General features: G+C 58.7%; 2 protein-coding genes across 24 annotated transcripts in view; one reads left to right on the plus strand and one right to left on the minus strand.

Annotated features, from left to right (window-relative positions):
* Positions 1–10,419: 10,419 nt before the first annotated feature.
* On the minus strand, positions 10,420–110,390 carry KIF1A (kinesin family member 1A). 21 transcript variants are annotated; one of them, XM_027590350.2, is made up of 51 exons: positions 110,259–110,390; positions 86,727–86,893; positions 78,742–78,818; positions 77,848–78,027; positions 77,063–77,128; positions 76,183–76,361; positions 75,127–75,238; positions 73,632–73,709; positions 72,857–72,922; positions 72,296–72,313; positions 66,636–66,711; positions 65,114–65,192; positions 64,183–64,325; positions 63,759–63,785; positions 62,229–62,362; positions 60,222–60,301; positions 59,818–59,893; positions 57,613–57,692; positions 57,192–57,298; positions 56,246–56,329; positions 55,241–55,421; positions 55,086–55,158; positions 54,792–54,885; positions 53,757–53,905; positions 53,231–53,409; positions 51,497–51,634; positions 50,643–50,903; positions 43,488–43,606; positions 41,210–41,295; positions 40,184–40,322; positions 39,818–39,989; positions 39,598–39,688; positions 38,467–38,585; positions 37,433–37,488; positions 37,192–37,300; positions 36,359–36,425; positions 36,189–36,273; positions 33,888–33,993; positions 31,353–31,379; positions 23,116–23,139; positions 21,779–21,893; positions 20,692–20,825; positions 19,516–19,577; positions 19,020–19,165; positions 18,538–18,738; positions 17,982–18,059; positions 17,073–17,197; positions 15,987–16,139; positions 15,224–15,416; positions 14,218–14,336; positions 10,420–13,866 (listed from the first exon to the last, which is right to left on the minus strand). In XM_027590350.2, the coding sequence occupies exons 2-51, from the start codon at positions 86,830–86,832 to the stop codon at positions 13,824–13,826; spliced, it is 5,412 nt and encodes a 1,803-aa protein (XP_027446151.2). In that variant the 5' UTR covers positions 86,833–86,893; positions 110,259–110,390; the 3' UTR covers positions 10,420–13,823. The 21 variants fall into 21 exon arrangements, with proteins under 21 accessions (XP_027446151.2, XP_027446146.2, XP_027446147.2 ...); XM_027590345.2 differs by having other exon boundaries at positions 62,229–62,440; XM_027590346.2 differs by lacking the exon at positions 110,259–110,390 and adding an exon at positions 92,427–92,535 and having other exon boundaries at positions 62,229–62,440.
* Positions 110,391–133,825: 23,435 nt separating this feature from the next.
* Positions 133,826–139,291, plus strand: part of AGXT (alanine--glyoxylate and serine--pyruvate aminotransferase) — a 10,130-nt gene continuing 4,664 nt past the window's right edge. For 2 of the 3 annotated variants that reach the window (XM_027590005.2, XM_027590007.2), the window contains exons 1-6: positions 133,839–134,177; positions 134,273–134,465; positions 135,660–135,724; positions 136,339–136,439; positions 137,635–137,705; positions 139,037–139,121. In XM_027590005.2, the coding sequence (XP_027445806.1) occupies positions 133,947–134,177; positions 134,273–134,465; positions 135,660–135,724; positions 136,339–136,439; positions 137,635–137,705; positions 139,037–139,121 (746 nt within the window). In that variant the 5' untranslated portion in view covers positions 133,839–133,946. Of the gene's footprint in view, positions 134,178–134,272; positions 134,466–135,659; positions 135,725–136,338; positions 136,440–137,634; positions 137,706–139,036; positions 139,122–139,291 lie in introns of all 3 variants that reach the window. The other variant, XM_027590006.2, reaches the window with a different exon arrangement.

Here is a 139,291-nt window from a genome sequence, read left to right on the forward strand (position 1 = left end):
ACCTGAGCCGAAGGCAGTCGCTTAACCAACGGAGCCATTCCTCTAATTGTTTCCTCCCGTCCAGTTGCATCAGCCCGTGTCTCGGGCACCATCCTCGGCGGGACGTGGACGCCTGGCTGTCTTTCTGACTCAGCCAGAACGTCTGTGGTCTGTTCCCACCGAGCGAGGTGCCATCGTGCGCGTGCATGGTGTGTGTGATGAAGAAATTGTCCATCACCTTCTAATATTAACTCCTTTTTGGACAGGGAATGGATGTCGTATTTTCCCAGATGTCTTTTAAGTGTCAGTGGAGATGACTGTCTGATTTCATTCCTCAGTCAATAAGGTGAATTATATTAAAGAACAGCCCAATATTGAACCACTCTTGCCTCCTTCATGTTAAACTTTTTTTTCAGTAAGTTTTAAGTTGTCTTCCACGTTAGTAATCGGTTCATCAAAGCTTTGTATGAAAATTGTGTTCTTTTCCATCAAATGCAGTGTTCCTTAAATTTAATGTGTGCGTCCAAGCTTGTGGAGTTTGCTTTACAATGTTAAAGTTTTCCAAAATAAAGATCCCAAACTCCAAGAATTCTAATAATTTGCTGATATACTTCATTGCAATGTCCACACGTTGGCTTTTCTTATACTAATTTACTGGTTAAATTTGCTGTGGGAGCACCGGAAGCTTCTGACCTGGAAGTATTTGTGCAGAGGCTGCGAGGATGTTCTATGGGGATGGATGTGCCATTGGCCTGTGGTCTCGGGCCCCCCTGAGGAAACTCTCTTCCTTCCTGGGGCTGTGACCTCTGCTATCATCCCCCAGTCCCCCATCCCACAGACTCCCTTGGAAGGGAGCTGGTCGGCCCCCCATCCCAGTACCACCCCTGTGTGCTCATGGTCCTCCTTCTAGAAGCCTCCGTGCAGCCCCATCAGGCCCTGCAGAAGCTACACGGGCCTGGCTGTCAGGGCCCGCCCTGGGGGGGCCTGCTCACCTCTCCCAGGGTGGCCACTCCGAGAAGGGGCAGGGGAAGCTAGGGCCCAGACGGAGTACCCTCACTGCCAGGTGGGTGGGGAGAGGATTTAAAGGGGGTGAAGGGGCAGCCACAGGAAGTGGGGTGGGGGAGGCTTCTTTCTCTCGCATCCCCTGGGAAGCTGGTGCAGGAAGACATGGCCACCACACAAGGGAATAGCTCCCCCAGGACCTCCCTGTTTTCTGTCTCTCAGGACAGCTAACACCATCGGTGCAAACTTCTCCACTCGGGTCTTCCCAGGACCTGGGGGATGCACACTGAACCTCTTGCCTTCCCTCCCAGGTCTTACCTTTGGTTCTAATTTTGAAAAGAAGAGGCAAGAGACACCTTGTGGGACATGGAGGTGACTCAGACCAGCCTCCCTTGTGGACTGGTCTCACCCCTGCCTGCCCTTCCAGAAGCCTCTGTCAGGCCAGGGAGACAGGCAGGTCTCAGGAATGGTTTATTGACAAATGGTTTCCGGGGAGGAAGTAGTGCGGCCTGGTCCCCCCTCAGCTCCGAGGGGTCCCAGGGTCCAGCCAGGGCCGCTCACCGGGACTGTGCCGGCTCAGCTGGAGCCCGGCAGCTGCTGCCCCACCCCCCTCCGCACGGGCTCCCGGCTTCTACACCCCTCTGCAGGCGTCGGGTGTCTCTCGGTCCCAGGGCCCGCTTCCCTCTAGGAGTCCGGTGCTTGTTCTTCTGGTTGTATAAGAGGTTCCTCTGGAAAAGGCGAGGAAGGTGGCCGTGGTACAGCAGGACAGCCAGGACCATGCCTGCGAGAAACCGAGGGTCAGACCTCGGGGCCTGGCAGGCTCCTGGATGCTGGACCCACTGATCCATGTGACGGGGGATCCTGCAGACCGGGGCCTGGGCGAGCCTGCCTGTCTCTGTCAGAGAGCCCTTATCTAGCTCCTCCCCAGGGGCCGACTCCCAGACCACGACTCCCAGACCCCAGACCACACTCTGGGGACCCAGGCCCAGCATTCCCTGCACCAATGTCCCGAGCCACGTGCACAGCCTGTTCCTTCTTCCCAGGGCTGCCTCCTGAAGGTGACCTGTCATCCGTATGAATGGCGGTGTGGGCGAGAGCGGAGGTGAGGACCGAGCGGGGAGAGAGCACGGGGGCTGAGGGCAGGGGCAGGGCCTGGCCCCTGGTTCCTAGGTTCTTTCCCGAACTTGCAGAGCAGAGAATCCTGAATTCCCACCTGGCTGCCCGGGTCATTGGGAAGGTGTTTGCCATGGCAGGAGAGGGGAGCACATTATCTCTAAGTTTCATGTGAACCCTTTAAGGACTCCAACTGCAGTGTGTGGGCCCCACAAAGGTCAGGGGTGGCCTCCAGGGACACTCCAGCCACCGTGCTCCTGAGAATGGCCCCTGGGCCCACACATGCCCGTGCTTCACTTGCCGCACCTCCTTTACCTTGAGTGGGATGCTGGGACCACGCCCGCTATGGAGGAGGGACATCCCAGGGAGGTGAGTGACTTGCTCAGGGTCATCTTGGGCACAGGTGGAGAGTCACGGCCCCGGGGAGCCACCCCCACTTCCCAGGCCCAACTGCTCTAAACAGACAAGAGATTCAGTAAACGGCATCAGTCCGCCAGCGGGGAAAGAAACGCCATGGAGGAGCCTGAACAGCCAGGAATCGACAAACGTGAGTGGGCCCCAGACAGCAGAATCCTCAGCCAGCAATGCGGAAGGCTGAAAGGCAACCCGTTTCATTCCACAGAACCCCAAAGTTCCAGCAGGGTGCAGCCCAGGTCCCCTGGAGGTGGGATGTGCCCGGTGCTGACCTGCAGGGTGCGCTGCACTGTGTGTGAGAAGCTCAGCACCCCAGTCCCCTGTTCCTATGGAAACGGCCTTGGCGGTCCCCACCCCGACCCTGGCAGGAGGCAGGGAGGCTGTGCGGACTCGGGACAGTAGGAGCACCCCAAGGTGGGAGTCCCCTCCCCGAACAGGGACAAAGTGGGCATGCGCCCAGAGGGTGCTGCCCTCCCAGCCTCTTCCCCCCTCATCCCTGTGAGACCTCCAAAGGGAACCCTAATGGCTTTGGACAACATGACGGCAGTTACGGAGTCAGAGGCTGTACCAGGTTGAATGGAGTCCCCCCTGAATTCATGTCCTTCCCAGAACCTCAAAATGTGACCGTATTTAAAATAGGATCTTTGTAAATATAAGTAGTTAAACTGATGAGGTCACCCTGGAGAAGAGTGGACCTATCTCCAGTGTGGCTGGTGTCCTTCTACGAGGAGCAGCGGAGACAAACAGACTCACAGCAGAGGCCACATGAAGACGGGCCGAGATTGGAGAGGTGCGGCCGCAAGAGGTGCGACACAAGGATGCCCAGAACCGACAGCCAGCACCAGAGGCCAGGAAGTCAGGGAGGGGCCCCGCTGGCCCTTAGAGAGAGCATGGCCCGACACCTACCTTTCTGAGCACTCGCCTTGACCGAGTGCAAGCAGCCCCTGAATTGTCTCCCCACCAGTGAGCTGGACCACAGGCGTGTCCACCAGGAACGCTTCGTGTGTCCTCCCCAAGGCCCCGTCCAGGGCTGGCCCTGTCTGCTGCCCGCAGCGACCCTTACCTCTCAGAGGACCCCGCCAGTACACCTGGGTGTACTCCAGGAGGGTGTGCCCCGAGCAGGGGAAGGTGACCGAGGTGGCCAGGGCGGGGTTGAAGAAGGCAGACGTGAAAGGCCCAGCTGTGGGAAGAAACACAGGTGGCCCCTGTGGGGCCCTGTCTGCTGCCGCCTCTCCTTGGGACGGAGCCCTGTGCCTTGGGCCTGGAGCTCAGCCCGTCCTGACCCCCCGATGCTGATGGGGACATGGGCAGGAGGGCCACTCAGCAAGGCCGGCTCACGGGATCAGGGAGCAGCCACGAGAAGAGGCTCTCCACGTCGTCCACCACCCATCCCAACCGCTCACCCCTGGATGAACCCCCCTCCCCCACCCCTTTTCTCCCCCATCCGCCTGTGGGAGGTTGTCCTTGAGAGAAAGGGGGACAGAGACAGACAGAGACAGAGAGGGAGAGAGAGACAGAGACGGTGAGATGGGGAGACAGAGGCAGAGACAGGGCGGCGCCAGAGAAGGGCTGAGCCCCGTGAGGACACAAGAGAAGGGAGGAGGGACGGGGCAGAGTGGGAGAGCGCCGGCATCCCTCTACCCTGGGCCGGGTGGACCACGGCCAGGGAGCAGCGGCTTCGCGCGCGCAGGCCCGGCCCGAAGCTGGGGCTGGAACCAGGCTCTGGGGGCCGTGCCCTGGATGGCTGCTGGGCTGAAGCAGGAGCTCCCGGCGCCTCTCCAGGGCCGGAGTCCAGGCAGACTGGACACAGAGCCCTGCTCCTGGCGAGTTTCTGCTCACCTGTGCCTCAGTTTCCCCACCTGTACGTGGGCTCTAGCGAGGCGCCTTCCTAGGCACAGTGTCCGTCCTCTGCCAGACCGTGGAGAGCGTCTCAGGAAGTCAGCCCTAAGTGCCGGTTCCTTCCCTACAGGCCTAGCCTGCCCCAAACGCACACTCAGGAGGGCTCAGCCCTCAGGCCCTTCTAGCTGTAGCCCTAGCACCTGAGCAGGTGTGAGGCACCCGCTGAACGACCTGCACCCCATCCCACAGCACACCCTTCCCAGAGAGCCCCCTCCCAGGGCTCTGTCCCGTCCCAGCACACCAGTGCTCTGAGGTAAAGGGAGCGTCTCTGCCTGGAGAGCCCTCCTAGTGGAGCAAGTCCCACGGACAGAATGATGGTGGAGCCCCTTGGGGGCTTATCAGCAGCCCCAGCCTGGCACCTCTGAGTTCTGGCCCAGCTCTGTCCCACGTCGAGACAGCTGCGATGTGAGAGCAGCAGCCTGGGCATCTTGCAGCTGACCTCCGCTCTCTGCTTCTCCACCAAGGTAGGAAGGGCAGCTTCCACCGTGACTGAAGAACCCCCGGAGAGCTCGGTCCGGAGGCCCAGGGCCCCGGGCACGGGCATGGAGGATGGGGAGGGTCAGAGGCGCGACCACCCATCAAAATCCTCTGCGTTTCCTTCCAAGGAGTTCAGCTGAGCACAGCTGCTGGAGGTGCTGAGTATGACGTCACCAAGAGGAGGGGGATCCGAGAGTGCCTGACGCCTGGGGGACCATGGCAAAAGTCCCAGCTGTGCCCCAATGGCCCTGTCACCTGCAACATTGCAGGATGGCCAGGAGGCCCCCGTGATCCGAGTGGGGCCCCAGCTCTGGAGCCTGGGCTGCTGGGAGCCCGCTGGGCACATTTACAAGGAGGCCTGAGGGTAGCTCCATCTTTCATCTCTGGCATGCCTCTGCCTCCCTGATGGTCCCTTTGTTTGTACTGTTCCAGCCCAAAGGCTCTCCCCGACAGCCCCCCTTTGCGGAGCTGGGGAGACTGAGGTCCAGGAGGGGGCGTCCAAAGCATGCAGCACAGGGGCTGCTTTCTGGTTGTTGCAGTGGATGATCTTGAGGTCCAGAACTTTCCCAGAGTGGAGGAAGGTGTCTGGGCCCCGGGGGGCAGGGGTGAGGTTAACCCCACCAGGATATCCGCCTGCTGCTCCCCCTGGAAGGCAGACAACCGTCCAGACTCCAGCCCCAGGGTGGGGGGGCGGGGGTGGGGTGAGGGGGCAGGGATCTGTCCAGTCCTCCTCTGCGGCCCCGGCCTTCTCAGAGTCATGGGCAAGCTCTGGAGACCTGGAGTCCGGGAGTGGAGAAGCCGGGGCTCCCTCAGGGATCGCACAGACACCCCCTTCCACCCTCCAACAGGTGGGGCCCGGCCCAGGGAGAGCACACAGAACGCGGTTTCAGACCCGACGAGCGCACGTCCGTGAACACGGAGCCTCCTGGCTAGAGCTCCGTGGTTCCTCACGCTGAATGATCAAGGGGAACTGATTTTGTATTTTCACATACTTTGTAACTTTTAGCTAAAACTCAAATAAAGCAAAGCGCACTTCCACTCCATGCCACCTGGACAAAGCCAGGGAAGGGCGCCACTGCCGAGAGAGACCTTCCGCACCCAGGCCCTCCGCTGACCCCGCCGCTCCTCGGATGCCTGTCGTCACCGCGCCACCAGCGCCACGGTCACGCTGCTGAGTCTGCCGGCCTCGCCTGGGGTTGTGGGGGCAGCGCGCCTTCCTTTTAACTGCTGAATGGAGTTCCGTTTGGTGGACGAACCGTAGCTTGTTCATCCGTTTTCCCGATGACAAACTTCAGGTTTTCTGTTTTGTTTTGTTTTTTTTTTCTCAGTTTTTGACTAACACGAAGAAAGCGGTTGCAAGCACTCACGCACAAGTCTTCACAGACAAACGCCCAGAGTGCTCGGGGTCCTGGGGCAGGGGATTGCTTAGCTTTAGGAGGTCGCAGCACAGAGTCACAGGGCGCCCCAAGGTGGGTGTGGCCAGGAGCGGCGGGTGGGACGCGCGGTGTCCAGCAGTCGGTGCCCTGAAGTCCGAAGCACATTCCTCTTCCGCTGAGCGCTCCTCTGTCCCTGTGGCGGCCAGCTGCATTTCCCCGACGACAGCTGCACACGGTCACGAGCTCAATGCACGCTCACGTACTGCTCCTCACTATTTTATTGGGCTGTATATCTTTTTCTGATTGAGTTCTAATGATTCTTCACGTATTCCATATGTACTCTGGATTAAGTCCCTTGTCTTCTAATTGTTTCACACATATTTTCATCCAATTCCATTTTCTTTTTTTTTAAAGATTTTTTTTTTTTAAAGATTTTATTTATTTATTTGAGAGAGAGAGAGAATGAGAGATAGAAAGCACGAGAGGGAAGAGGGTCAGAGGGAGAAGCAGACTCCCTGCCGAGCAGGAAGCCCGATGCGGGACTCGATCCCGGGACTCCAGGATCATGACCTGAGCCGAAGGCAGTCGCTTAACCAACTGAGCCACCCAGGCGCCCTTTTTTTAAAGATTTTATTTATTTATTTATTTGAGAGAGAGAGAGAGAGCAAGACTGGGAGGTGGGGGCAGGGGGACAGGGGCAGAGGGAGAGGGAGAAGCGGACTCCCCTCCGAGCAGGGAGCCTGACGTGGGGCTCGATCCCAGGCCCCCAGATCATGACCTGAGCCGAAGGCAGACGCTTCACCGACTGAGGCACCAGGTGCCCCCCAATTCCATTTTCTTGAGGATGTCTTTTGATAAGTACTTCTAGAAGTTTTACAGCCTTGTGTCTCACATTTAGGTCTAAAGTCTATTCTGACTTAACTTCTTAACTTTTGTGAAAGTGTAAGACGGTCTTGTTTGTTTTTGGCACCCGGGCAGCCCGTGGCTCCGGCCCCGTTGTTGAGAAGACTGTCCTCGCCCCAATGAGTTGTCGTGGCTCCTTTGTCAACACGGTTGACTATTTGCATGGATCTATTCGGTTCTACTGATCTGTCTATTCTTCCGACAATACCACGCTGTCCTGATTTTTGAGAGCTTACAGCAAGCCTTGAAGTCAGGTAACGGGAGTCCTGCAACATTGTTCTTCTTTGGTACAGGGCAGGCTATTCTGGGTCTTTTGCCTTTTCCTATAAATGTTAGAATCAGTTTGTCAGTATCTGTGTAGTTTGTGGGAATGCACTGAATCTATGGATCCAACTGGGAAAAATCCACATCTTAGAGCTATCTCCTGAGACTTCCAGTCCAGGAGCACAGAATGCGTTCCATTTATTTAGGTCTTCTTTGATTCCTTGTGTCAGAATTTTGTAGTTTCCTACATACAGATCCTGCGCACATTCTGTTTGAGCTTTACCGCCTACGTGCTCTCTCTGTCAGTACTACTGTAAATGCTGTTTTGTTTTAATTTCAAATTCTAGTTGTTCATTGCTGGTTTATAGGAAAGCGATTGACTTTTGTGTGTGATCTCTGAGTCCTGTGACCTTGCTATAATCTCTGGTTAGTTCCAGGTGTTTTTTGGTCAATTCTTTGGGATTTTCTTCAGACGATCTTGTCATCTGCAAACAAAGACAGTTTTATCTCTTCCTTCCCAATCTGTACGCCCCTTCTTGTTTTATCTTATTGCACCTAGAATTTCTAGGACAGTGTCGAATAGGGTGGGTGAGAGGACCTCCCCATCCTGCTCAGTCAAAGGGGTAAAACCTCCAGTTTGTCACCAGTAAGTATGACGTCGGCCGTACGATTTTTGCAGATGTTCTTCATCGAGTTGAGGAAGCTCCCCTCTATTCCTAGTTTGCCTCCTGTCCCCACGACTTTGTTACGGAGAAAGCTCCGGACACATTCTAAAATGACTACTCTTCCGTTCCTCCTGATGAAGACGTGAGGGGATTTTTCTCCACTCTTCACAGTGAGAACTTGGGGGGCTCCTTCTGGTAAAAGCCACAGGTCCCTCTAAGCCTGAGCCCCCAGGAGTTCCTCACCTCCAGCTAGTCCGCACTGGGCCTCCAGCAATGCAGAGTCAGAACTGCCGTCCCGGTGTTCGTACGCAGCTCTGGCCCAGCAGCTTCTGCACCACTAGCGAGCGGATCTCAGCTGGGACCGTCCGTGCTCCCTGCTCCAGATTCTGGGGGACACTTTGCCCTGTGACCTCATTTCTCTGACAGATGCCAGAAAACTTGCTTCTGGTTTTATTCAGCTTTTTTCTTGTTAGGATGAGGCATCGTGGCTGCTAAGCTCTTTACAGTCTGAGATGATTGCCTAATGTTTTCGACATTTAGGAACACCGGAATCCCTAAGGGGCCTCTTGATTGTCTCTTCATTGGATCCCCTTCATTCTCTCATCTTACAGTTTATTTGTTGAAGAACTGAGGTCATTTTCCCATGAATTTTCCCACGTTCTGGATGTTTTCTTTGAGGCAAACTATGCTCAGAGACTGCTCCTTGTCTTTGCCAATAGTTTATTTAGCACAGGCCCACCGTGGGGATTGTAACAGTTGCCCAGCCAATAGCACATAGGATGATGTCTCTTAATAAGCCAATAAATAACATTCTCCAGACAACAGTCGACTGATGCACGGTTGTTCCAGGCAAAGGCGAGAGGACAGACCGGAAGTCCCACCGAGTTGAGGGGTACCTTCCTGTGAGTGGGTTCTCAGAAGAGGCGGCTTAGCCAGTGAGAGCGGACGTCCAGCTGTAGGCATGAAGCACAGGTGCCCTGCTGCAGAGCACACTGTAGGGGAACGGAGGTGCCGTGTGGGCGGGAAGAGGCTCCCTCTCAGGCGTTTTCACCACGGCCGCCAGTCGCCGCGCAGGAGCTGATGCCCCAGATCTTGGGAGAGCACTGTAGATCGGTGAAGGATGGCCTTGCCCAGACCAAACATTCCAGGGAAGTCCTCGCAAGCTCTCGACATTTGAGGCATAAATGCCCACTCGTCGGGGCCCCTCCTCTGTGTGCCCATCCACAGTTGCCACCGTTTATGGACCACAGATATGGGAAACTGCATCCTGACACAGCTTCCTCATTGTCAACACATTCACCCTGAGATCAAAACAACTTCGCTTAAGTCACAAACAAGTGGATCTGGAATCATCACAAACCAACACACACACTGGAGTTTGATGCTTGCAGCCCCCTGGTGACCCTCTCTGCTTATGCAGAAACGGGACCAATTTCAGCTTCAGTTTTCTTTCAGCCATCCTGTAATGTGTGGTTCCATAATGAGGCAGACGTTGTCCAAATACCTTAGATTTCCAGTTAGCAGTTCTTCATATAGAATTTTTCTATCGAAATACCACTGCTGTCTCTCCTGACTGAAGCAGGATGTTTGGTCCATTTCCAGCTGATATCATTAAAGGCCAATTTGCATAGAAGTCTCATCTCTTATTGTTTTCTTTTTGTCCAACTGCTCTTTGTGCCCTTTCCATTTCTTCTTTTGATTGATCAGGTATGTTTTTATTGCCCTATTGGTCTTTTCTATGACCTTATTGGCTAAAGGCTTAGTTAGCAGTGGATATTAAATTTTGTCAAATGCTTCTTCTGTGTCTATAGAGAGAGCAATTTTTCTTCCGTTAGTTTAAGATGATGAATCACATGGATTAGTTTTTGAACCAACCTTGCATTCCCAGGATAAACTCCACTTGGTGATGACGGTATTATCCTTTTTACATATCATTAGATTCCATTTGGTAAAAGGTTTTTGAAAATATTTCTTTCCTATGTGGATGCAGGATATTGGTCTGTAGTTTCATTTTCTTGCAATACCTTTGTCTGGTTTTGGTATGGGGTAATGCTGACCATACAGAAAAGCTTGAGGCTGCCCGGCGTGCCTGAGGGTGTGTGAGCGACACACGGGTATGACCCAGGTGCCGAGGGAAGCAGGTGGTGCTCCCATGATAAACACCATCTTGTCCCTCACACCCCTTAGGCTCTCCGCCCCCACCACCTCCCCACTGTGGGGAGCAGGTACTGTCTCTGGTCAGTGCTGGACATCTGGCCCCAGTGGCCATTTTTGGCTGCATCCAACAGACTTCACACACAAATAAAGCCACAGTGGAGGCCCGCAGGTCTGGTGTTGCATAAGGAACCACATTTATTTCTTAATTGGACAGAATTTTAAGTGCACACACACACAGTACAGGAGCCTAGAGCCTAACACTTGGGTTTAGGACGTCAGGGAACTGGAGTCATTACGTCAGGGTGGTGGTTACAGCGCGGGGGCCAGGGTGTGTCACACAACCACATATGTACAAGCTACAGGGGAGCTCAGGGGACGGCTAACTGCAGGAAGCTCAGGCCCTCAGGAAGCCACAGCCTCTGCTGATCCTGGGGATAAAAGGAGGGCGCCTTCTGGGGCCCCGCACAGGAGGGAGCTGACAGAGGGCCAGCACGGCAACCCTGCTCACACCTGGACCAGCAGCATCCAGGAACTCTCCCCGAATGCTTTGCCACACCTGCCCCACAGGTGCGGAGTAGGGACCGGATTGATGGAAGGCATCTCACTGCAGCCACCCGGGGGCGTGTGAGCGTGTGCATGTGCGTGTGATGGTGAATGGGACGCGGGCACCATAGGAGTGATGACTCAGAACGAGGCGGCCTCGGAACCCTCACCCCTGGGGACTAGCCTGGATGCACTGGAGCCTAGCGCCCCCCCTGCCCTTCCTGGGACCACGGCAGAAGGAGTTCACCCTACCCTGGAGGAGACAGAGAGTGTCTGTGGGTGAGGATGGCTGTCCCTTAAACCGAAATGAGTGGCATCAAGCGTTAAAACAAAAACCTCCCAGATAGATGGCTTTCTGGATCTTTCTTCCTTCCCCACTTAGTGGGAAATAGTCAGGTCTGACTTTCCCCTCTGTACCCCACAATGGGCAGACCCTCAGGGGCCCCCAGATCAGCCTCCCGGGTCACAGATGTGAAGAGCACACCCCAGTTTTTTAAATGCTTGTCCCCCCTAATGTGACACGTGGGTAGCTTCTGGCAAGGGCAGACATGAAGAGACCAGCTTTTCCGACTCAGATTTCTCTCCCCAGCAACTCTGAGGGTCTGACTGTGACAACGGGGCTGGGGCTCCCAGGCAACTGCCAAGTGGCACCAGGCCAGAATTAAACAGTCTTTGGAGCACCTCCATGGCCGTGGAGGCTCCCGAATTTAGGGTGATTCCCAGAAACCCTCGCATGGGCCCCCTTCCTTCAGCCCACACCACGAGGCAGGTGCTCTGTAGGTTGGCTGGCCTCAGATACCTGCATCCAGGGAGCGAGGGCCTCTGACCCTCCGAGGCCACGGCTGCAGGCTGGCTGACCTGAGCGGGCTGTGGCCGGGGGGGCCCTGCACCTCCGGGCTCCCTGTGGGTAGGCGGGGTTCCTGGGAACCAACTCATCTTGGCATAGCTCCCTCCCTTCCTGGTCCAACTCCCTGCCCTCCAGGCCATTGTAAAAGCCAGAATAAGTGCTTGCTCTGGACCGTGCCACACCCCTGTTCTCTGTGTCCAGGCCTAGGAACGTCTGGTTTCTGGATGATGTTTGACTTCAGCCTGGCATGTGAGCCCTGATCTGGGGGCCTCCAGGGAAGGCTACTGAGCCCTGCCCTTCACAGATGTGGTTTCCCAGGACCCGTGTCTTAGTGATGCAGCTACTCCACCAGGGGTGCCTTCCAAGCACGGGGCTTGAGGGTAGTAGTGAGTGAAAGGGGCCACTGACGTGCTGCCTGAGACCAGGTGTGAAACAGGCACGCTTGGTCTCTGCTGCCAGCCAGGCTGGGGCGGCTGGGGCGGCTGACGGGCCAGACACCACTGCCAGAGGCTGCTCAGGTTGGGAGCCCACCACCTAGTCCCACGTCCGTGGCGGTGCTGAAGGGGCCTGAATAACTTTCCCAAGGAGAGCCTCAAACTTCTCACCTGGTATGGGAGCCAAGCCCACATGTCCCTGGAGGAACGTGGCTGCACACACTTCCAACCTCCGTGCACAGAACGGGGACAGTGTCCACATGTCACGTGGGGACGGCCCAGGCTGAATGGGGGGTTCGGAACTGCTGACTGGGGTGCGACAAGGTAATCCAAACTGAATGGAGAGGTGAGGGGTCCGTGAGTGGTACCCCGCAGGACCCGGCAAAGGCAGCAGGGAACAGTGTGGACTGGCTGGCCTTGAACTTGGGCCTGGAACCCTCCCCCCCCGACTCTGAATGAAACCTGCTCTCAGTGGGCCATGGTGGGGACAGGGGTTTTGTGGTTTGGTTGCTGTTTTTCCTAGAGTTGGAAGAAGGCCACGTGTGCCTTTGGGTGTGGGAACAGGTCACAGAAGACCCCCTGGGCCCCGTGGTCTCTCTGATGGGTTTCTGGCCTGGGTGTGATGCCTGGGGCAGACCCTGGCCCTGTCCGGGCTGGCCCTCGGGCATGGAGTCTGCAGACAGAATGAAGTGAATCTCGTAACAAGAGCTTTCTCTGAACAGCACAAGGACAGCCCCCTCGGGAGCAGGACAGGGGGCTGACAGTGGCCCTGGCGCTGGCTGCCCTCACCTGACCCCGGGACTCTCAGAAACTCTTCTCTTGGGGCAAAGGGGGGACGTCACACACTTTCTTCCCAGGAATGACCTTGAGCTCACCCCATTTCTCACAGCAGCTGGAGAAGCTGCACCCCAAACCCCTCACCGCCTGGACCATCTTGAACCCCAGCCACCAGCACCCTGCTGCCCTAGACACACGATGCCACCTGCAGTCCCTGCCAGGAGAGCCCCACAGCCCAGGTGCCCATCTGCCTGGTCTCCCCCAGCTCCCCACGCCCCCAGGGAGAGACACCTCCAGCTGGAAGACCACGCCACCCTCCGTGGCTCGGACTCCAGGCACCAAGTCCCCTGACACTCACACACACACACACACCCTGGGATGAGGGCCTAACCCCCGTGCGGCTGGGGAGAAGCCTCTGCTTGGGCCCGGCCCGGCGTGCCACCATGGTGCCAAGCAGGAGGTGCCCGGCCTATGCAGACACCCCTTCACCGTGGCCTTCCATACGAGCCTTGGGGGATGTGAGTGGGAGCAAGCGGGGGACAGGGTCCATCGGAATCCTACAGGTGTATGTGAAGGCATTAGAAATAAATACTTATAAATAGAACACAGTCTTATAGTTAATTTCTGAGTGGACTGTTTCAATGTCACTAACTAATGTATATTAATTATAAGTCTGTCTATGCTTAAAAAAATATCAGAACGGCGGCGATGCCCCTGTGGCTTGTGCCCTCTGGCCTCTCCAGCACCTCCCAGCTCTTCCCACCCAGGGCACGCTCGGAAAGAACAAAGAACAAACGCGGCCTCTGCTGGGAGCAGGACAGGTCGTGTGGCACAGGTCCCTGGGCCAGAGGTGGTGTCCCCAAGAGGGCACTTGCTGGCTGGCTGGTGGGGCAGGCTGGGCGCGCGTGACATGACAGGTGGTGATGAGGCCTGGGGGTGGGGCCGGCCTGCTGGCTGTTGGGAGGGCTCCTGCTCACACCCGCATCTGGGCAGACCGCCTTCTGGAGAGCTTGGACCTGCAGGAGGGTCGGGAGACAAGCTGCGGTCGGGACGCCGGCCTCCATGCAGCGGACACCCCTCTGCTTCCCTCACCACCTGGAGAGCGACTCCCGTCCCTATGACTCACAGGGGCAGCCCGCCCGCCGGCCAGGGGTCCCAGGTGTCGGAGGGGCGGGGCTCCCATCCACCAGGGCCTGACTGTGTGCCGCATTTCCAACTACATCAGGCCGGCCCCTGGTACACTGTACATATTGAACGTCTCGGGGATTTATACTTTACCAGCAGCAACACCAAAGCGAACATTAATGTCCTCAAAACGTGCTCCCAAGCCAAAGGAGCAGGGCGGGCGGTGCCGGGGGGCCCCATACCGTATGGTGCCGGCCAGGAGCGGGTTGAAAGCGTACAGCCAGTCGTGCATGTCCTTGTCGCTGTTGGCCTGCAGCAGGATGCCACGGTGCTCCGTGCACACAGCAAACGTGTTGGGTGTCTGCGAAGGCGGGAGGCCGTGAGAAAGCTTGAGGCTTCCCCTGGCCACTCCCCTGGGGCCTGGCTAGGACAGCTCAGGGGGCAGGAGCGGGAAAGAAGGCCCCCGGGAGAGAGCTGGAAAGGCCACCCCACTCTCTGCAGCCTGCATGGCCCATTCTGACGCAGGCACGCGTGGCTCACTCGCAGAAGGCTCTGCAGTCAGGACACCCTGACTCTTCTCGTGCCCCAGGGCTACCTTGCCACTGCTCTGCACCCCCCAGGATGCGTCCATCCCCCGTGGGTGGAGGTTCCTTCCCCTGTGACCCTGGCTCAGCAGCTGGGCCTGGCCTCTTCTGCTAAAGTCTGAGCACTTGGTGAGGCAGGTGTGGGTGGCAGGCTGAGTTTGCACCCCTAAACCACTACTACAGGGAATCAAAATCAGCTAGCGAGCACTGCGGCCTCCAGCAGAAGGAGTCAGGGCTCCTGGCACACACGTCCAGGGCCACTGCGGCTCGGAGAGGAGCAGGACAAAGCCCAGGGACAGGAAGGCTGGACTCCCAGGCCTACATGGCCGGCCTGGTGGGGCTGGGTGGCCCCAGGAGAAGGGGACTGGGTATTGGCCTCTCCTGAATGGGAGTGGGTCAATGCCTGCCCCCCGCCCCCATAGGATCACAGCCCATCACGGCTGGTTGTCACCAGGACCAGGAGCCCCAAGGGTGAGCAGAGAGGGACCCCCGACATGAGACGCAGAGGGATGCTGCACGAGACTGAACACGAGGGCCTCGGTCTGGCAGCCAGCCTAAACAGGGCCCGCAGGGGACTAGGCCCAACTCCCCCTCCCCAAGGCCCACTGGTGGCTTGCGGGCCTCGGCCAGCCCAGGACCCCCCATCCCATTTCCGAGGCCGCACCTTGAGCATGGCCTGCTGGTCCTCGCTGTACTCCACCTGGGCAGTGGAGAGGTTGAGCACAAACCTCTCCACGGAGTCCTTGTCATTGTTGTACATGTAGGCATAGGGCCGCCGCACCACCACAAAGCGCTTGGCCCAGCCCGCCGTGTGTGGCTCCAGGAAGTGCAGGTACCCCTTCTTAGAGACGATGGGGCTGCAGAGCAGGGACAGTTGCTGGCTCGTGTGCTCCTGGCAGTCGGGGGGGGGTCTCCATGCAGGACCCCCACCCACCACCAGGCCCCTGGCAGTACCGGCCACCGGGAAGGTCAGAAAGTGGGCCCCCGAGAACACCCAGGGCCGAGGTGCTATGAGGTACCTGGCGGAACCCCAACCCGGGAGGTCAGAGACCAGAACCACCACTTCTGGGCCTCAGTTTCCCCAGCTGTAAAATGGAGAAACTGAAACAAAGCTGAAGCTGCCCCTGAGCTGTCACTCTGTGTCACGTGACCATAGCCTGTAGCCCGTGGCCTTCTTAGGGCTGCACAATGGCCAGACTAGTAACACGCAGATGCATGGAAACCGTGGTTCTGCAGAGGTGCCTGCTGGATCCCCCGCCCCGGGCCTGGCCCTGGCCCACCCTCCTCCTTGTGCTGTCCACTCTTTCTCTGCCCCTGCCCTCGGTCAGGGATGGCCAGCCTATCTCCCTTGTACGGAGCTGTGGGGACAGAGCAGGCTGGATGGTGCTTTAGAAGTGCCCCTGTTTGGGGCAGGGTCCCCCACACACCTGACCCGGATCTCCTGGATGTCAGGAACCAGCAGGCGCTGGGGCTCCTTGTCTGCCTCCGTTGCCCGAGCCGGGGAGGGAAGCTTCTTCGGATCTGTCTCTGGCACAGGTTCGGGCTCTGGACTGGCCGGCCGGGAGCAGGGCTGAGGGGTCCTGGGAAAGCGAAGCCGAGCCTTTGCATTCTTGCAAGGAGATGCCTCGCCGGGTCAGGGCGCCATCCCGGCCAGGGCTTCCTCCCAGCACCGGCGTCACCCCCCTCGGGGCTGCCGCGAGCACCTCTCAGGGTCCGCCCAGCCGTACCCACAGCTGGAGTTGGTGGGCCTGGGCCACCTGACTCCAGGGCTGCGCCAGGGTGCCAGGGAGGGCCCCGCACCAGAGGCAGGGCCAGCTGCGCCAGATCCACGGCCCCTCTCCTGCGGGACCTTCTGCTCCCCGCCCTCGTGAAAGTGGCCCCTCTCTCCAGATCCCCAGCGGAGCTGAGTCTATTGCCATGTCCTCAGGGGCCACTCGCACAGGGGCTTGTCGGGCCTAAAGGGCCTGACCTATGGCCAGTGAGGCCTGTCTCCGGGGAGGCCCAGAGGGCTTGATGGCTTTTTTTGTTTTACATATAAAACATGGACATCTTGAGGGATTTAAAATGCAAGGGCTCAGCAGTGCCGGTAAAGCTGGGGGCTGGGCAGATGTCAGGCCGTCCTTGTCTATGGCCGTGGGCCATGGGTGTCTGGGCTCTGCCTTTGTCACCTTTTATCCTACTGAGTATTGTATGAGCACTTCCCCCTGAAAAGGGTTTTCTGTTCTGTGCTATTTGACCCATTCCTGGCTTTAGTCCCCACAACACTTTAAATCAACGTTTCAGCAGAAAACGTCCTTGGAAGAGTAAGACAACTGGAGACTGGATGGGGGCCATGCCAGCCAAGGCAGGGTGCGGGGCAGACCCCTTCCACCTGGCCCTGCCCTAGATGTGTGCGGCCATCCCTGCTTTCTTGTGCCCGCCCCGCCCCCACACTCTGCACCCGAGGCGCAGCCACCATTAATCAGTCGGTTCCTGGCACTGGGAACTTCTCCAGGAGCCTGGAGCTCACTCACCTCAGCTCAGCGGCTCCGTACCGCCCTTCGACCAGAGAGGGGCAGGTGGAGGAGGGGGTGAGCGTGGCCGCCCCCAGAGGGGACATGGACGGGTCCCGAAGCAGGGTGACAGACATCTCAGAGAGCTGTGAAGGACAGTGAGCCTTTTGTAGGTCATACGGGGTGTGGACTCCCCTACAGTGGCTAACTCCTGTACCTTGGCTCACATTTTACCTCCATTTAGGGCACCCCCATCCCAACTGAGGGCCAGACCTTCTTTCTTCCCAGCCTTCCTTGAACCTCTCCCAGCCCCACACGCCCCTGGCGTGCTCTTCCCTGGGCGTCGGGCTCTGTCTTGCCTCAGGAGGGATTTGTGACTGCTGGGCTCCAAAGAGCGAGCAAGGACCAGGCTCTGCCAAGGTGCAGGCTCTGAGCCCCGACTATATCATGGGCAGCCCAGGAGCTGTGGTGAGAGGCCCTTCCAGGCAGAGGGGGAGGCTGGTGCAAAGGAGGAAGGCTGCACGCGGCAGGCCGTAGGCCAAGGGTGAAGACCGGTGATGGGCCAGAGGCTGCAAGGGGGCTGTGCACGGCAGGTCCTGAGCCAGGGTGGGTGGGGGAGGCACAGGAACGGTCCCCCCGGTAGAGGAAGGACAGCTCCGGGGACGTGGCATGAGCAGCCCAGGACAGAGATGGCGGAGTGAGGGCCAGGCTGGAGGAAGCAGGGAGGGGACTGGGTGGGCCTGGTCCCGACTGGCCCTGAAGGCCCCAGCGCTCCACGGACCCCACACACAGACCCAGCTCCTGGCCTTGGCTATGCGATGTTCCCTTAGGCTGTGCCAGTAGGTTCTAAGAAAACCCTGATTTCCCTCCCTGGATAGGGGTGCGAAGTTTTCCTGGTGACAATAGCCCCGCGGGGCCCTTGCTGCCCACCTTGCTCTCACTGGCGCTGATGCAGACGTGACTATGGGCATACTCTCTGTTGAACGTGTGCGTGAGGAGGCGTAAGCACTGCAACGAGAGCAAACGTCCAGTCAGGAAGTGCCTAGGACCTGGCTTGGCCACAGGCATGGCCCCTGGATGTGGAGGACTGGCTGAGGGCCCGGGCTCAGCAGCCCAAGGTAGGCAGCAGCTCCATCCTCTAAGGTGATGGGTGAGCCAGGGAAGCCTCTAGGAGCAGGCCCTGGGCCCAGGGCAAAGATGGGGGGGCAGCGTTGCCGAGTCTAAGAGGTCTTCCCAGTGGCCTGTTGAGCCACAGAAAAAGCCAGCTCTGGAAAGAGGGGGTGAGCTCCCCATCAGCAGAGGTATTCAAGGAAGCAGATCACTGCTTGGGCGAGGAAGCTGTAAAAGGCTGCCAAATTCGATTGTGGGTGGAGTGAGGGGCAGGCAAGGGGCCTCCCTCATTCCCCCGCCTCCTGCTCTGATAGGACAAGGCTGGGTCACCAGAGCCCTGGAGGGGCCGGGGTCAGTGCAGTGCTGCCTGAGCTACCTTGACGGCTAGCTCCCGCTGTCTCTCGCTGGGAGCCTCCGGAGGGGCCGGCCGGCCCTCGGCTGAGAGTGGGGAGGAGGGGCTGGACGAGCCGTGGGAACCGGAGTCCTCGCTGGAGGCGGGGGACGGCGCTTCGGGGCCGGTCCGCTGGCTGGTCTCCAGCTTCTCTCGCAGCAGGAGGTAGTGCCTCGTCTTCTCCACCTGCACACGAGACCGGACAAGCTCGGCTGCTGGGACCCGGGAGAGCCCACCCACCAGTTCCCCCCGGGGCCGTGCTGCTGATGGGACTCGGCCTTGAGGCCCGCCCCGGCCGCCCTCCAAGGCAGAGCGGGGTGCCCTCCACCTTGTGTCTGCGGCCCTAGCATCCGTGCTGGCACTGAGTGGACGGACATTCCCACTCCCGCCGCAGCTCCCTCACAGCATCCTGCTTCCCACGTGCACCTGCCGCCCGGGCCGTCTGTGCCCGCTGCGCACAAGCTCACCTCCTGCAGCAGACTCAGCTTCTCCAGCTCCCACTGGTGGTCCAGGATGAGGCTGTCACTCCGGGGCCTCCAGCCCGCCAGGTTCTCCTCGCCGCGGACGTAGGCCACAGATGTATCCAGCACTCGCCTTCGCCGCCGCTGCATCCCTAGAACGGGGACCCTGGGCTGGCCACATCCCCGCCCTGGCACCAGGCCTTGGGCTCAGGGTGGGACTTTTCCACGGAAGAAGGCTGGTCCCCCTGGGGAGCGCCTCGCCCACAGGACGTCATCCAGCACGGTGGATGAGGCCACCCCCAGCGCTGCCTCTCCCCTCACTGTCCTCTGGCCTCTCAGGACAACGCCGCAAGTCCAAACGTGAGCACGTGAGTCTCGAAAGGGAGGGCCCCCTAAAATAACAGCTTAGCTGAGGTGACCTGAGTGACCCCAGGGAACCCTGGCTCCCTGACTCCCTGACAAAGTGCCCCCCCCCAGCAGAGAGAGCAGGGCAGAGGCCTACCTGGGCTGCCGGCATCGGCCACGTGGCACAGGCTGAGCTCATAGATGCCCGTCACGCGGTTGCTGCAGGAAGCAGAGGGGGGACGTGTGGACACCAGGCACAGCAAGGGCCTGTCAAATGCACGTTGGGCACGAGTCCCACTGCACACCCATGCCGGGTGGCCTGGTGTGGGGTGCCCTGAGCTGCAGCCCTGTATGGACAGTCTGCATCTCTGACCCCTCCGGGCCCCCTTTGGCTGAGTGCACGCAGCCAGCCTTGTCATGGAGGTGGGCCCAGCCAGCAGGCAGTCTCCCATGCTCACCACGTGACCCTGGATGCCTGGGTCATAGCCAGCCTGAGGCCACTACGTCCTGAACCCCATACTCCATCTTCCTGTCTGTGCCCCGAGTGTCCTGCACACTGGGGTCCACAAGAAAGTGTGGGGAGCCTCACTGAAGGTGAGCGTAGGTGGCTTAGCACCCGTGGTGGTCTCTGCTGCTGGGACAAAGCCCCTCCTCACTGCCTTGACATTTTTTTTAAAGACTTTATTCATTTGACAGAGAGAGACAGAGCAAGAGAGGGAACAGAAGCAGGGGGAGAGGGAGAGGAAGAAGCAGTCTTCCTGCTGGGCAGGGAGCCCGATGCGGGGCTCGATCCCAGGACCCTGGGATCATGACCTGAGCCAAAGGCAGACGCCCAACGACTGAGCCACCAGGTGCCCCCTGCCTTGACATTCTTGTTTGTTCCCCTGCCCCCCAGGAATGCAGGGACTGGCCAGAAGGCAGGAGGGGATGGCTGGTTCTGGGCCTGACATTCTACTCCCTCGGGTGCTACCAGCCTCCAAGAGGCAAGAGGCTCTGTCCAGAGCATCCTTTTCCCATCCCAGGCCCCCGGTCCTGCTGGCATGATCCCTGAGGTCCCTGGGGAGGAGGTCTCTCAGCCACGGGGACGGAGTGGGGCCCCAGGACCACCCACAGGAGGGCGCCAGGGCAGGGGACTGATTGGGAGAGTGGCCAGTCTGCCCTCTCATCTGGGCTGGCCTGCAGCAGGCCTGTCACTCGAGCCTCTGCTGGGCACTCCCCGCCACTCCCCATGCAGAGTCCGGACAGCAGCACCCCCCACCCCCCACCGCGGGCAGGCTCACCTCTCCCAGCCATTCCCTGTGCAGCCCCCCACCGCCCCCACTTGCAGGCTCACCTCTCCGAGGCCCGCAGGCTCCCACTGCCAAACAGGTTGCGGATGGAGCGTGAAGCAGGTAGCTTGGCATCCCGAGAGTAAAAGACCATGCAGAAGTCCTTGGTGATGACGGCTGGCTGGGTGCAATTCTCCATCTGCCATGGGGGGCAGGGGTGGGGCTCAGGCACCTGAGCACCCCCACAGGACCTGGGCCCTAGACCCCCTTCTAACCACTGATCGGCAGCCTCAGACCTTCCTGGGCCCCTGGCATGGCCCCAGACCCAGGTGGGAGTTCTTGGCTCCCCCCAGTTGACTCCTGGGGGAGAGCCAGGGCCCACCTCCTGGGTTGCAGAGGGCTGGGTGTTGTGCCCGGGACCCCGAGGATCCCAGTCATGGGCCCCAACTGCCTCGCCATAGGATCAGGTGACACCCTCCCAGAAACGTCAGTGAGGATGGAAGCAGATCCTGGCTCCGCACCCGCATTCTCTTCTCTGACTTCCCAGGGCGCTGATGGGCTGTGTCTTACATAGCTGGCTCTTTTGTTTTCCCGAAGCTCAACAGCACCCCAACAAAGCCTGTGTGTGCCGGGGCCTTACTGGGGCAGAGCCCTGGCAGCATCTCCCCAACAAACCACCATCCCAAGAGGCAGTCAAGTGGGTCGCCATATCATATCTGGAGTTTTAGGCTCGGAGAGGAGGTGGGTGCCTTTGCCTTCCCTGTGCCACTGGCTGCCGACCCCGAACCTCCTAATTCCTCAATATTGCACCCAGCTAGCAATGCCTGTGCTCCCAGCCTCCCCCAGAGCTTCGAAGGGAAGGGACAGCCCAAGACCCTGGGGTGGGGTCAGCAGGCTTCTGTTTTCAGCCCATCTGGAGCCTGGATGCAGCCATCCTGCAGCCCGGGGGCAAAACCGCACCCTGAAGTTAGTGGGATGGGAGGTGGGCGCGGTGAGCAGCGCCCTGGAAAGTACGGGGATTGAACAAGGACTTGACAAGTCCTCTGAGAAGACAGTAGGGTCATCTGGGGCTCTCCAGGGCCACCGAGCACCCTCACTGCCCCATGGCAAACAGCTCAGGCTTGGGGAATGGAGGCTTTGGGGGTTTCTCACCTCGATGTAAGCTGAGAGAGTCATGTAGATCTTCTCTCGGTACGGGGTGACCCGGTTGAGCAGGAGAGAGTTGTGCATGGAGCTGTCCCACGCAGCCTCAAACTGATAGAAGGTCCTTAAAGGAAGCAGAGACAAGGTAAAACATGACAGCACGCGGGCTGCGCTCGTAGGCTGGGGACATGCAGACAGACAGACACGGACAGAGACGTGTGGGCCACCACGGGGACAGCTGCCTGGGTGGTGTGGAGAACAGGCTCCTCCTTACTTGGGCTTAGGGGGCGGGCTCCCCTCTGCACGGACAGGTGGGGCAGCCCACAGCGCTGGTGCTGAGGCAGGGATGGGAGAGGGAGCGGAGAAGGGAGGGAGGCCAGCGCAGCGGGCTGGGACATGGCAACAAAGGGGAAGGGAGAGAGGGAGGAGAGGGGAGGTGGAGGCAGACCGAGTGGTGAGAGAAGGGGAGAGGGCAGAACGGGGACCGCCCCCTCCTGCCCTGTCTGAGTAAGGAGGGGCCAACCTGCCCGGGTTTGCCAAAACCGTCTGTGGCCCGTCTCCTCCCCTTGGGAGAGGATGCTTGGAGTGGAAGCGGGGCAGCCCATGGCAGAGAGCATCACCCCCCCGTCCTCCGCCCCCCGCCCCCCGCAGCCAGGCTCCTCTCCACTCAGCTCCAAGCAGACCTCCCCTGTCCGCATCTCTAACCAGGGAAGAAAGTGAGCAGAGCAGAAGCCCGTGGCCCAAAGTCCCCTCTGAGGGCAGCTTAAGCCGTCCCTAGGAGGCCCGGATGTTAGTCTGCAGTGGCCTCCGCGGCGGAGCAGGCTTTCCTTGTCAACCGCCCGACAGCAGAGCTCCCAGACTCTGGCTTAGGCTGGGTGCCCCTTTGAGGATCCTATGTGAGGTGGGGAATTTGCCTCAGTCCACAGTGCGGCCGCTGCACGAGCCCCGGACAGCACCACTCAGCACCCCGCTGCGCCCCGTTTCCATCCAAGCACCCTCGAAGACACGGCTGAGACACAGGTCAGCACAGGCTGCCGACAGCCGCACGAGCGCCGGTGCAGCCAGGCCCCTCCCGAGTGCGGAGGGCCGCCAGGAGGGGTGAGGCCACGCTGGGGCGCAGCCCACGTCGCGGCCTCCCGGCTCTCCAGGGCACACTGCGGGGGCCCAGGGTGAAGCAGCGGGACGGGGCAGGGCTGCTGTCACATACACGTCACCAAGGACAACGATCCAGAGGAAGGGCTGTGAGGACCGCGGGGTGACCAGACCGGCAGAGAGCACGGGAGAGAGGAAACTGACAAGCAGAAGAGGACGACCAAGCGGGTGCGTAAGAGAAAAGTGAGCTGTACCTAGTGTCACTTCCGAACGACACGCTAAAGGTGGAGGCAGCCAGGACACACACGTACACACAGAAGAGATGGACATGTCAGAACGAGCACCGTCACGCGGCCGGGTACAAGCTAACCGACAGGGAGCAGAGTGTGTGCCACGGCCGCCGGCCGCCCAGGCGGCTCGTGGGCGGTGGCTGGGGCCTTCTCCGACCCCTGGGCCCCGCGTCTGCAGCCAGAGCTTTGGGTCTGTGCCCAGCGGGACCAGGCGGGTACCCATGGACCCATTACCGACCCCTAGAGGGACGCCCTCCGTCCCAGGGGCCCCCACACGCCCCAGGCCCTGTGGGCTAGGCCTGCGGGCAGAGCCAGAGGTCCACGTAGCCCGGCCCGGACACATGCCACTGCACGGCCGCGCGACCTCGGCTGTCACCAGACACCTCTATACCCTGCTTCCCAGACAAACCACTGGTGGTCAGTGCCCCTGCCTCATGGAGATGTCCTGCGGGTTGCAGGAGCTAGTGCTGAGGGCCAGGCAGGTGGCACTAGTCTTACTAACTCTTGTTACTAGTCCTCGCCTCGAAGAGGCCCTGACCACACACTGGGGAAGACTAGCCTGAGGGTCTCCTACCCTGGTCGGCCAGCCAGCCCCAAACCCTCCAGCCTGGCCCAAAGGCTCAGCTCGCTGCCTTCCCCTCTGTCCACCTGCCTCACATGTCGCTAAAGGATGCTACTGTCTTCTGGCCCACCGCCAGCGCTCTGGGGACCAGCAGGGCTCTCCTGCACCCATGCGTGCTCTGTGTGTGGCCTCCAGGACGAACTGGCCCTCCCAGGGCAGGCTGCTACTCAGACACCAAGGGCTGGGTCCCCATCTCGTCTGGACCCCTCACCCTTGCCTGGGACACACCAAAGGAGCCAGCCCAGTGAGGCCAGCCAAAACCCCAGGGGCCTCACCCCAAGGCCAGATGGACTCTGCCAGAACAGGCTGGGGCCGTAAGGAGAAATGAGCCCACCTCCACACGAGGCTCACTCACTGAGGCCCCTCGGAGATGCTCTTGGCCAAGCGGCCCTCGGTCGAGTTAGGATGTGGCTTTTGCTCTGAGGCTCCAGTGACCCCAGATCTCTCTGACAACTTGAACTTGTGGGTCTCACATGTGAGGAGGGGTAGGGTGGTAGGTGGGGGCCCCTTGGGCCCATGTCCACAGCCTAGGATGGTGCCTTTCACTGTGCCGTTCCCCAGGCGCCAAGATGGCCAGGGTCTGACCTGGCACAGCCATGATGCTGCCCACAGGCTGTTTCCAAACCACTGGTCAGCCCTTAACCCCAGGCAGCCTCTTGAAGAACAGCCCTTGGCCTACAGGCAGCATGCCTTCGCACGGGCATGGGTGCCAGATCCAGGAACCCCAGGCTGGAAGGGTCTTCAACACTCCTGAGCCCCTGAAGCCTCTGCAGAGGGAGGTCTCACTGGATGCCAGCAGGTATGCCTGGGGTGGGGAGGGGTGATGGAGTGGCAGCTCGCCTGTGTAGGACCTACACAGCCACGTAGGGTGCCGAGCCCATGGGACATAGCCCGGGACCACTGATCGCTGCCCCCTGGTCACCAAGAGAACCAGAGGGGGAGCCAGGGGTACCATACCAGGACCCCCACTCGTGAGCAGGCACAGGACTCTCGGGATTTCTCTGGGCATCAGGTCACCCCAGGAAGGGAGCACCCTCACTCTAACCCCACTGGACACCCAGCCAATCCCTCAGATACAACTCTAAGGGGAAACGAGCAGGCCAGACGTGGGGTCCCTGGACCCAAAGCGGCAGCACCACTTGGGAGCACTGCAGATTCTCAGATCCCACCCCAGACCCACTGAGGTAGAAATACTGGGGTGGGACCACCTTGTGCGCAGAATGCCTGAGCTCACTGGTGCTTCACCACAGTCTTGGCTCACCCCACCATCCTGCGGACCTTTCAGATCCAGACCCCTGTCAGGCCGGGACCCGAGTGTCCCTCTTCCAGGGAGGCCCGACCCACAGCTCGCAGTCCTTAGCCCTTCTCTGGGACTCCCTGCAGCTGGTAGGGCATGCCTTTCCCCATGGCAGAGCCCTAGGGGTTCCTGCAGGCCCCCCCTTCTGGAAGAAAAACGCCCTCCTGCACAATTCCCTCTGCAGAGGACTGCAGGCTCAGGAGGGAGGCACCTCTCCCCTGAGCCACCTCCAGGAGCTGTCAGCCAGCATCTTGCCTCTGACCGGCTGGAGCGGGTGGGGAGGCCTGTGCCGACTCCCCCCAGCCACAGGGCTTGGGCAGCAGGAGCCCAGAAACAGGACCACCCCCAACTTAGCTCTGGGACATAGAAATTGATCCTCAAACAAGTGAGGACCCACGTGGGGAAAACTGAAAACGCTTTAAAAAGTTTTGTTGACAAAGAAAATGTCATAGGCTGTAAAATGATTTTTCCATGTCGATTCTTGCTCAGAAATCTTCAGCGGCCACCCCAGCCACAACACTGGCGGGCATTTTGCGTCCCCTTGGATTGTGACATGGGAGCCCCTGTGTTGGCCCGGCCTGATCTAACGGGCTGCGCGCCTGCACATGTCCCTGCGGAGCTCAGGTGGGGTGGGTCCTCGTCTCAGCCGGCTGCCAGGTAGGGGCAGAGGGTCCCCCCTGCGGCGCGTGGCGCCTGGTTGTTCTGCACCGGACTCTGACTCGCCGGCCACACACGGCCTTCAGTACACTTTAGACAACTGTGTGGTGACTTGTACCCGGTGCTTGTGACGAGTGTCACAAGGTGGGCATCCTGAGGCAAACGGGTGTGTTGAGAATCTGAAAATTAAACCCCGTGCTCAGCGTGATCCCACAGCTACGAGCAGGGGAATGGGATTCCGCTGTGCCCGTTGCAGACCCGGGCGGGGCTTAGCGGCGTCACCCACTGTGCCGCTCTAGAGCCCTCAGACCAGAAGGGAACGGAGAAACAATAAGAGGAGTAAGGGACTAAGGAGGTGAGGAGGTGAGGGAAGGAGGGGGTGAGGGGACAAGGGATAAAGGGGTGAGGGGGTGAGGGGTGAAGCGATAAAGGGGTGGGGTGAAGGGATGCGGGACAAAGAGCAGGGATATGGGGTGAGGTGCGGGCATGAGAGGGTGAGGGCTCAGGAGACGAGGGAACGCAGGGGTGAGGGTGAGCGGCTAGGAGCGAGGAGGCGCGGGCCTGAGGTAAGTGGTTAGTGGTGAGGGTCAGGAGACGAGGGAACGCAGGGGTGAGGGTGAGCGGCTAAGAGCGAGGAGGTGCGGGCCTGAGAGGGTGAGGACTCAGGAGACGAGGGAACGCAGGGGTGAGGGTGAGCGGCTAGGAGCGAGGAGGCGCGGGCCTGAGGTAAGTGGTTAGTGGTGAGGGCTCAGGAGACGAGGGAACGCAGGGGTGAGGGTGAGCGGCTAGGAGCGAGGAGGTGCGGGCATGAGAGGGTGAGCGCTCAGGAGACGAGGGAACGCAGGGGTGAGGGTGAGCGGCTAGGAGCGAGGAGGCGCGGGCATGAGAGGGTGAGGGCTCAGGAGACGAGGGAACGCAGGGGTGAGGGTGAGCGGCTAGGAGCGAGGAGGCGGGGGCATGAGAGGGTGAGGGCTCAGGAGACGAGGGAACGCAGGGGTGAGGGTGAGCGGCTAAGAGCGAGGAGGCGCAGGCCTGAGAGGGTGAGGGCTCAGGAGACGAGGGAACGCAGGGGTGAGGGTGAGCGGCTAAGAGCGAGGAGGTGCGGGCCTGAGAGGGTGAGGGCTCAGGAGACGAGGGAACGCAGGGGTGAGGGTGAGCGGCTAGGAGCGAGGAGGCGCGGGCCTGAGGTAAGTGGTTAGTGGTGAGGGTCAGGAGACGAGGGAACGCAGGGGTGAGGGTGAGCGGCTAAGAGCGAGGAGGTGCGGGCATGAGAGGGTGAGGGCTCAGGAGACGAGGGAACGCAGGGGTGAGGGTGAGCGGCTAGGAGCGAGGAGGTGTGAGCCTGAGGTAAGTGGTTAGTGGTGAGCGCTCAGGAGACGAGGGAACGCAGGGGTGAGGGTGAGCGGCTAGGAGCGAGGAGGTGCGGGCATGAGAGGGTGAGGGCTCAGGAGACGAGGGAACGCAGGGGTGAGGGTGAGCGGCTAGGAGCGAGGAGGTGTGAGCCTGAGGTAAGTGGTTAGTGGTGAGTGCTCAGGAGACGAGGGAACGCAGGGGTGAGGGTGAGCGGCTAGGAGCGAGGAGGCGCGGGCCTGAGGTAAGTGGTTAGTGGTGAGCGCTCAGGAGACGAGGGAACGCAGGGGTGAGGGTGAGCGGCTAGGAGCGAGGAGGTGTGAGCCTGAGAGGGTGAGGGCTCAGGAGACGAGGGAACGCAGGGGTGAGGGTGAGCGGCTAGGAGCGAGGAGGTGTGAGCCTGAGAGGGTGAGGGCTCAGGAGACGAGGGAACGCAGGGGTGAGGGTGAGCGGCTAAGAGCGAGGAGGCGCGGGCATGAGAGGGTTAGGGCTCAGGAGACGAGGGAACGCAGGGGTGAGGGTGAGCGGCTAGGAGCGAGGAGGTGCGGGCCTGAGAGGGTGAGGGCTCAGGAGACGAGGGAACGCAGGGGTGAGGGTGAGCGGCTAAGAGCGAGGAGGCGCGGGCATGAGAGGGTTAGGGCTCAGGAGACGAGGGAACGCAGGGGTGAGGGTGAGCGGCTAGGAGCGAGGAGGCGGGGGCCTGAGGTAAGTGGTTAGTGGTGAGGGTCAGGAGACGAGGGAACGCAGGGGTGAGGGTGAGCGGCTAAGAGCGAGGAGGCGCGGGCATGAGAGGGTGAGGGCTCAGGAGACGAGGGAACGCAGGGGTGAGGGTGAGCGGCTAGGAGCGAGGAGGCGCGGGCCTGAGGTAAGTGGTTAGTGGTGAGGGTCAGGAGACGAGGGAACGCAGGGGTGAGGGTGAGCGGCTAGGAGCGAGGAGGTGTGAGCCTGAGAGGGTGAGGGCTCAGGAGACGAGGGAACGCAGGGGTGAGGGTGAGCGGCTAGGAGCGAGGAGGCGGGGGCCTGAGGTAAGTGGTTAGTGGTGAGGGTCAGGAGACGAGGGAACGCAGGGGTGAGGGTGAGCGGCTAGGAGCGAGGAGGTGTGAGCCTGAGAGGGTGAGGGCTCAGGAGACGAGGGAACGCAGGGGTGAGGGTGAGCGGCTAGGAGCGAGGAGGTGTGAGCCTGAGACGGTGAGGGCTCAGGAGACGAGGGAACGCAGGGGTGAGGGTGAGCGGCTAAGAGCGAGGAGGTGCGGGCATGAGAGGGTGAGGGCTCAGGAGACGAGGGAACGCAGGGGTGAGGGTGAGCGGCTAGGAGCGAGGAGGCGCGGGCCTGAGAGGGTGAGGGCTCAGGAGACGAGGGAACGCAGGGGTGAGGGTGAGCGGCTAGGAGCGAGGAGGTGCGGGCCTGAGAGGGTGAGGGCTCAGGAGACGAGGGAACGCAGGGGTGAGGGTGAGCGGCTAAGAGCGAGGAGGCGCGGGCCTGAGGTAAGTGGTTAGTGGTGAGGGTCAGGAGACGAGGGAACGCAGGGGTGAGGGTGAGCGGCTAAGAGCGAGGAGGCGCGGGCCTGAGGTAAGTGGTTAGTGGTGAGCGCTCAGGAGACGAGGGAACGCAGGGGTGAGGGTGAGCGGCTAAGAGCGAGGAGGTGCGGGCCTGAGGTAAGTGGTTAGTGGTGAGCGCTCAGGAGACGAGGGAACGCAGGGGTGAGGGTGAGCGGCTAAGAGCGAGGAGGTGCGGGCCTGAGGTAAGTGGTTAGTGGTGAGGGTCAGGAGACGAGGGAACGCAGGGGTGAGGGTGAGCGGGTAAGAGCGAGGAGGCGCGGGCATGAGAGGGTGAGGGCTCAGGAGACGAGGGAACGCAGGGGTGAGGGTGAGCGGCTAAGAGCGAGGAGGCGCGGGCCTGAGGTAAGTGGTTAGTGGTGAGTGCTCAGGAGACGAGGGAACGCAGGGGTGAGGGTGAGCGGCTAAGAGCGAGGAGGTGCGGGCCTGAGGTAAGTGGTTAGTGGTGAGGCTCAGGAGACGAGGGAACGCAGGGGTGAGGGTGAGCGGCTAAGAGCGAGGAGGCGGGGGCCTGAGGTAAGTGGTTAGTGGTGAGGGTCAGGACTGACCGGTGAGGGGTGAGGGCTGGGGCAGGGAGAGCACATGACCCACGTTCATACAGCTGAGTGCAAGCGCCAGCTGAGAGATTTTCATGTGTCTCGCTTCTGCCACAGCAGCTTCAAGCAGGCGCTAAATTATCTCCTTTCTGAGGGGGAAGGAAAACGAGGTTCCAGAAGCTTCTGCCACCTGTCCACACTCACATAGCCAGCCAAGGGCACTGCCAGCCAGGGGCACGGCCCGGCTGCCCCGGGTCCCTCCCCGACCCCGCACATCTAGGACAAGACCCTCCCTGCGCCACACCCCACCGTCCGCTAGTTCCCGGGACCGTCCCCACCGTGGCTCCCTGCCCCACAGGGCTGGGCCCCATGAAGGAGGGTTGGGGCTCTGACCCCCATTTCCCCTCAGTGCCCTGGGCCTCCTCTTTCAGGCCAAGCCCACTGGGGCCAATAGGCCTTCATCTGGAACTGGGGGTCTGGGCTCCCTGCTCAGGTGCAGGGGTGAGGGCCTCATGAAGTTGGGGTGCTGAAAAGGAAAATCGGTGCCCATTCCTTCCCTGATGCCTCTCCCTGGCCACACGGAATTGTCCCCACTTTACCCAGGAGCTTCCTGGACACACGTGTTGTGGGTGAGGGGTGGGGGGCTGAGGACCAGTGAGCACCCCTCTATCCTACTGAGCTGCCTGTGGAAATGCAAACTTGAGCAAAACATCCACACACCCCCAAGCAATCACACTGGCTCCTGGAGGCTTCCACTCATCAAGGAAACAACCCTTGACGTGGGTCCTGTCCAGCGGATGCATCCGAGCAAGGGGCTCCCGGCCCAGAGCCTTCCGAGAGCAGGATGACGGCCCCAGCCAGCCCAGCTCCCTGCCAGGCCTCCTCCAGCAAGCCAGCCCCCCTGTCCAGAGTGGCAGGTCCCTACTCTGGGCCTGTACGGCTGTGCCCCCTGTTTGGGAGCAGCCACCTCCACCCGTGTTCCCTTGACAGGGACCCCAGGGAGGGTGAGCAGTAGCCTCTGGAAACATGAGCCCAGCACACAGGTGCCCACGTGTGCTTGCCTCCGGGGTCACACCAGCAGGAGCCACAGCCTGCTGCTGCTCCGTGGGGCCCAGGGCCCATTCACAGTGGCCATCACAGTCGTGACTCAGACAATCATGTCATGCCCCCCACCCCACCCTGGGGCTCCTTCCAGAGAAGGAGCGGGCCCCACCCTTGCCCCACTCCAGGCAGCTTAAAGGCTCAAACATCTGCTGGAAGCCTTCTGAATGCTCACTTCATCTTTCAAAACAGCTGTCCTGCAGGACCAACGCCATGGAGCTCTGACCACAATCCACCGGACCCAGGAGATGACCCTGACCCTCTGCTCAGAACAGAGTCTCACCGACGATCTTGATTAGGCACTTTGAGGCTGTCCACACCCGGGGCCTCACTGACCCTTGCATCCAGCAGGCACGGACAGGGGCCCCACTCAAGTCGGGGAGGCGGTCCCCTGCCCAGCAGCCCCTGCCTCTGGGGGCTTGGACCTGGGACTACACCAGTGAGCCCAGAGACCTACTGGGCCCTTCACAACTTCACTGCCCACCTACTTCCATAAAGGGTGTGTGGTGCCCAAAGCCAAGAGCACACAGCTGGAACCCCCAACCCGGCCAGGCGAGGGGCTGACGCTCAGGGCTGGAAGGCGCAGAGCATGGAGGCCCCCTGGCACGGCTGGTTCTTGTCTGCCTCCCGTCCTGGGGCCACCGCAGCCCCTCCCTCCCTCTCTTCTCTTTCACCTTTACAGGGAGTGGGGCTGGTGCAGCCAAAGGCAGCCTGGCCGGCCAGTCTGCATGCTCCCGCTCGGGCGGGGACGGGGTCAGCGCGGGGCGGGCGAGGCTCGGGGCGGGAGCGGGAGGCCAGCCAGTGTCTCCGGAGGGTGGGAAACTACCAGAGCAGCCAAAATCAAGAGTACGGGCAGAAGGGGCTCAGCCAAGAGGGAAGGGTGGGGGTGGGAGAGGAAGCAGCAACAACCAAAAAATAAAATAAAAGAAGTATTCCAAGGAAATAAAACTGAAGAAGATGGAGAAACAGGAGGGAACGGGGAGCGGGTGTAGAAGAAATCCAAAAAGCTGAAATTAAAGTCAGGGCTGTGGGACTGGGGAAGGAGAAAGGCCGAAATAAAACCACGGGGCACAAGTGATACCTAGGCATGTCCGAATCAAGAAACTGCCTGCAAAACACAAACAATTACAGGTTAGTGAGGGCGGCGGGGCAGGGGGCGGGGCGGCGGGGCGGCAGGGTAGCGGGGCGGCGGGGCAGGGGCAGCGAGGGGAGGGGCAGTGCGGAGAGAAGCTGCCTGCGGCCACAGCCCCACTCTGAGCTGGGGAGGCCGCGAAGCACGGGGCCTTGGAGCAGGAGGAAGTGAGGCCGTGGCAAAGCGTGTGGGCGGCTTGCAGCCCTCAGCCCAAGCCAGGCCCGGGGTCTCTGGGCCCCAGCGTCTCTGGGGAGAGAAGGGCCCACCCAAGCAGCCCATTACAGGGCTCCCAGGACATCAGCCAGGGTCCAGGAAGAGGAAGGTCCTGGGGAGGGGGAGCCTGCTGGCTTGGCCTGCCAGGCCGCAGAATGGCATCTGCCTTCTGGGTCCCCAAGATTTTCCTGGGGCAAGGCTGGGGGGGGGGGGTCGGAGCTGTCCTGGGGCTGTACCAGCATGGGTGGGAGCCAAGCCTGAGGCCAAAGCAGCTATGGGCAAGGTCTATGGTCCTGCCCCACGGACGGGCCTTCCCCTACCCTTGGCCCAGGGCAGCCTTGACCTCAGACAAAGGGCCGACTGACTCCAGAGCTGCCCTGTGGCCACCCTCACTTCCCACAATCCCCAGGAAGAAGAACCAAAGTCCCGTCAGTGATGGGGCCTCAGGCCTCTTGGAACGGGGGTGGACCTGCTTAGCCAAAGCCTTGCTGACCCGAGGTCCAGCCAGGGGCCAGAGCCTCCTAAGCTACCCGGGACTCAGCGCAGAGCCAAGGCCCCTGCAGGTCTCCCCAGCAGCTGGGCTGGTGGGACAAAGGGAAGACTCAGAGACACGGTCCTCCGTGTAGGGAGACCACATGGGGCAGGAAGTTCGGAAGGAAAATACCCACCCCCACTCACTGGGGTTTTGCCCCCCACTCCCTTGCTGCCCCAAGAATCTAGAAGTTGCCAGGGCGAAGGAAGGGTCTAAGGCAGGGGGAGTGCTGAGCTCACTCAGCAGGGCACATCCCTCCCGGGGCCACCCTCCGCTCTGGGGTCCCAGGCCCCACACATCCCTGCGGGCAGCTCCCACGTGGGTGGGTGCCAGGCCTCCTCTGATGCACTCTCGTGGTCAGAGGAGCCCCTGAGCTGGCTCACCCCACGGTGCCCCCAGCTTCCCACTCTGCCAGGTGGAACCCCAGCCTGCTCATCATAGCGACACCACGCGAGACACCTCCCGGCATGCTGCACCCCAACTCCTCCCTCCCCGGGACATGAGTGCAGGGGCCATTCCTCTGGAAGGTTTCTGGGCAGGGCTGGGACCAGAGTCACAGCTGCCCCTCTGGGGGTCTCTGACTGCTGGCCCCCCAGCTGCCCACATGGGGGCTTCCCTTAGAGCCTACCCCTCAGGGTGTCCACAACAAAGCCAGGCTCCGCGGGGGCCCACGAGTCAGGACAGGACCTGGCGCCCCAGGACCCTTGACCCTTATGGATCTTAGCTTTCCTTGCAAATGCGGGGTCCCCCGGTGCCCTCCAAGCACACCCAGCCCTCAAAAATGTTTTTTCCTGCACACACTGCCACAGGAACCCGTGAAGACAACCAGAGTGTGAGCTCCAAGGGTCAGCTCTCAGTGTCTGCCTCCAGACCACGTCTGCCCTTGGGAGAGCCGTCCAGGACCCTGGAACACTCTCGTCATTTCCTCAAGGCCCTGGAGTGCAGCATCTCAGACACAGCCAAGCCCACGTCCCCACCAAGAGGGCAGCTCTCGGCAGTTACGAGCTGCCCACCCCCCGTCAGTCCCCAGATGCCACCCCTCACACCCCACCCCCACCCCCCGCAAACCCCAGCAAGGCTGGTTTGTCAGGGGCGGCGAGGGCATCCCCGGGGGGCTTGCACACCCTGCCCACTGCCCAGGTGCGGTGGAGCTGGGACTGCCCCGGCTGCCAGGTCTTGGACATTAACTGCAAGCCGGACAAGGAGCAGCCCAGGGACAAGGAACACGTGCCAAGCAGTGCCTAGAGGGCACACCTCCACCCTGGAGGCTGAACCGCTGACCCGTGTGCCCCGGAACCTCCTCCAGGACCCCCAGCCCGAGGCCCAGACCACCCACAGCAGTGTGGCTGGGGACATTCGGGCCTGCTTGTCTGCCCACCACCCCTGCTGTCCCCCCCGAAACTCCTGAGGACAGAACCCAGCTCATCCATCCTCAACTCCCACTGCCCCTCGGCCAGGTGACCAAATGAACAGGCTGGATGAATGTGTGAGCCAGTGATGGGACAACATGCAGACAAACACACCAAGGAACCTGGAGGCCATGAGCCTCCCCTCCTGGCACCCCTCCTGGAGGTGTCAGAAAGGCAGGCCTGAAAGTTTTGAGGCTAGACACATCCTAGACCTTACAAAGCCAGGTGGCCTACGGGCATGGCGGGCTGAGGACACAGCCCAGGTCCTGACCTGGACCCTGTCTTCAGGGAGCTGGGAACAGAACCCACTGCCGCCCGGAGGGGACTCACCGGTCGTCCTGGGCCGGGTGGATGTAATCGGAGGACAGGATGTTGAGAGACAAGATGTTGGGGTCGATCAGGGACTCATCAGTTTCTGGTGTGTTTCGGATCCGACCTACAGGAAAGACCACAGTGCGGTCACCCCCCAGGAGGACAGGCGGAGGTGCTGGGTCCCTGCCTGGGCTGGAGCTCTGGAACAGTGAGGCCACATCAGGGAACCGACTCCCCACGTGGCCACAAGAGCACCAGGCAGGGAGGCCGTGGTAGCGTCTCTGCCAGCCCGGGTGTCAGCACTCAGCGGACCACCCTGGCATCGTTCCTCCTGCAATCTCAGTTTCTAGTTTCTCAGCCATAAATAACTCTCTCAATGTCCATCTCTCTTGCACCCAAGTGATAGGTTCTAACCACCCAGCCTAGAACGCACAAGCCCTTGTTGGGAAAAGAAATCTTAGCAGGATAAGGAGAAATGTTCCCTCTTCTCTTTATACTGGAAGGAAGGAGGGAAGGAAGGAAGGAGGGAAGGACCATCTGTGCCATAAATCTCTCTGCAGGGTACACTTCCAGCCGAGCCCCCTGAGACGCCCCCTCCTGGGGTGGCGGCTCCTGTCTGGGGAAGGCGCCATGACCACAGTGAGTCCGGAATCCCGCTGGGGGCTTTGTGCATCGTTTCTCGCCTGGTGGTGTTAGAGACTGCAGCACTCCGCTTCTTCAAGGAAGAAACACACACTAAGTTTTCTCCATGAAGCCGTACAGGAAGCACTGGCCTCCTGTTCCCCATACGCAGAGGTGAGGCAGAGCCCAGCATCGGGCCAGGATCCTGTGTCCACGCACGCTGGAGCTGCCTGCCCCACCTCCTGGGAACTTCTTGCAACATTTGGGTTCTAGGAGAAGGCAGGTGTAGGCTCCCCCCAAAGTGCTCCCAGGGTGTGTCCCCCATAGCTGAGTGCCCTGCAGCTCAGCTGTAACGAGAACACTCGCTACAGTGCCAGCCTCAGCCCTCCTCGGCCCCTGGGGTATGTGCGTCAGCAGCGCGCGCTGCCCGTTTGGTGTGGCCAGGTGCTCCGCTGGCAAACGCGATGCCCGGGAGCCCCCGTCAGGCAGAGACGTCCCCTCGCAGGCCTGTTTGGTTTAGGAGGCCCAGAGAGGCAGTGGGGCCTGGAGTTCACACCAGCATCTCCCCACCTCCTTTCAACAACACCTCTCCTCTGCCCACACATGGGACAAACACTCCTGTCTGCATTTGGTCCGTGCGTCGGCTGGGTACGTGCTTCATCTTTTTAAGTCGATTCCATAACTTGCCCTAAACAGCATCTAAGATGAGGATTTGCTAGCTTGCTCCAGCCTTTTACGATTTGCGTGAAAATACAATGTCTAAAATAAAAGCACTTGTCTTGGGCCCCCAGAAGCTCAGGGGTCCACAGTCCTGCACTTTGGGGCCCAGCACGATGAGTCTCCTGGTGGCATCCCTGTGACTGTACCCTCAGGGCCCCCCTATGAGCCCCAGGGACAGCACCCCACAGGGGCTCCCCTCCCGGCCACAGAAAGGCCCGGGAAGGGGCTTCCAGAAGGATCCATCAGCTCCAGGGCAGGGGAGGGACGGAGAGTTGTCCACGCGCTTGAATGGAAGCTGGGAAGACGAACTTTTATAGCTTGGCAAAAGAAACACCAGAGTTCGGAGTGTGATGTCGTTGAAGGAAAACGTCTGGTCTGTGGTGACCGCTATGAGCTGAACCGTGTGTCGTCCCCTCCCCCCCAAAAAGGATGTGTTGTGGTGCTAGCCTTCAGGACCTCAGAACGTGACTTTATTTGGGCTAGGGTCTTGGCAGATGTCATTAGCTGAGATGAGGTCATGCTGGAGTACGGGGGCCCTAATCCAGGTCCTCCTAAGAAGAGGCCACATGATGGGTCCCCACCCGAGGAGCACCAGAGAGTCCCCACAAACCAGCAGCAGCAGGAAGAGGCAAGGAAGGGCTGCCCCCTACAGGCTTCAGAGGGAGTGCGCCCTCAGCCTCAGGCCTGCAGGTCTGTGGCAGGACCCATCTGTGCTGTTTGTGCCAGCATGGGACGCCAGCACGGCGGTTCAACAGAGACTGGGCATCATCACCCTAGCCCAAGCTTCCCTCTCCAGGGGAGGGCCTGAGGCACGGAGAGGTTCCATGACTTGGCCAAAGTCACACAGCAACAGGGGCAGAACTGGGGTTAAACTCAGGCATCTGGCCTGGACAGGGAGTTGGTGGAGTGGGTGGGGTCCATGGTCTTCCTGCCAGCCCAGCCCCAGCCCCTAAGGCAGCCCCCACCCATCTCACTCACCCACGACCAGCTCTCGAACTTCCTTCCAGCGGATGTGGCTGCCTGTCTCATGCAGCAGGGTCACGGTAATCCGTCTCTGGATGCCCTGCCAGCACCAGGAGAGAGGATGTGCTCAGATGGCCTGAGGGCCCCAGAGCGGGGAGCGGGCAGGGGCAGGGAGCGCCTCGCACCTGGTGGAGCAGGAAGGTCCCCATGCACGGCATCCCCCCGCGGTGGTCCACCACTGCAGGAATGTAACTGCAAGAGAGAGATGGAAGAGGCTAGCCCCACACCCCAGTGCTCCCCCACACCCCTGCGCCCCCCACGCCCCTGCACTCCCCCCACAACCCTGCACCCCCACACCCCTGTGTGCCCCCGTGCACCCCCACACCCCTGCACTCCCCCCCACACCCCTGCGCTCTCCCCACACCCCCGTGCACCCACACACACACACCCCTGCACCCCCCGCCCCTGCGCACCCCCACACCCCTGCACTCCCCCCCACACCCCTGCGCTCTCCCCACACCCCCGTGCGCCCACACACACACACCCCTGCACCCCCCACCCCTGCGCACACCCACACCCCTGCGCTCCCCCACACCCGTGCCCCCCACACCCGTGTGCCCCCACACCCCTGCGCCCCCACACACCCCTGCCGCCCATGCACACCCAAGACCCCCATACCCCTGCACCCCCACACCCCTGTGCCACCTGCCACACACCCCTGCACCCCACACTCCTGAGCCACCCCCACACACCCCTGCGCTCCCCCACACTTCTGCACCCTCCCACACCCCTGCACCCCCCCACACCCTTGCACCCCCACACCCCTGCGCCCCCCCACACCCCTGTGCCCAGAGGAGCTGCATGGTGAGAACAGGGAAAGCATCCCCTCCCTGTGGCGGAGAGGAGGCGCTCCAGTCCCCGGAGGCCAGTCAGTTGGGCAAGGAGACACAGCGTGCGACACCTCGACCACCCCCAGGGCCCTTGGGGATCCCTGTCCCCAGCAGGCATGGGGACTCACTCGCCATTGGCCTCCAGCTCACAGATCTCGAAGTAGACCAGCAGGTCGTACTTGCAGTGGCAGGGCCCGGGGCAGGGCCGCGCTAGTGTGCTGAGCTTGGTGGCGGGCACTGGGGGACGACAGGAGAGAGGCACCCATTGGTGGGAAGCCATGTCTGCCACGTCCCGGCAGGGGCGGGACGCATCAGGGCAGCACGGGCACCTCGCTCCCCCAGGGGTGGACTCAGGAGAGCCTCAGGTACCTGGCTTGGACAGCGGCATGACCCTTGGGAAGTGGCGGCGCGAGGGCCTCAGGGGGCTGTGGAGAGAGAGGTGGCTGCAGGTGGGGTCTCCGGGACCCTGAGCTGGAGCTGGAGCCAAGGCCCAGGGCTGCGGGGGGAGCTCAAGGCGCTGTCTGCTCCAAGCCCTTGTCTGCCTCCCTGCCTCCCAGGGCCCAGGAAAGGCCCCAGGCTCAGGCCCTCACCAGCCTGGACAGGGGAGGAGGCCCCTGGGGAGCCCAGACCCTGCTGGGGCGGCCCCACGAACCCACGAGAACTGGGCGAGGTCAGACTCTGGTTCTCCGTCCAGGGGCTTCCAGGACAGAGCCTCCCTTGGCACCCCAAGGACAGACGAGTCTCATGGGGCCAGATGCCCTCATGGCCTTTCCCTTTCTCCAACACCCTGGACGCCCCACGTAGCTCCGGGTCCTGTAGGACAGCTGAGAGGGGGATGGAGGTGGCAAGAGACTCCCGCTGCCTGAGAAGCCTCTCTGCGGTTCTCCCTGCGCCATGTTGGGGGTGGGAACGGCAGAGGGGACACCCAGCTCACCCACAGAGCCCCTGGGAAGTCACAGGGGATGAGGGAGATGGAAGGATGTTCCCTCACTCTGCCTGGGGTCCAAGGACTCCAGGAGACCAGGATAGGTGGGCCCCTAGGGCGGCATTCTCCATGGGCACTGTGCCACCCTGGCCATCCCCCCACCCAGCCCCTGCTTCCCTGGCCCTAAGACTCAGCCCACAGATGCCGAGGTCAAGGTCCAGACAGCAATACTCTTTAAGAAACTCGCGGCTCAGTCCTGGAGGGACGTCTCTGACTTGCTCTGGGTCCTGCTGACCCTGGGTGACCGGCCGCCCCGTCCATGGGGAAGGTGGGCATCGGGAGGCCTGTCTGGAGCAGGGTGGCTTCGCTGGCAGGGAGGGGGAGAGGGCCCGCACCCTGGAGGGCAGCAGGGGCCTGCATCAGAAGGTCTGAGAAGGGCCCTCCGACCTCCCCCCGACCCCGACCCAGGGCTGCTGACCTGAGCACATCCTTGCAGAGGGGTGGGAACGGGTGCTGCTGGTAGTGGCCAAAGACCTCGAACACGATGGGCTGGCTCTTGATGTACTCAATGAAGGACTTGGTCACCTCCACCGCAATCTGGTGGTTGAGGAGCGCAGGCAGGAGGGTGAGGCCACCCGCCACAGGAGAGGGAAAGGAGGGTTGCAGAGGTGAGTGCTCAGCCTCCCCGGAGAACTGGATTGGAGACCCTGACTGGGCCCGACCTCTGCCCACGAAGAGGTGATGCTCCTCCCTGGTCCTTCCAGCCACGCCTCCCCACCCGTCCCACAGCCAGGGGCCAGACCCCCGAGAGTGCCCTTTCAGAACACCAAGCTCGAGAGGGGACAAAGGGCAGGGGGCACCTCTGTGGCCTGCTGTGACCCCTCCTGGGCCCTTGCCCACTCACCGAGAGGTGTGGGTTGAATTGTGCCCCCCCACCCCCATTCCTATGTTGCAGTTCTAACGCCCAGGACCCGTATTCAGAGAGAGGGTCTTTATAGAGGTAATCCCAAGTTAGAACGAGGGCATCAGGGACTGTTCAGGCCACACACCCACAAGCCACACTGCCCAGGGTCTGTTTTACACTCCTTGGCGGGCACTCGAGGTCCTGCCACCTGGAGGCTATCATTACGGCCAAGTGATGGCCGCCAGCTGGCTAGCCCTGTTCTCCCGCCTCACGGAGCGACTCTACTCCAAAGCCCCTGCTCTCCTGACAGCCTGGCTGGGGACACGGCCCTGCCTGGGGCTTCCCTGACCTCTCCGGACTGTGCCTGGGTATCCCGGGGCCCTCTGTGTGCCCTGCCTCTCTGCTTCTTCCCCAATACTGGCCAGCGCCACGCTGGGCACCCCAGACATCTTGTGTTCACATCTGCCCGAGGGTGCCCCCAGCCCTAGGCGTAAGCCCACCGAGGCCCCCACTGCCCAGTAACAGCCTACACGCCCCCACCTGGCACCCGAGGCCCCGTGCCCTCACACCCAGGCCCTGCCCAGTTCACGGCTGGGCTCAGAATGGGGAGAAGATATGATGCACGATGACTGCAGCTGGGCTCAGCTTTCGGACAGCTCTATGAAGTCAGAGCCCCGGGGGGGAGGGGGAGCTCTCAGGACGTACGTTTTGGACATGGTAGAAGCCAAGTGGGGGGCCCCTCCCCGTGTTCTTGAGGGGCTCCGTGGAGAAGGCCTCGTCATGGCGATGGATGAAGCTGTAAAGGGAGAGGAGATGCTCGCTGGGCATAGGGGCCATGGGGTGGGGCCCTGCAGACAGGCAGGGGTGCCCACACTGCTAAGCGCCCGCCCGCTGTTCTGCAGCCGCACGGGGCGCTGGGGCTCACTTGAACTGGCAGAAGATGTCGGCGTATTCAGCGGAGATGCTGGATGCCTGCAGGACGGTCACCCGGAAGGTGAAGGTGCTGCCCAGGCGCAGATGGTCCAGGGCAGCGTCCAGGGGCCCGTCCAGGGGGGCTTTCTCGGGGCTGTCCAGGAGGAGGCCTTCTGGAGGCACGGCTGCTGGGAGCCAAGGGTGGAGCAACGTGGCAGGACCTCTAAAGGGCCTAGAGCCCAGGGTCAGGCGAGGAGTCCACACAGCCTCCTCCCCCGGAAACGTCTTACGGCCTCCCTGGGGGACCCTGGGAGTCGGGGCTGAGCCAAGAGGGGACAGGCCCTCTGTGGACTGCGGTGGGGCAGGTGTGGCCACCCACCTGAGCAAGTGTTGTTGTTGACCTCGTCAGCTGAGGGCCCGGCATCTGCACCCTGGCCCTGACCTTCCACGATACGAAGCTCTTCCTGGGAGGTCCCAGAGCGGGACATCCCCACCACCGGGCAGGACTCAGACTGGAACTGAGTGGGTTGGGGGCCAGAGTCAGAAGGTGCTGGCTCAGGGCGAGGCCGCGACAGCCCACTGAGGACCCCGGAGCCAGGCCATGGCCTTGGCGGGCCTGCGTTCCAGACCTGCCCTTGCCTAGATGGGCACCCACCTCCCTTGGCCTCAGTTTCCTATGCTGCCGTGGCCGGAGTCGGCTGCAGAGGGGAAGGTGGGAAACGGCTCAGGTGGGGTGATGGGGGCCTGGTGGGGATGGGGTAAGAAGGAGCCTTAAGAAGGAGAGGGGAGGAGCCTCTTGTGAGCTAAGCCCAGTATGGGGGCACCGGGCAGGACCCTCCCCCTCCCCCTCTCTCTGCCTGAGAGCAGAAAGGGGAGCACAGGCGGAAAGCACTGTCTCCTTTGAGTGAGGACCGAGCAGGGGTGGCACCTCGTCCTTTGGCACCAGAGCAGGGCCAGCCCAGCACCTAATGGCATTGGGACTGTGAGGAGGGGCCCCTCTAGCTCTCACTGGGGCGTCAGGGAAGGGCAAAGATGGAAACACAGTGTCCAGGAGAGCAAGCCCAAGAGAAGGGGAGCTGGGTGGGTGGGTGGAGGCATCCTGGCGTCTGGGGGTGCATGCAGCCAAGGGCCACGTGGGGAAAAAGCAGGGACAGACCCAGGGGAGGCCGTGGTGAGGAGACAGACGGACCCCTTGGGTCACAGGACAAGTCAGATAGTGAGAGACCGGGCAAGCCACAGGGCCTGGGGCCTGGGAAGAGAGGAACGAACCCCAGGAGGGCCCAGGGCCTACAGGGCAGGTCCCGAGCCTGGCGGGTATGCCCGGGCCCTCAGCACAGCTGGCCCCTGGGATCGGGCTGGAGGGGGGTCATTGGTGTTGGGTGGCCAGGCCAACGCTTGCGTGTACCTTTTCAAAATGCTGGTCGTCGAAGGAGATTCTGGCGGTTCCTGACTGTCGGACACCGGAGCCATAGTCAGGGGCCTCTTCATCAGCTGAAACGGGAACAGAGCCGACGGTCAGGGCCCGGCTTGTTCCCCAGGAGGCTTTGGCAGAGCCAGTCTGAGCCGCCAGGCAGGGGCAAGGCACAGGAACTGGGACAGGCTCTGACCCGGGACAGGGGATCCCCAACACTGCCAACCGCAGCTCCAGAACACCCAGGGCGCCGTCCCGGGCACTCAGACCACCAGCCTGTGCCGCCCGGGGCCCAAGAAGGGCCACCTCCTCAGCATGGCCGGCCCTGATGGGGCCACAGACTCCACATCTCAAAACCAAACTATGACCCCTGCCCCTCCATTGAGTCCTGGCCACCGCCCCCATCCCCAGACTTAGATGCTCCAGCAGAGTCTCACTGGGCAGAGCCCACATCACAGGGTCCTCCTGGCTTCATCCCCAGAATCACAGCTGTCCCTCTGCCTCCACCCTTGCAGGCCTGCACCATCTTCCATCTGGACCCTCAACAGCCCCCAAGCACCCCTCACTCAGCTCCCATACCTGCACCCCACCCCCCCACTCCCCTCCCTTTACAGAGTCCTGTGGTTTCCCATTGCTTCCCACCCCTTGTCCTGCTGCCCCAGGGACACCCCCCCCCGCCAGACCTGGCTTCTGTCCCCTCCCCAACCCTGACTCCAGTCACTCTGGCTACACCCCACCCTGGGAGGCCTCTAAGACCCTCCAGGGGCTCCAACCTCCTCTTCTGGGGACCCTAGTGGGGACAAACCCTGCTGTGTTCTCGACCCCAGCCATTCAAGGGCCCGGGGCTGGCCCAGGACCCGAGTACCACAGAGCTCGGTGCTCAGGGGTCCAACAAGCGGACACTCGCAGGGCAGGTGGGACTTCTGTGACCACTGGAGCTTTTTGAAGTTGCAGCTTCTCCACCATAGCATTAGACAGGGAGTGTCAAGTGTGTCCAAGTACAGACCGCATCCGCCTACAAAGCAGGCCACTCAGTGGGACCAGCTCCGAGGCTCAGCCTGGTCACAAAGGGCCAAGAGCTCAGGGGGACAGAGCTCCCCCAAGGTCACAGGGACAGCGTCGCCCATGAGCAATGAGGGTGGCACGAGATGTCCCTAGCATCCCTGTCCTCTGTCCTCCCCCCACTCAGGATCCTGGGGGTCTCGGCACCACAGCGACATGACTGGGACGCACCATAAAGAGCACCTGGAAATTGAGGGCCAGTGAGAATTTGGCAAAAGGGTCCCAGAAGTACAACCAGAGCCCCTTTAGTGGTTGGGCCATCCAGGTGGGGTAGGGTGGCACAAGGCCTCACCGGTGGGATGCTCGTGCTCCGAGCAGCCCGGCCCCACCTTGTCTGGGAGACACTCTGCAGTGGACTCCCCAGGGTGTCCGGGCTGCCAAGGCCATGGGGAGGAGACGGAGCGAGGCCACGGTGGAGGCGCAGGGGCCCGAGGGCCAAGAAGGCAGTAATGGCTGCTAGAGCGTGAGCACAGGCCCTCGGGCCTGCCGCTTCCTAGTCAGATAAGGGTGTTCACAGCTGTGCTCTGAAATGACCTTTCAACATGCCTGTTGGGTGGCAAGCTTCACATGGGATGCCATTTACAGGGAAGCACACCCAGTCTCAAAGGCATTCATTCTGTGGCTTTCCTGTCCTGGGACCCTGGCCAGGGCAGAGGGGGCTCAGCAGCAAGAGGGTGTCCACCTCTGCAGCCAGGGGGCTTGTTCTGCAGGCCAACGGTGGAGGGAGGGTGCGCAGCCTCTGGGGGGAAAGGCCAGCTCCAGAGGGGCCGAGGGGTCTGAAGGAGGGGCACACTGGGGAGTCTGGAGGGAGGCTCTGAGAGCTGTTGGAGGGGGGCCTGGGGTCTGTGCACCTGTGCTGGGCTCCAAGATGGCAGGGCGCTAGGAGAGAGCACCACTCTGCACTCGGCTGGGGTCTGGGTCCACCTGGGCTGCCTGATGGGAGGGAGGGGGCCCCTGAGCTACAGTGGGCTCAGGCAACCCTGGGCTCAGCCTGCACAGTGTCGGGGGGCCCACCCCCTGGCAGACCCGACCCGGGAGAGTCTGGAAGGACGGAGCCTGGAGCTGGGCAGCAGGGGCTTCTCCTGGAGTGCCCTCCTGGGCGCCGGCAGCCAGCGTGCCAGCTGGGGGGCCGGAGAAACAGAGGCCAGCGACATGCTGGCCATGGCGTGGTGCCAAGGGGACTTCCCACCCTGGGCCGCCCCACACGCACCTGAGGTGGCCTGGACGGCCACGCGGAGGAAGCCCTTCACCTCTCCCTTCTCGCTGACGACGGCCACGCGGTGCACCAGGGGCACGGGGTACAGCAGGTTGCTCAGGTACACGAAGGCCCTGGGGGGTGCAGAAGCCGAGGTCAGGGCCTCCCCGCAGCGTGCTGGCAACGGCACTGGCGGCAGCACGGCCCGGGCTCACGACACGACACTGCGAAGCAGAGCGAGGGCAGCGAGCAGGCGGGACGGGTGGGGGGCTGTGCTGGGGTGGGGGAGGGTTGGGGGGCGGTCCCTGGGCTGCAGAGGAGACAGGAGGAGGCAGGGGGCAGAGGAGGAGGAGGGCGTGCGCAGGGCGGGCAGAGAGGAAGTGCGGAGTGGGGCTGGCACAGGGCAGAGCCCGCGGGGCCATACCCACTGTCTGAGAGCTGAGGAGGGAGGTTTCAGCCTGCTTCAAGGAGGAGGAGGACCTGGGGACCCGGCCACGCCGAGCTCTGACCTCACACTGGCACTGATGCCTGGCAGTCCCTCGGCCTCCCGCCCCTTTCCCAGTGACCCTGGACCTCAGGGCCCCATGGACGGCTCCTATGGCAGAACACATCTCAATTCCTTCTCAGACCCGTCTAGGAACACAGCGGGCTCACAGTGTCGGCCGACGGGGCACCACCCCCAGCTCAGGGCCAGGGAAGTTGGCTGAGCAGAGCCCTAAGGAACCCCTAGACTGCACAGCACTGCCTGGTGAGCCTCCGTCGGCCACCCACTGCGTGCCCAGGGCCCTTCCCATCCGAGCGGCTCAGCTGTACACCCGGCGAGTGGCAGGGCAGGCTGGGTGGTGGCCGCGTCACCCAGGAGTCTGCCCAACTCCCTGAGCTAGCCAGCGTGCAGAGGACAGCCAGGAGGACCAAGAGGACCCTGAAGACCCGGGCCACCCAGCCAGGCGGGCAGGCGGATGTGGGGCGCACTTGCTCCCTGCTCAGGGCGCCCTTCCCAGGAGGACTCCTGGCACAGGAACACGGGCGGGCTCACGTGAGCCCGGCCTTGGTGAGAACCTGCCGCTCTGACCATCCTGCAGCGCACGGCCTGCCCCCCACGTTGCCCTCCCTTCCAGGCACAGAGCGACAAACAGCTGCTGCTGGAACCCAGGGGCGCAGGCTTCAACAGCCCTGAGCTCCCGGGAGGATCTTGGGGCAGCTGGGGGTGCCCGGGCAGGGATCCAGCTTGGGAAAGGAGGGGCAGGATTTGGACACAGAAAGGTAGGAGGCGTGCGGGAGCAGGTGCACAGGTGGGTGGCGGGAGGCCCAGAGCCTCCGCCAGGGAGAACCACGGAGGTCCAGAAGCAAGAGCCACAGTGAGGGGTGGTGGTGAAGGGGAGGTGGGGGAGGGGAGGTCGCAGTCTGCGGGCCAGGTGGGTGCTGGCCCCGGGGTGCAAGACCCAGGGTGGAGCTGGGAGGAGAAGGGAGAGAGATGTCACCCCACCCCCCTGCCCCGCTCCGCTTGCTCAGAGGTCAGATACCACCCAGGCTGAGCCACTGGCCTCGCCCCACACCTGAGCTCCCAGAGGACCCCCTACAACTGTAGTCATGGGGCGGGCCATTCCCCAAGGACCCAAATTCCAGGCCCTGGTGCCCCCTCACCTCCACTCCCACTGGCCCTCCACCCACAGAAGGTCAGAAACCTGAGCACCATCTGGCTCTTGTCTCAGATGCATTGGTTCTACCCCAAATGTCTCTGCGGAGAGCCAGCCACCCCTCTGCTTCCCCCACGGCCCCCACAGCAGCCAGAGGCGGCTTGGGGCTCCAGCCAGACTTCCACACACCCTCAGTGCTGGCCAAGCCCACCGTCCAGCCACCCTCTGTCCCGGGACACCCCAGGCGCTCTCTGCTCCCAGCCCCCACATCACATAACTCCTCATGGCCATCTGTTTGTCTGACTCAACCATGGGTCTGTGTCTGCCAACCATCTCTTGCTTCCTGGGCAACCCCCAGACCAAGACAGGCGCCAGCTAGAGGGAAAGGTTTTGCTACCCTAAGGGGCTGAGTGTCACCCTGAGTGTTAGCCCCTGGTGGCTTCCTGGAGCCCCTCTCCTCCCCAGCAAAGTGCCCTCTCTGGGAATACCCCAGAGGAAGACGGTTCCAAGGGAACTCACTGTCCTTTCTGGGAACTCACCGAAGGGCAGCTGTGTTGATGGATTGACTAGGACAGGGGTGGGGGCTCTGCTGCCCCTGACCACCCACCAAGATGAGGTACGGCAGTGGCCGGCAGAAGCCAGCCCTGGCCCTGGTCACAAAAGGAATCTGAGGCTCAGGGAGCAGAAGCCCCTTGCTGCAGCAGCATAGGACACCCCGCTGACAGGGACTGGCCAGGGCTGGCTGGTGGGCCTCGCCAGCACCCACCTCGGGATGGGGACGATGGTGGCCTGCCCTCCCTGGGACTCCGCCATCCTGGCCAAGGGCCTTTGCTTGAAATTGGGGATGTGTGAGGGGGACAGCCATGAAAGGAGCAAGGCCTTGAGGTCCAGAAGGGGAAGTGGAGGAAGCCCAGGACTCAGGCTGCAGAACAGGCCCAGACGCTGCTCTGCCCCCTTGGCTGGGCCCCACCTGGCCATCCCACCACACTCGACAGCTAATGGGACCGAGCAGCACAGCCCTGAGCTGCAGAGGTCCTCCAGTCAGCCCCCACCCCACCTTTCAGGGTAGGGCCTCGTTCCTGGGGCAGGTCCCACTGTGGGAAGCCCCGTGTCGGGAGGCAGAGAGGCACTAAGGAGGCCCCCAGGGGCCCCAGGCACAGACGGAGGGCCCACAGCCTGCCCACCCCCATCTATATTCTGCAGGGAACCAATAGGAGGACCCTCAGAAGCAGGGGGACACCTCTCACTGGGGATCAGGTGAGGGCACCGTGCCTGGCACGAGAGTCCTTAATCAGGATAGCCTCCTGGGCTATCCAGAGTCACCCAGCCAAGAGGTGAGCCAGCGTCAGGCCACTGCAGAGCCCCTGGCCTGGGGCTGCCTTCCTAGAAGGCTCAGGGGTGCTTCCTCAGGGGTTGACTCTGGGCGTGCAGGGCTCTGTGGTCACCCAGAGTGCCACTCACAGCACCCCAGAGGTGACCCCTACTCCTTTCTGAGTTCACAGGGTGAACCCCCACCTACTTCCTGATGCTCCTCCCCGTCCCTCACTATGGCCAGGGCAGAGAGAGGCTGAGGCAGAGGGCAGGGCCCGGTCCAGGTCAGGAGGTGAAGCGGGTGCAGGCAGGCCCTGACTCGGTTCTCTCCTTGAGGCCTCACTTCACAAAACACGCTGTGCTCTTCCAGAATGGACGCTTTCTGACAGGCTGCTAACCCATGGGCTCAAGAACCTGTATCACTGTGCAGATCTAAGGTTCCCACAGACCAGATGGGGGCTGGGCCTCTGGTGACCCCAAGGCCCAAATCATCCCATCAGCGGTCCATGGGTGAAAAAGCCGTGGCGCAGTCCTAGCTGCTCAGTGCATCCTGAGCTGGCTGGGGGCCAGCTCGGATACAGCGGGGCCACCGGCCCCGGGCTGCAGGGCCCCTACAGCTCGTCACTCTCAGACGCCCACTCCTCACATCTTGGCAGCAGACGTGAGGCTGTCCTAACCCCCGACACACCTTGGTTCCCCTAGGTGTGCATCTAGCACGGCACTTACAGCTGGTGCACTGGCACGTTAGGACCTCTCCACAGAGCAACACGAGACAGAAAGGAAGGTGCTGGGGGCTGGGGTTTAAACCCACAGGCTGGCCCTTCTCCAGCTCCAATGGATGCAGACGCCACACTCCAATGCCCACCCGCTCGGTTCACACAGCTAATTAATTAAGTAGATCAATTCTTTCCTGATCTTTTAGGCTTTCCTTCTGTCAGAGAAGAAGGAAAATCCGAGGACTCGTGACATCGAGAACGGCAAAGCCCAAGTTCAGACCCTTAGACAACACGTCCTGTTTGTGCTCCCAGAGGCAGGGCCTCCCAGGGCTGGGGCCTCGAGGGACCCCCTGGTGGGAGGTGGGGGATATTACACAACGAACAAGACCCCTGGGGTCCACGGCCAAACCCCTTTCCCCCTCTCTGAAGGTCGCAACCCAGCTGCGGGTGAACACGTGTGCACATGCTTCCCTAGGGCGTGCAGGTGGGACACCCCCGGAAGGCAAGAGAGCATCCGGTGCCAGATGCTGGGTCCACTCTCCTTCCTGCCACCCTGAGTCCCTGGGACCTAATCGTGAGACAGCGATGGGCACATCAGCCAGCAGGGACCTCTGGGGCCCCGTAGCCACCACCCCCAACGGCGGCAGCAGCCTGGAGGACCCCACACCCCAAGCAGAGCTTAGCCTGGCCCACAGAAGCCAGGACATGAGGAAATGGGACCCATGGCACGGATGTTGGCCTGCCCTTCGCTGCACCATAAATGCCAGAAACAGCCTGACGTGAGCAAGGGACCAGAGCTGGCCCAGGGCTGCCCGGAGGGCCCTGCTGGCCAGGGAGGCCTGTGGCCTCGCCCACTGCATCACCCACTGCACACAGGGAGGCCTGTGGCCTCCCCCACTGCATCACCCACTGCACACAGGGAGGCCTGTGGCCTCGCCCACTGCATCACCCACTGCACACAGGGAGGCCTGTGGCCTTGCTCACTGCATCACCCACTGCACACAGGGAGGCCTGTGGCCTCGCTCACTGCATCACCCACTGCACACAGGGAGGCCTGTGGCCTCGCCCACTGTATCACCCACTGCACACGGGGAGGCCTGTGGCCTCGCTGGTGACGATTCGGGCTAAGCAGCCCTGAGCACAGAGGGCACCGAGCTGGGAGCTGAGGCACTGGCCATGCCAGCCCAGGGGCACAGTGTGGACCCAGAGCAGGGCGGCGTTTTTCCACGCAGAGCCTGGAACACTTCCTTTGGGTGCTCCCTCCTCCCCCTTCCCTGCACCCTCCATCCCTGGCAGCCAGCCCCTCGCCCTCCTCCCTGCAGCTCCCACCCCGTCCAGCTTCTGCAAACGGTGCTGGATAATCAGCCTGGGTGGTATCTGACCTCCTGGCCAGGAGGATTATCGGCGGGGGGGAACCAGAGCCCCCAGGCCCACTTCCTCCACCCGGGTCAGCCCATCCCACCTACCCACTTCACCTGGCACCCCAGACCACCAGAGGGAGAGGCCACTGGGGGGCTAACCCTGGCCAGGGGTGAGGAGCCCAGGGTCAAGACGTGGGAGGCCCACGCTGAGGGGGGCTTGTCCGCAGGGGGAGGCACCTTGAAGCAGGCTGAAACCCGCCCGGAGAGAGAGGAGGCGGCAGAACGGCAGAGCCAGGGCTGAGTGTGGCGGGAGGGGAGGAGGCAGGGCTAACCACGAGATTGGTGAGGTGCAAGACGCATGCTGGGGCCAGGAAAGCCTTTCCGAAGGGAGACAAGAGTGGGCGCCCCAATTCTGCTTAAGCTTTGGAGAGAGAGCCAGCAGCTTCCAGAAGGATAAAGGGAACCAAAGATGGGGGGTCCTTCTCGGGGCCTGGGCCTGCACAGCTGCTGCGCGGGAGAAGCCAATTCTTGCCAAACCGAAAAGATGGGGACGTTTCCAAATGAAACCCTTCACAGACCGCCCGCCGTAGGGGGGCTGGCCTCTCATTGATGACTTTGGTTTGGTTTGTTTTTTTCGTAACATCTCAGATCCACAGAGGGGGGAAAATGTTGGAAGGACCCAGCTCTTTCTGGCTGAGACTGCAGAGCCCACACCCCGTTTCTCCCGGTGCCCTCTTGCTCCCCTGCGCCCTGAGCCCATGCCTACCTGACACCGGAGCGACTCCTGGGCCCACAGCCCAGGGCTTCTAGAGGCCTGCGTGGAGCTGGCCCCCCGGGGCTACGCCCCCTGTTGGGCTCAGCAGAGCGGGAGGCCCAGATGAGGGGCATCTCAGAGGGAGAGAGCCCCATGTTTGTATCCAGGAGGCCAGCACGTCACACTCATGGAAAACTAGTCAGAATAGATCCATGACATGCACCCGCGGGAATCTGCTTGCTTGCAAGAGAAGTTGGCGGGGCTTTCGTTCCAAGGTCTGCACCCAAGGGCTCCCCATGTGAACCCCCTAATCTGGGGGCCAGCCTCAGCCTTCAGCTTCCAGGCTGGTGCTCCGAGGTCAAGACCTGCAAAAGCTCCCACTGGCCTAGCCCCAGGAAGCGATCTCAAACTCAGAGAAGGTCACTGTTGAAACTGTCTTACACTTTTTATATATTCATAAAAGCTAAATGTAGCTGTTTCGTAAGCCAAATGCTCTACCACTGCAGCTAGGTTTCTAGATCTTTCCTTCACCTGTTTTGCTTCCATTCCACGGTCATGAAAACATGAATGGCAGCTGCATCTGCCCAGTCTGCTGGCAAGGTCTGGGCTGCCCCGGGGCCTCTGCTGCACCTCCTGACCTTGGCCTCCCTCTTCCGTCCAGAAACTGTAAAGGGCCCTCTCTGCAAAGGGCACTTCCCGAGAAGTGTGGGCCACATGTGCCGTGTCTCGCCAGGACAGCCCAGAGGTCAGGAGGAATGAACTGTCCTCACACTGGACGGAGAAAGGCTCAGGGAGAGGCAGGGTCCACTGGGCCCCAGGCTTAGGAGGCAGACCGTCCCCTGCCTGAGCACCAGCCCTTCCTTCCTGCCTTCCAGGACGGTCTCCTCCAGGTTCTGTTCCTTCTCCCAGAGGGTGTGGCAGGGAGAGCAAACCAGGAGCCTCCACCTCTGGGGCAATAGCAGAAGGAGGCAGAGGGGAGCGAAGCCGCCTCAGCGGGTGGTGGGTGCCAAGACGCAAACCCCCACTTTCCCAGACGCCCCCCACGGGCCCTGCTCCGGGACACTCCCCCCACGGACCTAGAGCCTCTCTGCAGGAGGAGCTCGGCCTGCACGGAGCCGGAGGGCCGAGCTCTGGGTGCACCACCCCTCCTGTGACTGGGACCCTGACTGTCCCTGCTGGGCATGCTCCAGGATGGCCAGGAGCCCTCTCGCTCCCTCACGCCCTCTCCTCGGAGAGAGGCCAGCCCCTCGGCCTGCCTCGGCCTGGGGGTCCGGGGAGCTGCCCCGCACGCCGGGGGCCATGCCCTGACGGCGGTCGAATTGTGCCCGCAGCAGTGCTCCTGCACAAAAGAGCTGGTTCCTTCCCAGCATGCCGTCCTCGACCTCACCAACCTTCCTACTAAACTGAACAGGGGGGGCCGGTCGTAAAACGGGTCCCGGCCGTCGCATAGCGCGTGCTCCGGAAAGACGTCGTCCTCCAGGTCCTCCTCCTCCTCCTCCTCCTCCTCCTCCTCCCCCACGCTCTGCTCCTCGGCAGGCTCGGTGGCGTCGGAGTCGGGGCTCGAGAAGGTGGGGGAGGGGGTGAGAGCAGCCATGCGCTCGCTCATGCATGTGTTGAGAAGAGGGTAGCTGTTGCAGCCAGAGATGACTGAACTGAGGTTAGTACGACAAGACAGAGAGAAGTTAACACCAGCTACTCGCAGGGACGGATGGGGCGGGGGAGGGGGGCTTCTGCTTAAAACCAAAACCAAACACACAGACCATCAGGAATGCTGCTTTCAAAGACGAGAGAACCAAAAGTGCACCCCGTCCCCAGGCTTGGAAAGAAACCGCACATGTGGTCAGTGGGAGGCTACGGAAAGTTCTGGAAAGCACCCGCTGGCGTGATCCTGGCCAGGTGTGGCTGAGGTCGTGTGAGGACCGGGTGACACACATTCACACCCGTGGACATGTGTAACCTGGCAGTCACCGCCCCGCAGCAGGTGCGGGTGGCAATGCTGAGACCCCCTCCCCTCCCCGGATCCCCAGATTACAGGGCCCACTGGTCTGTGGACAAGGGCGGCTGGGGGGTGCCTCAGATGCTGAAGGGTGGGGACAGGGGAGTCGAGGTGGAAGAGGGCCTCTTGATGGGGTCCCCCAGCTGGGGGTCTCGGCCTTGGGAGGAGGCCCATTCCCTGCCCCCACCACCTTCTCTCTCTCTCTCTCTCTCTCTCTCTCTCAGCCTAGGGAGGGAAGGAGGCGCCCACCTGCCCACCAGCCGGAACCAGGGAAATCGGTCGTAGAAGGGGTCTCCGCCAGTCACCACATTGTCACAGTCCTCAATGACACTGGAGGGCACCTCAGCTGCCCGGTCGTACATCTCCCGCATCAGGTCCAGGCGCTGCCTGCAGGGGCACAGAGATCACCGTGGGCCCAGGCGGAGCAGCCGGCAGGCCATGCCTCCTGCTGGGGACAGCGCGCTCGGCCCAGATCCAGCCATAGCTCAGCGTCATCCAAGGTTCAACGTGGTTTGCTGACAGACCCTCCACACTCCTCAAAATCCATCAACCACAAGCAATAAACTTCCAGGTAAGCACGCGAGGCACCGCTAAATCCTCTTGACGCTGACCCAGTGGCAGCCAAGGTGATGTGAGCGGCAGGACGGGCCTGGAACTGGAGCGGAGGGGACAGAGAAGGCCCCCACCAAAGCCAGGGTGGGGCAGCCTGGGATGGGGGATCGTGTCGCGGGGCCCTTAGAACTCAACGGAACCAAGTGCAAATTGGTGATAGGATATAGACACAGATAATATTCTAAAAATGATTATCCCTAGAAAAACCAACATGCTGTAGAAGAAAGGAAATGCAGTCATTTCCCCCTAGAACTCGGGAGTGACAGGAACAAGGTGTTTGTCCTCACAGAAGTCCCACCGTAGCCCTGGGGAGGGTGGGAAGGGGCTGTGAGCATGGCCTTTGCTCGCACAAGTCTTAGGGGAGCGCGGGTACCTGTGTGTGAGCGTGTGTGCGCCAGTGTGTGTGTCCGCGTGTGAATGAGCCATACTAGAGAGGAAGGCGTGCGAGCGTCTGTGAGTGTTGAGGGGTGTATGGGGGTGGGTCTGGGTAGGACCCAGTGTGCATTAACAACGTCTTCCGTTCTCTGTAGTCTATGACGTCATGACTGCCCTGGGGCCTCGCTGGGTGGCCAGCCAGCCCGTGAACAACTTGTGGGTGAGTCCCACCCGTCATACACAAACCAACCCCACACGCCCTTACCTTGCTCACCACCAAGTCAGCACCCCCTGCCCGAAATCTCCCTAGGGTCAGGCACTAGGCAACCCCGGCAGCCTTGTGCTCCAAAGCCCACCAGGAGAACTCAAAGTGGCTAGTCCCCGCGGATGGCCCTGCCCCGCCGAGGCTGAGGCCTCACCTGCCTCTGCTCTTGTCTCCGTCCTGACGGCCAGGGCTCCCTCCCACCTGCATGGCCCTGCCTCTGTGCAGGGCCCCTCGCGTCCAGGGCACCCCCAGCAGCATTAGACTTTCCTTTGATGGCACTGACCTCAGTCTCGCTCAGTCTCTCTCTAGATCGAGCTGTACATTCGAGCGAGCACATGGGGAGCATGGAGCTGGAGGAAAGACGCCTCTCTCAGGGACAGCGGCGCCTCCCATCCAGCCCCTCCAGGCCCCTTCCCTGTCCTGCCTGGGATCCCTCCGGTCCCGAGGTGGAGACGCACCCTGCTGAGCTCTCCGGAGGACGCGGCCTCACCCAGCGCTGCTCTGGAGGCTCCCCGCGCACCCCTCAGGGCCAGCTTGCCCATCCCGCATGCGCCGCTGACCCCCACGGCCCCCCCGCAGCACCACTGTGGCAGCAGCAGAACACGGATTCTATAATTACGCTTTTTCCTTCTGATTTTGAAAGCCATCACAGCAGGAACAACCACCACATCAACCCAGGAGCCCCGTGAACCCACACCCACCCCCACCGCTCTCCTCACGCCCCCCCCCACCTGAGCTTCTCCAGTGTCCAGTAGTGGGTGGCCCCATTCTTCTGGTCCTGGACCTCCACGGCCACAATGGTGCGGGGGAAGGGGCGAGTCTCCCGGTCTTTGGCGGCCTCTGGGGGCAGCAGGTCTGGCGGCAGCGGGGAGTAGAGCGTGTCTGTGAGGAGGACAAACTGGAACTGGACCTGCAGAGCGGGAAGATGACCACCCGTCAGCCCCTTGGTGGACGGGGGCCAGGCCCCAAAGGGCTTCCTCCCCTCCTCCCCACCCCACGCCCCGCATGTTCACTGGAGCCTTCCGGCCAGCAGCAGAACAGAAAGCTGCACCCTCTCACACGTGCTCCTGAGCAGGAGGGCGCACGCCCCCTGGGGCCGGCCCCGGGCCTCCCTCACCCTGCCCACCGCTCTCAGGGGCCCAGGTCAGGGACAGCGCTGCGTCCTCCCTGGAGGCAGGGATGCCCAGCACCACGTCCCCCTGGAAGCGGGATGTGTGAAGGCGGCAGCGGCCAGCAGGCAGCGGGGTGGGAGCCCACCTTCTTCTTGAGCTCAACGCTGATGGCATTGGCCTCCTTGAGGAAGATGGCATTGCCCCACAGCAGGTCCCGCAGCGACGTGAACTGGTACCACTTCCACTTCCGGAAGGCCCAAAGCGCCAGCTCACATTCCCTCTCTGTCCACGGGACTGCGGGGAGAGGCGTGTGTGGTCACCACGGAAGTGCCGCAACTCCCCGCTCTGGCCGGGGCAGAAGGAAGCCGGCGGAAAGTTCTGCCCCCAGAGTGGCCAGAGGGGCCGCCCAGAGACTGGAGCTCGCGGAGAGGCCGGTAAGCTCAGAGAGGGCTGGCAGCCGTGTGCGGGCCGCGGTGGGTGCGGGCGCCCGAGGAGGCCAGGCAGGAGGGCCAACCGGGGCTGAGCCTCACGCCCTGGCCCGGCTCCCACGCCTCTGCCCACTGCGCCTGCACCAGGAAGGACACAGGGCCAGCAGGATGGTCCTGCCCGGGCTCCCAGGCCCGGCCCCTCTCACCCAGTGCTCCTGCCTCCAGGGAGGGAGCCTCATCGGGTAGATGATAGCACACAGGGGAGGCCAAGGTCACGTCAGCACAACGGTACTGAACAGCTGACCGGAGGCCAAGCTGGACACGAAACCCCGGCCTGCCTCCTCCCCATCTGCCCTGCCTGTGGCCACCCTCGTGCCCACAGCGGCTCGAGGTCACAGCTGGCGGGCCGCCCGAGGTGGTGCTCAGAGAGGTGCAGTCACACTCCTCACGAGCAGTGTGACCCAGTCCTGGGGAAGAGCACCAGCCTCATGCTGGCAGGATAGGTGAGCCGAGGCTACACCCTGCCAGCACCGCGCTCCCCATCACCCGAGCTGGTCCACGGAAACGGCGTGCACGTGCACAGGTGCCTTCCTGCTGCAGCCCAGCCTCCCCCCGGTCCTGCCGCGACAGGCCAGGGACCCCAGGGCAAAGGTGCTGACCAGCTGATCTCCAGGGAGTGGCCTGGGGGCTCCTCTTGTCCGAGACCCCTCCCGAGCCCAAGGCCCAGGCCCTGCCGGCGGAGAGCCCCTCACCTTCATCCTCTGGCTCCTCCTCCTCCTCGTTCACCTCCGGGTAGTACCTGGAGTCCATCTGCTTCTGCAGGGCCTCCAGCTTGCTCTCGTAGTCCTGGCCACGGGAGGAGCACTGTGGACCCACGTGCGCGCCCGGCCCCCTCCCCGGCCTCCCGCCTGGGCCTCCATCTACAGGCCCCAGGGCCTGCCCAGGACGTCCGGAGGCAGCCCCACCACAGTGAGGGCTGGTCCAGCGGGGACCCCGGCCCCCGACCCCAACCCTGCAGGGGGCCTGACGGGCGGAGCTGTCCTCACCAGCCTCTGTTGCTCCAGCAGGTAGGTGGCCTCCTCACGCTCCCGGCGGTACTGGTCCTCCAGCTCCTGGAGCCTGCAGGAGCGGGCGGGGGTGAGCGGGCACAGTGGGGGTGAGCGTGGCGGGGTGCGCAGGGGGCCCCAGCCTCAGGCCTCACCTCTGCTCCATCTCCTGCTTCATGTCAATGCCCTGCTTTTCCAGCAGCTCTCGCTGGGCGAAGGCCCAGTCCACGGGCTCAGCGGGTGTCTCGGCGCAGGGCGTGCGCTCGCGCTCCTGCCTCGCCTGCTCAGGGTGGTTGAACCGGAACACGTGGCTCTTCCCCATGATGATGCGGTTTCCTGGGGGACAGAAGCCAGGCTGGCAATGGAGGGGGCGGGGACTGTGGCCTGGTGATGGCCTCCAGGGGTGGGGGCGGGGAGCAGAAGGCGCAAGCGGGGCACAGGCACTTCCTCCAGCTTGCCCACCACAAGGAGGGCCGCCGGGAGCCACCCCAGGTCCCTGCTCTGGGCCAGCCACCTGCCCCGTGGCCAGGACCTCACTCTCTCCCCAAATCCACCTCCTCCATCCCTCCCCATACAGCAGCCAACAATGTTGGCAAGAGTCCTGGTGCTTTTCCACCATACAATCCTTTGCCTTACCCCACACGTGCCGCCCCCCATCCTGGTCTCCTGACCCCGTGCCCTGGCCCTGGATGCCCCTCCACACCTGGGGGCTGTGCTCGGGCCCCTCCTGCAGCATGGGCTTGAGGGTCCTTCCCTGCCCATCCGCCTCTCCACAGGCTGGCGCAGGGCGGGGGCTGGTCTGCGTGTGCCCGGGGCCCCCCAGGGCAGATGCATCCACCAGGGCAGCAGCACCCGCTATCTTTGGACACAGCCTAGTTTCCTTCCAACTTGGGGCCCACAGGGGCTGGCCCAGCTCCTCCTCCCACGCCAGCCCCTGTCCACTGGTGGGTGCCCCCTAAGGCCTCCCTCAGCTCCTCCCCCAGCCACCTTCACCGGCCACCCTCAGCTGGTCACCGCTCTGCTCCCCCTGCCCTCGGGCCAGGATTCTAGCCGGGCCCAGGTGCCAGGAGGGAGACACCAAGCTGAGTGCACAGACCCCAGGTGCCATCCTGAAGCAGCAGAGCGGGGAAGGCACACCTGTGTCCAGGCCCTCGTCATACCTGACCGCAGGATGCTGGGCTCCGTGACTTTCTTGCCATTGACGTAGGTGTCTGCGCCCTCGCAGGGCTCCAGGGTCACCACAGCTATGGGACAGAGGAGGACTGTGAGGGACCGTCATCCTGGCTGGTCATGCCCTCTGTCCACATGCACGGCTCGGCTCACCTGGCCACCCAGGTGCGGCCCCCGCCAGGCCTCTCTCCACCCTGCTAGCTGCAAAGCCTGACTGCCAGCACACAATACCTCGTTTGGGCCCCAGAGGAGGGCTGCACCTCACAAAGCGGGTGAGGAAGGTGACGCCCGATGGAGAGGCACATGTGCCCAAGTCAGAGAACCAGGGGAGCCGTCAGGGTCTCCAGTGGGCACAGATGGGAAACAGTGGCTGGCATGTCCCCAGGAGTCCCAGAGCCCTCCAGAGCTTAGAGCCCACCCACCCAGAGGAGGGCAGGCTTTGGGGACAGAATTCTGGGAGAGCCAACATCCCCAACGCTATTTAAGGTCATGACCCTGAAGTGTCCCAGTCACAGTGGGCTGCAGGCCAGACGCTTCCCAGGGAGCACGCCTGGCGCTGGGGGGGCCGTGGGCACTGTGATGGCACGGGGATACGGCAGGTGTCTCCCGAGAGGGCCCCGTCCCAGACGGGAAATGGGGACAGAGGTGGGCAGGCAGGCTGCGTAATGGACAGATGACTGCTCCAAGGCCAACAGGAAAGTGTGCTCGAAAAATAGCTCTCCACCCCAGATCAAGGCTCATTCCTCACAGCTTACTACCCCCTGCCCAGGAAGACCCCCAGCCCACTCCTGGCGCGGGGAGGGAGTTCCCGTGTCCACATCCCAGCACTCAAAGCCTCATTCCAACAGAGGTGCTTCCCCAGGACTGACTAGGGAGCCTGGGCGGCGCCTGGCAGTCAGTAGCACGGGGCAAGGCAGGGCTGGAGGGCAGAGATACCTTCACTGCCCCCTCGGGAGTCGCTCCGGAAGACGCAGTGCTCCTCCTTGATGAAGTGCCCGCTCAGGACGATGTCCTGCCGCCTCTCCGCATCCTCCCGGCCCACTCTGAGGAGGGGGGGCGGGGACCGTCAGCGGGGGCTGGACTCAGTGCATCCAGGCCGCCCCCCACTGGCCCGCCCCCATCCCCCCGCCCCCCACAGGATGCCCAGCTGGGCTCCACAGAGAAACACCCAGGGTGCACGAGTGGGGCTGCAGGGGATGCCCTAAGTGTAGCCCAGCCTGGGGAGCCACATAGCACAGAGTGGCCTTCAGCCTTGTGTCCAGCAACAAGCACGGGCGGACAGCAGGGTTCCAGCAGATGCCAGGTTCGGCAGCCCCTCTGCAGGGGGAGCCTACCACCCCCCCCCCGCGACCCCCACCTGGTGATCCCGTCCTTGATGTAGTACAGGAGGCACTCGGACATCAGTGGGTCCTCGTTCAGGTTGACAAGATGTGGCGTCTGGGGAGAGAGGAGGGTCACCTCTGCTGGGGAGGCGCAGGGGCCCAGCACTGGCCTCTCTCTCCTCAGATGCCAGACCACCACCACCAGCCCTAGGTTTGGCCTCATGAGGACGCAGTGTCCTCCCAGCCTGGCTTCCCTGAGGAGGAGCCCAGGGAGCTCAGAACCTAAGGGGGAGGCGCTTAGGGGGAGCTGGGCTTCCAGAGGAGCTGGGAGCCCAGGGAGGTGCTGGGGGCTGTGGTGGGCCCTTGGATATGCAGGGTGCAGGCTGGGTCCCGCAGGGACCAGGGCACCTGGCTCTGGGTCCGTTCCTCCACCCTAAAAGGGGCTACAGGACCCCATTCCAACTGAAGCACCCAGGAACTGAGGGCCCCAGTGGACCTGCAAGTGCAGAAGGATTAGGGTGCTGACTGGGGAGGGAGCTGGCCTGGGGGCTGTGGAGCAGAGGGTGTGAAAGTAGTCCCTGCTAGGCCCCCCAACTCGTCCGCGGGCATACCGAAGGTGACCACCCTTCCCAGGGCAACACCCGCAGGCTCCACCCACTGGGGCCCTAGACACGTTTCCTGAGCTCAGGAACGCCACCTCACACTGTGTCCCAGGCCGGGGTCCTGCAACCTGGTGGAGGCTGGGACAGCTTTCTTGGCTTCCCGCTGGGCACCTCCGAACAAGCAGCCTCCTCGCCAAGCTCCAAGTCCCCCAGACCCCACCACCACTCTGTGCAGGACTGTGAAGTCCTGGTCATCGGACACTGGGGACAACTATCCCCAGCCACCCCTTTTCCCAAGCAAGGAGAGCTGTGCTCACCAGAGTCCCAGGAATGCCACCCTCTCAGGAGGAGGTATCCTCAGAGGCCCCCAGGGCAGTGTCCAGACTGGGGCCATCAAGTATTCTCTCTGCCACCAACCACAGGCCTCCAGGGTGCAAGTGTCCCGAGGCCACCTGCCCCCACAGCTCTGTACACTAGCCCTGGGGTGTGCCCCACCCCCCAGTAAGGGTCAGGGACTGAGAGCCCAGGAGCAATCCATTCCAAATTGAAACTAAAGCCTATCCAGAAGGGATATGAAGCAGCGTACCACCTGCTCCGCAGCCTGCCCCAAGTGTAGAGCCTGCCCACATGTCCTCCCAAGCACCCCTCCCTCCCTCCTGCCTCTGGGCCTTAGCCCACATTGCTCTCCTGGCCTGGAGTGCATGGGGCAAAAGAAGCCCGAAGAGCCTGGCCCTGTGCCCAGGGAGTGGCCCCCGGATGATGAATGCATCACCCAGCATGCGCACTCCCCTTCCCATGGGGTCCCCAGCAGCACGGAGGGCACTCCACGTGCCTCTGGCTTCAGGTGCTGGCAACACAGAAACCCTTTGTCTCAAACAAGGCCAAGATGAAAAGCCAGCCACAGGAAGTTGCTCTAGGGAAGATGGGCGGGCGCTTCCTCACTGACCAACTGTCAGAGGCAGGGCCTGGACACCCCGAGCTGTGGTCAGAGCAGATACCTCCTTGGAGGCTTCCTGGCTTGGAACTTGGCTCCTAAGAGCTCTAAGGGTCTGGCACTCCTTGGGGTGAAGGGGGGTCCTGGGTCCTAGAATTATCAGAGAGAATTTTCCCCAAATGCTCATGCTACACCCCATCTGAGCTATCAAAGGGGGGTGGTGCTCTGCTCCATGTGAGGCCCCCCAGCTGACAGGGCCAGGTCTGGAGAGCGAGCCAGCCTGGGGTAGGAGAAGAGTCCCAGCTGGGACAGCCAGACCCATCTCCAGCTAAGCTCCAAGAGGGTAGTGTCTCCCAGTTTCATGTCCAGCCAGGCCCTGCCCATGGCCAGCACAGGCTCTGGTGGGTCCACGCCCCCCAGTCTAGCCTCCACTTCAAGGATCCCAGTCCGTTCCTCAGGCAGAGTGAGCCATCTGGGTGTCCTAAGGCCACGGGGACATCCCACTGTGGGGAGGCCAGGCCGAGTCTCCCACACAGCAAGGTCTGGCTGTGGGCGAGCATGGCCCCTGGGGCCTACACCTGCCCCCTCTCAGCCCAGGAGGATCCCTCTGGCCTCCCAGAGGAGCTGACACCCCACGAAGGGCTGTGGGCCACCCAGGCCAGTCTGAGTCAGGGCCGTACCCCAGAACTAAAACCAGCACCTACCTTTTTGGGAGAAAACACCCCCAGTGTGCCGCCATCCTCCCTCATGGCCACACCCATCTCGGCCAGTAGGGCTTCCCTGGAAGGACAGTGTCCGGGTCAGCTTGAGCCTCGAGGCCACAGGACCTGCCTCACCCCTAACCGACCCATCGGCCAAGCAGGAGCCGGAGGGGATCTGGCCACACGGCCCAAGGGCAGCGCCCAGGTGGCGCCCCATCCAGTCAGTGATCCGCTTAGAGAGACCTGTCACCTGATCAGAGATCAGGTCAATGGGGCCATCGGCGATGGGGTGGGGTGAGGCAGGGAGTCCCCGGTGAGAGGAGATAAGACCGTCCCACGCTAGGGCACGGCCACCCCCAGGAGCCCAGGGCTGGGCTGCTGGAGTCCTCAGTTTCCCCACTGCCCACCTCTCCATCCGGATGGCTTCCGTCCGCCGCAGCTTCTCCTCCCATGTCTCGTTGAGCTCAGCGATGATCTTCTCCGTCTCCTGGGCAGCGAGACAGAGCAGAGTGAGGCTGGGGGTCTGCGGTGGGAGCAGACAGAGGCCAGGCTGCCAGGCAAAGGGCAGATGAGCAGCCAGGTCTGTCTAGACAGCGCAATGCCCGAAAGGTCAAGGTGAAGGGCTAAGGGGTTAACGTGTCCACGGACAGAAGTGTCTCCTGTGGACACAGCCAGACAGTAAAGGAAAAGGCAAAATAAACCTGGAGGAAGAGAAACACGTACATACGAGGACATTGAGAGACGTGTGGGACACTGAGAGACACGTGGGACACTGAGAGACGTGTGGGACACGGAGAGACACGCGGGACACGGAGAGACACGTGGGGACACTGAGAACATGTGGGGACACTGAGAGACATGTGGGACACTGAGAGACATGCGGGACACGGAGAGACACGTGGGGACACTGAGAACATGTGGGGACACTGAGAGACACGTGGGACACAGAGACACGTGGGACACGGAGAGACATGCGGGACACTGAGAGACACGTGGGACATGGAGAGACACATGGGACACGGAGAGACATGCGGGACACTGAGAGACACGTGGGACACGGAGAGACGTGTGGGACACTGAGAGACACGTGGGGACACTGAGAGACATGCGGGACACGGAGAGACGTGTGGGACACTGAGAGACACGTGGGGACACTGAGAGACATGCGGGACACGGAGAGACACGTGGGACACGGAGAGACATGCGGGACACTGAGAGACACGTGGGACACGGAGAGACACGTGGGACACAGAGAGACATGCGGGACACTGAGAGACACGTGGGACATGGAGAGACATGTGGGGACACTGAGAGACATGCGGGACACGGAGAGACGTGTGGGACACTGAGAGACACGTGGGGACACTGAGAACACGTGGGGACACTGAGAGACACGTGGGGACACGGAGAGACGTGTGGGACACTGAGAGACATGTGGGGACACTGAGATGTGTGGAGGCACTGAGAACACGTGGGGACACTGAGAACACGTGGGGACACTGAGAGACACTTGGAACTCTGAGAGACATGCAAGACACTGAGAGAGATGTGGGACACTGAGAGACACGCGGGACACGGAGAGACACGCGGGACACTGAGAGACACGTGGGGACACTGAGAGACACGCGGGACACTGAGAGACACGTGGGGACACTGAGAGACACGTGGGACACTGAGAACATGTGGGGACACTGAGAGACACGCGGGACACTGGGAGACACTCAAGGACAGTGCAAGACACTCAGGAGCACTGTGAGACACGCAGGGACACTAGAGACACATGGGGACACTAGAGACACGCAGAGGTACTAAGAGATACTTGGGGACACTGAGAGACACGTGGGACACTGAGACTGGTTCTGAGGCACATATGTCCCTTGGCCACTGCCGGGACACAGACAACAAGCACTTCCAACATCAGCACCAGCTCCTGGCTTCCTTCCCAGTCCCACAGCCCAGGGGGCCCTATGCCCCAGGGTCACCCACCCACCCAGTGCCCCACCCCAGCCTCGGTCTAGTCCCCGTGCGTTTGTCTGCTGAGTCACCCCCAGCCCTGCACAGCCCAGCATCCCACAATCATTCCCTAGAGGAACGCTGAGCCCGCAACCTAAAACCCAGCCGGCCCGCCGTGGGGTCACAGGTGTGAGCACAGAACACCTGGGCAGGAGCGCAGAAGCCCCCGGGACCCCTGCCTGCCCTGCTCAGCACGTGGGGAGCCCTCGGTGCTGGGCAGTGGAGGGGGTGCCCGCAGGGGGGGCCCAGACTTGCTCGCTCCACCTCCAAGCAAGCCCACCCCGTGCTGTCAGGACACCCCTTCCAGGAGGAGAGGCCTCGGGCCCCACCCCCGGTGCACAGGCCTCTGTGCGGTGGGGGGGGGGGGGGGGGGCGCTGTTCCCCGCCGGCGGCGCCCTCACCTTCAGCCTCTCGATGGCCTCCTCACTGCCCGGGGCAAACAAGATGCGCTCGTGCAGGCTGGACACGGAGGCGGCACGGCTGGACAGGGCCGAGAGCGAGGACGAGGGGCTCATGCCCACCAGGGCGTTGGTCACTGTGGAGAGATTGTCAGGGGCTGGACTCAACTCTGCCCCGCCACGGTTACGGTTATTGTTCTCAAGGTCGGAAACGTCTACGGGAGGAAGGGAAGGGGAGGGCAGGCAGACAGACGGGAGGGAGAGAAAAGAAAGACCAAGTTGGGAATGAGCAAGAGATGGGTGAAGAGAGGCGGGAAACGGAAGCCCCCAGCAGGTGCAGCCTGGGGCCCAGCGCCGGACAAGCACATGCAAGGCTGCCTGCCACCTGCCTGCCGGGGAAGCCAGCCCCCAGAGCCCTCCCAGCACCCCGGCAGCAGCAGGGCACCCCCTCGAGCTCCTCTCTGCTCTCCCCACCCTGCCTGGGCCTGCGGCCTTCCTGCTTTCCCCACACCCGCTCCCAGGCTGCCTGGCAGTCTCCGCACCCCGACCCTGTCTCCTGGCCTTTGCTGTCACTGCCCTGTGGCCTTCCTGCACCCAGAGCCCTGACACCCAGCCTCGCCCTCTCTGCCATGGGCGCCCCCCTCCGCCCCCCCCCCGGTACCCGTCGCCCGCCTGGCCAGCCACGTGCCTCCGAGCTGCGGAGACCATGCTGCCCTAACTGTCCAGCCCCACTGAGCACAGGACTCGGCCCCAAGAACACCTTGGAGGAGAGGTGAACCGTGGGACCCCCGAGAGAGCCCCTACTCCTCCACCCTGAAGAGCCTGCTCTGGGCCGCCCCAGGGCTCCACGCCCCCTGAGGCCTGGGACTTGGGGCTACAGGACGCCTCCTGGCGGGGGAGGTGCCCAGACCCCTCCTGGCAGAAGCAGACACGCAGCAGAGCAGCAGCAAACATAGGACAGCACGGGGCGCGAGGGAGAACCAGGGTGCCCTGCGGCCCTGGGTCAGGGAGGCACCAAGCCACAGGCCCAAGGCCAGAAGGAGACAGGCTGGGAGGCTCTGGCCCAGCATTCTCACTCAGCATTTCCAGAGGAAGGGGCTTCGGGGCGTGGGGAGCCGGGGCGAGGCCGGACCTGGGAGCCAGGGGGCAGACCCGGCTCCTCAGGCCCTCCAGCCCTCCCCGCCCTCTGGTGCTAGCTACCGTTCTGAGCTCCCCAGGCCTCTGGGAGTACAGAGCGCTCAGACAGGCCGAGCTCAGCCACTTGCAGCCTGAGAAGGCCTTGGCTGCACCAGGCCTCCCTGGGGCCTCAGTTTCCCACATAGACATGGGCTGAGCGAGGAACATAGGCGCACCAGGCGGTGGGCCCTGCATCTACCAGGACGGTGCCTGTGAGCAAGAGAGCTGCTGTCCCCTGCCCCTGAAAGGGGGGAAGGCAGAGGAGGGCTGGGCCGGCGCCTCCCTGCCGTGCTGCCCTATACCCCGCGGAGCAGGGACAGAAGCAGGGAAGCGGAGAGCAGCAAGGGGGATACACACATTTGGGTCCTCCGGGCACAGTGTTGGCTAAGGGGAGGGGAGGCGTGGGGGAGGGAGGAGAGACAGAGAAACAGAAGAGCAGGTTTGTCTCCAGAGGGTCTGAGGTCCGCCCCTCGCAGGCCGGGCACCAGGCTGGGTGGTGGGGGTCTTCAGCGGACACTCGGGGACCGCTGCAACCCCAGCACCCACAGCACGCCGATGTGGCTTCCAGGGGAACCGTCTGCGGCCTGCTTGGGCCAGCACCAAACCCAAACCATGCAGTCCATCCACCCCGGCTGAGGCCAGAAACCACAGCCTCCCCCCCGAGGTGGCTTGCCCAGGGACTCAGAGCAGGGCTAGGATTCAGGTCAGGGCCGTGCGGGCAGCCTGGCCAGCCCCAGCCGGCCAGGCTGCCCTGCCCAGGACAGGCGGCACAGACACTCACTATCGGTGATGTCCCCGAGACCCTGGGCGTACAGCAGGTCCCGCAGCCGGGTCACCTCGTCCTTCAGCTCACGGATTAGCTTGTTGTTCGGGTCCTCGTTGATGACGGCGTTACAGCGGATCTGTTTGGCTCGGTCAGCATACCTGGACAGCCAAGGGAGCTGTGGTCTGTGCTCGTGGTCGGCCGGCCCAAAGGGGCCCAGAGCCCCACCCGGGGCAGAGCCGTGGTGGGGAGGGCCTCGGCAGCTGGGGCCCGGGGGCTGGACACAGAGCAGGGGGTCACCCCCCTTGGAGTCAGTGGGGCCGCTGGCCAGAGAGCTACAGGTAGGGCCACCTAGCTCTGCCCCCCTATCTGGGGGGACCGAGTCCCCAGGAGGAGCAGGGATAGGGTGGTACCTCTCCCCGTGGTGGGGCTTTCGCAACTGGACCTGTGGTCCCCGGGGTGGAGGGAACAAGTCTGACCGCTGCAGGAATGTGAGGATGCCCACATGCGTGCGTATTTAGCCTGCATACTTAAGTGTCATGGGTGTGTGAGCACGTACCTCTATCAGGACCCACCCCAATTTTTCCTTTTACCATTGGTGGTGTGTGACCTGGGCAGCCAAGCAACCTCCTTCAAGGCCAGCACCCAGGCTGCCCACTCAGGCTGCCCGCCCTGCAGCCACAGGGACCTTTGGCACACACCCGTGCCCCCTTGCTCATTAAAGACCTGGTTTGGTAGCACAGGGGTCCTGGGCCGCTCGGAGTCCCATGGGTGGTGGGAATGGAACGGGCCCGTGAAGACCCAGGTGCCCCCAACAGCCATTTGGAGCCTCAAGGAGCCCCAGATGAGATGACCTCCCCCAAAGTGGTGCTCCTGACTCGGGTAGAAAGGGATCCACGCCCTCCCGGAGCCAGGCAGGGGGTGGAGGCCGCCTCGCTCGAGAACACACCTCAGCGTGCTCAGAGTCTCATCATAGTTGATGTCTGCAGGGCTCAGGGCCGCCACCATCGCCGTCCTCGAGTTCCCACCTGTGGGAAGACAGCCGGGTCATGGGGGCTCCTCTCTCCCCCGTCCCCTCCTATCTCTGCTGCTGGGGAGGCCGAGGCCCAGACAGGTAAACCGAGTCACGGGCCACTGTATGAACAGGGGGGTCTGGCCTTCACCACTGCAGTGGGCGGCTCAGTCACTTTTCTTCTATAGCATGCTTTTCTCACATTTGGGGTTGTTTTACAATAGCCAGGCCCCCTCCCCATAACCAAGTGGGGGGGAGCTGTGGCAGACTTTACAGCATTTACTACAAGGGTCGGGACAATTTCTTTAGAAACTCAACATTCATTTCAATTCAAGATGCAATGATTTCTTTCATTTTTATCTTTCTCTTTTGGAATATTTTTCTTAATATTTCATATCCAGAGTCCTGGCCCAGGACGGCGCAGAGCCTGGCGTCAGGTAGCACACCGCGTGAGGAAATTGATGGTTGGGCTTCAGCTCCGAGGCCAACGGATCACTCGAAGGCTCAGAACACAGTGAGCACTGGGCAGGGGGTGTGGGCAGGTCAGCAGCCCGGGCAGCCCTCAGGAACATGATCCCCACACGAACTGTGAGGTGGCAGTGTGAAGAGGGGCTTGGGGTGCGGTGCCACGCCGGTGCCAGGTTGGGCTGCATGGGGGGTTCCCCCTGCCCCTACCCTGGAGCTGGGCCTGGGCGTGGCCCTGTGGCAGAGGCCTCCTTCCGGTCCACGTCCCAGGTGAAGGAACACATTCCTAGGACACTACCATCCACTCTCAGGGGTGCCACCCTCCGGGAGCACCCAGGAAGCCTGATGTGGTACCCGTCACCAGCTCAAGCGGAGGATCAGCCAGGCTGGTTCTGGGGTGCCGGGTCGGCCAGCAGGGGCTCCTACACCGTAGCCACGAAGCTAAGGAAGTCTGTAGGTCCCAGCTGCCTATGTTCATTGGGTCAGCCCAAGACTCAGTTTACCTTCCTGGGCATCAGCCTCCCAAACTGTGAACATAGCCAGGGAAGACCCCTGAGGTTATTTTTGGGAGGAAAGGGATCAGTATTGGGACACTCCAGTCTCTATCTCTCTCTGTGTGTCTTAGGGGCTCAAAACTCAAGGAGAAGGGGTGACAGATGGCACCTCCCAAAAGCCCAGCAAGCAAGCAAGGCTCCCCGGAATCTGGAGTCCCAGCAAAGGGTGGTACTTGGTGTGGATGTCACGGGCTTGAAGCAGGAGCCCCGACATAGGTGTGTGTGTTCTGTGGCCCTGTGGGCCATCCTGCTTCCCTGTACTTGCTCTCCTTAGCCCTTTGCTGGCCTCCAGAAGGATCCCTCAGGTTTGCCTCAGCCTCGGCCCAGAAAGGGTGAGAGGCCTCCTGGTGGTTGGACACCCCCTCCCAGGAGGTAAGGCAGGACAATGGCTCAGGGTGGAAGTCAGAACCCTAGGGGTAAGTGAACCCGAGAGTCCTCACCCAGATTTTCTCGGAGGAGCCAGGTCAGCACGGAATCTCTGTATGGAATGAAATCTGTCTTCTTCTTTTTCTTGTTCTGTGAGGGAAGAACATTCAAGGTCAACCCTGTGCCCATTGGAGGGGAAGGGAGATGGAGGGGGCAAAGCACAGGGTCTGTGGGGTGGGTCCCCAGAGCCAAAGGCTGCTGTGGAGGGCAGGGCTGGGCCAGTTCTCAAGGCCTCTCCCCACCTGACCCCTAGGGTGCTACCCCCAGGTGCCCGCACTCAGGGCCAGAACCAGACTTCCTGTCACATCCCCTCAGGTTCCTCCCTAGTCCATCCCGTCGCGCATCTGGGCCACACAGCCAGACAGAGCCGATGTCCTCTCTCCACTCTGTCAGAAGGACCAATCTGAGCCCATCGCCCCCTCCTCAAGCAGTACTGTCAGTTCTGCTGACTAAAAAGAAAAGGCCCCACCACTTTATGCAGCATTCCAGGCCTCTGCCAGTGCCCTCCGCTCACCTCTCTCTCTCCGCATGGAACTCACCTTTCCTCCCCTGCAGTCCAGGCACAAGCCCCTTCTTTAGAACCTGCTCCCCCACCTCCCCTCAGGACGAAGCATCCTCCACATTCCTAGCTACTCCTGTGACTCTTTGTTCCTCTATTAAAGTGAATGCAGGTCATTCAGAATGTGGACTCAGGCCCATGTAATGCCTGCTAGGAATCATTGCTTCTTATGGACATGACTTATGGACTGACTGAAGGAGTCCACTAATCATGGCTATTCAGTTACTTTCCAGTGTCTCCTAGTTCATGTATAGAGTTGCTTAAAAGTATTTGTTGAGCACCTGCAGTGGCCAGCAGATGTGGCGCCTGCCGCCCAGACTCCCCCCCCAGGGAGACGCACACAGGCGCTACCACAAGGGCTGTGCCGTTTCTCTGGGTACAAGCTCATCTGTCATTGTTCTTCAGGATGATTTCCAAGAGGAGCTCCACTAGCTCTCAGAGAACATAACTTGTGAAAGCTCTTGAGACACGAGGTCAGAATGGCTTTCCAATATGTTGTGCTGGCTTTGCTGTAGGCGAGGCTTGAGTGTCCACCTCCTAGCAGCTCCTCAGTACTGAAGGCCTTTTTTAATCTGTTGAGACTTGGTGGATGAAAACTGTATTTCTACTTTGCTTTTTGATTACTTAATTCCTGAGGCTGAATCTTCTGCCACATTTGTCATATTCCCATTTCCACAGTAAATGTCCTACGATCACGTAGTCCTTTCTGCAAGGACCAGGAGTCACCTTCAGTTCTGTCACTCCATCACCACTGTTCATTCCATCCAGCAGCAGCCACTGTTCAGTCATGCTCCTGCACCTCCCAGAACTACCCACTGCTCTCCCTTCTCCTCTGCCTTCCCAGCCTCCATCATCTCACACCTGAATTTTTGCGCCACTGACTTCGTCTCCTGACTGCCACACCAGGCCATGCCGTTCCCCATCTATTCTTCATGCAGCAGCCTGAGCCCTGCTGAAAACCCATCCACTGCTCCCCATTAAACCACAATCAGCTAGTTCCTGACAACAGACTAAAGACCTCAGATCAGGCCCCTGCCCTTCTCTGGCCTCATCATCTACATGCCTCCATGCTCCCTCCTCCAGACCCTGATCCTCAAAAACTTTCTCACTCCATTTCTGAAAAAGTTTCTATTGCAAACCCCCCACTTCACACAGTTCCCATAGTGCCTCACATAGTCCCTCATAGTCTTTTACTCACTCCCTCACGCAGTTCCCCACAGCACCCTGCACAGTTCCAGGTCCACCACACAACTATGCACAATATGTCACACAATGCATCTCGCAGTTCATGACACAGTTCCTCTCTCACAGTTCCTTATATAGTTCTTTACATAGTTCCACCTAGCTCCTCACACAGATCTCTACAGAGTTCCTCACATAGTTCCACACAATTCCTTACAGTCCCTGGCATAGTCCTTCACAGTTCTTCACACATTTCCCCAAAGAGCTTCTCGCAGCTCCTAACATAGCTCCCCCCACAATCCCTCACACAATTCTGCTTTTTAAAGAGTTCCCTACACGGTCCCGATGCAGCTCCTCACACTTCCGCCCATAATTCCACATAGTCCCTCACAATTCCTGAAAACGTCCTCAGCACTTTCACAGTCCCCACACCATTTTGCATTCTTCCTCTCACAGTTCCACAGTTTCTCACAATTCACACAGTTCCCAACCGTTCCTCAGTTTCTCATCTAGTTTCTCACACTTCCCCCACATTTCCTCACACAGACTTCACACAATTCCTCACACAGTTCCTCACAATTCTTCCAATTCCACACACAGTACCACACAACTCTATACACAGTTCCACATACAGTTTCTCAAACAGCTCTTCTCACAGTTCCTTACACAGTCCCTCATATAGTTCCTCTCAGATCCTCACACAATTTCTCTCAGTTCCTGACATAATGCTTCACACCACCCCTAACACAGTTCCATGCCTACTTCCCACACTGTTCCTCAAATGGTTCTTCACACAATTCCTCCCAGTTCCTCAGTTTCCTCACATAGTTACTCACTTAGTTCCCCCACACCATTCCACGTTTCCTTACACAGTGCACACAGAGTTCCTCACAATTCTTCATACAGTCTAGATCTATTTCCTTACAGTTCCTCATAATTCCTCACATCCTCCACAGATTCACCTGGTACCTTACATAGTTTTCATCTCAGATCCTCTCATAGTTCCTAACACAGCTCCCCACACAATTTCTTCCTCTCACAGTTCCACAAAGTCCACATACAGTTCCTCACAATTCTTCAGTTTCTCACCCAGTTCCACACAGTTTCTCATAGTTCATACCGTTCCTCACAGTTCCCAACAGTCCACACAGTGCCACATACAGTTCCACACACACACTTTTCACACAGACCCTACACAATTTCCCACACACTTTCATACAGATTCCTTCAAAGTTTCTTACACGTCTCCACACAAATCCCTGACATAGTCCGTTACACAGTTCTGCATGCATTTCCCCAGAAAGTTTCTCAGTTTCTCATATTCCTTTTCCCACTGACTATGTGGGAAGTGTGTGTGTATAATTGTGCCAGGAACAGTGTGAAGAACTGCATTGTGACTGTGTGGGGAACTCTGTAATTAACTGAAGAGAACTGTGTGAGGGACTGCGTATTGTCCCTCACATAGTTTTCCATACAGTTCCCTCACAGCCCCCATACTTCCCTACACCATTTCACATACTTCCTCTCACAGTTCCACACAGTTTCTCGCAGAGTTCACATACGTTTCCTCACAATTCACACAGCTCCCCACACAGTTCTACACATAGTTTTCACAGTTTCTCTCACTTCCTCACAGTTCCCTCACACAGTTCTACCCAGTTCCTCATACTTCCTCATTCCAGAGTTCCTCACAGTTCTCCAAAAATTTCCTCAGAAGTCACTCACACAATTCCCACAGTCTGCCCACACAGTTTCACACACTTCTTACAGTGAGGCGAAGTGCCTCACGATTTCATTACTTACACACAGTTCCTCTCACAACTCCTCACATAGTTCCTCCCATAGTTCCTCACAATTTTTCATGGAAATCCTCAGAATTATGCAGTTTCTCATGTATTTCCTCAAACTATTTCTCACAGTTCCTCAAACAGTTCCCCACATACTTCCTGTATAGGTTCCCACCCAGTTCCTCACAGTCCCATACAGTTCACCACAGTTCCCTCACACAGTTCCACACACTTCCTCTCGCAGTTCCACACAGTCCCTTACACAGTTCCCTACACACTTCCTCACACACTTCCATGGAACGTTGCCTCATACTGTTCCCACACAGTTCCTTTACAGGTCCTCAAAGAGTTCCTCTCATTTTCTCACAGTTCTTGACACATTACTTCACACAGTTCTTCCCAGTCCCTCAGTTTTTCACACAGTTTCTCTCATAGTTCCTTACAGTCCCCACAGGTTCCTTGCAGAATTCCTCATATAATTCCACACAGATCCCTCTACACACTTCCCCACATAATCCCTCACAATTCCTCACACAATTCCTCTCATAAGTCACCAGTTTTTCACACAGTCCCACATAGAACTCCTCCAAGTTCACAGACACAGTTCCCCACACCGTTTCACATACTTCCTCTCCCATTTCAGTGTGGTTCCTCACACATTCCACACAGTTCCTCACAATACTTGACACACTTCCAGACTTCTTGCAGAGTTCCCCATACTAGTACCTCACACTTGCCCTAAACAGTTCCCCACACAGCTCCTCACATAGTCACTCACTGTTGCTCAATGTCCACACACAGTTCCTCAAGGTTCTCCCTCCACACAATTCCCACATGTTTTCCCACACCATTCCAACTATTCCCCACACTGTCACATTCCTCACAGTTCTTCACACAGTTCCTGCCTCGTTCCCCACACAGTTCTACAGTTCCTCAGAGTTCCCACACACAATTCCCATACCATTTCATACATTACCTCTCACATTTCCTCAGAGTTCCTCACATAGTCTTCACATGGTTCCTCACAGTTCCCACATAGTTCCTTGGTTTCCTCAGTTATCCATTTAGCTCCCCATACCATTCTCCACAGTTCCTCATTTAGTCCACACATTTACTCGTAGTTCTTCAGTTTCACATGCATTTTGTCACAGTTACAATTCTTCAGAGTGCCATACACAATTTCAATTTTCTATAGTCCACAATACAGTCTGTTACAGTTCCTTGTGCATTTTACCCATTTCTCACACTTCCTCACATAGTTCCTTAGACAGTCCTACGCACAGTATTTCAGTTGCCCACACAGTTCTCTACAATTCCTGATAGAATTCCCACACTTGCCCTACACCATTTCAGATACTTCCTCTCACAGTTCCTCAGTTTTCACAGTTTCTTACACAATACTCCATAATTCCTCACACTGTTCACAATTCCACACACACTTCCCATATAGTTCCTCACAAAATCATTCACATAGTTCCTTACAGATACTCACACTGTTCCTACAGTTAGTTCCTCTCAGATCCTCGCTTAGTTCTTCCCATGTTTCCTCACAGTTCCCAACACATTTCCTCATACAGTTCCCCACATAGTTGATCACACACTTCCTCTCATTTCCTTACGTTGTTCCTCATGCTTCCCCACATAGTTCCTCACATTTCTGCCCACGCAATTCCTCACATAAATCAACATTTTTCCACTTTAGCACCTCACACTGGGCTTTCCAACTACATGGCACAGGTGTGTACCCCTCTGCCTGACTGGCTCCTCCCCGCTCCTCAGGTCTCTGCCCTAAAGCTACCTGTCCTGTAAAGTTTCCATGGCCATACTGACTAAAGGCTATCTTGTGTATGGGTCATGCTCACAGCCCATTTTTTTCCTTTATGAGATTTATACCAATTCATAATTCTGTTTCTATGTCTACTATGTCCCCCATCGTGCTGTGGCCCCTGAAGGGCTATGTTGTTCTAACACAGGGCCCAGCTCAGAGTTGGGCTCAATGTGTTTGTCTGCTAGGTGCACAAACGAAAGGGTAATTTCACTGCCAAGCCCTTCACAGAACAACTGGGGCTAAAGGCACTCCTCGCTTCGAGCCCACCAATGCCGTGGCTGAAGACTCCTCCCCCTAGAACTGAAGAAAGCATCTTACCTTATTGGGCCCCGAGTCCTGGAAAAGAAAAGACAGAATCTGAGGACCTGGAGGCTGGGGACCCAGGGTATGTGGGGAGGGCAGGATTAGCGGGCCCCAGAGAACAAGGGAACAGGAGAGGCCTGAGCACGTGCCAGGTGTCCATCACTTACCACCTGGTCATTGCTGGCCACCTTGGTCCTGACAGGCCAAACAACAGTGCGACCTCTCAGGCTGCTATCACCCACCAGCTCTTCCCTCACCCCAAACAATTTAAGAAAAGGGTAGGGCCTCCTAAAATTCATCCTTCTCTGGGCAAAGGCCTGGGTGTTGTGGTGAATGGCCAATACCAGCGGGGAAACTGAGGTTCCAGGGAGTGACAGGGATCGCTACTCCATCTGTAGCCTAGGTACACACACCCTTCACATCTCTGGGCTTTCCCTTGAACCCCAGGCACCTTGATAGAGATAGCGCCTGGCACAGTTATGACAGGCTCCCGGTGTCCTCCCAGAAGGAAGGACGGGGAGCCGCTTCTGCAATCCACCCCATCAGTCTAGTTCTAGACACCCAAAGCTAGCTCACCATTTCAGCCAGAGCAGAGATGACCTTCCCCAGCGTGGTCAAGGACTTATTGATGTTGGCTCCCTCCTGTGCAGAGAAGACAGTCAGGACATCAGAAAGCCTCAGGAGCCTCTTGCTCCAGGGTGATCCCCTGGGACCTCACCCCATGTGACACGGGGCTAAGGCCGCCAATCCCTGACCGTCAATCCCGGGGTTCCTTGGTGCACGGGAGGCTCTGGCAAGAAACCAGGCAGAGGCCCACCCCGGCCGGGGGAGTACAGTTTGCCCAGCTTCTCCTAGGTTCCCTGGGAGTCTTCGTAACATCTCACACACGCCCCAGGGCCCCACTGGTACAATTTCCAGAGCCCCTTCCCATCCACTGGGTAATGTGGGGACCAAAGTGGGGCTGGAACGTGAAAACTCTCCTTCCTGACGCCGAAGACTGCTTTCACCACAACTGTCTGCCTCGCAGCCTGTGCTCTGGCACGAAAGCCACACACCAGTGGCCAAGTTACTGCGAGGACCTGTGGAAGGCCCAGCTTTCCTGCCAGGGTCTCTGTCCTTGTTAACCCCTAGCCAGTGTGCCAGCCGCTGCCTCCTGGCTACCGGCCTCCTCCCACCTCCTCCTGTGCCCCCTGTTCTCCCTGCCCGAGCTCGCCCTGGGTGGGGGTGGCCCCACCTGCAGCCCCAAGAGGAGCCCTCCTGCCCAGCCCACCCTGGAGTGAGCCCGGCTCAGAGATGCGATCCGCCAGATGAGCGAGGCCCAGGATCACAGACATGGCAGTCTGGCCCCTACCTTGAGACGTGTGCCCTTGGCTCCTGTGGAGTCGGCCCGCTCACTCCCGGCCAGGTCCACCAGGCTGATTTTGCTCACCTGAAATGGCAAGTGTGTCATATGCAGGAGAGGCCGTGGGGCCCCTATGGGGGCGCCCTGCCTCCTCCCAGCACGGCCTAAATCACACACTTGAGGAGCCGCGGCCAAGCCCTTCCCCAAGCCTGACGGTTTCTAACCCTGCACAGTGTCCCTCCCTTCACAGCTCGTCCGAGACTCTGCCTAAGGTCAAAGCCCACCTCCCCAAGAGGCTGCATGCCCCTCACCCCTAAAACGCCTGATGCTGCTGCTGTGCTGTTCTCAGCACGTGGGGCGCTCTTCATGTGTTGGCACAGAATTCCCCCCAGAGCTCCCCAGGTATACCTGTCACCTGTTTCCACAGATGGGCGCATCATCTGTGGTGGGATCTGAACCCAGTTCCAGCACCCCAGCCGCTGCTCAGCTGCCTCACACGCATTCCAGGAAGACCCAGGCCCTCCCAATCCGTGGCCACTGCAGACAGGACTTGCCCAGACATTAACAGTCAGGAGACCCTCTGGGTGCCCAGAGCCCACAGCAAGGAGGATGGTCACAGCGGGCGGCCCACAGAGAGGTCCACCCTGTTCCAGCTTGTGCTCTCTGGCCACCCAGGCCCCACTGGGCCATCGTGACTCTTGGGGAGAATGGCACCAGGCTGAGGTGACCCTGGCGTGACTGGGGACTAAGTGGGGCTAGCTTCTCCCAGACACCCTGCAGACCCTGGGGTGCCGCCTGAGAGAGTGCTCCCTGTCAGGAGGTGGCTGAGGCGCCCCCAGGAGAAGGCCTGGACTGTGGGTCAGGGAAGATGACACGGAGAAAACCTGACAGCAAGGGACAGAGCCACCGATGGACAGGATGAGGCTCTGAGCCTGCCCTGCCACCTTTCTGGGAGCACAGAGACTACGTGTCTGGATAAAGGACCCAGTCCTGGGGCCACCGACGATGCCAAGGCATGTGGGAAAGGCATCCAGGGCTGGGGCCGTGGGCGGGCTGGTGCCCAGACAGCACAGCCTCAGCTTTGTGTTTGTGGATGCCGGGGCCCCCGCTCCTGCCAGTCGGCCGGGGCCCCCAGTCACCTTTGTGACAGGCACTCACTCAGCCCGCGGCCCCCAGCCTCCAAGGGCCACCAGCATCCACAGCAGCGCAGCTCTGGGGACAGCCCTCCTCAGCCCCCAGTCTACAACTCCCGGCAGGAGGCAGATGGAGGCAGATGCCAGGTCCACGGACCCTCCTCTCCCAGCCCCTTCCACGCCCCGGCGGTGCCAAACGCTGAGAAGAGACGGCCTTGCGGGCCGGGCCAACTTCTTGGAGGCCCATGCCAGGCTGGGGGCGGGCACACGCCTTGCAGGCTGATGGTCATCCTGGGCCCCTCGTCCTGCTCGATGGGACTGCCCCCTGCCCCCCTCCCAGACGGCCCCCCTCTGCCGAGGCCACGACTCACTTTCTCTGTGGTGATGTTGGTCTCCGCATCATGGCGCTTCTGGGTGAAGATGATGTTGAAGACCGCATGGGAGCGGCTGCTGGTTTCATTCATGTTTGTGGCCGCCACGGTCCTAGGGGGACAGAAACCGCACGGGGTTACCCATCATCCTGTGGCCGGGCGTGAGAGTGGCTGATGGTGCTAGCCAGCTGGGCCAGGTCATGGGGCGTGTCACGTGGTGACCGTGCCTCCTGTCACAGCATTAGCAGGGCTCACCCCCGCCTGGCCACCAGCTGCGGCCTGGGACTCGGGTGCTGTCACAGGGGCTCCGCGCGGCCCAGACAGCCCCCGCTCAACTGCGTGGCCGGGGGTCCTCCTGGACCGCGATGTGGAAAAGCCCCACCCAGGAGGGAGAGGGGTGCCCACCTTCTGTCCCAGTCTGCGGAGGGGGCAAAGCCCAAGGCAGCCTGCGGGGAGGCCCGGGGCTGGTCCCAGCGCTGCGGAGATGCAGAGACCTCCCTGTCTGACAGCCCCCAGCAGGGAGGGTCCTCGTCACAACAGCCGGGAGGACCCTCACCCTCCCGGAGCCCCTGGTGGCAGAGAGGGGCACTGTTGCCGTGACCACCCGAGCAGCGCGGCCGGGGAGACGGGCCGTCTGTGCCCGGCTGTGCCTTGCGGTCGGCCCTTCCCCGGGAGCCCCTACCTTGTGCCCTGTCCAGAGGGCTGTTTGTCCTCGGAGAAGGCAAGGCTGGTCCTCCTGACCACTGAGCCCAACAGGGAAGCTGTCCGCGGGGAGGGCCCCCCGGGGAGCCACCACGGACAACAACCAGTCCCCCCCAGGGCACAAACCAACCCCCCAAGAGGAGCAGCCCCTGTGCAAGGGATGGGGTGGGGGATCGGAGGCCCCTCTCAGGCTGGCATGTGCCCCCGTGGCCTCATCCCATGGGGCCCACCCCTCCACGGGGGGGGCTTGGACAGCCCCGGTGGGCAGGCCAACAAGTGCCCCAGGGACCAGGCCCTCCTCAGAGGTTGGCAGCAGCGGGCATGGGGAGGATGGGCGAGCCACCCGGCACGCACCTGGCCTTGTTCCCTGAGTCCATGAGGTCCTGGATGTCATTGTAGGAGGTGACGGCCAGCTTGGAGAGGTCCTCCACGTACGGCCCCAGCAGCGGGTGCTCTCTCACACGCAGGTTGCCCTTGTTCTTGGGATTCAGGAGGTCACGGACACGCTCACAGTAAATCTCCATGTAGCTGACCTGCAGGGCAGAGACGTTCCATCAGGGACCCCCCCAGGTGTGGTGCCGGGGGGCAGTGGGGGTCACCATCCAGGACCCCCAGGATAGGAGGTGTGCGGGCCTTCGTCAGAAACCCCCAAGATGGAGGGGGGTTGCAAGGGCTATCAGGAGCTCCCAGGTGAGGAGTACAGGAGGCATGGGGGCCACCAGCAGGGACTCCCCCAAGGTGGGGGTGCAGGGCCGTCATCAGGCACCCTTGGGATAGGGGTATGGGGGCTGCCTGCTGGGTAGGGGGAGGCGTGCCAAGGACTCCCATCCCCTGTATGAGTGCCTGAGCTGGGGTGTCAGCCCACCCCCTCCTGCTGGCCTCCCCCCACCCACAGCCGTACTGGGGGCCTGTCCAGCAGGGACACCCTGGGGCCACCGTGGCCATGGCAGAGCCAGGTTATGCAGCTCGGAGACACCTGTCCTTGCAGCTGGCCCAGAGCGCTACTAAACAAACACTCGCTGAGCAGAGGACCGTCCCTCGCTCCTCCGTGCCCAGCACGACTCCCCGTCTGGAGTGGGTACGCCGGCATGGGTGCCGCGTGCATGAGTGAGTGACAAGCTCGGGGTACCAACCAGTGGTGGAGACTCGCTTTAAATCAGAAAAGCATTGCTGTCCATGCCTGGAACCCCACCCCCGCCCCATGCTGGAGTCACGGACACTCGGAGAGCCCCACCTCCACGGAGTAGGACATGTTGTCATTGGTCGTGTCGTTGATACGGGAGAACAGGTCCTCGCAGAGCTGCAGGGCCAAGGACATAGCGTCAGACAATGGGGACAATGGGGCTGTTCCTGAAGCCCTGTCCCCCGGGTGCTGTGGGCAGCCTGAGTGCAGGCCAGACACGGCTCTCTGGGCCCCTCTTGCTCCCTGATAGTCCATCTCAAAGGCACTGAGAAGGCCTGCACCCAAAGAGCAGCTGTCTTCTGCTTAGGTCATGGAGTCCTCACGGATGATATCTGATCCTTTCCTACACTCTGAGTGCCATCTTTGTCTGCACGGAGTGCGTGGGAGTCTTTCATGCCACAGACTACCTGGTGTTCTCCCCCGCCCTGGCCAGGTCAAGCACTGACCAGCTCAGATCCAGAGGCCCGGCCAGAGGGGCTGGGCAGGGTGGTGGCCAGGGTCCCAGCAGTATCTGAGGCATCTGTGTCTCAGCCTTCAGTTAACCGAAGGCTGCGCCTTGTCCGGGCATCTCTCCCTGCCCAGACCACCAGCCCTCACAGCCTCCCAGGGCAAGGTCAGCCATGCCAGTGGCTCTGCCCCTCCAGCACCCCATGACAGGGCCTGGGCTCCAGCCTCTTCCTGCCCCCCACCCTCCCAGGTTACCTTCCTTCCTTGCTCCCTTCCCCCTGGGACTCCTCTCCTGGGGCGCCCTGCTGGGCCCTTCTGTCCCGGCTGGTGCAGCCCTGTCTGGTTGGCCCTTACGAGGCCCCGCACCGCCCTGCCCCCAGCCCGCGTGCCTGGGGGATGATGCCCTGCTGCTCCTTCTCCTGCTTGCCCATCATGGTGTAGGACTTGCCAGCCCCCGTCTGCCCGTAGGCGAAGATGCACACGTTGTAACCCTCAAAGGCATGCTGCAGCATCTCCTCGCCGATGTCCCGGTACACCTGCTTCTGTGAGGCGTAGTTGATGTCCTCAGGCTGGAAGACGGGGTGGCACAGCTGTAGGAGGCTGGGTGCCCCCAGGGCTTGGCCCGCCATGTTCACTGAGCACCCACCCAGCTGCTGGGGGCCTCACGGGCGTCACGGGCAGTGCAGCGTGGAGGGATACCTGCCCCCCACCCCCCTCACGCTCCCTGCAGAGGGGACCCAACCCTGCTCGGCAGGGTGCAGCTTCCCAAAGGAGGGACTGGGAGGAGCTGGCCAGACGGGGTGGGGCGGCCGGGGCAGAAGGGCATTTCAGCAGAGGCAACCTCCTGCACCAGGGCTCAGAGGCAGGAGCCTGAGACACAATGCTCAAAATCGAGGCGGCCTTGGGAGTGAGGACAGGTGGGGCTGGAAGGGCAGGGCCTGGAGGCCCGGGGAGCCCCGGGACCAGACCACCGTGTCCGGATGCTCTCCTAACAGAGGACTGCTTTAGGCAGGCCCCAGGGGTTACCCTAACAACGCATGTCACTGCTCAGGGTGACCTTTCACACACAACGGCCTTGGGAAAGTAGTCCCCCCACCCCTCACCCCGAGCAGGCACTGCTGGCCCCTTCCCTGGGCCTCACACCTGTCCCTCCCTCCCCTGGCCAAGCAGTGGCCCTGGTTAGAGAGACACACGCAGCGCCTGGTGGAGCATCTGCAGTGCTGCAGCCCAGCCCCCTGAGCCCCAGCCCAGGTTACCTTCCTTCCTGGTAACTCTGGGCTTACCGAGGTGTGCGACCAGTAGGAGTAGTCGAAGCTGAAGCTTTTGGGTGTCTCCTTGGGCTGTTTAGGGTTAATGATGGCTGCAAAGAGGACAGGCATGGCAGTTAACACTCTGCGGGGGGAGAGGCGATCAGCATGTGGTACCTGCCCGCAGACAGGTGCCCCAAGGCAGCGAGGCGGGGTCCCCAGAGGCCTCTGGCCCCGGACAAGCCAGCCCCCCAATGGGACGGGGCTAGGGCTCCAATTCCAGGCAGACAAGCCTTGTGTGCCCCTTTCCTCTGTCTGGTGGACCCTGCTGCCCACAGATGCACTGAGGGCACCCACACTGGCTCCTTCCCGCAGACGCTGGGTCAGCCGGAGACCCTGCAGCCCACCCCGACCCCTCGGTCCAGCCCTGCTCCCCACCCCACCCCTCTGGGCCTTGCCGCATCTGCTCTGCATACATGCGTCCTAGACGCACCCAGAAGGCTGGGGCACCCGGGCTCGGTCGAGCTCTGCTTCCTGCGGGCCCGCCATCCCAGCATGCTTCCTGCGTGCTGTGCGCAGCACGGGCTGTCCCCTCGCTGTGGGATTCCATCACGGGGCACACAGCTCGTTCCTCCTGCCCGTGTGCCTCTGGTGCTTTCCAGGCCTGCTCTCATGGGCTCCCTGGCACTGTCCTCTGCACAGCCCCCCGCCCCCGCCCCCGCCCCCGCCCCCAGCAAGCGGCATGCGGCGCTGTCCAGAGGCACCACGCCCAGAATGTCGGTTCTTCAAACCAGGAACGAAGCCACGAATGCGTGGTGGTGCCATCATCCACCGGCCAGGGCCAGGCAAGTACCCCAGCAGGCCTCCAGCCCGAGGCTGCTTTTTCCCAGGCCTGCAAGTACCCCTGCCCCTAGCATTTCCCACGCCCCAGAGCCACAGGCCACATGTGCTTGGTGGCCAGGCAGGAGACACCGAGGCCCCCAACCCCCATTGGGCCACCCCGCCCGCTGCCTGCCGGACCACCATCTGAACCTACAAAGTTCCAGTCTGACGGAGGACCCTGAGGCCCAGTGTCTTTGCGGGCAGGCCCCTCGGCCATTTGCTCGGGCTGAGCACCCTGCTCCAGCACGGGCATCACCTGCAGCCTGTCCCCAGGGCTGACTTGGTTTTGGGACCTGGACCTCAGATTTAGGCGTTCTGGGAGATCACCCAGCACGTTTGAGAAACCAGCGGGCAGGAGCAGGGGACTGGCCGTCACAGCGCTGTCCTTGGGGCCGAGCGCAGCTCACATCCACGCTGCCTCTGAGAGCGAGGCTGAGGAGAGCCACTGCCCTGCTTTCAACTCCTGCTGAGACTGAGGATGCAGCCACTGGAACCCCAAGTGCAGATAATGCCGGCGCCATGGAAACAACAATCACAGCACCTCCCGAGCCAAGCCTGGGCTGGGCCCCCAATGCCCATGCGGCAAGGGGCCAGGTCCCCTCCCCGCGCCCTGCACAGGCCTAGCCCCCGCCCCCTCCAGCCTTCTCCCCTGTGTCCAGCGTGACCCTTGCCCAGTTCTGGGTGCTGACCTCGCTCTGACCGTGTCCTGGTGTTGGGGTGTTTGCCATGTACCTCTCAGGGACTACGGGCTCCCTGAGGCGGGGGCCCTCCCAGGAACAGAGCACAGGTGTGCTCAAGGAGCACCGAGAGGGCCGGGGACAGCTACCCGTGAGGGACCAAGGGCAGGAGTGGGCCACAGGAGAGTCCGCCATGAGGACCGTCCAGCAGAGGGGCTCCGGCGCTCAGGACCTGCCTGTCACCTATCTCCATTCCCCCCTGGGGGCCCCATGGGGTCTTGAGAAGTACCCTGTCATTACAGACGGGACCTGAGCTCCAGGCACAGTCCACCTGGGCCTGGCTCCTCATTGGCACCTCCAAACCCTCCCCAGGGCTGACCGGCACACCAGCACCTGCAGTCAGCCTGCCACACACTGGGACAGAGCCGCTTTGCTAGGGAGAGGGCCACCTTTGCCAGACTCTTGAGTTTCTCCTTGTGCGGGATTGAGGGAGGAGGAGGGGTCCTCCCGGGGCCTGCTCCCGCCAGGCCGGGGGGAGCTGGGCCCCTCCAAAGGGCGTACAATACAGGGTGCACAAGGCACGGGCACCTGCCAGGGACAACGACGTGGCTGGTGAGGGCCCCAGCCTGAATAGGGAAGGGAGGCAGGGAGGAAGGACTGACGAAGCCATTTTCTCTGTCTACAAGCCAGTGCGGGCTCCTTCCAGCACCGCCAGGGTCTAAATGCTGAGGAATTTTGTGAGCCTGTTGTTAAACTGGCCACAGGGCGAGTATTTATATCAGGGAAATCAGGCACGTGCGTGTGTGTGCGTGTGTATGAGGGCATGAGTGTGTGTGCACACGCATGTGTGTACGTGTGAGCATGTATGTGTGCCTGCGTGTGCACGTGAGCGTGAGTGCGTGCACGTGTGAGCATGCATGTGCACATGAGTGAGCGTGCATGTGTGTACATGTGTGAGCATGCGTGTGAGCATGCATATACACGTGTGTGTGTGCGTGTGCATGCGTGTGTGAGCGCACGCACAGGTGAGCTGATTTACCAGCAGGCCACTGCTCTGCACTTGCAGGATTTGGGAGAGCCCACCGCAGCAGACCAGAAGCTCGGCGGGGTCTCAGGGAACAGTTAGTTTGACACCCGGGCACTGGCATTCCTCATCCACAAGAGCGCTCACCCCCTCACCTTCTCCCAACTGACCAGGAAGGCTCCTTGGCCATTGGTGTGTCCCCCAGCCCCCTGCCAGCCCCTACGCCCCGTCACTGTGCCCCTTCTTGATGCTGCAAGGCACAGCCCTTGTCCCTGCCGGTCCAGCTGCATCTGGCGCTGATGTGTGCGTTGCCCACCTTCCCACTGGAGTGTCGCCCCCGAGGGCAGTAAGAGCCTCTGTCCTGCTCTCCTGGGGCCCCAGACTGCAGCCTCATAAGGCTCGTGCTCAGCAAATGTTTGCTGACGACTTGAAGGGGCCCCATGTCCACCCTGCTCTTCCCATGCAGCCACAAATGATGGCGTGCATCACAGAGCCCGGGTGTCCCTGTCCATGCCTCGGAAACTGTCCTTGCCCCTGTGGGACCTATGGGGACAGCACACGAGGCCACCACCGTGGCTCTGAGAGCAGAACACCCATCGCAACTCTAACAGGTGGCGGGCCTCCAGGGGAGAAGGCAGCTCCCGGCCCCGCGGCTGTCCCGGATGGGGCTGGCAGGACAGACAGGCACCCGTCCCCTAGGCTGAGGCTGCTGCCCCGGCCCGGCGGCCTCCAGGGCTCCCCTGCGGACACCATGAACAGGCCTACAGGGGTGCCACCAACTCCTCAGCCACAGCCAAGCTCCCTTCTGCGGGCTTCCATTCCCAGACTCACTCTATTTGGAACCTAGAACATTCTAGAACAGTGACGGCAAATGGAGGCTTAGATGAGTTAGGCATTTGCAACACCTGGGTCTGTGCACAGGGCTGCTGGTTGACAAGGGCCTTTGGGAGAAAGACCACTATGAGCAAAGAAGGGTCTGGAATGTTCCGGGGGGGCCATCCAGAATGGTGGTCACTGCCTGAAATCACACTGGGACCAGCCTGCCAGGATCCAGGAGGAGGGCTGGAGGCAGGAAGGCTGGGCGTGAGCCTGTGGGGCCTGGTTAGGCTGGGGGCAGGCCCTGGATGCATCGGCCCTGTGGCCTTCGTCCAGTCCCCTCCACTCCAGAGGCACTGTCCTGGGTGAGAGGCATCCTCCCCAAATCCACATCCACTTAGAACCTCAGCATGTGACCTTCTTTGGAAACACGGTCTTGGAAGATGAGATTAGTAAAGATGAGATCATGCCAATTAGGGCAGGCTGTAAATCCAGTGACCCGGGTCCTTATAAGAAGTGGGGTCCACCAGAGACAGACAGACACGTGCAGGGAAAAGCCCACGTGAGGACGGAGGCTAGCCCAGGCCTGTGGCAGCCACCACAAGCAGGAAACAGGCCAGGAGTGGATTCTCTCAGAGCCTCAGAAGGAACCAACCCCACTGACACCTTGATCTCACACCACTGGCCTCTGGGAAAATCACTTCTGTCACGGCTCATCTGTCCCTAGGAAACGGACTTCCCATCGGTGCCGAGGGCCTGGGGCTGAGGGCTGGCCTACGGTTGGGCACAAGAGGCCAGAGAGGTAGGCCCTGCATGGCCAGAAGGACTCAGAAGACAGGAAACCCTTCCAGAGGTCCCCAAGTCTGCTCTCTTGTAAAGTGGGGTGAGGATACACACAGGACGTCTGCAGTCCTGAGGAACCTACCCAAGCCTGCCACGCACGGACGAAGCTTACACTGTGCAGTTTGGCTGGCTCTCAAAATTGCCAAATCTGAAATGTTCAAGGGAAGGTATCATTCATACAGGTGATGAACACAGGAAAACAAATTACGTTTAGCTGTGAATGTTTCTAATTTGTGTGTCAGGATGGAGCTTCGAGTGGCATGTTCCGGGACCCTGCATCTCCCGTGGGCACCCAGTTTTGAGATCCAAGAAGCAAGTCACCATCCCGGCAGGGTGGAGCGGGGAGGGCCGGACGGCCTCCTGCCCTGACACTCATGGCCTGGCGCCAGGTGCCGACGAGCAAGAATGCGGCCAGAGCCGCCACGCAGTCTAATCACTGGGCCTCGACTATTGCTTCGCTGGGCAAGTGCTCCCTGCTGAACTCGCAGGCTGGCCCCTGAGGCCTGGCACAGCCTTCTTGTGGAGCACCGTCTCCGCCCCTTCTCACGGGCCCCACGTACACTGACAAGGTGGCTGTGAGCCGTCACCCAAACAGCTCCGTGCTTGTGCACCTTGGGTTGGCTTGGGGGACCCCCCGCCCCACTCTGCCCCCGGGTCGCCCGGAGGAAAGCCCATCCTGCCCACTGACCCCACTCCACAGACAAGATTTCCTGTGCTGAGGGCTGGAGGGCATCCTCCCCTCCTCTGGGAGCCCTCAGTCCTCACCCATGCTTCTGACATGGCTTCTAGCACTTTCTACCAGTACCATCACTGCTTTGTTTTCTCCAAGATGAATACAGCTCCCCGAGTGACTGTCTCAATTACCCATTCTTCTGACACTCTATCTCTCCGTGTCTCTGCGTCTCTGTCTCTCGGGCCAGAGGCGGGTCAGAGTTTTCACTCCCACAGCTCATCATCTCCTCCAGCTATCTGCTTCCGTGACGCCTGTCACACCCTGTCCGAGACCACTCCCAAGCTCCAGGGAAGACGGGTCCGACTCTGATGTGTTGTTCTGTATTCTGCAGGCTCCCGGACGGTGTGGTCACCTGTGAGCCCCTCCTGCCAAGACCCTCAGCGACTGTCCAAGGTGATGGGCCAGGCCCCAGGAGGGAACAGGGGTCCCCACACTCATTGTTGATGTCCGGGGTCACCCAACAGTGACACGGCAGACTCTGTCAGCTCCTTGGGCGCATGTCCTCTGCCCACCCAGGGTCACAGCTCCCAGCAAAGGTCACAGTTCCCACCAGGGGTCGCAGTTCCCACCAGAGGTCAGGGTTCCCACCAGGGGTCACGGTTCCCACCAGGGAACAGTTCTCATCAGAGGTTACAGTTCCCACCAGGAGTCATGGTTCCCATCAGAGGTCATGGTTCTCACCAGGGATCACATTTCCAACCCTCGGGCACAATGCCCACCTGGGGTAACAGTTCCCACCGGGGTAACAGTGGTAACTAGAGGCCATGGTTTGCATCCAGGAACCACAGTTCTCACCCAAGATGTCATGGTTCCCACCCAGGGTCACAGTTTCTTTTTTCTTTTTTTTTTTTTTTTAAAGATTTTATTTATTTATTTGAGAGAGAGAGAATGAGAGATAGCACGAGAGGGAAGAGGGTCAGAGGGAGAAGCAGACTCCCTGCCGAGCAGGGAGCCCGATGCGGGACTCGATCCCGGGACTCCAGGATCATGACCTGAGCCGAAGGCAGTCGCTTAACCGACTGAGCCACCCAGGCGCCCAGGGTCACAGTTTCTGTGCAGCACCTGGCTTCCCATCTTAAGGCATGAGTCACACCACCTGAGCTCCTCTCTGGTCACAAGGAAACCAGGCCCCTGGACCAACCCTCAGCTCACACTGGGGCAGATGCTAGACAAGCACCCAGCCTCGGGGAGGACAATGCAGAGATGCATCCTCTATGTCAGAGGGTCCCAGCGACCCGAGCGCTGCTGTCTGTGGCGGTTACCCATGCATCAGCGCCCTCCACAGCTTCCTCCCCACGTCCACGTTCTCTCCCCACGTAGCCTGGGACCACCTCCTCAATAAACCCTTGGCACCCGAATCCTCACGTCAGGGTCTGCTTCCAGGGACCCAGTGGAGGCAACACCATTCCTAAGAGCCATGACGAGACCTCAGATGTGCATGGCCACACCATGCCCAACGGCCCCCAAGCAAGCTCTGAGCGGGGCATCCATGACCTGCCCACCCGGGATGAAGGACCACAGAGCTCCACGGGCTTCTGGAAAGACCACCTCCCAGCCCCCACCCCTTCCCACAGAGCCTACAGGTGCTCAGAACATTCTAGAGACACCTGAACCCTCACCCCCCCAACAGGCCTAGGGAGGCAGCTGCTCTCGGCGCTGAGTGCCCCTCCCCTTGGCCAGCCCCTCCCTCTGAACCTGGATAGCAGGTGGGGTAGGTTACGTGGGGGGTGAGACCTGCCATCCATTCTACAACATCAGGATGAAGTGTGAGCGAGCAGCCGGCACCAATCACACGGTATGGCTTGTACCCCCTGAGCCTGCCGTGACAGCCGTGGTCACTGCTCGAGGGACCCCAGGAGCAAACCACCTGCTGAGCCCAGAATTCTTGTTCTAAGTCACAAGCATGGGGGCAGGCTGTTAATCAGCTGGAGACATAACCCAGACCCTGGCTCGGTTTTTGTGGGACCCGAAACAAGCCCTGCTAACCTCCGTGTTGGAAGCAGAGGTGGACAGGGAGCAGGAGGGTCTCCCGGGGTGCTGCTCGGGTTGTGAGAATCTGGCCACTCATCTGCATGCGGGGCCAATTTGATCCAAAATTTCAAGCCAAAAGAGCAAAGGCCAGGCTCAGAGTGGGTGCTCTCTCCTGCCAGCAGCCTGTGAGCTAACGAAGCCTGTCAGGGCTCATCTGCCTCCCTGAGCACCACACTGTCATTCCCTCTCTTACTACCGCCTATTAGCCTGTGGACTGCAGGCCTCCCCCTCCTCAGGACGGTTGGAGATGACCTACAATCACAAACAAGGCAAGAGAACAGGCTGAATAAAATAACATATAAATGTATAAATGTAGGGCAGCTGAAACAAGATGAGAAATCCGTAACCTCATGTACTGGGTCAGAAAGTGCCCCCCTAATTCACGTCCATCCTGAGCCTCAGAGGGTGACCTTCTTTGGAAACGGGGTCTTTGAAGATGGAATTAGCTGTCACAGTGAGGTCATGCCGAAGCAGGGTGGGTCCTAAATCCAGGGATCAGCGTTCTTTTCTCTTTTGGTGTTTCAAGCCTGTATTTAAATGCTAGTTAGTACACACACCATGGAGGACTGGTTTCAATGATTCTCACTTACACACAGGCCCAGTGCTCACAACAAGTGCCCTCCTGAGTGCCCATCCCCCATCTAGACCACCCCCGCCCACCTGCCGGCTGGTCGGTGTTCCTATGTGAAGTCATGTGCTGACTGCTGACGCCAGCTACAAGCCAAGATGGCCGGACCAGCAGAAGCCGCAAGAGGCAGGAAGGAGAGTCCTCTAGAACGTCAGAGGCAGCACGACCCTGTCAGTACCCTGATTTCAGACATCGGCCTTCAGAACTGTTGTTGGAGCCACCCCCCATTTGTGGTCTTTTGTCCCTGCCAGCCCAGGGAACCAACACACCATGTGGACGAGGAGGGAGCTGGGGGTGCCAGGCTGGCCGCCCCGTCTAGCTGGGCAGCCCGGGACGTGTGGCCCCGAGCGACGAGCCACCCATGGACACCCCATCACCAATACTCACTTGTGGTGCTTCCAGACATCTGGATGATGCACTTGGAGTCTCGGCTCATTTCCCGGGAATTAAAGGGGCGGACGCGTACCGCCACCTTCACGGAGGCCCCGGCCATCTCTCCGGCCTTTGTGGGTCACCCTTAGCAGTGTTGGGAGCCCGAGTGAGCTCGGAGACACCTTGAGAAAAAGGGAGACATGAATTAGAAAAAATACCCAGAAAGGCAGAACAGCTCCTTCTGGTTGGTGACTGAACCTTCTCCCTTCCAAAATCCCACTGACACCTGCATGCGGTGCTAATCCACAGGGACGGGGGACTGGATGGGGCAGCTACAGACGAGAAACACCACAACTCTTGGACGAGACAGCGACGGGACGAGTGCAGCCTGGCTTAGCAAGCCCGGGAAATCTGGAGCCCAACAAGAAACACGCCAATCCACTCAGTGGGAGCCAGCAAGGCTCTCGGTGCCTCTGAAGGCTGGCTTCCAGGGGGGACCAAAAACGGGTGTTGGTGGAAAGCCAGCATTAAACCTGCTATGGGTTGAATTATGTCCCCTCAAAATCTCTGTGTTGAAGTCCTAAACCCAAGGACCTCAGAATGTGACCTTATTTGGAGACGGGGTCCTTGCAGATGTGACCGATGAAGATGAGGTTACGCGGGAGTCAGGTGAGCCCCGAACTCAATATGGAGTCCTTACAAAAGAGAACAACTGGGCAGAGAAGCACAAGGAGAACATCACATGAAGACAAAAGCAGAGGTCGGGGCGATGCTTCTACAAGCCAAAGAACGGCTAAGGTGGACAGCAGACAAAGCCCAGACCGTGGCAGCAGAAGGAACCAGCCCTGTTCACACCTCATCTCGGACTTCCAGCCTCCAGACCAGGAGATAATATGTCTCCGTTCTCTAGGCCACCAGTCTGCGGAACTGTGGTACAGCGGCCCTGGCAGACTCGTGAAGAACCCTGGGCCCCCACCCTCCCCCTGCAGACATCCAGGGCCCGGACCTCCCCCACCACCAGGCAGGAGAGAGTGAGCCCTGCCCAGCCTGGGAGCCCACGGCCCAGAAGAGAGCGGGCATGGAGCACCTGCTACAGGGAGGGGGCTGAGGTACACCCGAGATGCCTAGCCCTGGGAAGCCCGTGCGGGAACCCCCCCAGCCGAGAACCTGGGGAGACCTGCCAGGACCACACCCTCCAGCAAGAACTAACAGATGCTAAAACCACCAGGAAAGGAACATGGCAGCATGAAATAGTGCAGGGAAGAGAAGGAAAGTATTTTCTAAATTCCTTGTAATTAATGTTCTCAGAAAGAAAAGTTGCTACGCCCACGAATGGGTGGAGAATGCTATTTTTAAAAAGGACCATTTAATGAATAAGAGAGTTCCTCGAAATTAAAAATATGAGAACACAAACTTTAAAAGTAAACTAAAAGGCTGGAATTAAGTGATTTTCCAGGAAAGGGGAGAGATAAGACTTGAGGAGTGAAAAGGAGCCACTGAGAGAAAACTCGAGAAAACCTCCCAGGACTGCCAGAGTCGCGAGTCTCCAAATCCAAAGCACCCACCACCCACCCCGCCGGCCGGAGAACGTCACACACCTAGCAAACTGTGACATGTCAGCACTCGAGGGCTAACGGAGAGATTCTGTAAACTTCCAGAGAGAACGACAGACCACAGACGGTGGAGAACGGGAATGGCACAGGCATCTCACACGCACACCAGACGATGGTAAAGAAACACCCGAACTGCTGAGGAGCAGTGGGGACAGTGGGGGGCGGGGGTCTCTGCTGGAGCGTCGGGAAGGCGGGGTCTCTGCTAGAGCATCGGGGACGGTGCGGGGGTCTCTGCTGGAGCGTCGGGAAGGCGGGGGGTCTCTGCTGGAGCGTCGGGAAGGCGGGGGGTCTCTGCTGGAGCGTCGGGAAGGCGGGGGGTCTCTGCTGGAGCGTCGGGAAGGCGGGGGGGTCTCTGCTGGAGCGTCGGGAAGGCGGGGGGGCTCTGCTGGAGCGTCGGGAAGGCGGGGGGTCTCTGCTGGAGCGTCGGGAAGGCGGGGGGGCTCTGCTGGAGCGTCGGGAAGGCGGGGGGGCTCTGCTGGAGCGTCGGGGACGGCAGGGGGGGTCTCTGCTGGAGCGTCGGGTAGGTGGGGGGTCTCTGCTGGAGCGTCGGGAAGGCGGGGGGTCTCTGCTGGAGCGTCGGGAAGGCGGGGGGTCTCTGCTGGAGCGTCGGGAAGGCGGGGGGTCTCTGCTGGAGCGTCGGGAAGGCGGGGGGTCTCTGCTGGAGCGTCGGGAAGGCGGGGGGTTTCTGCTGGAGCGTCGGGAAGGCGGGGGGTCTCTGCTAGAGCGTCGGGAAGGCGGGGGGGCTCTGCTGGAGCGTCGGGGACGGCGGGGGGGCTCTGCTGGAGCGTCGGGAAGGCGGGGGGTCTCTGCTGGAGCGTCGGGAAGGCGGGGGGGCTCTGCTGGAGCGTCGGGAAGGCGGGGGGGGCTCTGCTGGAGCGTCGGGAAGGCGGGGGGTCTCTGCTGGAGCGTCGGGAAGGCGGGGGGGCTCTGCTGGAGCGTCGGGAAGGCGGGGGGTTTCTGCTGGAGCGTCGGGAAGGCGGGGGGTCTCTGCTAGAGCGTCGGGAAGGCGGGGGGGCTCTGCTGGAGCGTCGGGGACGGCGGGGGGGGTCTCTGCTGGAGCTTCGGGAAGGCGGGGGGGCTCTGCTGGAGCGATGCTGCAGAACAGCTGAACCTTTACATTAGATACAGACACTGGACAGATCTCCATGTGAGCAGACGGGCATGAGCAAGGGACCAACCCCAGAAGCAAATGCAGGGAGGGCTAAGCAGGAGCCATCCCTCCAGGAGCCTCCTGGCCCATCGCCTTGGGCGCTTCACCTACATGCGCTACTTGGTGAAAATTTTAGGAACTAAAAGGACAAAACGCAGGAGAGAAACTGCTGCTGGAGCCCAGCGCTGCCCGGGGCAGAGGTTCTGCAGCAGTGACCCCCCGGCCCGGCCACCGGACGCCATGAAAAACGAGTGGGGTGCCAAACCCACCAGGCCTGCTCTGTGACAACCTTGGTGAGCATGAAGCTGACCTTCACATCCCTTGGAAGGTCAGCTTCACACTCACACCAAGAACGCAGCTCCCCAAGGACGTAGGCCCTGGGGGGCCCATACCCACTTGACAGGACTGTCCCTGGGCCCTGGAAGCTCACAGGCCAGAAGTGTGTGAACAGAGCAGTATGTGCAGCAAGATCCGGGTGAGACAGGAGGCTGGAAGGAGGTGGGTTGGCTTCCCTGTGGGAGCATCTGGGCTGAGCACGTGGGGTCACAGGGGGAACAACAGGGTTGCGCTTATTGGGGGGTGCACGTGACACCTCATCCCTGCGCATGCCCCCACCTGCCCTACACGCCCAGACCAATGAGCCCAGAGGGGACCCTGGAACAGGGGCAGGCCTTGGATTGCAGCGAGAGACCAGAGGGCTTCACCCAGTACACCGGATGGCGGTCAACTCCCCGGGCGTCACGATCGGGGCAGGGTGTGTGGAAGGGACGCAGCCCGGGGGACCCTGGGGCGGCCTGGGAGGAGGGAGGCCTGGCACAGTGCCACCCCGGGCTCCCAGGCAGGGCTGAGTGTCCCTGTGGGCAAGAGTGCAGTAACAGGCATTGGGGGACGGTCCTGTGGTGCTGGGGCACGCAGAGCCTCCAGCCCCACCAGGAACCACAAAGGTACAGAAAAATCTTGTTTTCACTAAAGCTAGAGCTGCTGAAGACCCGATGATAAACGGGTGAGTCTCCCAAGGCGGAGGCCAAGCCACCCTGCCCTGCAGCAGGTGGCTGACAGGTAGGCACGACACCGCCCCAGACACAGCCCCAGACACGGCCCTTCTCCTTCTGACTCTGTGCCAGTGCTCTGCGGCTGCTCTGAGGCCGGCAGCTGGGGTTTGCGGAGACACACAGGCCCCTGCAGGGCCAGAGTCTGGCCTTGCCTTCCCAGGGAAGCTTCTAGGGGGTCCCAGGAATGGAACCACCTTCGAGCGTCTGTTTCCACAGAAAAATGCTGCCAAACATGTCTCTGAGGCACGGCCTCTTCAGAGCACCCAGGGCCCTGCGGTCCCCTAGCCCCCGGCAGGGCGCCAGAACAAGGCCGTGTCCCGACGCAGAGGCCCAGGATGAAGAGGGCTGGACAGCCCTGCGCTGGGGGCCTTGCAAGGGTGAGGTCAGCGGAAGTCCCAGAACACCGCCACCCTCTGACTCGCACTCCTAAGCCCCGGCCCAGCCCACCTGGCCAGGGACCTGGTGGGAGCACTGTCCTCCATTCCCGTATGGGAACAAGCGGTGTGTAGGCGTTCACCTGCAGCGGGGAGAGCTGTCATGGGATGGAGATTCTCTGTCTGAAACCATGACCCTGACATAGTCTGGGCCTTTAAATCATCAACATGTCAAGGGTGTTATAAAACAGAACATGGTTCCAGAATGTCCTCCCATACCCTACATCCTGGGGCTCTCCCTGGCAGCCGGAACCAGCAATAGTATGGTCTCCAAATTAGCAGGAAAGGAAATGGTTCACTCAGCAAATCCATACGATGGGGCAGGTGGTCCTAGGCAAGGGGACAGAGCTCTGCATTTCAGTACCATGTCCCACAGCTCCTAGCTCATGCTGCAGGCGCCCTGGGCATTCCTGACGCTGCATCTAAGTCACGTGGAAGAGGTGCAAGCCGGGGACCAGAGGACTCAGTCCCGGTCCTGCCTTTGTCTCAGCCATGTGACTTAACCCCTGGGCCTCGGTTTACCCATCTGTGAAATAACAGGATTGAAGTGGATGACCCCAAAGTGATTCCATGTCCCAGGGCCTGGGATCCTGAGGAAAGCTAGCAAAAACTCCCTGCAGAATTTCGGTGCTGCTCTGGCCACTCTGAAAGGTCTTTCCCACAGGCCACTGATGGGCTGCCAGCCTGACACTGCAGCTGGCCACCCAAGGGGGGCTCGGGGGCTTGAGGGACAGGGCTCCTGAGAACACGGAGGAGGACAAGCTCAGGGCAGGGGCTGCTGGTTCCAGGAATGGCCAAGAGCTCCAGAAAACAGAACTCAGCCTGACATGAAGACCCACCGCTGTCTAAAATGAACCGAGACGGCCATTCGATCCATCACTGAAGGCATCCAAGTGGAGCAAAGGCTTAGGGGAGAGGTCTTGAGACTCTCCCACACTGGGGTTCCAGGAAATCTTCCCTCTGAAAAGGGTGTCTTCTGCTTCACACTCCCCATCTGTAATTGCCACTCTCAGGAGAATCTGCCCCAAAGAGCCCCTCCCATCTAGAAGAACCCCTGGGGACAGAGCACAAAGGTCCTGAGGAGGATCCTGGGCCTGTCTCTCTTTGCAGATGGAGGGGAGCCCCACAGGGGCTGGGATCAATGCAGACTTCGGGCGATGAACTCCCGGGCCCTGCCCAGAGTCAGGTGTATGACCCCTCAGGACTCCCCAGAACAGGCTGGACATGGAGCAGAACCGTCCCCTCGGGCAAGCACAGCTCTTCCAAAGGCCGCAGGGACGGAAGCACGAGAGCAGCTGACCACTGAGGGTGGACAAGTGCAGGACGTGAACAGAAGCCTGGGTGGATGGAGAGCAGAGCTGGGGGCTGGAATCGTGCCCAGCCACACCCCAGAGCCCTTACAACCACAGCACGCACACTCATGCACATACCGTAAGCGTTTTTCCCACAGTCTCACCCTCTCGTACCCAAAAATGACCGCCCAGGAGGGGACTGGAGGGAGGTGCCTCCCTGAGAATCTGAGTTTCCTTATGCTGCAAAATCTCTGCACTCTCCAAATGGCGAAAAGTAGTAGGCCAATCCAGCTGGGGTGGGAAAAGCGAGAGCAAGGTCATGGATTCCTGGTGAGAATGTAAACTGAAATGAGATTTCTAGCATTTAGCAACATGCCTTGTGCCGTAAAAAAAAAAAAAAAAAGAGGCTATATTTGTTGAGTAAGCAATGCTCAGTACTGAAATAGGAAATAATTAGGAATAAAGAAAATATTTATGAAAGCAGATGTTCGATTCAATATTGCACAATTTTTCAGTTCTCCCCAAATTTAGCTATGTTAGTTCAGTGCAAGTCCAATAAGCAAAATATCCCAACAGGATTTTCAGTGGAATTTTGCAGGAGTCCCGAAGAGACCTGTGAAAAATAAGAACAAAGAAGGTACCCTACCAGCTATCAGACTTACTATAAAGCCGTAACAACCTCCAAAGTCCAGCAATGACACATGAACAGAGAGACCAACAGAAAAGACGAAGCCTAACCACTGATGGACAGACAGACACACAGCCAACAGATGATAAGGCAGCATTTCAGGTAACTCGGTGAGATTGGTATTGGAACAACCAGCTCTCCCCTATTTAAAAACAGAGCTAGAAGTTCACCTGTGAAAGGATCGCGAGAGCACATGGAGACTGTGCGACGGCTCTGGGGTTGAGAGCAGGCGTTAGCGTGCAGCATGCAAGAGCAGAGGTCGGTTTCTGCTTCCAGGCAGTAGGGCCGGCAGCCCCGGCAATGCTCCCTCCCACCATGCCCAGCTCGAGAAGCTGGGTAAAATCTCACAATGAGAACCAAAGAGCTACTGGAGCCACGCGGACGAGCAGGCCAAGATTCCAGAGATGGGGGGCTGCCGGACAGGAGACAACATTCCAACACGCCACAGCACTTTCTCCCTCAACACATTTGCATTCTGGGCACGGGGCAAGAGGCTGGGAGTCTGGAGTCTTCCCAGGCAGAGAGCTGTTGCTGAGGGATGGAGAAACCCACTGAGCTTTTGGTCAAGAGAGGCAAACTTGAGAGGCCAAAATCCCAGGAGAAAGAGGTAGGGAGCTTCGCTCTGCCAGTTCTCCCCTTAAGATAGGTGCCCAGCTCAGAAGGTATGAGGGGCAGGAGTTTAAAAACACAAGCAGAGGGCACGTACTGCATGGAGCACTGGGTGTTATATGCAAACAATGAATCATGGAACACTACATCAAAACTAATGATGTAATGTATGGTGACTAACATAACATAATAAAAAAAAAAAAAAAACCACAAGCAGAAAGCCTCTGCAAATCAAAGAGGAGGCTTCTGCGTTCTCAGTGCTACAGAGACAAGGATTAGCATTCAAAATCCACTGGGAGGGAGGGCTCCAGTTCATACCGGGGCCTGATTTGAAAGCCCTGGGAGGCACAGAGTCTAAAAGCAGGGCAGAACCACAGGGAGGATAAACTTTATCAAAACTGCAATGTTTCCCTGACTGAGCTAAGTCTTTGCCTGAATTAGGGATGACCGTCTACTCTATCTGCTTGGAAAGAAAAAGGTGAGCCATCCAGAGCCTCTACTGTGTTTCAATAGGCAAGATCTGACATTAATTCAAAAGTCACGGGGCGTGAAAAAAACAGGACTATAGGATTCAAAAAAAAGTGGGGGGAAGAAAAAAAAACACGAAAGGAAAAAAAGAAACATCTACACATGATCCAGATCTAGGATATCAAACAAGGACTTTATAATAACCATAACGTATATATTCAAAATAAAGAGAAAAGAACAGAGAAAATAAACGGAAAAATGGAGACTTTTGCAAGAAGATCTAAAACTATAAAAAAGAATTTCTAATGGAAATTCTAGAACTGAAAACACAATAACTGATATTATGAACTCAAGAGATTAGACAGAGCTGAAAGCAGTGTTCATGAACTGGAGAGATTACAGAACAGGGAAAAAAATGAATGGAAAACACAGGAAGTAGAGAGTAACATAGGACACAGTGACATGGTCTAACATGCAAGTTACTGGAATCTAAAAGAAGAAGAAATGGAATCAGAGGGAAGCAATACTTAAGAAGATAATGACCATTAATTGTCTAACATTGCTGAAGTATATCAAGCCACAGATTCAAGAAGCTCTGCAAACACAAAGAACACTACACGAAGACACATCATAATAAGACTGGGTGCCAAAGATGAAGAGCCCTAAAAGCAGCCAGAAAAAAAAAAAGACAGATAACCTTTAAAGGAACAAAAATAAGACTGGCAATTGACCTGTCAACAGTAACGATGGAAGCCGCAGACAAGGTCAGGTAAGTGGAAGAGCAACAATTTATACTACACTTTCAAGGATACATGTTTCAACTGCTAAGGTAATCATCAAAAGAGCAGAAAAAGAATGTGTAACTAACCATTTAGTACCAAGAACAGAAAAAAAAAATGTAAATCTTTTTTATTAATCCAATAGAAGGCAACAAAGGAGGAAAAACAGAACAACAACCAAAAAAGCCAGGTCAAATGGAAGGTGAAGACTTAAAACTGCAGATAAAAGCCCAATTAGTATGGACTAAGCACTCCCAGTAAAACATTATAACCATCGAAACAGATTTTTAAAAAATTCTATTCTGTTGCCAAGAGACACCTTTTTAAAAAAGATTGTATTTATCTGTTTGAGAGAGAGAGGGAGAGCACGCGTGTGTGCCAGGGGTGGGGGGTGGCAGAGGGAAAGAGAGAATCTCAAGCAGACTCCCCACTGAGCGTGCAGCCCGACATGGGGCTCCATCTCCCGACCCTGAGATCATGACCTGAGCTGAAATCAAGAGTCGGACACTTAACTGACTGAGCCCCCCAGGTGCCCCCAAGAGACACATTTAAATAAAAAGACAGGTTGTAAATAAAAGGATAAAAGTTTTTGGTTGGCTTCTTCTATCACCTACTGAAGAGGAAAAATATATATCATACATTCTTTTAAAGCTCACATAAAGGGGCGCCTGCGTGGCTCAGTCGGTTAAGTGACTGACTCTTGACCTCAGCTCAGGTTTTGATCTGGGTCGTGATTTCAACCCACGTTGGGCTCCACACTGGGCATGGAGCCCAATAAATAAATAAATAAATAAATAGCACATAAAACATGTACTAAAATCAGTCATATGCTAGTCATAAATCAAATTCTAACACATTTTAATTTAAAATTAAAATAATAAAGTGAATGTTCTCTGACCACAGTAGAATCGAGCTAGACAGCAATACCAAAAAACAAAAACCAACAACAAAAACTCTACAAAAATCCCCTAATTGCTTGGCTTAAGCGATATGATCCTAAATAACCCATGGAACAAAGAAAAAAAATCTCATCGGATATTAGAAAATATTTTGAACTGAACACGAGTGCAGATATAACATATCAAAACTGTGGGATGCAGCTAAAGCAGGACTCAAAGCCTGGAGGCCAGGGGGCCTTCACATCGTTCTCAGGTAGATTCAGACCCCAGCGTCCCTCAGGGAGCTGCCGGTTTACTGGGCTGACCTTCAGGACACCCAAGTTTGCCTGGAGACTGGCCCAGTGGATGTGAGCCAGCAGCTGAGGCTCTACCAGAGCGGGGCTGTCTCCTGTGACCCCTTAACCCTGGTGTCAGCAGCACCAGGGGACTGGAGATACATGGAAAATGCAGGGAGGTGGTTAGATCTGTGCATCTGAAGAGGGGTCAGGCAGGGAAAACGAATGAGTCACTTGTGAGCACTGACTAAGTCATGGAAATGGAGGCATCAGCAGGCTGAAGGGGCAGAAGGAGATGGAGGAGTGGTGGGGACATCCGGGACTCTAACTGCTGTGTCAGTGGACTCCGGACAGGCTCTCTAGAATCCTGCCCTCACTGCCAGAGGCAGTGGGAGACCCAGGTCCCCAGCCTTGTGGGGACACCACAGGTCGCTTCCCAATTCCACCCCCCCCCCCCGCCGCCTCCTTGGCATTCAGCTTCCTGAGTCTGTTGTCAGTCACCTTGAGGGTTCTGCTTTTCATTTTCTCAATGGGTTGCTATGACTTCTCGGTCCTTCCAGCCTTCCAGAAGGGCTTAGGTCTTCCTTTTACTTACCTTCACCGTTATTTTAGTGGCATTTCAGGAGGGAGAGAAGATAAATGGATGAGCCTCACAAACAGAACGTTGAGAAAAGATGACCCAAAGACAAAAGGAGTACACTCTTTATAATCCTACTTACACAACTTCTAAAACAGGCCGAAAAAAAAAAATAGTAGAATAAGCACATTATTTAGCAAGATAGAGCCGAAGAGCATCCACAAGCACAAAACGGCTAAAAGAGCTATAGAAGAGATTGGGGATGGAGGGGAAGCCTGCTGGCTTCCTAAATAAGTTTCACAGATAGATCGGACTTTTCCAAACTGTGTTCATATTTAAAGATTTTTTAAAATATTACCAAATGGTTCAGGCAAATAAGTAAATAAATAAAAAGACCTCATTTTGGTTGACAAACACCAGCATGTGTGAAGACAAAAACAGTCTGCTCATTAAAATTAATATTCCTCAAACCAACAGGAAAAATTGGTGAAGGAGAGACCTCCACTGCTGGCAACATGGTGGACAAGACTCCCTCCCATTAGAAATCACCTGGAAATTTAGGACAAATAACCAACACCAGAATAAAATAAGAGAATGTCTGAGGAAGGAGAGAAAAGGCAGCAGGAAGAGCTGAATCGAAGAGGCAAGCCCACCAGGGAAAGAGCGGCAGGCCTATGCTGACACCAGAAATGTGGAGAACTGGACTTCGTCTGCTGAATGGAGGATGGGAGGCCTGGCCTCAAACACACACAAAGTTGGGACTGGAACCAAATCACCACAGAGAGTTGGATCTTCTAAAGCTACAACCCCAGTGACATGGAGGGCTGGGGAAAAGCCATCTGTCATCAAAAGGACACAGGAGACTTACTCTGAATGACTCTCAGCTCCATGTGGTGAAAAAGCCACTGTTTCTGAGAATTTGAGGCCACAGACCTGTCTTCATGCAGGTTTGTGTTTCAAATTTGCAATACCTGCATATGATCAGTGAAACCCGAGTTGAGAAGTCAGCTCAGAGTAGGTCTCGGCTGTAACTATAGCACATGACAAACACAAATACAAATCCTCCTTAGAAATAGCTTTCTCTTCTCAGGTCCCCAGAGATGAAGATCAGTCAAATGTGTGCTCACAATTAAATATTACCCAAACACCGGAGAAGCAATTCACCATGAGCAAGAGCTGGGGGAAAGGAAAAGAAACGAGAACCAGCATTAGATCCTAATCCTGGACTATCGAGGATTTCAGATATTGAAATTGTCTGATACAGATCATAAAACATGTATGCCTAAAATGTTTAGAGAAATAAACAGGAATGGGAAATAATACTGTAAAATATGGGGAGGGGCGAACTGTGCAGGACTTTTAGAAATAAAAATGTAACCATTCAAACTTTAAAACTTAGCAGACATGTTAATCAGCAAATTAAATGAAGCTGAGCAGAGAATTAATGAACTGGAAAAAATATCAGAAAAAATTACTCAGAATGGTCCCAGAGAGACAACACAATGAAAACATAAAACCAAGGTTAAGAGTCATGCAACATGAAAGAATTCACTAATTCATCATGGCAGGAACTTTAACTAATTTTAACATTGCTCACTAATTGACAGACCAAACAGACATACTTAACAAGGATGTAGACGGTCTGAACATGATAATCATGAACTAATGAACACATGTGCTCTCTTTTTCTTGCAAATTAGAGAAACACATTCTTTTCTAACACATATGGAACACTTACAACATTTTACCACATAGTAGGTCACAAAACAACTAATAAGTATCAAAGACTCTGGACCAAAAGCACCTTGTAATTTGAAGACAATTAAAAATCAGTAAAAGACCATTAAAAAAAACCTATGTTTAGAAAAATTAAAAGTAAACCTCTAAATAATGAATACACAAAAGAAGAAATCATGATGGAGCTATAAATCGACTTAGTAGTGAATGATAATGAAAATACTACCAGTAAACCTCCGGGCATTTCCACATTCAGCCATGATGAGAGTTACAAGGGCCACACTTAAACTCCCACTGTAAACAGTAACTAGCAAACTGGACAAAACGTATGAAAATACCTGCTTTTAGACACTGGACAGCAGGCAATGCAGAACTGTGATCACTGAGAGAAGGGAAACATACAAGGGAAACCCTACAATTACTCTAAATCTGCCCAGAGGCAATTTCCAGACCTCAGGTTTTGGAAGGTAGAACCCTGATAGCTCAGCAGCTTTGATGAGCTGAGGAGATGGAGGCTAGAGTTTGGGTAGTTTGAGGCAGCTGGAAATTGTGGGTCAGAGTTCTAGAAAGGAAAGAGTTGCTAGATAGCAAAGGTCAAAATATTTGCATAGGGGAGCCTTCAGTCTTTGTAGAGGACTAGCCCATCCTCAGGTAGTCCAGGCAAAGAAGACACAGGGATTCCCAAAGTTCACATAAAATAAGAAAGTTATCTGTGCATCTACCAGCCATAATAGTCCTTTTCATCCCTCCACCCCAGATATTCAGTAGACACCCCAAAGAAATCATACTTCAGTAGTGGGCTTAACTAGCCCTGTGACATCTACTCCAGAGTAACTCTAGGAAAGCTTAAAATCAGGTCTTCAAGGATTAAATTATCTCAAGTAATTTACTACCTGCCAAAACAAAGCCCAACATGCTTTCTGGGAAGAAAGCATAATTCAGACACTCCACAATGTAGAAATGTCTAGGACCCAATAAAAAAAAGTTGGGGCACCTGGTGACCCGGTTGGTTAAGCATCTGCCTTCAGCTCAGGTCATAATCTCAGGGTCTTGGGATGGAGCCCCGTGTGGGGCTCTCTGCTCAGCAAGGGAGTCTGCTTGTCCCTCTCCCTCTGCCCCTCCCCCACCTCATGTGTGTGCGCTCTCTTAAATAAATAACGAATCTTTTTAAAAAAATTACACACATGCCAAGAAGCAGGAAAAGATGACCTATAAGCAGGAGAAAAATTAGTCAGTGGGAACCTGAATTTTCTTACAACAATTAAAGAAGTTGATTGAATAGTTTAAGAATCTACTTACCAAAAAAAGCAGGAGACTCAGACACTTTTTACAAGTGAGCCCTAACATACATTCAAAAAACCTAGCTAATTCCAATCTCATACAAACTCTTTAAGAGAACAGGAAAGAGGGAGGCAGAGGGAGAGAGATTATGACCTTGGCATCAAATCAGACAAAAAAATTTGAGAAATGAAGATCAGAGCCTGATCTCACTAACAAACATAGATATAAAAGTCCAGAACATTAGCAAGAAGGCCCAGCAGCAAATAAAAAGGATAATGCAGTAGGCTTGTTCCAAGAATATCAAAATGATAATATATATATGGTTTAAATTAAGGACATCTATTAATATAATTCACCCCATACCCAATTAAAGGAAAAAAAGCCAAATGAGGTCCTCAATAGGTGCTGAAAAAGCATTCAATAATTTTCAAAATCTGTTTATGATAAAACTCTTGGCAATATGAGAAATAAAAGAAATCTCTAATCTCAAAATAGGCACCTACTAAAAGCCTACCCAAGCATCACACTTAATGGTAAAATATTAGGAACGTTTCCTTTAAATTCAGAAACAAGTTAAGGATGTCTGTCTTCACTTCTATTTCACATTGCAGCAGTGGTGCTAGCCAGAGTGATAAAGCAGGAAAAAGAAACAACAATGACAAAATACAGATTGGAAATGAAACCCAAAATGTCATCATTTGCAGACTATTTGCTTATTGACACAGAAATCAAGAGGATCCACAGACAAATTATTTGAATTAGTTGGAAGGTGCCACAAAGTTGCTAGAAACCAACCATGTTGGAATACACTAGGGACAAATAGTTAAAAAAAATTTTTAAGGTACATTTAAAAAAATAATCCAAAGTATATAGTACCTTTATCATAATAAATGTCACTTTTATGAGGAAATTTTTAGCCTTCACAAAAATATAGAAAACCTAAATAATTGAACTATAACCTACGCATGGGAAAATTTCAGTATCTTTAAAACATTTATTTTCACTCAAATGAATCAAAAACTCAATGTAATTTTTTTAATGTAATTTCAAATGAAATCTCAACCAGACTTTTTATGAAACTAGACAAATTGCTGCTAAAACGGTTTTTGGAAGAGTGAGATGCTATGAATACCAATGACCCATTTGAAGAAACACAAGAGGGTAGAAGACAACATGCCCTCCTGGAATCAAAACTTAATATAAAGGTACAGTTAACTAAAATGGGGTGGCCAGGCCAAGGTAAGCCACCAGCAGGGTAACAGAAGGGACCCAAAAGCAGACTTACACAGACACAGCCCTTTTGAGAGCAGACAAAGAGAGCTTTGCAGGTCTGTGGAAGGAGGAGGGGTACAGAAGGAAACTGGGTATGGCCTGAATGTGTGTGGCCCCGCACTCCTGGCCCAGACCCCACCCCCAGCGTGGGACGGGACTAGGAAACGGGGGGCACTGGAACGTGCTTAGGCGTAGATGAGCTCATGAGGGTGGGCCTCACGAATGCGATTAGTGCCCTTACAGAGGCCCCACGAGGGCTTGCTTCCTCTCCCCAGTGAGGAGTGGGCCGTCTGCGACCTAGAAGTGGGCTCTTGCCAGAACCTGGCCCTGCCGGCACGCTGATCTTGGACTTCCAGCCTCAGAACCGTGAGAAGTCAATGTCTGTTGTTTACAAGTCAAGTCTGTGGTATTCTGTTATAGCAGCCCAGACAGACAAAGACAACTGGCTAGCCGTATGGAAAAATACAAAATTAGATTCCTTTTCTATACCAAATCAAATTCCATGCAGACTCAAGACCTAAATGCGAACAACAGTTTTGGAAGATAATGAAAAAAAGCGGTATCTCCATATTCTCCTTCGAGGATGCATCCCACAGAAGGCACCGAAAGGAAAAGTCCAGAAATCAAGATACCCTTAATGGGTGAAGGGAAGTTCACCTGCCTGGAGATGTCTGCCACACATCTAACTGACAAGGGTTTATGTGCAGAACACACAAAAATCAAACAACAACAACAACAAAAAAGAACACCCAAAAAATGGCAAAAAGGTATGAACAGGAAATTTACAGGACAAAACCCTCAACCACAATGGTCATCAAGAAAGTGTGGCTCAAAACCATATCCGTCAGGGGCGACTGGGTGGCTCAGTCAGTTAAGCGTCTGCCTTTGGCTCAGGTCACGATCTCAGGGTCCTGGGATTGTGCCCCACACCGGGCACTGTGCTCAGCGGGGAGTCTGCTTGTCCCTCTCCCTCTGCCCCTCCCCCTGCTTGTGCATGTGTGCACTTGCTCTCAAACAAATAAATAAAATCTTAACAAAAAAACATATCCATCAGATCACAACATTAAAACACATGGCAACATGAAAGGTTATAAGGAAAGAGCAATGGGAACAGCACGGTCCACTTGGGAACAGCTCATTAGCACAACCACTTTGGAAACAACATGGAGATATCCAGTAAACGTGGCAGACTCAGACAGTCACTGTGCCGCTATACATGTACATGATCACAGGAGAAATGTCCCCAAACACGGAAGCTTCTGCAGCAAAAAGGAGAAAGAGGGGGGAAGGGGGAGGAGATGGGAGAGCCTGACTGTCCACCGACTGCAGACTGGACAAACAGCAGTCTAGTCACACCGTGGCTGTCCAGATGTGACCGTGAATGAAGCAGAGCCATAGTCCTTGGGAATCTCACAAACAGCAAATGTCACTTGCCCAGCAAGATGCAGCCCACACAGGGCTTCACACTCACAAGGGACGCTACCTGGAGCCCAGGGGTCAATGATGGAATTCTGGGTCTGCTGAGTGCCAAAGTCTGGGTGGTGAGAACCTCCAGGTCAGGTCAGGAGTCTGAGGCACTGGGTGCTGCCAACGCCTTGATGTGGACCTCCACCAAGTCTGCAAGGTGGGGTCACAACAGAGCCCCCTCCTCCTCCTTCTGTGAGGGTTAGGGGAGCAGTTGCTCTAAGTGCCAGGGACCAGGGAGCATGTTGGAAATGCTTCATCTCTGAAGTTGAGGGTGCACACATGGCCGTTTGTGGAAATATTCTGGATTCTTTCTCATATGTCCTATCACATAATAACGTCTCTCAATAAGTCTTGCCATGAAGGGGAGCAAGCAATCAGGCTGACCTGGCAGGGCATGGAGCAAGGCCTTGCTGCCTGTGGCAGGGGGCAGGTCTGCAGGTGAGGGGTCTGAAGGTGTGGTGCTGGGGTCACTGTGTCAGACACACCGCATGCTGGAGAGTGGCAGGAAGGGCCAGCTCCCCTCAACAGCGCTGGGTGTGAAGTTTGAGAGGACACAAGCAAGTGTGGAATGGTCCCTCTGGGGGTGGAGAATCATACGGCTGCAGGTGCTGGGTCGGACATGTGCAGGAGTGATGGCCAGCTAGCTGCAGGTTCAAAGCTAGGCCAGCAGGAGAGGGGTGGGGAGCATGCCAGAGCCCAAGAAGAGCCCGATGAGCTGTTCAAAAGGGCTCCGGAGCCTCGAGGGTCTGCCCTGCCAGCCCTACGAGGGGGCACCTTCAGTGTCTGAGGGTGACAAGGTCCAGGCTGCAACCATGAGACATGCAGCAGGAAGAGAGAGGATGAGAGGGGCCAGGCGACAGTGGTCATGCATGTGGATGAGAACATGACTGATGGTAAGGACCATGGGAGAGGGACACCCGGAGCCACGAGCCAGGGCCCCTGGGGAAGGAGGGGAGTTGAACCTCTTCACTTGGTGAAGACACGCTGAGGACCCACCGCAGGCAGGTCACTGCAGACACAGAGGATGAGACCAGCCCCTCAAGGAACTCAGTCTATTTCTCAGGGCTCTTGGACTATTTCACATTTCTGCATAAACATGATGGAGTGTGGGCAGGAAGCCAAGCAAAAGCCAGACCTCTACGGACAAATAGACAGGCAAAGGCGGCCTGAGCCCTGAGACCAGCTGCCTGCACCAACCTGCACCCTGGCATCTGTCTGCCTCCCAGACCAGCAGCACAGCCTAGAACAGACCACCAACACGGCACCTCTCCCTGAAACACCGGTTTTCCCGCAAGTTGGGGGAAAAACAGAACTCGTTTTTCTTAGTATTACAACAGATGTACAGTAGAGCCCATGCCAGGCCTGCTGCTGGGCCCCTCAGAAGGGCGAGGGGACCTTGGGCTAGAGGCCTGCCATGCGCTGCCAGGCTCACTCTTGAGGCCCCATGAAATAGAGAGCAGAGCACGCTGGCGAGTCACCCCTGTGGTGAGGGGCAGGGGAGAGGCGTCACCCATGACCTCAGGCCCCTAACAACCTTTCTGGAGGGCCCAGAGTGGGCTGGCACAACAGCAGGGACCTTCTGGACTCGAGGGCTCAATGCGGCCAGTGGCGGGCAGGGGCAGGATGTGAGGCTGGAGACGACGTCGTGGGTGTAAGTCTGTCTGCAGAGCAGAACCACCATAGGATCCGTGGGACCCTCACCCCTCTCCCAGCCGCCCACCCCCACAGAGGACAGGGGCTGCCCACCCCCCCCAGACCCGCGGCTCCCCAGACACGGAAGAAGACGTGTGGTGAGAGAGCTTCAGTGTGGACGCTGACACCCCGCGTCCTGTAGGAGGGGCACAGAACTACGTGGATCCAGCTCCCAGCGCTTCAGACCTAAAGCAAAGCCTGCCGGCGCATGCCTCCTCACCCGCACGCTGAGCTCAGCTGGGAAGCCAGCGGCGGCATGCTCTACCACCCCACGGGCCTCACGAACGGGCCCACAGGGCCTGCCCCACACACCAGCAGAGCGAAGAGCTTCGAAGGCGAAGACCGTAGTAAACCAGCAGGGAGCAAGAAATAAACCACAGAACAGAGGCAGAAACAAGCAAACACGGGGCGCCTGGGGGGCTCCGTCGTTGAGCGTCTGCCTTCGGCTCAGGTCATGATCCCAGGGTTGTGGGATCGAGCCCCGGATCGGGCTCCCTGCTTCTCCCTCTCCCACTCCCCCTGCTTGTGTTCCCTCTCTCGCTGTGTCTCTCTCTGTCAAATGAAGAAATAAAATCTTAAAAAAAAAAAGAAACAAACGAACAAAAAATACCTCTATGAATACTCAGAATGTTTCCAGATGATAATACACTTCCAAAACAAGAACAGGACGCCGTGAAGCAGGGAGATAGGGACGGGGAAGAGAGAGCTCTTAGAGATGAGCAGGTAAGTGCGGAGATAAACAACCCCAAAAAGAACTCAAAAAGGAAGCCCAGAAGTTGCCCAGAAAACAGGACACAAACAAGGAGCCACGATATAGGAGAGAAAAAAAAAGAAAAAACAGGATGAAGACCAGACGACCACCGCGTAAAGTCAAGGAAAAAACAGAAACGCACGAGGGGTGGAACGCTGCTCCTGAGCAAGTGCAGGCGTGGGGGGGACGCTGACGCCTCCGCGCTCCGAGGGGGGTGTTTACGGAGGGGGAGTGTGCCGCCAGACACACCCGGACCCAGTGTGAGGACAGAGCAGAGACCCAGTCCCACAGCCAAAGGCTCAGCCCCATTTTCAGGACCTCACACAAGTCAGGAACCCAAGAAAGGGGCAGCTCTGGGTCGAGAAACAGAGCTGCCAGCCCAGGGGGTGTGGGGAGCAGTGCGCGGGCTAGAGGGAGACAGGATAGCGGTGGCTCCTGGGTGTGGGTACCAGGAAAGAGCAGAAGAGAGCGTATGACAGGGAGCTGCAGAAATCAATTCTACGGAGGACTGCCCTGCCTCAGGATGGAGCTCATGCAGCAGAGAGCAGGCCCCAGGTTTTCTCCCCCGGTCCTGGTCTCGTGGCCACGTCCCTGCTCATCCTGTCACCTTCCAGGTACCGGGGACCTGAGGCGATGCGGTGGCCCTGGCCTCAGAAGCAGGCAGAGAATGAGGACCAGATGACACAGAGCAGCTGAGTCACCCCGCTGCCCCAGCCCCACGACGGCCCCTCAGAGACCTGGTCCCCCCGACCCACTGGCCTTGGGCACTGATGGCCCTGCCCTGCCCCTCACCATCCTGGCTGAGCTGATGACAGATGGGGAAGGAAACTGAGGCCCACCTGAGCTTTTCGGGCAGGGCTGAGACCTGAGAGTGGGGACAGGGCTCCTGACACCCCACTAAGGCCCTCCTGGGCACCATCAGCCTCCCTCTGAGAGGCCAAAGGCAGGACTCAAGGGAGAGGGTTCTGCAGGAGCAGTCGGACCCATTCCCACCCCAGCCCTAGCACTGCATTTCAGGAGCCTCACAGGAGATCCAGAGCAAGGGGGTACCTGCCTCAGGAACCGCTGGGCCCTAAATGGGAGACATGAAGACACACAGACAACCCGCATGCGGCCAGGGAGGCAGCTCCTCTCTCCGGGCCCACAGAAAATGGACCACTTGGGCTAAAGCAACTGGCTCAACAAGAGAATAGCATTTACTGGGCACCTACTGTGTGTGAGGCCCTGCATTGCCTGGGGTGGGTGGGGGCAGTGGGTATGGAGTGGGGACTTGAAGGGGCAGGTAGAGGCAGTGGGTGGGGTGGTGGGGGTAGAGGAGAGGGGTAAGGGGCAGGTTGAGGATGGGGTAGAGGGGTGGGGTGGAGGTGTGAGGGGGTTAGAGTGGGGTGGAGGGCAGGTCGGGGGACGGGGGTAGAAGGGTGCTGAGGCAGGCAGGAAGTCTGGGGTCTAGGGAGCTGGACGGACTCTCAGCTGGATGGGGTCCAGGGGGCCTTAGTCTGCAGATCTGAGACGTGGCAGGGCACCACCTGCCTGGTTAGGGTCTTGGGAACGCCCCATGAGGTCTCCCAAGTCTCCACCCAATAAATGTTCACTTTCTCCCCCGACCCACCCCGCCCACAGTGGGGGTGGAGGGACACCTTGGGGGCTTGCAGGAGGCTTCAAGGTGGTGGAATCTGGGGGGGTCCGGGGACTTCCTGTGGAGGTTGGGTGGAATGCCTCAGAGAAGGAAGAGGGTGAGGCAGGAACAAAGACAAGTGAGGGCTGTGTGCATGTGCGCACGTGCGCGAGGGAGTGCATGTACAGGTGAGTGTGCGAGCGTGTGTGAGTGTGTAAAACCATAAGATATGTGGGGGGTTGTGTGTGTGAGAGTACACGTGTGGGTGAGTGTGCGAGCATGTAAGAGTGCGTGTGGGTGTGTGAGGCTGTCTGTGTAAAACTGTGTAAGTGTGAGAGGGTGAGGCTGGGTAAGTGCGTCTGAGCAGATGTGAGTGTACATGTGTGAAGATGCGTACGAGTGTGTGTGAGACGGGGAGGGTAAGAGTCTGTGAGTGTGCATGGGGGAGTGTGTTGAGACTGAATGTAAGGGACTCTGTGTGTGTGGGCATGCACTGGGTGACTGATGTGGGGCTTGCTAGCCCTCCCCACACCTGGGGGAGCCCTGAAACCTAGCAGGGGAGCAGGGCAGGGGCGCTTCCCTGCCCCGCCGCCTCTGAATGGGGGAGGGGGAGGGCGGGCAGAGCTTGGGCAGCTGGACTCCAGGCCAGGATTATCAAGAGATTAAATCCAGGGGGCAGAGGCTTTACAGAGGCGACAGCCCCTCCTTTCGGATGCCTAGCCACCCAGGCAGCAGGTAAATCCTGATCCATCCCAGGGATGGTACCTAGTGAGGCCTCCGGGGCTGGCAAGGGGCTCATGAGAGGCTCAGATTACAAAGCCAGGGAGGAAGCTGGCTGGGCACTGGGGACATGACCACAGAGGCACACAGGAAGGGCTGGAGAGGAGCCCAGAGGGGTCAGGGGGCTCAGCCTCAGCTGTGCCCTCCACCCTTCCAACGTACCCAGTGCAATGACCCCTCTACTAAGTCCCCGAGCTGGGGGTAGTGCCCAAAGCCAGAATCCCCATGGTGTTCAGGAGTTAAACTGCAAAGCTGCTCGGTCAGGTGGGGCAGTGGATCACACACCCACAACCCCAACCCTTACCCTCTGCCTGCTACCCCAGCCCTGCCTGTGGGGTGAGGCCCATCAGCTAATAGGACAGAACAGGGTACTGAACAGACCCACCTGCCTGGCTCTGCCCCTGGGCACCCCAGCCAAGCTAAGAGGTTTGGAGCAGGGTGTGGTCCAGCCCCAACCGAGCTCTGAGATGCTCCTGGGTATGGATGGGGAGAGGGAGACAGTGGAGGGGGGTGGGGGGTGGGGGTCCACTCCTTTGGGTCTAAGAACCCTAAATGGGGCAGTCCTCTAGGGAGCACTTAGGACTGGGCAGGAGGACAACCACGTGCTCATCCTGGGGGTCACTAGCTGCTGTGTGACCCCTGGCCCGCCAGTCTCCACCCCAGGGGTGGCTGCTCAGGCCCCTCCCCACTCTTAGAAGTATGGGGTCTCAGGCATGGAGGCCTGTGTCCTGATCCTTAAAGACCAGGGCGTGGTTCCCAAAGCTCGTAGCCCCTCCATGGCCCCCAATCTGGTGGTACCAGGATCCCATCAGAACATTCCCTCCCCCTGTCACACCCAGCTCACCTGCCTTGGCTGGCCGATGCAAACTGAGGGAGCCTATGCAGCCCCCCAGCCCCCTGCAGGGCATTCTCCTGAAACTGTGTTGCCCCCATCTCTGCCCCCCACCCCCTGTGCCTCCCCCAATCCCATCTCTCCTCCACAGAACCCACGGGAGGACTTCCTTGCTCTACCATCATCAGCCCTGGGTCAGCAGTGGTGACACCAGGAGCCTGAAGGGAGACCAGGCAGGGTGGCAGGGTCCTCTGTCCTAGGGGTCTTGATAAATTCTAGCTCTGCTCAGTCTCCATGTGGCTGGCCCCGTGCAAGGCCCCAGGGCTCAGTCTGTGGGAGCACGCCAGTGTGGGGGAAGGGGGCACACAGCGGACATTCGGCAGGCCATCCTCATAGCCCCTCCCCACGGAGAGTCTTGGGGTTGGGGAGCCCTGACTCCAAACCTGACCCCAGGCTCTGTCCTGTGGACCACACCCCACAGAAGACACTGCCAGTCTTCAGATCCTGGCTTAATGGGGGACAGCATTGCTCATCTTGTCCCTGTCTTGAGCCCAATACCCTCCCCAGACTTCGCACCGAGGTAGAGGCTGACTGTCCCCTCCACCCCTCTGGGTTTCTCAGCCAGTGGCCTCCCTGCGAACATCAACCCTCCTTGGATCTTCACCCCAACCGAAAGCAGACCTGGGCCCTGGCCCTCGCAGCATCCCTTACCCTACACTGCAGACACTGCACCCCACTGCAGGCGCCACACCTGCTCCACACCTGACCACCCTCACCCCACAGCCCCAGCTAAGGAGGGTGGCCAACCACACCTGCAAAATGGCCGCCGCAGGTACAGCCCCAACCCCCCCCCCCCTGGACCCCAGAGCTTCCCTTCAAATCTGCAGCTGCCTTCTCAGGCTGAGAGGCGAGGCAGATGCGCACAGCTGCCCTGGCAGAGCCCCTTTAGCCAGATGGACAGCAGGGCAGGGACGGTGGGTCGGGTGGGACTGCTCTGCAGGAGCCTGCGCTCTGGGTCTTGCAGAGTCCTCTCCCCACCCCCCGCCCCCGGGTTAGGACATGGCCAGCCCTGAGCGTCAGGACCTCTCCGCACCTACTCCCCGCAGCTACAAGATCCAGTTCGATGCCCTATCAGGCCTTTAATCCCAGCAATGCGGGCACCCCTTGGAGGGGGCCGCCCCTTGGGGAGGGGGCACCAGTCTCTCAGGGAAAGTCGCTATTCCTGGGAACGAGGGCGCGCATCGGGTCCGCGCCGGGGCGACGTCGCGCCCGCGCCCAGCAGGCCCCATGACTTGGCATTCCCTCCCTCCCCTCCCCCCCGCCCCTGCAGCCCGCTGTCCCCCCCCCCCCCCCGCCCACCTAGCGCCCAGCCGACTGCAGACCCTCCCTCCGCGCCGGGATGCCTTCGCCAGCGCACTGGCAGCGCCGCTGGTTTGGGGTGGGAGGAGAGAGAGTGAGCAGCAGCCTAAAAGGGGAGACCAAGGGTCTTCGCGGCATGCTCGTCCCTGTCATCCGAGTCGGGCGGCCCCGCAGCCCCCTCCCCGCCCGCCGCCGGGCCACACCTGTTACTCGGGCGCTGGCTGCGTAGACGCAGGCCTCCTCCGCTGACGGCCCCTCCCAAGCCTTTCTAGAAGGGAGCTAGGGTCTCTCGGGAGGAGGACGCGGCTGGGGGGATGGTGAAGGGCAGTCCTGGAGGTGCGCACGAAGCTGGCCTCCCGCCGCAGCCCCCGCCGGCCCCGCCCGCCCTTCTGTTATGCTCTGGGCTCCAGCATCCGCCCTCCCCCACCCGGGGGACTCGGGCAGCTGCCCCGCGCGCTCCCCCGCGCCCCCATCCGCGTGCTCTCCCCTTCTCCCCTTCCCCCTGCCCGTTGCGCCCCCCACCCCGCGCCGGTCTAGCTCCGCGGCCCCTCTCCAGGAAAGGACTGGAGCGCGGAAGCTAGGGAGGGGGCGTCTTGAGAGACCACCGACGGCGCGCGCCCTCCCCGTGGCGACCCCCGCCCTTCCCAGCGATAGCCCCGCCACAGCAGAGGCCGCAGCTACGAGGCCTTTTCCGAGGGCCCTGCCGGGACTCGAATAAAAGAGGGACACCCCTGAATTTGCCCCATTGTTCTCCTCAGGGACGGGGGAGGGTCGGGGGAAGGGAAGGGGTCGCGCGCGCGGCGCCGGCGCCTCCGACAGTGACAAGGACGCGGCTCCGGGCGTGAGCTCCCCACGCCGGGCGCAGCTGATGCAGGTGTGGGAAGCGGAGCGCAGGTGCGAGAGGCCAGGCGGGCGGCCGCCTTACCTCTCCGGCGTCACTGGCGGCGGCCCGGCATGGGCACGGGCATGGGCGCGGGTCCCCGAGCGCGGAGCTGCTGCTGCTCCAGGGCTGCGCTGGGCGCTGTGACGGCGGCACCGCGTGACGGGCTGCGCGCCCCCGGCCCGGCCCGCCCCGCGCCCCTCCCGCCGCGCTGGTTGGCTGCGCGCGGCGCTGGAGCCCCAGCCGCCAGCTGGTTTGTTGCGCGGGGAGAGGGACGGGCGTCGCGGCCGCCTCGGGGAGGGGGCTGGGACCGGAGGGGGCCGGAGCCGAGCTGTGACATCACCGCCGACACCGCGGTTTCCTCGGTGGAGAGGTGCGAACCTACACGGGGCTCGGACGCGGCGCCCCCTCCACGGGCGCAGTCCCCGCGCGCCCGCGCTCAGGGGAGAGTGACCAGGCGGCGCCCAGCCCCGAGGCCACCCCCCACCCGAACTCGCCACGGATCCCGCGCCGGGCCTTCCCCCACTCTGATCTCTTTCTAGTGAAATCTCCACCTGCCCACCCACCCCCCGCTCCTGGCGAGGCTGGCAGCACAAACGCTTGGTCGCAGAGGGACAAAGCCCGAGTGGGCTCCTTGCAGCAGGGAGGGGTGGTGGGGGGCAGGGAGGGAGCACTGACTCTGGGTGTAACAGGTGCATTTTAAATGGCATCTAGAGTCTTGGTCAGAGCACTGGAGGGGACCAGAGCATCGCAGACATTTCTTCTGGCGGGGATGATGCAACCCGCCGGCGGGAGGCTGCCGCCTCTCCTCCCATCATGCCTTGGTGTAGACCCCCACCCTCCGCCCGCCCCACTTCTCCAGGTCATCAGTCCCCACTGTCACCCCCGCCCAGACTTTCTCCCCAGGTTAACTTCCCAGGACCAAGTCACACACTGCTCCGGGTCCGCACTGGCAAACCTGGCCTTCGTCAACCTCCCCAGTCGCTTTCTGGGCCACCGGGATTGACTGACATCTCTGTTGCCAGCATCCTCCATTCGCCGCCCTAGGGGTACAAACTTTGACAAAGCCTCAGGCCAGCTCACCCACCGGAACTGCGGTGGGTGCAGTGACGTCATGCCATCGTGAAAGCGGGGGCCCCCAGGACCCTTTCCACCCCAGCTCCTGTCTCAGCATTCTCTGCATCCCTGTGGCTCAGCCTCGCCTCGGCAGGTGCCAGGCGCTGCCCTAAGGGTTTTATTTAGTTTCCCATCTAATCCTCACAAGACCCAGTGAGGGAGGGGGGCTTCACCTCGATTTGCAGCATCGGTACGCCCCCAAAGTAACAAGGGCACAGACAGATACCCGCTCTGTAAAGGAGACCACCTTCTCACCCTCGCCCCCAAAGGCCCCCAGACAATTTCTCTTTTTCTATTTCCTGGAACCACCTACATGAAAGAGAAATTATTGTTTTTCCAAACTTTTGGTAGAAACAGTAAAGCTATGGGGGGGGGGGACTTTATCATCTCCATTTTCATCATATTTATTGATCTGGTAGAGTTCTCTATTTCTTGAGCCAAATTTTACATGTTTCTAGGAACTAATCAATTTCATCGAGCTTTTAAAATTACTAGCATACATTCATTTTTATATTAACTGCTTCTGTAATTATTTCTCCTTTTTATTCTATACTTTGTTTATTTGCTTTTTTCCTTTTTTAATATTTTTAAATATTTCCAAAGAGCCAAATTTTAGTTTTGTTCATCTTCTCATCTTTCCCTTTATTTCACTTATTCCTGCCTGTATCTATTATTTCCTTCCTTCCTGGTTCTTTGGATCTGATATGCTGCTCCATCTTGAGTTAAGTGCTTAGGCTCATTTATTTTTGACCTATTTAATTTTCTGATAGATATATTTAAAACTGCAAAATTCCTTCCCCAGCACTGCCTTCCTGGGTCTCACAAATTGGGACATACAGTGTTTCATTATCATTCAGATCTAAATATTTCTTAGCATCCCTGATGATCTCTTTTAAACTCATGAGTTACAAACCCATGCCTTATTTAATAATGTTATTTACTTTCCAATAGCATTTCTTGCTTGCTTGCTTCGGTATTTTTTTTTATTATAACTTGTTACCAATTTCTAATTTAACTGTATTACTGTCTGAGAACAGAGTCTGTGTTCTGTAAGGATCCTGGCAGGAAGCAGATGGCACACCCCAATTGGGTAATTTGAGGAATGTTTGATAAAGAGACTATTTACAAACGAGATTTACAAACGAGTAGGTAAGAGTAGGGAAACCACAGGACTGAGTAACACTGGGGTAACACTATGGCCTGAGTGAGGGGGGCGTGAGGGGGAGAGGAAGCAGCCCCTGGAAGGGGCATAGTCCTCAGTTGAGGGATGCAGCCAGCCTGAGCACTCATCAGGAGGGATCAGAGCAACCAGCCCCTGGACCTCACGCTCCCTCCTCTCTAGATCTGGGAGTGCTCCCTTTGGCTGAGCCCAAAGGGCAGCTGGAATGCAGGGGCACCCAGTGAAAGTGACAAGGTCCATTTAGGGTGGTCTCTTAGAGCATGGGGTAAAGATGACCTAGAAGCACAAACTGAATGTAGCAGCCCAGTCTGCAGGGAATTTCGCCTCAGAAACTTATGGAGGCTTCTTCAGGTCCTAACACCTTTAGGACCTAACACCTGGTCTCTTTCTGTGAATATTTTACATGTGCTCAAAAAGGTTGTATTCTGTTTGATGGGCATACAGCTTTGTATATATTTAACAGTTCAAGATAATTAATTATGTTGATTAGGATTTGGAGATTTCTGCTAGGTTTTTGTATGCTTGAGCTATTAAATTATTATTTTTAAAATTTAAACCTCCAGTTACAATTGTTGCAATATCTATCTCTCCCTGCAGTTCTGGCAGATGTTGCGTGATATGCATTGAGACATATTCTTAGGTATTAAAATGACTTTGATGGGGGTGCATGATCATTCTGTGGCCCATTTCATCAGTATGCATGTGGTGCCCTTTGTTTTTGTTTTTATTTTTTTTGTCTTAAATTTGAATGTCATATATTAAGATGTCAATCTAGTTTGCTTTGGTTCATATTTGCCTAGTATGTCTTTTGCCAACTTTTTATTCTAAACTTTCTGTATCTTTTTTAAGTGTTTCTCTCTCTCTCTCTTTTTAAGATTCTATTTATTCATTTGACAGAAAGAGACAGAGAGAGAGAGAGAGAGAGAGCACAAGCAGGGGGAGGGGCAGAGGGAGAGGAAGAAGCTGGCTCCCCACAGAGCAGGGAGCCAGATGTGACTGGATCCCAGGACCCTGGGATCATGACCTGAGCTGAAGGCAGACGCTTAACCAATGGAGCCACCCAGGTGCCCCAAGTATTTCTCTTTTAAGCTACCCATTGTTAGAATTTTAAAATCTAATCAGTTTGTACCTCTTTTTTGGTTTCTTCCTTTTAATTGGAATTTAATCCACTTACATTTATAGTAATTACTGTTATATTGAGACTTAGTTTTGCTGTCCTATTCAAAATTTTATTTACTGTATTTACTTTTTTCTATTTCTCATTGAGTATAGTGAATTTTCTTCTTCTGTTTTATCCTTGTTCTTATTTTTATTCTTATGGCAACTGCCCTGAATTTAACACTGTTTTTATGTAACCTGTGTACCCTCTGTAGTTATGTATTCTCCCTAACATTCAAGTTCTTCAGCCTGGTCACATATCCTTTACTCCCAGGCGCTGATATTGTCTAGGACTATAGTTCTGAGTTAATCTGGCCATACTTTTTCTTTTCTTTGGTCCTTACTTTTGTTTAAAATAATTAATACTCATTCCAAGGAACTTGGTCATCCTTATTTTCCATCCCTCTTGAAGATTCTCCTGCATTTCTGTTGTTTATGAAATATAAAGTTTTTTAATGTGGGTTTTGGGGTAAAAAACATTCTGAGGCCTTAGATTCCTGAGAATACTTTTATTATACTTTCCACTTGGCTGGATATAAAATTCTGGTACAAAGTTTGTATTTAAAAAAACTTTTTTAAAAAATTACTTCATGGTCTCCTGGTATGCTGTTGAGAACTCCCGTGTCCACTGGCTTCTTGTTCCATGTTCTTTCTCTCAGGATGCTTCTAGAACTTTCTGAAGGTGTGGATTGTCCTGTGAGCCTATAATCTGAGGTTGCTTATTTTTCTTTCATTCTGGAAAATTAACTTCCATTGTTTTCAAATATTTTCTCCTCTCAGTTTTAATATTTTTCTGACTTTAGGACGCCTACCCCTTCTATCCTCTGCAGCTCTTTGTACTCTTTAAATCCTCACTCCATGAGGGGATTCAGGGCCCCTCCCCCCAGCAACAAGACAGGGCTAACAGCCAGACCCTTCCCGTCTTAGCTCTGCACTAGCGACTCCCCTGTGCTCTTTCAACCCACACTCTGATTCCCTTTCTTTTGCCTTCTTGTGGGCTTCCCTCTCCATCAGCTGTGTGACTCTGGGTAAGTTCATTCACCCTCTATGTCCAACACGGCTCCTCAGATGGGATAAGAGCAGGACCGGCCTCACATGTGAAATGCCGAGAGCAGGCCTGGGTCCACGATGAGCCCAGTATGGACCACGTGTCACGGCGGAGGAACCACAAGAGGACTTCTGTGACAATGAGTGATGTGCACGGTCACCTCCATTCCACTCAGAAGTGTTAGCCACTGCAATGACAAATGAGAGAAAAAAGGTAAAAATATTTGAAAGGAAGAAACAACATTATCATTATTTGCAGATAATGTGATTGTCTACCTAGAAAACTTTAGGGATGAGTGAAAAGCCATGGGAAGCAGTAAGTTAGGGGCAGGTAGGAAGCATCATCACAGAGAGGACAACAGTTTCCATAAAGCAGACAGTAACCAGTTGGAGCCTATAATGGAGGAGTCTGAGCACAACAGCACTAAGGAACATAAAACACCCAGAAACAATAAAAAATGAGCAAGTTTCTCATTTGTAAAGAAATTATACAGAAAAACTAAAAATCCACTGAAAAGACGTAAAGCAATGGAAAAACGCAGCATACTCTTGTAAAGGAAGAGGCAATATTGTAAAAAGTCCAGTTTTCCCTAAATTAAAAGTACACATTTGATGCTGTCCTAATTAAAATAGCAACAAAAGTGCGCATGGAAAAACAAACATGCAAGACTAATCAGGAAATTTGTTTAAAAGGAGACGAATGAGGAGGATCTGCCCTGTTAGACCTTAAAACATGTGATGAAATGTTAAAGTTCTAAATTCTGAAAGAAATAGATCAAAAGTTTATGGTATCATGTAAAATAATTTGGGGAAAATAGATGACTTAGTACCTGGTGTAGGCCACCATGGGAGATATACAGAGCGGGCTACCACCTGACATGACATCCAGAAAAATTTCTGATGAGATAAACATTTATTTGAAAAAAAAAAAAAAGAAAGAAAGAAAGAAAGAAAGAAAGAAAGAAAAGAAAAGAAACTTTAGGAAAGTAGAATGAAGTGTGATTGGACATATTCAATATTGGTGTGGAGAAATCAGGACACATAACCTGAAAACACTAAAGAAGCGCGATGGACTGTAGAAAAACTAGACATCCCTATGGCCCAAACATCATAAACAAGATTGAAAGACCAACCCCATACTGAAAACATATTTCAGAACTTAGGAAGATGAAGGGAATTTTCTAAAACTATAAAAAGCCTATACAAACTATTAACAAAAAATATAAGTAACCACCAGAGAAATGGCCAGATACTATGAAGGGACACTTTACAGAAAGAAAATGGGTCAATAAGCAAAGGTCATCGCAGTTAAAGGAATGAAGATTGAAAGAGTGAGATTTTTTTTTTTGACCTATCAGATTGTGCAAAATGTAAATGTCTGGTGATATCCAGTGAGACCAGGCTGTGGGGAAATGCACCCCTCCACAATGTGGCAGTGTGCAGGGAAAGAAGCACTATTATTCTGCAGGGCAGTCTGTCAAAAATGTTTCCACATTTAAAGTGTTCCTGTCCTTTTTAATGTGGGGCTCGAATTCACCACCCCCAGATCAAGAGTTGCATGTTCTACCAACTGAGCCAGCCAGGTGCCCCAAAAGTGCTCCTATCCTTGATTCAGTAAGCCCGTGGCTAGATACTTGCCTGTGGTTTCTACACACAAAAATTTGCCCCAAAACCTGGAGATAATCCAGGTGTTCCCCCATGGGTACTAGATGAATGAATTGGGGCATATACAGGAGAGATTTTTCTGACACTAGTAAAATCAGTGAGTCTCAAAGTTATATGCCGATGTGCAAAGATCACCATGATGTTAAATTATTTAAAAGGGACACAGAAGCGTGTGCATAATATCTACCCCCTCTCTTTTTTTCCTGAAAGAAGCACAAAAAACTGGAGACAGTGTTTGCCAAGGTTGGGGCTACTTTTGGGGGAGGGGGGCTGGGGATGCCTTCATTTTTTTTTTTTTTTTGGATACCTTCCTTATTAAAAAATATATATCGTCTTTTGGTATGCACAGTTTGAATTTTCTAATCTTATTTGGGTGTATTTTTTTTTATTTCAGTGGCTCTAAGAGTAGAGATTAAGACCCATTTTCATTTTTACTTTCTCTTTGTACCATTCTGAATTTACAATGTTAATAAATACTATATTAGAAATAAAAAGGTTTTAAAATCCTATCAGAACTGTAGACTTCTGCATAGGTAAACAATCTGGAAAGACTCCCAACCACTCCAAATATTAGGTTAAATCATGAAATTGCTAAAGTTCAACTATTTTGACCTACAAAAAAGGGTAATTCAAATGACTTAACCTAATAAAAATAAATTGTGGAAAAATCTATCATAAAATTCAAAATACACAAACCAAGCTTGCAAACAGAAAAGGTAAACCACCTAAGTGCCGCAAGCCAAGAGGAACTTCAAAACTATGGTGATGGCCACAGCCAAATTGAGCCACTAAGGATGAGCAGGGATTGTAATGTCTGGACACCAACTTGGCAGGTGCACAGGGGACCTGGAGAATAAAGTGGGGAAAGAGGTTCTGGTCAGCTGGGGAGCTCTGTGGGCACCAGGATGGCAGGGCCCGCTTAGGAAAGTGACTGTCCAACTGGGGTCACCTTTGAGCAAAGTTGGAAAGAAAAGCGAGCCACAAGGCTCCTGCTAGGTGGGTACAGAAGTCTAGGGGAAGCCAGCACACAGCAAAGCAGAGGAGGGGCGTGGGGTCGGGGAGAAAGAGGGAAACCGGGTGGAAGCCTGTGACCTGAGCTTAGGAAAAATTCTTGAAATTCCAGAAGGAGGACTAGAGAGACATTGAAACAATATTTGAATAAATACGGGCTTAGAATTTTCCAGAACTGCAGATAGAAACGCTCAGTGAGAAATCAACATAATCCCAAATAGGAAAAATAAAACCAAATCTGCAGAACACCAGAAATATATCATCATCATCATCATCATCATCAATAGAAGGCAGAGTGACAAGACAGGTTACCTGAAAAGAAGTGACATTGGACAGTTGAGGGGGTGCTGGGACAGCTGTCGCCTGCCCCAATTAGGGAGACCTTGACTGCCCTTCCTCTTGGGCGGGAGCCCCGGGAGCGGGGATGCGGGGATGTCTAAGGAGACAGGCGCAATTGCCGTGCTGCCAGGCCTCGCACCCGGGCCCGGGCCCTAGGCGCAGGGACCACCGGCATTCTGCCGCCAGCGCCTGGAGGACACGAGCCCCGCCCCTGGAGGCCCCGCCCAGTGCGGGTCTCGCTCGGATTAGGCGCCCCTGGTTGCCTTGGCAACCCCCGAGGCCAGGTCCCCTGCTCCGCGGGCCGCGGGGGGACGCCGCTGCCACAGCAACGGCGGGGCGTGTCCAGCTTGCGCGGCGGAGCCGGGAGCCGCGCCGCGCATCCCCGCGGCCCGCTGTGCGCCTGCCGGGCGCGGGCCTTCGTCCGGCTCTCCTGCGGCGGGGGTACGGAGCGGCGGGGACCCTGTAGGCTCGAGCTGCATGGCGGCCCGGTTCCAATCCGACGCTGGAAGGCCCTCAGCCGCATCTTACAGATAGGGAAGCTGGGGCCATGATGGGAAACCCAGGGAAAGACTTGCTCCAAGGCAATGCGTTGGTGTCTGGGCAGGATCCTCCCGGCCCAGCAGGGACTCTTTTCTTCCCAGCTTTGCTCAGCTGGCTCTTGCAGGTCCAGGCCCCAAGGGTGACCTCTGTGGGACAGTTTCGCTGATCTGGCCTTGGATCTTGTGGCCACAGAGCTCCTCCGTCTGGCAGAAGCTCCCTTGCCCACCTGGTCCTTCCTTATTCCCTCTAGCAGCCTGCCCAGCTGCATCATTGCAGGCCTCGCCCACTCTGTTGGTTACACTGTCTTTAGCTTCTGCAGCCTTTCCTTAAAACTGAGGATTCCTGCCCTCCAGAGCCTTTTTAGGATGCCTCCTCCATGCAGCTTTTCTGCCTTCACCACTGGATGGAACATTCCCATCCTGAGTTCTCATCTGTTCCAAACCCTAAGAGTCTCGGGTCCTTGCGTTTAAAGTGGGGACAATGTTCTTGTTTGGGTTTGGGGAAAAGTAAAACAAAGGAGCCAACAGGCAGCATGTAAGCTGAGAACCAGGCTGTCTGGGCACAGACTCCCAGGCTGGTAGGCCAGCCTGTGTACAGAGCATTCAGGAGCCTCGGCAAGGCTGTAGACAGGTTTCCTGCACTGCATGGGGCTGCAGAGACAGGGTGGTGTGCGAACAGCCACCACGGGTCTGCGTGCAGTGGAAGAAGGCCAAGCAGAGATCCAGGCACTGACCCAGCCTATGCAGTGGGGCTGGGGCCCAGGAGCTGACCACAGACTCAGGTCCTAGGGCCTGGGATTGTCGACCAGAGTGACCTGAGGACAGCCTGACACTGGGCATGTGGGAACACAGAGGGGCAGCCAGGCAGAGAGCCTCAGGCCCAGCCTCCAGACACCTGCTCCTAATTCTCACCAGGAACCTGGGCACTCCCAGCCCCTGCATCAGAATGCAGAACTTGCAAAGTGCTTACCTTTGAATAACTGAGCTTGGTTTACTCATACTCTTTTGCACAGGGAAGCACAATTTTCAACCCCGTTTTGCACATGAGGAAACCGAGGCTAAGAGACTCGAAAAGACCCCAGAAGGTCAGGGTGCGTGAAGTCGGTCCCAGTCAGACCCTTGGCTGAAAACTCGTTTCTAGACTCCAGGAGCTTCTCAGGGGCCAGAGCCACAGGGGGTAAGGCAACCCCTTTGGGTGGGTGGGGGGAAGCAGGTTCTGGGTGCCCAGGCCAGGTTTTAATTAATGGAAACCTGGTTGGCAGCACGCTCCCAGCCCCTCTCCTGGAGAGCCGGCAGGGCTGAAATGGGGCCCAGAAATCTATTTGTAAGAATGGATTAGCAAAACCTAATCTCACTTCACTGCTGAATCACCCAGGAGGTACGACTGAAGTTCTATATTATTTTATGAAGGAGTGAAATGACCTGCAGGAGAGAGGTATTGCTGGGCCTCAGGCTTGGAAACCTGGAGCCATGGGTGGAACAGAGCAGAGTGGGGTGGAGATTGGCAAGGCCCCAAGTGAATGGGCCCCTGAGCTCTGGCCTGGGAGGCCCAGAGGGGACCTGCACTGCGTGTGGACAGCTCTGCGGGGCTCTGCTCGCCAGCCAGTTGCTGACTCAGTGTCTGGCTGACAGCTCGGCAGCTGGGCTGAGGCCAGAGCCCATTGTGGGGGACCATGGCCACAGAGCAGCTGCTTCCGGGGGCTCCTTCCATGACCCGACCAGAAGGAAGTCGCTGGCTCCTTAAAGGTCAATCAGAGCCCCCACATGGACCTTCCCTTTCACCCCTCCTGACCCTGCCGTGGCTTTCCCTCCTCTGTGCATCCACAAAGACCCTACAAGTTCTGAGCTGGGTCTGGGGCATGTAGGGTGAGGGAACACGAAGGGCTGTCCCTCTCTGTATCCTTAATATGCTGTTAGGTGGTACTAATAAGTCAGGGCACTGCCACTGCCCCCCTGAGCTGGGGTGAGAAGAAAGCAGATGGAACGCTCCCCGGTGACTCTGGGGTGGACTCTGTGGTCAGCCTGCACATAAAGCTGGGGGAAAGGTCTGGGGACCAGAGGCTGCTTGGGGGTTCCGTGTGCAGAGGAGTCCAGCACACTGCTAGCCGCTGCCTGGGCTGATGTCCTGAGTCGTCTTAGTGGAGACAGGCACTTCCACAGGGATTTCCGGTGAAGGCAGGGGGGACATCCTGCAGTGGCAGTGCCTGGGGATCTGCAGGAGGGACCCTCTCGTGACCTGGCCCCTCCTCCCCAGTCAGCTTCTGTCTGCTCTGTCCCTGGAGGCTGGCCTCCCTCCGTCCTGGGCTGGTTTCAGCCAGTGGGAGGCTCCAGCAGGAGATGAGAAGGCAGGAGGAGAGGGCAGGGTGCAGGTGGGGGCAGGTTTCCTAGTCTCCCCCTTTCAGGGTGCCCCTAGTCCATTGCCATGCTTGTGGAGGGCTTTGGTCCCTCCACGGCCTACTCCCGGTTCCAGTATGGTCCCCTCCCTGTGCCCTCCAGGACCGGCAAGGATCCTCAGTGCAGCTGACTACTGGGGTTCACCCTCCCTCCGTGGCTCTCGGCCCCTGCCACCTTGAGTAAATGCCCTTCATAGACTCTGCAATACTGCACTTCAGTGTGCCAATGAGTTTCCTGAGGGGATCCCCAGTGATACATGCCGGCGCCTCACCAAAGCCCATGAACATTGACATAATTTTAATTAGGCCTCAAGCCCCTCCCCCAAACATCAGTAAATTATTCAAAGAAGAAATCATACAGATCATCTTTTTCTGAGTCCAAGGTAATAAAAAGGAAAATGAACCAGGGAAGCATAGCCCAAGGAGAAAACACCAAGCACCTTGGAAATTAAAAATGTATTTATTTAGAGGAGGAAGCAAAGGAGGAGATGAAGGAGCCGGTCCTCATCACCACCAGGGAGTACGGCCGCTGTGTTCCAAGAGGCAGATGCAGGCCTTACCTGCCTTGATAAGAATTCAAGAAAGACTGAAAATGATTGACCTCTAAATTCAACTTCAGATAATTAACAACAACAACAACAGAATGCAAGGGAGAGTCAAGGAGAAGAGGTAAGCCCTGAAGTTACGGAACAGAAAATAAACACAATTCAGACTGAGAAAGAAAGGATTCATTATTTGAAAATGAGGAGATAGAGCTACAGAAACAAATACTTTAAATATTTATATAAAATGTGAAAATTTTAAAAAATGGACAACTTTCGAAGAAAATGTTAATCACTCGAGATTTTCTCACAGGGTGCTGACAGACTGCATGTTTATGTCCTCCCGAAATCCCAGTCCGCAGTGGGACGGTGTTAGGAAGCAGGGCTTTTGGCAAGTGAGCAGATCATGAAGGTGGAAAACCTTTCTGGAGCAGGAAGGATCCTGCAGCCGCCGAGAACAAGCCCAGCAGATGTGGCCAGGCCAAAATCTGGAACTCGACTAGGACAAAATCGACCGGCGACAGAGTTAAAGGGCAAAAGAAAATCCAGCCAGGACAAAATGTCTATGACATTCGTGAAAGATCATAGACCCCCATCCGCAATATTGAAATCTCTCTCAATGTTCAGTCCACGCTTCAATGTGTTTGGCTGTTTATAAAAGAAGCTTTGGGTCGTTCCCGGAAGCCTAAGAAGGTCTGCATCTTCCGTCCTGCCAATGATCCGGAATAGCGATGGGCGCCCTGCCACAGACCCCTTTCTGCTCAAGCCAGCCGAACTGAGTTCTCCACTGAGCCCGGACGGTGTCATCCACTGGAGGCGGTCCTGGTGACATCTGAGACATCGGGACCCTGTAAAATCCTGGGTCTCCTTCATGGCTGCATCGAGAACCCCGTGGGGAGCTCCGAGAAACCCCTGGGCCTGAGCCTCACCGGAGCACCCTGAATCCTGATCGCGGTGGAGGCCTCTGGTTTCTGCCGGGGGCGGCTGTGTTTGCAAGGGTGTTTGGCTTCTGTTCCACCGAAGTGTGAACAAACTTCCTTCTCCTCTCTCCTACGCTACCACGTGAGCGTATCAGGCCCAGTGGCTGCCCCTGCATGCACATCCCAAATGCAGCCAACTGACATTCTGTTATGGGCCATGAGCACGTCCACGGCTGGCTCCACTCAGGCCGCCAGGAGCCCCCTCCCCTGTAGGCACGCCTGTGACACCCTGAGGCTACATCCCCGACGCACGATTATTGTTCTCAGGGGTCATGCATTCTCCTCCACGTGTTGGTGTCAGGATCTTCCCGTCTGTGTCCCCTCCTCCAAACTTGCATTTCTTTCCACAGGATGATGTGCTTGCCATTTTCCTAAGGACTCAGTCAATCATGTGGGACGCCTTGTGCACATCAGCTGCAAACTCTTTGGACTCCCTGGGGAGGCTGAGCTCTCCATGGCAGGGGGGACCCTATCAGAGTCTTCAGTTCTGCTTCAGCCAGGAAAACATGGCATGCGGACTCAAAGGGCAGAGGATGACATCGCAAAATTGAAACTGGCAGCAAAAGTGGCTGAAATTAAATCTTTTCTTAGATCTTGGCAGAAGAGAGACTGACCTTGGAAGAAGGAGTTTGGGGATCAATTCCTCTCTCATTGGTTATTCGAGAGGACGTGTGAAGGAGCCAGGAGGCCAGGGCAAGTCCCAGGCTACGGTGACAGTGCTGTTTGCTAAACCTCACCGGGAGGTAGAGTGAGGTGAGCACACTGAGCACCGATTTCCCCGGGGCTTCAGGCCTCCTCAGGATGAGGCCTCAGCCCCCGCCCCCGGGTGCGAGCGCTGGGGGAAAGTGGGTGAAGGGGCCCCCCAGGCACTGGTGGAGGAGGGGAAGGGGCGCACAAGGGGGATTCAGGCACTGGGGCGTGACCTGGGCGGGCCCTGACAGAGCACGCTCCCTCAGCCAGCTCGGCCAGGGACGAGATCCCAGTGACCTTAGTAGGGTCTAAGCCACTCCCTGGGAACAAGGAGAAAAAGAGGGAGGGCCCAGAACATATCTAGAAGTGACGGGTAAGTGCTGTGCATCAACCACAAGCAGCACAAGGCCCCCATCTGCCTCAAGGAGCGGCCTCTGCCTGGCCCAGGCTCCTTCCCAGGAGGCCCAGGGCCCTGGCCCAGCAGAGCAGACCTGCCCACCTCCTGGGGAGATCCCAGCTGGGACCCTGACGGCCAGCACCTACCTCCGAATGGCCTGAAGCTCTCTTCCTCTGCATGCCCACCTGGGGCTGAGGGCGGAGCCCCACTGGTCACCACTGATAGCTGCGGATGCAAGCACATGGTGGCCCAGCGGCCCAGGAGATAAGTCCAGGCAGATGACCTGCCCCATGCCTCAATTCCCTCATCCGTAAATGGAGAATAATAGCAGACTTTCCTCCAGGGGATTCAAAGATTGGCTGAGTTAAGTTCTGTAAAGTACAAGGATTGGGTGCACCGAAAGCCCACTCACTACCCCTGGGCTTCTAGAATACACAGGAACCTACTTCCCACCTGGGCTTTGGGATCCAGCCCCTCCCAGATGGATCTGGCCGAAGAGGGTTTCCCAGGACCCCCAGAACTCCCTGTCACCTGTGCTCCCGGCCAGGTGGTGAGAGCAAGCTTCCTGCCAGGGGTCCCGACATCTCCCCGGTGTCTCCCCAGGCCTTGGCTGCCGCCTCCTGGGCCATGTCTGGAGTCTCAGGAGCTCAGTAGCCCCACTGGCGACAGCTCCCTGGGAGCAGGTGCACAGGGAGAGGTCAGCAAGATACCCTTCATTGCAGAGCACCCCTCCACCCACACATACCAGGTCTGAGGGGCAGGGGCAGCACAGAAGGGGTGTGCAGAAGCTCCCAGGACCCCCACCAAAGCAGAGCAGAGGCAAGGGGACAATGAGGGCCGGGAGCTGACACTTGGGTCTTCCAGGGTGACAGAGTGAAAGGCTGAGCCTGGGGCAGGGCTCTGTTCTGAGGAAGGGGATGTCTCCTGCCCTGGGCTGACCCTTCTTGTAGTACTTTTACCTTTTTCCCACCAGGAAACCACACCTGGCCTTGGGCCCCAAGCCTCATACCCTGGGAGAAGTGACCTTCCTGCCCTGCGCCCTCGGCCCCCCCTCCCCTCTGCCCAGAGGCTCCTGGGACAGGAAGTCTGCGCCCAGGGTTGCAGGAGAGAGAGACTCAGGGAGCAAAGCCTGGCCAGCTGGCCAGGGGCGGCAGAGAGCCGGCCTCCGTCCTGGAGCTGCCCCTCACTCCAGGCCTCTGGGTAATCGCCTCTCCCCAGTGGGCTCAGTTCCCTCCTTTGGGCCAGAAGACCCTGGGACCCTTTATGGATCTCATGCCCCAATTCAAATGGAATCAGCAGCCCCCCCACTCACCTGTCCCAGGTGAGCCCTCCTGCCCTCAAAACCATCTGTTGTATGACCCAGAAGAGTTGGTTGCGGTTGGGAGATAAGGGCTGACGGGTTGTCCCCACAACCTCCTCACCTCGGCATCACTGAGGCGGGCACCTCCCGACCCATGCATCCAGTGCCCTGTGTCAGGAAGCACCCAGTCCTGCCTGGTCCCAATTCTGGGGCGAAATCTATAAAAGACAAAAACAGAACCAGGATGGCATGAAGCTGGCAGATGTACACGGGAGCTTCAGGGCCCATGGGGACAGGGAGACACGTGTGGGGAAACCCACAGAGGGCAACGCTGAGCCCTGAAGGAAGAACATTACAGGCCAAGACATGGGTTCTTTTTTCTCTCTAAAGAATTTATTTCTTTGGGCGCCTGGGTGGCTCAGATGGTTAAGCGTCTGCCTTCAGCTCGGGTCATGATCCCAGGGTCCTGGGATCGAGTCCCGCATCGGGCTCCCTGCTCCTTGGGAGCCTGCTTCTCCCTCTGCTTCTCTCTCTCTCTCTCCTCCTCTGTCTCTCATGAATAAATAAATAAAATCTTTAAAAAAATGAATTTATTTATTTATTTGACACACACAGAGAGAGAGAGAGAGCATGAGCAGGGGGCAGAGGGGGAAGGAGAAGCAGGTTCCCCACTGAGCAGGGAGCCTTACTTGGGGCTCGATCCCAGGACCCTGGGATCATGACCCGAGCCGAAGGCAGACGCTTAACCGACTGAGCCACCCAGGTGCCCCAAGACCTGGGTTCTTTAAGACATCAGTGGTGTGGAAAAAACAAGAGGGTGGGATACCTACATACGTCCATACAGACATACACACGTGTACACATATGTACACACATGTACGCACACGTGTACATAGGTAAGTACATGCGTACATACATAGGAGAGGGTCGGGATTGCTCTCACCACAGCACCGGGACATTGTCTAAATCCCAGCTCGAGCAAATCACCTTCGAAGAGACATTTTTTAGACAACTTGGGCAAATTTGTCTCCAGACAGGCTACCAGATGCGACTGAGGCATGTGTTTCGGTTTTGTTAAGGATAAAAATGGCATCGGGCTCCGTGAGAAAATGTCTGCTTGTTTAGATGCACAGGGGAAGGTCATGGTGAAGTGACACAATGTGTAGGATTTGCTTTAAAACTCTCCACAAGGGGCGCCTGGGTGGCTCAGTCGTTAAGTGTCTGGCTTCGGCTCAGGTCATGATCTCAGGGTCCTGGGATCGAGCCCCGCGTCAGGCTCCCTCTCCCTCCGCCTCTCTGCCCCCCATGCTTGCGTGCTTTCTCTCTCTCAAAAATAAATAAATAAACTCTTAAAAAAAAAAACCAAAAAACAAAAAACAACTCTCCAGCAAAATCAGACAAGTGGCAGTTGAGGGTTGGAGGCCGGGGCCCGGGTCAAAGCGACGAGGGTGGTAGGGATGGCTGTTGAGGCCGGTGGTGCTCTCCCCCTGCGCCTGGAGATTTCCACTGTGACTCCCACTGAAGGTGATGTGAAGATGATCACCCCGTCCTTCCCTGCATCACCCTCCCTCCAGCGGGCCCCACAGACTCGGGCCACAGGGGTCCATGTCTCCCTGCTCACGGCCAGAGCACTGCCAGGCGCAAACTTCGTCGTGCGGCACAGGGAGTCTCCAGCTGCCTCCTGGAACCTCCTGCCGAGCCGGCGGCCTTGCCGGCAGACCCGCCATCCTCGCCTCTGCCTCACCCGCAGCAAGTGGCCCATGCCGCTTTCTCCAGCAGGAAGAACAAGAAAGCTTTGTTCTGAGGGAGGACATGCAGCTCCTGTGGGCCCTCCGTCTGGCCACTGGGTGTCACTGTTTCTCCGCGGGGCCGCCGCCTGGTGGTGGCCCCTTCTCTGTCCAGTCCAGTCCCCTGGCCGGCCACTCCCTGGGCAAGGTGGGGCCCAAGCCCTGACCTCCGATCCCAGACATACCCACGAATCTTCCCCTCCCGTGGGTCCACTGAGAAGCCTGGCCTCCTCGGGCTCCCTGCCGATTCGTGCCTGCCGGAAGTGTAGACCCTCAGGCCCACCCCATTCTTCCTGAGCCAGAACATCTGCGCGTTCTTGTGCTCATGTTTGGGACCCTCTGGGCTCCAGCACAAGAGGTCACCCAGGAAGAGCCCCCTCCCTTTCCCAGCCAGTTCTCGAAGGATTGCCCTTGCTGGGATCCATGGTTGCTGGAGGTAAAGTCCGTGATTCCGCAGGGCTCTTGGGATAAACCCCAAATGGGTCTTCCTCTGCTCCCAATTATGCCCTGCTCCGTGGGCCTGGCCCACACTGCAGTCCACCTTGTCAGCCCTGGCTAACCTCTCTCCCCGTCAGATCTTGGCTCGAATGTGCTCCTGCCAGGAAGCTTCCTGGCCTGCCTGCGCTCCCCCGTGAATGTACTTCCCTGAGGCCACGGCTTCCTGCTACGTGGGTCCCTTTCCTGGCCGCGTGCTGGAGCATCTTCCCACTGTCTTGTTCATAACCGTTTATTCTCATACGGTTGACACGGAGCAGGCACTCAAACAAAAGCATGAATTAATGAAGCAAAACATCAGAACCTCTCCCAGAATGGGGGAAAAAATGAGGCAGAAGTTGGTTGCATGGAGGACAGGAATGTAGGTCTGATCACAGATTTGTCAGTGCTAGGGGAAAACATTAAATTTCCGCAGTTTTAAAAAGCCAATTGTGCATACTTGTCAGTGTCCCCAGGACCACCCGGCTCGGTGACTCACTAGGGCCCCCCAGACTCAGCAGAGGTCGTACCCCCAGCTGGGATTCACAGCAGAGAAATGGTGCAACACAGGAAGGGAGAATTCTGGGGGACCAGGCCTGAGCTTCCGGGGCCCCTCCCCCCGGAGTTACACAGGCCACCACCAGGCGTGACGACGTGTGAGGTGCTGTCTTCAGGGGAGCCCAGGAGAGACGCAGAGCCCAGGGTTTTTATCGGGGGCTGGGCCCGGGGCACCCCTGCCTGCTGTCGATTCGGGGCACCCAGGAGGAAGCAGGTGCTCAGCATGAACCACGCTGCACAGAGGTGCAGGGGCAGCGAGGTCCTCTCATCCATGAGGGTGCCGGGAACTCTCCCGGGAACTCCCGCAGAGGGCCACCCAGGAGGGTAGTGGGGCCTCCTTGTTGACTCTCTTCTGCACAGCAGGTGACAAGCAGCTCCCTGGATGTCAGGCAGAGCCGATGAAAAGAAATCTGCTCTAGAATCACCGTGGAAAATGTTTATTTAAGCTGCAGCTAAACCAAACACACCTGCTCACAGGCCACGCTGATGAAGGAAGCCAGCAGCTTGCTGCATCAAATGGCTTAAGAAACCGCTTCTTCCAATGTTCATTAAAAAAAAAAAAAAAAAAAAAAATTGAAGGGCACCCGGGCGGCTCAGTCGGTAGAGCGTGCGACTCTTGATCTTGGGGTTGTGAGTTCGAGCCCCTTGGATATAGAGATGATTTTTGAAAAATAAGATCTTTAAATAAATTGGAATGGGAGACAAACTCCGAGTGTCCAGGAGCACTCAGAGGAGTGCGTGAGGGCGTGTGGCTCTGGTCTGTTCTGTCCTTCTGTCAGGGACCCAAGAATGTTCTGGCACTGACTCCACTCAAATACCAGTCTACGCCAAGTGATTGCCATGACCTAGGCAAACATCTGGCAAACTGAGCACAAGAAAGTGAGCCCCCTCCCATTACAAAAGTGGCCTAGTGTAAATAGAGGGTTTCTAGGCATTTAATTTGTTTTAAATTTATTTTGTTCTTTTTCAAAATTATGTACAGTGAGTGCATGAATACCTTCATCTTAAACTCTGCTGCAAAAGTACATCTCAGGAAGGCATGGGATTCATTTTCCTGGGGGAATTTTCCAGAACAGCAGAGCCCACTGGGTTTTCGAGAGCAGCAGGATAAGGGGTTCAGGGCAATGGTTTGCAGAGATGCAGGGGAGGGCGGGCGCCCACACCCCCGCCACAGACAGAGCCCCGCCCGAGGGCGTCTGAGCCTGGATCAGCGCCAGGGCCCGAGAAGAATCTGTCCATTCAACTCCTCCAACAGCGTCCACACCCAGCCTCCCTCTAGAAAATGACTGAGTGTAGGGGAATGGACGTTTACGAAGCTCTCACTGAGGGTCAGACGGGAAAGGGCCGTAGGAACAGGAATAGAGTTTGGGGCCAGGGGCCAACCCTCGCAGCCATGAGGGGCATGTCTGAGCCTCTTCCCGTAAGCGCTGGGCTGTTTCCACGAGGCGGCCTGGGGCGGGGGTGCCTCAGCCTCTGCCAGCCGGGCCGAGACACCGAGAGACATAGCCAAGGACCGCTTCCACTCCTGTGTGTTTCCTGAGCTGACGTGTCAAACACTCAGGGGTGTGAGAATGGTGAGGGCAGGGGGGCCGTGCAAGAGACGCCCCTCCTCGGGGCCAGGGGCCAGGCAGCAGGGCCAGAATGGAGCAGAGGGTCCTGAAGGAAGAGGAGGACCCGGGGGCTGTGTGTGAGACCCCCCCCGAGGAGCCCCTAGGCCTTAGGAGTTCCCCGATGTGATGTGTGGGTGCTGGTCCTGCTGTGGGCCCGGGCAAGCGTCCCCTCCCTGGGGACCTGAGTTCACCACCTCCGTGAGGACCAGCTGGATGAACCCTCTGGGGGAGGGGACGAGGAGCCAGGCCCCCATCTCTCAGGAGGAGTCTCGAGCCCCAGGGACCCCCGAGGGTGGCACCCCTCACCTCAGCACACATTTAGGGTACCACCTGCAGCTTGCAGGAGACCGGTCAGAGGGGGCTTATGTCAGCACTCTGGGACCTGGGGTGGGGAGGGCAGGCATGCGCATCTAGGCAGCTGGAGGTCCATCAAACTTTCCCAGAAAATCTTGCGTCCCGGGTTTGGACAATCCTATTGTTGAATTTTGGAGTTAAAGTTTGTGACGGACCCATCCAATCCGGGCTCACAGTGACGCCTGGGCCTGCTTGCTCCGTGTGTGTGAAAGCCAGCCTGTACCAGCTCTCGCGATTTCTCTGCGGGGAACACAAAAAGCCGCTTTCCCGGGTTTTGGGGTGTGAGAGGGTGGGGCACCTGGGTGATCCTGGTGTGGGCTTCTCCTCTGTTCAAAGCAGTATTTAAGTCCAAATGTCAGTGAAAAATATCTCTCAAGCATGAAATGATGAAACTACTCAAATGTATCTCTTGTTGGGAAATCCGGCCAAGCTGGTCGTGCAGCTGCCCTGTAGGGAGGGGCACGGGCTGCGGGAGCCCGGGGGGTAGGGTTGGGGGGCGACTCGGTCACAGCCCCCACTTCTCAGGCAGGCATGAGCCTCCGGAGGGGACACGCACCAGCCCGCATCCTCCTTGCTTTGCCACAACTGTCATGTTATGAACAAAGCAGCACCCCGGGGAGCCCCAGATGGGAAAGGGCAGAGCCCCCGCGAGGCCCTGAGATGCACAGAGCAGGCACCGCAGGCACCCCAGGGACGCACAGTCACTGTTGGTGGAGCTGCTCAGCCTCCTCCAGCACACATGCCGCTGGGACCGAGCAATCCTTGGTCACACGGCGTGGCCAGGGACCAGCCTCCCCACTGCCGGCTTAGGGCCTGGCACGTGGGGCTGCACAGGAGAGAAGCAGCCACCACGGAATGCCCCGGCCAGCGCCCGAGCAATCCGACAGCTGCCTCCCTGGGGCTCCTGGCCCTTCCCTGCAGTCCAGGCATTTCACATGTGGGCCCTTGAGTCCTGCACCACAGGGCGCCCCGCACCCCCAGGGGGCAGCTCAGCCGGGCAGCGGGGGCGTCGGCAATAGATGGGGTCAGGAACATTTGTCCGTGGCAACTAAGCAATTACCCAGGGACACCGTGCTTTTCAGGGACCTCTCAGTGGGCCAGGTCCTGCATGACACACACGCGGCAGAGACCCGCTCTGGCCACTCGCTCGTGACCTGGACTGCCCTGAGCCGAAGCTGCATGCCACTCAGACTGAGATTGCGGGTTCTGGGCCAATCCCTCCCCATCTGGGACCCGGAGGGCTGTCTGTGGAAAGGGGAGCGTGGGGGGCCCTCAGTGGCCTTTCCTGGCCTCTGGGACGGCACGACAGGCTGGCTCTAGCTGTAGATTTAAAACCGAGCACCGCCAGAGAGGCTGCAGGAGCGGGCCACTGGGAGGGGGCGAGCGGGCCAGTGTTACCCACAGACGAGGTCATCGTCTGCTAGAGCACACCAAGGGGACAGACGGCTCACACCCTGCCTTCCTGACATGGCTCTGGGGCACGGCTCACACCCTGCCTTCCTGACATGGCTCTGGGGACAGACGGCTCACACCCTGCCTTCCTGACATGGCTCTGGGGACAGACGGCTCACACCCTGCCTTCCTGACATGGCTCTGGGGCACGGCAGGTGGCAGGTCCATAGGCAAAAGCAGTCATTTGCCCTTTTCACATCAGTTACGGAAACCAGGAGTTAAATTACAAAAATAGACTGTATTGTGCTTTGGCGGGCTGCGGCCAAGGTGCCCCCAGCTTAAGGGGGAAGACAGACCCCTTTGGGTCCAAGGAGCTGGCCCAGGAGGCCTGCCCAGGAGTGAGGGGGAGGACTTCACGCCCCACCCAGAGCCCTGGCTGATCCACACCGAGCACAAGACGTTTTCCCGGCATGGGTGATGCCACTGGCCTTGGCGTCCAGGCCGAGGCCACCTGGCCCACCTGCCCAGGTGCCCTTTGTCTCTAGAGCTCCAGAGACAGAGGTCGGTTACCTGCCCTGCTGTTGGCTGTCCTCACAGGCTTCCTCGGCTCCCAATCGGCTCTTGGCCTGAGGAAACGCCTCTCCGGATTGCAACAGCCCCCTCCCTGTTACGCGAACACAAGGCATCTTCCTATTTGGGGACAAGGCACACGCCCTCCCCAGTTTCCCTGGGCTGCACACGCCCATCCACCTGCCAGGACTGGTCGTCCAACCCTGGGCCCAGGATTCTCCCGTCCTCCCATGAGCCACGCTGACACACGGTGCTGCACGACGTGGGTCTTGCCCAGGGTGGGGCAGGCCATAAACAGTGTGACCCGTGTGGCATGTGGCGTGACGGAAGGGCATCCAAGGGGCTCCACACAGTTGAGATCACTCCCTGGACAGGAGGCTTGGCTGGGCTGAGCAAAGAGAGGGACAAGCATTCCAGGCCCAAGGGAACAGCACAAGCCAAGGCACAGATGCATGTGTTAGTCTGGAGTAAAGGAAGTGTGTACCTGGCGGGGGGGCGGTGTGCAGCCCCCCAGCTGGGAGGGAGGGTGGGCCCAGAGGAAGGGGTGTCGTCACTGAAGGAAGGAGCCCAGGGCCCGGGAGGCTCTAGACAAGGAGCCAGGGCGGCTGCTGAGCCGAGGAGAGCCAGCCCTCGGGGAGGGTGGGTCCCTGGTTCCTAGCAGGCAGGAAGTACCCATGGTGATCAGCTCGCGGTAGAGGAAGGGTTCGCCAGGGCTGGGCTGGGCTGACTCCACACAGACTCCAGAGGCCCAGTGCCACACCGACGTCCCCAGGTTGGCACCAGGTCCCACAGGCCATGGTGGGGCAGGACCTGAGACTGCAAGCTCCCTTAGGGGTTCCTGCACAGGATGCCTCATTCAGGCCTCCAGCTGTGGAGACCGCCGCTTTGTTCCCCGGCCCCTGCTGTTTCCCCTGGGTCCTCACTGCGCTCCAGGCCCTGGGACGGGCATACTTCATTCTCCAGGCCCAGCCCCACAGCCTCCCAGGCCCCATTGACCTTCCCCTGGCAGCCCCCTGGTTCTCCCCCTCTCTAGGCTCTTAGCTCCCTGGAGGCCATGCAGACCCGGGACTCCTCGGGCCCACCCTCCTCCCCCACCGTTAGGCTTCTCTTTTTCTCTTTGCTGACACTGCCTCAGTTGGAGCAGCCAGCCTGGGTCCTGGTCCAGAGCGAGGGCTCTGGAAGAAGGAAGGGAGGGGAGGGGAGGGAGGGAAAAGGGGAAGGGGAGAGGAGGGGCAAGGAGGGGCTCCCACCTGAGCCTTCTTATGCTGGGGCACTCCAGGCTAACAGTCCCAGCGAGCATGCCCGAGGCCAGCTAGGACCTCATCTGCCCTGGGGCTGGGCCAGGGGCATGGGCCCGTGCTGGGCTGCTCTCTGGCCAGCATGGAGGCCTGTTCCCTCTGCCTGTTTCTTCAGCCTTCAGATGGACAGAGGACCACTTCTGCAAGGCTGTGGAGATCCCCAGGGGCCCAGACCATGACTGTCCAGCCTGGCTAAGGCTCTTTGGGTCCCTGTGCCCGTGGGATGCCAGACAAACCCAGACCCAGCAACAAGAGCTGAATGAAGGGATTTTGCTGAACTGGGGATCAAGTTGTCATGGGAGGAGATCACATGCCAGGCCCCGGGGGAGGGTGCTGCCTCCTTGGTCACTGTGAAGCGTCCTGCAGGAAGCTCTGATGCTCCCCTGGTTACCAAGGCCCCCGGTGTTGGAGCCCTAAACACAGAGCAGGAAGTCCCACCCGTGCTCCAACCAGGCCCCCGTGAGAACTGTAAGCAGGGTCCGTGCTGCTCAGGAGACAGCAGGTCGGGCGCCTCCTTCTCCTGGTTGCTGGTAACATGGGCTTTTCCACGTTCCTGGGACACGAGCAGCTCCACTGTACAGGTGTCTCTGGCTCAGCTGGGTCTGGCCCCTTTTCCTGCTTCATGATCTGCATTTATTCTACCCACCTGTGACGTCGCAAGCAGAGAAGGCTCCGCAAGCAAACGTGCCCTTGGTTACGTGAGGGAACGCCAAACCTCAGGGCCCTTGGGAATGGAGAAGCACAGGGAATACTACTCAAAGGATCAGGAAGGAACATGTCCTCAGTGTGTGTGGGTCTATACGCACGGGGCATACATATTTTCTAAACTGAGCCTTTCCTTTAGCTCAGCAAACGATGGCCCCTGGGCCAAATCTGGCCCACCATTTGTTTTTATAAATAAAGTTTTATTGGCGTGCAACAACCCCATTGTAGCCCCTTTTGCACTACGACAGCAGGATTGAGGAGCTGTGACACAGCCTATAAAGCCTGCCAAGCCAGAAATAGCTGCTCTCTGGTCCTTTAAGAAAAACTTTGGGGCCCCCTGGGTCCGGCAGGATGCATTTGGCTGGGGCTGGGCGCCTGACAGCCTAGAGGAGCTGGAGGGGTGGGAGGGCAGAGGGCAACATGCCGAGCTCTGTTTTTCATTGACTGGACTCTGGAGGCTCCTCCCCCCAGCAAGGGTTCAACACCCTGGCTGTCAGGCTCTGACATGCGGGAGAAGCGTCAATAAGGGGTCAGATCACAACAACAGCAAACAAGGACAGGCCGAGGGTGTAGCGGGAGCCCATCGACCGGCCTTGCCTCCGGACACCAGCACAAGGCCCCCTGGGAAATGTTCCGAGCACTAGCCAGGGCCAGTGTGGCCCTGGGGCCCCAGGCGGCAGGCTGGGTGCGGAACATGGCCTCCCACCAGCTGCTGGTGGCCCCCCCGAAGGCCCTGCTGAAGCCCCTGTCCATCCCTAACCGGCTTCTGCTGGGGCCTGGCCCTTCGAACCTGGCTCCACGTATCCTGGTGGCCGGAGGGCTGCAGATGATCGGGCACATGCACAAGGAGATGTTCCAGGTAGGCCATCCAGGTGGTGGCAGTGGATGAGCCTCCTCCTCAGCTGGGAGAGGGCAGGGGGAGCAGGGCCTGACCTACGTGCCCTCTGCCCCCAGATAATGGATGAGATCAAGCAAGGCATCCAGTATGTGTTCCAGACCAAGAACCCCCTCACACTGGCCATCAGTGGCTCAGGGCACTGCGCCCTGGAGGCCGCCCTCTTCAACCTCCTGGAGCCAGGGGACTCCTTCCTGGTCGGGGCCAATGGCATCTGGGGGCAGCGGGCCGCGGACATCGGGGAGCGCATCGGTAAGACATGGGGCCTCCTGCCCGCCCCCCCAGGTGAAGCCGGCAGACCCACCCCACACACCCCAGGAGTGCCCATCCCCCTTCACGACCCCACCTCCCTGCCGGGTCAGCTGCTGCCTTCTCCAAGGGGGCATCAGGGTGCTCGAGAGACACCCACCTCCCAGGATCCCAGAGCTGAGGACAGCGGTTACCAGAGCACGTGGGGAGACAGCGCTGCGGGGAACCTGCAGATTTCAGCACCAACCCGAGAGCCCCCACAGCTCTCCTGGGGACCCAGGCATCACCTCCACCCTGTGACAGGACAGGGTGTCAGAGGCTGAAGCCCCCTCCCAGTATCTCAGAAACAGCCCTCTTTCTGGAGATGCAAAATACAGAGACACAGACAAGGTTTTCACTCTCAAGAGTAAACTTTTCTGAAGAGAGACAAGAATCAAAAGCAGGAGTGTGCCGTGGGTTTAATGATTGATCTCGGCATTTGGAAACATCGCGAATGTCCTGCATGGTCAGCTCCACACATGGCCACACTCAGTCCTGGTTAATGGACAGCCCCCAGTGGCCCAAGGAGGTCCCCACCTCTCACCTGGTCCCCCTGAGTCCACACACTGGTTTTCAAAGGGAGGTGGCACGGGGGCAGAAGTCAGGCCCCGTTGGGCCCCGGCACCCCTGCTCCAGAGGGCTGCCCCCAGTCCGCACCCTGGCCCTGGGCTCCCTCCTGGAGCTTGGGTGGTCCTCCGGCCTCTTCCTGCCTCCATACGGCTCTGGGGGTCGGCTGTGCAGGGGGCCACGGGGGCTGGGCAAAGGGGTCCTAGAGAGAGCAGGGGCCTGGCTTCCTGGAGCCTCCACTCACCCTATTCCTCCTCCACTCAGTCACTGAATGTTGCTGGGCAGGCACAAATCCGGCCAGCCTTGTGCAAATGCTTGTTCACTTCCCGGGTGAGGATCCTGGCTGGGGGAGGTCCGCCCAAGGAAGGGGCAGTGCCACTGAGCCTGAACGCTCTCATCCCAAGTGCCCCAGAAACCTCAGCTCACAAAGAACAGCCTCACTGAGCACACCCCACCTTCCTCTTCCCTCTGGCTTCTTTGGGCTGGGATGGGCGGGTACCTGCCCTCACAGGGGCCGCCTGCTCAGCACAGACCCCCGTGGCCAACACTGCGGAGGAGGGTGCTCACCCCTCACTCTGCCCCTGCCCTCAGGAGCCCAAGTGCACCCGATGATCAAGGACCCTGGAGGCCACTACACACTGCAGGATGTGGAAGAGGTAGGGTGGGGGCCCCTGGCCCTAGGGAGGAGAGGGAGCCGGCCAGCCAAGGGGGCTCAGGGCTGGGAGGCCGGGGCTGGCGGCTGACCCTCAACGCTTCCCAGCACCAGGTGACTGGGCACAGGAGGAGCATTCCAATACCTGAGAGCGGGTGGAAAGCCTGATAGGGAGGGTTCTGCCTGGCAGGGAAACTGAGTCAGGAGCCCAGTCCTGTGGGCTGGGCAAGAGGGGCTGAAGGCAGGATGTGCCCTGACACACAGGATGCCCCGTCAGGAAAGGTCCATCCCAACCAGGCAAGACCCCGGGGACTCAGTGAACCTCACCGTAGCCCTAGCAGGACAAGGTGGGAGGCTGGCGCCATTCTTCCTCGGTCTCTGGAAGAAAGTCCTTCCCTTCCTGGGCAAGCCCACCTCCCAGAGCCCAGAGGCTAGCACAGCACACACACAGACAGGGCATGAGGCTCTTTTCCGCTGCCCAGATCTCTGCCATCCACGGGGAAGAGGAGGGTTTGGGAGGCGGATCCTGCCCTGCCCTCCCCAGGAAAAGTCTTTCTGGGCCCAGGGGGAGTCCGAGCCCGCTGGCTCTGCCCACGGCTGTCACACTGTCCCACACAGGGCCTGGCCCGACACAAGCCAGTGTTGCTGTTCCTGACCCAGGGGGAGTCATCAAGCGGTGTGCTGCAGCCCCTCGACGGTTATGGGGCGCTCTGCCACAGGTGAGCCTGCCCAGGGGCGGGGCGCTGGGGGCGGGGCCAGGCATACCTCAGGGTCCGGCTGGGGGCTGGAGGTGCGGGCGGGTCCCTCCAGTCTGGGAGGCAGCAGGAGAGACCCAGCCCCCATCTTGACCTTCTACCCTCCCCCCGCCTCTGTCACACGGTGTGCGGCTCCTCTGGGGTCCTCTGCCCACCTGAGAGCAGGATCAGGTGCTCGGGGCACCCAATAAAGTGCCCACTGTCCTCCAGTCCCCATGGCTGGGAAGGGCGTGAGACTGACCCAGCTACCCGGGTCCTAGGAATGGCTGGGGCCTGCCCCCACCTTGTCCTGAGATCCAAGAGCCCCAGAACAGCCTCCTACCTCCGCTACCCTCCTCCAGCCTCCCCAACCCTGCACGGAATGGGCAGGACCTTGGGTGTAGCCAGGTGGGACTCCCTCCTGTGACCAGCAGTCCTGCTCTGGAGAGTTGACCACGGGATGGAAGGAGAGAAGCTCTCTCCAACCAGGCAGGATCACCCCGACAGGGCTGCCATCCACCCTGGGGGACAGGGGGGCTGACTGGCACTGCCCCAGCCAGGACAGCTCGTCCCCTGGGGTCTTGTCTATGCTTTATGCCTTTAAAAAAATGTATTTAAGTAATCTCTATGCCCAACCTGGGGCTAAACTCACGACCCCGAGATCAAGAGTCGCACGCTCTACCAGCTGAGCCGGCCAGGCGGCCCCGTGGCTTTTTTTTTTTTTTTCCTAAGAAAACATGGAGATGGAGGAGAGTCAAAGCTTTCAGCTCGGGCTGTTTCTGGACTCTGTCCTCCCTGGGCTCTGGATGTACAGCCAGCACACTGCTGGCAGAAGGAAAGCCCAACCTTGTGTGCTCTGGTCCCCGGGCCCCACTCAGAGCCCCAGCCCGCCCCCAGGATCACAGACCGGAGGGGCAGGCCCTCATACACACCTGTGGGGGGGGGAGCCCTGTGCACAGGCCGGCCGGGCCCGTGCGGACACCTGCTCTGCCCCTCTGCTCACCCCAGTTCCCACACAGAGCTGGTCCTGGGGGTCTGGGCATCCAGGAGGACAAACCCTGGGGGAGGCAGAAGGCTCCCAAGCTTCCCTGCTGGCCTTCTGGAGGTCCTCGAGGCCCTTCCCGAAACTCCAGAGAGTCTGAAACCTCCCGTGCTTCCCCATACTGCCTTGCACCCCCAGGTACCAGTGTCTGCTCCTGGTGGACTCGGTGGCATCCCTGGGTGGAGTCCCCATCTACATGGACCAGCAAGGTAAGCCACGCCCCCATCACCCCGCAGCTGCGGGGCTCGGAGGGTGTGGAGGGTTCCGTCTGGCAGTGCCTGCAAGCTCACCGTTAGCCCACACAGTGGATTAGGGCCCCAGGGGAAACTTCATCTCCTCCCCCAGGAAGGACGGGATCCACGAACTGATCGACACCCCAGTGTTTCTGCTGGGTTGTCAGGCCCCAATGTGGGGAGCAAGTGGGAGGGAGAAGCTCCTCCAGCATCTGGAGAGGCGCTCAGAACCCCTCAGGCATGGGTGGGAGAAGGGCCAGGGCCCCTGCCAGTGAGGCTGGGCCTCAGTTTCCCCATTGGCTGGCACCCCACCAGCCTGTCACATGCAGTGAGCACTGTTTGCAGGGTCACCTTGCAGGCCAGCCCAGGGAAGCCTTGCAGGCCCAGCGTTTCCTCAGAGAGGAAAGTCCGAATCCACACGGGTGGTACCTGTCCGCAGCCACCCACCCGGCTTGGTCAGGCACACTTCTCCCAGAACCTCTCTCTCAGGGAGCTCCGGGCAGGCAAGAGGGAGGGGGCCCTGGGGACGCAGTGCAGGGTGGCAGGGCTGTCCCCGGGATGCCCACTCTGCGCCCCCCGGGGCCAGCCGTCCCCACCGTGGGAGAGAAGGAGAGGCTCCAGCCCGGGTCCCAGGAGACAGTGCAGCCCAGAGAAGCCAGGGCTGAACCCGGGACACCCTCTGCACTTCTACCCTCCCTGCCAGCCCATCCTCAGTGGCGTCTGTAGACCTCAAGCTCAGGTTGGTGAGCTGTAGCCATGTTGTTCGACGTGTCTGTCCGTCGGCGTCCTCTGACTACCTGAACGCACCACAGCTCACGCCTCTCCTGGCGGCGGGCCTTTGGGTTCTTTCCAGGTTTGCGCTTTCAGGAATAAACCATAGAAAGCGTTTCTGTCCGTGTAAGCCTTTAGTGCACGTTGGTTCACAATGGTCTCTGCTGCAAACGGGTGCGACACTCGGATTTACAGCTACGCGTCGCTGGTGTCTCTGGCATAAAATCCGGTTTTCGCGGAAGTCAGTGGGCTCTTACTCAAGATGTGGCAAGAAAACCTGTTTCCCCCCGTCCCCTCTGCCAGCCCCACACGCCCGCTCGCCCCTGATGCCACCTGCGTGGGCTTCTCTACACCCAGCTGACCGTAAGCGGGTGGCCTGCAATTTAACTCAATCTCCCCGGACACAGTGTCAGGTCGCAGAGGTTAAGGACTGAGTCCGACAAGACGGTCAGCCTTGCTTCAGATGGCACCTGCAATGATCCCGCCCTGGGTGGAGCTGGGCCCCCCCCAGGAGCATGCGCCTCTCCTCTCCACAGGCATTGACGTCTTGTACTCGGGCTCCCAGAAGGTCCTGAACGCGCCTCCGGGGACTTCACTCATCTCCTTCAGTGACAAGGCCAAGTGAGTGACCCCCGGGGCCCCCGACCCGGGGCTGGATGGGCAGTGAGGCCGGATGGCCCCTAAGGAGGGAAGATCGGAGCAAGGGAGGGAGGCACTCCGCGGGCCGTGCTCGGACACACCGCTGGACTGCTCACCGCCCATCCTGGACAGGTGCCCGCCCTGGACAGGTG

The sequence above is a fragment of the Zalophus californianus genome, chromosome 3, assembly GCF_009762305.2.
Source record: "Zalophus californianus isolate mZalCal1 chromosome 3, mZalCal1.pri.v2, whole genome shotgun sequence".
In the NCBI taxonomy this organism is placed as follows: domain Eukaryota; kingdom Metazoa; phylum Chordata; class Mammalia; order Carnivora; family Otariidae; genus Zalophus; species Zalophus californianus.

Coding starts and splice junctions, on each gene's coding strand:
- KIF1A (XM_027590345.2), bottom strand. CDS start 86,832: ATGGCCGGGGCCTCCGTGAAGGTGGCGGTACGCGTCCGCCCCTTTAAT. Junction 75,239..76,182: donor GACTCAGGGAACAAGGCCAG/GTGCGTGCCGGG, acceptor CTGTCCCCCTAG/GACCGTGGCGGCCACAAACA. Junction 51,635..53,230: donor TGGACACTGGAGAAGCTCAG/GTGGGGGGGGGC, acceptor GTGCCCCTGCAG/GCAGCGCCTGGACCTGATGC.